The sequence below is a fragment of the Phycodurus eques genome, chromosome 1, assembly GCF_024500275.1.
Source record: "Phycodurus eques isolate BA_2022a chromosome 1, UOR_Pequ_1.1, whole genome shotgun sequence".
Lineage (NCBI taxonomy): Eukaryota > Metazoa > Chordata > Actinopteri > Syngnathiformes > Syngnathidae > Phycodurus > Phycodurus eques.
In genome coordinates, this window is record NC_084525.1 from 7,992,645 (window position 1) to 8,136,823 (window position 144,179).

At 41.3% G+C, this 144,179-nt stretch overlaps 1 protein-coding gene across 1 annotated transcript; it reads left to right on the plus strand.

Moving 5' to 3' along the window:
• The first annotated feature begins 8,338 nt into the window (after window positions 1–8,338).
• LOC133401707 (chemokine-like protein TAFA-2) lies at window positions 8,339–95,735 on the plus strand. Its single transcript, XM_061675038.1, has 5 exons — window positions 8,339–8,768; window positions 47,720–47,820; window positions 82,158–82,307; window positions 86,521–86,645; window positions 94,960–95,735. Exons 2-5 carry the CDS (start codon window positions 47,721–47,723, stop codon window positions 94,969–94,971), a joined length of 387 nt encoding a protein of 128 aa, XP_061531022.1. The 5' UTR covers window positions 8,339–8,768; window position 47,720; the 3' UTR covers window positions 94,972–95,735.
• The last annotated feature ends 48,444 nt before the right edge of the window (window positions 95,736–144,179 follow it).

The window sequence follows — 144,179 nt, forward strand, 5'->3', positions numbered from 1 at the left end:
AAACTCTTTTTTAGAAATATTAATAAAACAAAGACCAGTAAATATATATTTTCTTCTTCTAATATTGGAACAGTTTAATTTCTTAAGCAGAATTCACAGTGACTTAGTGGCCACTCACCAGAAACCATTTTGATATGTAGGGGGCAGTTCAATAGGGCAACACTTGACACAAACAGGCCATGGTAACTTTCCATCCATCCATTTTCTGAGCCGCTTCTCCTCACTAGGGTCGCGGGCATGCTGGAGCCTATCCCAGCTATCATTGGGCAGGCGGGCGGGGTACACCCTGAACTGGTTGCCAGCCAATCGCAGGGCACATACAAACAAACAACCAGTCGCACTCACATTCACACCTACGGGCAATTTAGATTCGTCAATTAACCTACCATGCATGTTTTTGGGATGTGGGAGGAAACCGGAATGCCCGGAGAAAACCCACGCAGGCACAGGGAGAACATGCAAACTCCACACAGGTGGGGCCAGGGATTGAACCCCGGTCCTCAGAACTGTGAAGCAGACGCTCTAACCAGTCGTACACCGTGCCGCTACATGATACTTTTAATAAGTAGAATTTCAGAAATTTGCTCAACTGAATTTTCATCCATCCATCCATCAATCTTCTGAGCCGCTTATCCTCACAAGGGTCGCGGGAGTGCTGGAGCCTATCCCAGCTATCATCGGGCAGGAGGCGGGGTTCATTCATTACCTTCTTTCAACACCAGCATTTACTCAATATAACCTTTGAAGAGGCTTTCCACTTGTCCAACAGCAGTGGTGTCCCACCTATGGCCTGGGGGCCATTTGGGGGCCATCGCCCATTTTTGTATGGCCCGCCTTTTGCCGCTCCACTTCCTGTCGATGCGCAGACTCGTCACCATCTTGGATGAGGCTGATGACTGTGGTGTCGTCTGCAAACTTCAGGAGTTTGACTGCCTGGTGCGTGGGAGTGCAGTCGTTCGTGTAAAGAGAGAAGAGCAGCAGAGAGAGGACACAACCTTGCGGCGCTGGTCGTGCGTGTAGATGAGGTGGTGTCCACCAAGCCTCACCTGCTGTGTCCTGCCCGTCAGGAAGCTGTAAATCCACTGGCAGATGGCAGGCGAGACGCAGAGCTGGAGCAGCTTGGAGGAAAGAAGTTCGGCGATGATGGTGTTGAACACAGAGCTGAAGTCCACGAACAGCATCCTCACGTAGGCCCCCATGCCATCGAGGTGATCTAGGATGACGTGAAGTCCCATGTTGACTGCATCATCCACAGACCTGTTTGCTCGGTAGGCAAACTGCAGGGGATCCAGCAGGGGACCTGTGAGGCTCTTGAGGTGGTCCAGCACAAGGTGTTCAAAGGACTTCATGACCACAGATGTCAGGGCGACAGGCCTGTAGTCATTCAGGCCCGAGATTGCAGGTTTCTTGGGGACTGGGATGATGGTGGAGAAAAAAAATATAAAAACAAAAATATCATCATTTTAATGATATTTTTGTAGTTACATCTTACAGCACAAGCCATGGTCCGCAGAGAGCTTCCATGTAACAATTTCCCATCTTCTTCATATCCACCGCTACCTCCACCATCATCCCAGTCCCTGGGATGATGAAGAAACCTGCAATCTCGGGCCTGAATGACTACAGGCCTGTTGCCCTGACATCTGTGGTCCTACTAGAACAGAAACAACTTAATTTGGGGTTTATCAGAGGCATTTTAAATAGCGGCAAGTGTGTGCTGAGTATTTTTACTTCTCTTCTTGAAATGATTTGTTTTGAATTGCATTGTACAGGTTACAGCTAACATTAATGGTGGACAAAGTTGAAATGATTTATGAAGGTCTAATTTTTCATATCAGACAAAGCTGTCATTTGAGCAGGGGGTTGTAGACTTTTTATATCCGCTGTATAAACTCAGCCATTTGCTTTATTGGCCCCAATAAAATTTCTTGGATGTCAGAGTGAACCACAAGAAATACTGCTTTTATTTTCTCTCACCAAGTCGGAATGCATGACAAACCTGTACCAACTTCCAGCTTCACTACTGAATGTTTTAAAAAGCCATGGCAATGGGTCTCATTGCAACATCTCTCCTTGCACTTGCTCCCAGCTTTACAGCTGGTGTGCGTATCACCATGCACGTATAAGATAACTGATCCCCTCTACATGTGGACATCTGATAAGTTAGAGCATCATCACTTTTTCCCCCCAAGTGAGACAGCAGGTGACTCTGTCAATAAATGGTCATATGACCATTTCCTGATATGTCACCTCCGTCGGTTTGTGTTTTGTTAGATTGAAGGACCTGGTAGAGCTATACAATTTCCATCATGACTACAAAAAACAACTTTTCTGTATTACAAAACCCAAACGCACAAATTCAGACATTAATTTACTTTAAAAAAAAATTTAATGAAAAGAGAGCAGTACAGCCATTAATAGAATATTGCCAATGTAAATGACTTTCAAAGTTTGAATTTGACAGAGCAGCGTACGGTGTGTCTAAAATGTCTGTAATGTAAATTTAATGCAGCTACTGTAACTGTGGTGTTGCTTCCGCTAATGAGAGTTTCGAGCAAGGCGGACTCGGCTTTCATGCAGAGATGCGAGGGCATCAATTAGCAATGCGGGAGGAGACTGGCCTTTTATGCTCATTGCAAGGTTTGAAGGAATTAGTCCGTTTGAACATTTACATCTTTGAGTGAAAAAAGGGAAAGGGAGAAACAGACAAGAGGAGAGAGTTGAGCTGGTAGGTTGTACCCCGCTGTTATCTGAAATAAAGTCTTCGTTGCCGAGGGCAGCTTCACTTTTCAACTAAACTTACAGCCTGTGATAAATGATCCAATGTAACTTTTTTAAAACTCCAGAACTTTTCCGTTTTGAGAGTTCTGTTAACTATGTCTCAAAAAGAATATTCAGTTGATTTAATTTGATGAATTAATGCATAGCAGAACTAGTGGTTAGCATACCTTACTTACAGTTCTTAGGCTGGGGGTTTGAATCCGGGTGCCGGCCTTCCTGTGTGGATTTCACATCTTCTCTGCGTGCTTGCGGGGGTTTTCTATGGGTAATCTGGTTTCCTCCTACATTCCAAAAACATGCATGATAGGTTTATTGAGGACTCCAATTGTCCATATAAGTGAATGTGAATGATTGTTTGTCTATATGTGCCCTGTGATTGGCTGGCGACCAGTCCAGGGTGTACCCCGCCTCTCACTTGAAGTCAGCTGGGATAGACTCGGGCTCCTAGTGAGAATAAGTGGGATACAGAAGAAAATTGATTGATGGATGAATTAATGCATGTGCTGTCATTCGTGGTGTGCTGGAGGCAAGTGGTCCAAAGGCGCGTGTAACAGCAACTTCAGGCAGCTGGGAAACTGAAAATGCTGTAATTGAAATTTCTTCAAAGAAATGACCCAAAAGCAAGCAGATAATAACCGTCTGTAAAAAACAAAAAACAAAACATGCAGTACAGAAGCGACAAAGACTTGAAGAATGAAATGAAATGACTCACTCATTGGGGCAAGACTTAACTACGGAAAAAAATGTCAGACAAGGAGCTGAATGGCTGACTAATCAACCCAGCATGTTGGAGGGCCTACATAAAACGTATACACATGAAAGTAACATCAAAGATGCCCAAAACAGAGTAGAAACCAAACCGAGGACAGGATATATTTGTAGATTGGTGAAATATGACAGCATATTTTGGGATTTGAGGAGTTATATATCTCAGACAATTTCTCAGAGCTCTGTGTTGTGTCCATACATCTTCATACGTACATGTGCCTTACATTCCCCGTGGGGGATGATGAGCCACACACAGCATGGGGGGCAAAGCCGAAGCGTGATTGACGGGTGGCGGGAGACTCACAGAAAGACTGGAGGAAATGCAAGTGGGAGCGTTAGTTCAGCAAGAACAGAGGAGCTGCCATCTGAATGGATAGCACAACAAGGAACAACAACAACAACACTGACAGCTACACCTTCCAGCTGCTGTCTTTCATGTGCTAATGTTGTTGTGACTGCCTGGCTGGGCAAAACTGAAGTGTATTTGTAATTAGAGTGTGCGTGTGCGTGTGTGTGTGTGTGTGTGTGTGTGTGTGTGTGTGTGTGTGTGTGTGTGTGTGTGTGTGAATTTCCAATGAGGTGATGTACTCTGAGCCATATAGCATTCAAAGACATTCCAAGTGTTTCGTAGAAAGAGCCTGTCCTGAATCATACTAAATGCAGAGCTGCCAAATGTTACAGAACGTACTTTGTTCTGGAAATCACTGAACGTTGACTCGTTCCGACCATAGCACTAATTGGTTAATAATAATTTAAAAAAATAATAACACAAATAAAAAAAGATGAAGACTAACAGAAATTACTGGCACATGGTAACATCTCTGTTGACAAATCTACTACCCATAAAACATTAAACAAGAATGGGGTTCATGAGGGGTGATTCATGCCGGACTCCAAAGTGTGTCACGCATTTTAGCCATGCACCCCGAAAAATCAGGAAAAAAGAACTGGTGAAAAACTGTTTTAACGGTATATCGCCACAGTTGAGTCCCACATAATTCTCAGTCTTTGCAAGTTTTCAGCAATTATCTTCAAACATACTGTATATAATGTATGTAGAAACAAATCTCTGAATTCACTTTACAGAGTCATTAACACCTCAGATGAGCATAAGTGTGCACCATGTGGCAAATGTTTGGAGGGATTATCTCAGGGTCCAGCAGGATTTTTGCTGCATTTAGACCATATCTTTGAGTTGTTTTTCAGTTCACTTCCGCAACCAAAGGAAATATTTGTCAAACAAAAGTGATCAGACGACTCTGACCTACTCTATTAATATTTCCACTCGGCCTTGTTGGTGTTACGTTTATTTATGCGTGATTAATGCGGTCATGTGGTCTGCAAAGCTCCTCTCTGAGGGAATGGTCTATCTTTTCGGTTACAGAAATCCACTAAGGTCTGCAATTGGCACGTCTAAATCCCTCTGTGTGTCACAGGGAGGCCACCAACTGGAGTGTGTTCACAAATGAGTGGGTGAGGGTGTATGTGTGCAAATGCCACTGATCCCAAAGGAGTAGGGATGATTTTTGAGGGTTTCCAAGTAGCAGTGGGCTCTTCCAAGCACGTGTCTGTTATCTTGAGGTCCGCATGCCGACTGTAAGTGTTCTGCCAGTGAACAGAGCACAAGACAAATCCCACGGGTGGGTTATCCACCAGTACTACTTGAAAGAGAAAGCCACGATGATGGCTTGGATTTATTGAGAAGATAACAGTGATGGATCAGAGATGGACAAGTGAAAACAGAAGAGAGGAAAGTGGAGAAGAGGAGGACAGAAAGGAGATCAGTAATATGAACTCTCTGACAGAGTAACAGATTAGCTCACTGGCTGCGATGATATATGAGTGGCACTAGACCTCCTTACGTACACACACTCACAATCACACGCTCAATATGGATCAATTACTCTGCCATCCGTGTATGCAACCATTTATCATCACCTCAGTTAGGGCACCCCCTGCACACACACACGCACACACCCTCTCAATTACACTGTAGAAACTTGCTACTTTGATTCATTGAGTATATTGTGTATATGTGTGTGCTTTTGTGCGTGTGTTTTAGGACGTTCACCCCTTTTTTCATTGTCGAAACTGTAAATTAACATGACAAACTGCATTCGCATAAAGGAATACAGAAAAATTCAATGTCACAATTACACAAAATAGGGCCACAAAATTGCACTTGTATCTTGGCATGGATCGCTTCTATTTAGGAAAGTCCCTTAGCTCATATGTTCCATGTCGGAATATGTATCATGCTTGACTCATGCTTGTTAAAATATTGTTTTTCAAATAATATATTATTATATATTATTATATATAAATATTATTTTTCAAATAAAAGGCAAATAAAATATTTTACTGGAAATGGCATCCTAGAATGCCAATGGAGTTCCGCTCCTACAAATTTGTTCATGAACCAAAACGTGTCATAGTCTATCACTAACTTACACTACCACAATAATAAAGTCATATTTACAGAAAATCGAGCATTTGTATAAAAAACAAGAAAATAAAACAATTAACTGAAAAACAGTCAGTTGTGCTGTATATCAGTACTACCATAAACTAAGGACCGCCTGTAATTTGTTACGACCTATGTGCGACCCATGAATGCACAACGCACTTTTGGGTCCCGACCCACCAGTTGAGAATCAGTGCGCCATATACCGTACCTATAGCTGTCTCAAAGGCTATAGGGCAGCATTATTAAAAAAACTAGACTGAGTGGAGCTGGAGCAAGTAAGTTGGAAACTTCTTTGGTCAGTGACCAAAACCTACACACATCCCCACGCACACACACACATACATACACACACACGCACACACACACACACACACACACACACAGACGCGGCCTTGGTGATGGTCACCTCCATGCACCCCTTGCCTTATTTGACTGGTATATGTTTATAGCTTGGTCAAAGTGCATTCAATTTAATTTAAACTTCCCACAGCGAAGACAAGAGGAACATTTCTGCATTATGAAATGACATTTTGAGGGATAAGACATTGCATTCCAGCTATTATTAGAATGAGATTTAGGACTGGGTAAAGAGGTCATATCCAAAAGACTTAGTTAAGTCTTAAGACTTGGTTAAGACTTAGACTGTATGCAGTATATTGTATTTGTGATGTTGCCATAGTGTTGATTTTTAAAGGCAGATAATTATTCTTATTCACACCTACATGCTGTATAGAGTCTACAATTAACCTAATAAGTACTTTTCTTTATTGTGGGAGGGAAGCACATGTTGAGAATCCTTGCAATTTTCCTCAAAATTGTTTACCGTGTAAGTGAAGTGCTCCAAATACTGCATGTTGCCACTCATACGTAGGAGGGGCCAATATATTTGGAGCACTTCACTTACATGGTACACTATTAAAAAGACAAGGAGTGGGGCAAACATATCCCAAGTACTGTATCTATGATACTAGTACACAGAGCAGGTGTGGCCCAAGTATGTTCCGGGGGTCACAAACGCCCTGCTCAATTCTTTGATCTGGCCCACCAAGGATTTACATTATTAATTCACTGCCATTGACGGCTTGAGAAGTCAAATATCCATGTTAACTGGGAAGTCTGGGAGTGAATGAGTTAAGAGTCCTGTAATATGTGTTGCCTTTATTTATCTGCTTTCCTAAAAAAAATTCGAAAATTTATTTGTATTTAATTTTTAGTCATATAACTATATACATAAATATAAATTGGACCTCTGTGCTCATCACAGACTGTCCATAAAAAAAATATAAAACTGATATATACAGTATGTGATGATATATACAGTATGTGCTACCTACTTAAATACATAAATAATAAAATATATATATATGTATTTAACTTTTGTCTGAAGACACAATATATATATATATATTAAAAAATATATATATTTAGCGACGGCACGGTGGACGACTGGTTAAAGCGTCAGCCTCCCAGTTCTGAGGTGTGGGGTTCAATCCCCGTCCCCACCTGTGTGGAGTTTGCATTTTCTCCCCGTGCCTGCGTGGGTTTTCTCCGGGAACTCCGGTTTCCTCCCACATCCCAAAAACATGCATGAATTGAAGACTCTAAATTGCCCGTAGGCACGACTGTGAGTGCGAATGGTTGTTTGTTTCTATGTGCCCTGCGATTGGCTGGCAACCAGTTCAGGGTGTACCCCGCCTCCTGCCCAATGACAGCTGGGATAGGCTCCAGCACGCCCGCAACCCTTGTGAGGAGAAGCGGCTCAGAAAATGGATGGATGGATATTTCTTAGCAATTTCAGCTTCAAACAATCGTCATCAAAGCGTAGTCATGCTCATTAGGCTAGTACACACAGAAAGTCATCTTGTTTTTCCGGGTTTGGTCACGTGACATTCCGCATAGAGTGGTATGAATTAAAACCATGTTGCAAAAACTGTTTAATTCTTTACATTTAATCATGTCACTACTATATATATATATATATATATTTTTTTTTTTTTTAAATTTTTTTTTTTTTTTTTACTGTACAATAGTTCAGAGTACCATTTTGCTTCAAAAATGTGCGCGTGTTTTTGTTGTTGCTTTTTTTTGTGTTGCACGAACAAACAAATGAATGGAATTTTCATGAATTTCATTGGGGAGGTTGAAATTTCCTTTCACATTGACTCTGGTCAGCTGTTTCCTCATCAAACCGCTAAATGGCGCTGCTCCACTTCCGAGACTCGACGACAAGACAGTCACGCACAGCTGCTCGTCCTGCAGGAGGGCAGGCCGGGAGGGTGCGGAGCGACCAAGCGTCTGTCTCATTCTAATAGCAGCGCACATCTGGCCCGGCACGTCCTCTTCGTTTCCACCACGCAAAGAAAGGATTCTGGACACAGCAAAACCTGATGAGCGGCTTTAACTTGGATTTTTGGGCCATGTTTGCCGTCGGGCTCCACAACTAAGTTTTTTTTTTTTTTTTTTTTTTTTTTTCCCCCTCGCTGCCAGCCCTGTGCGCAAAACTTTCAGTGCACCTTTTCCTGCGGAGGGCAAACGGGAATTCCAGTGTGGTGCCGCGTTCGTGTCTCTGCAGCTCGGCTGCGGCGTCGGATGTTTATGGTGCAACTTTACCACGTCGGGCGAGCCCCAGAAACCGTGAAAATGATCGCGGAGAGGGGATGAGAGCCCTTCTCTCGTCGCGGACAGCGGAGCGGCTATGAGGATTTAAGTCTGCTCTTAGGGCTAACGGAACCAGACCACACCGGACCAACAGGTATTGATGACATTCCGCGCACTTGCATGCACGCAGCAAGAAGCGCTATTATTTGGGCAGTGGGCTTGATTACACATTCATAAGGGAAAAGTGACAAAAAAAAAAGTTCATAAACATCCTGCCTCTCGAGTTTAATTGGAAAATCAATTAATGCTCATATTGGATTTGGTTTCATTTGTTTGATTAGGAGCATCTTATCGGTTTAATTTTGCGAAGCTGCAAAACAAGGTGCAAAACAGCCTGCTATTCTTTCATTTGTTATCATCATTCATGCTTGTGACTGTATTGCAAATATTAATGATTGCAGTTTCGGGCACATCCTGCCCCAGCGCACGCACGCACGCACGCGCGCGCGCGCACACAAACACACGCACACACAATGGGTCACGTCGACTGCTTGTATGGCACCTTGTTTATTGCGTAGAAAGTTGGGGTCTGTGTTGTTTATATTTCAAAGTGCAATCTAAATTCTCACAATTGTCTGCCATTTAAAATACACGAGGTGGTGTTTGGACACCTGCATGAGACCAACGAAAAATTAGTTTCTAGAGTGGAATCGGTCTCTCTCTGAAACAGCTTTTATTCTTGTGGAAGACCTTCAAGATGATTGTGCCAATGAGAATATTTGTTCATTCATCCAAAAGAACATCTGTGAGGTCTCAGGTCACTGATGTGTCTTCGAGTTCACCCAAAAGGTGTTTGGAAGGAATGAGGTCAGGGCATTGTGCCACTTTATGCAGCGTGCTTCAACAGAGGTATTCTCTTATTCCGGCATTTATAAAGATAGAAGGGTAATTGTCCTTAATGTGTAGATGAGAGTAAAACAATGAGATTAATTTGTAATGAAGGGAAGCACGTCTGCTTCACAGTTCTAAGATTCTGGGTTTGTGCATTCCTTCCACTTTCCAAAAACATGCATGTAAGGTTAATTGAAGACTCTAATTGTCTGTAGGTATGAATTTGCATGGTTGTTTGTCTATAGGTGCCCTGCGACTAATGGCAACCAGTCCAGGGTGTACCCCACCTCTCTGCCAAAATCAGCTGGGATAGGCTGCAGCCCATATATAATGTATGGATTGATGGTAATGAAGGAAGGGGTCTAGTCCAACCTCTGAGATAAAAATACACCTGCCAGTAAATGTGGTAATGTAAAATAATCTGGACAAGACCCCAAGGTACTTGAACTCCTCCACTTGGGGCAGGAGCTCATCCCCGACCTGGAAAGGGCACGCCACGTCGGACCGGCATCTTCCCCCACCATCGGAGCCAACTCACCACCAGGTGGTGATCAGTTGACAGCTCTGCCCCTCTCTTCACCCGAGTGTCCAAGACATGCAGCCGCAAGTCCGATGACACATGATGACATGATGTGTCCTGGTGCCAAGTGCACGTGTGGACACCCTTATGCTTGAACATGGTGTTCATTATGGACAGTCTGTGATGAGCACAGAGGTCCAATAACAGAACACCGCTCGGGTTCTGATCGGGGGGGGGGGGGGGGGGGGGGGGGGGACGTTCCTCCCAATCACGCCCTTCCAGGTCTCACTGTCATTGCCCACGTGAGCATTGAAGTGCCCCAGCAGAACGATGGAGTCCCCAGCGGGAGCGCTCTCCAGCACCCCCTCCAAGGACTCCAAAAAGGGTGGGTACTCTGAACTGCTGTTTGGTGCATAGGCACACACAACAGTCAGGACCCATCCCCCCGCCTGAAGGTGGAGGGAGGCTACCCTCTCGTCCACCGGGGTGAACCCCAACGTACAGGTGCCAAACCGGGGGGCAATAAGTAAACCCACACCTGCTCAGCGCCTCTCACCGTGGACAACGCCAGAGTGGAAGAGAGTCCAATCCCTCTCGAGAAGACTGGTACCAGAGACCAAGCTGTGTGTGGAGGCGAGTCCGACTATATCTTGTCGGAAATTATAGTATAATTAAAATAATAAACTACAACAAATAAAATAAAATCAACTAAGCTCAAGAGAGCACAGAAGTATACAAAGTCATTTATGTGAAGTCTACTTCTATTTAAATGTACTGTTGACCAGGTAAGAGTCCAGCCAGACATGAAGTAATTTCTTTTCATGCCCTGTTATACAGTATACTCATGATCACATTCCTAACGCTATTCATTTGTTTTTAATCAATCTGTTATTTTACACATATGCTTTAACATAAGTATTTCTCAGAGCTGCCGAATGTTACGGAATGTCCGTATTTTGTTCCAGAAATCACTGAAAGGTGACTCGTTAAGGCCGTAAGACTGATTTTTCTGGATATTGGGGGGAAAAATGCAACTTCCGACATTACCGCCCAGTACGGCGCTGTGTCCAACCACTGGGACAAAAATGAATTCGGTGAAATAAAGACTATATTGTTTAGAAAAAAAGAGAGGAAAAAAAGCTGCTCGGTACACGCTATTTTATTATGCATTTGTTTGTTGCATTCTGAAGAGCAATATTGTACATTAAATGCAGGCGTGAAATTGCTATCCGTGTGCTTAATACCGTACAAGAAGATACATATGTAACACTCTGGACTGCTCCGTGTGTTGTTTTTAGGGTTACCGTAACACTCTAACCAAATCTTATTAGCGTGTCTATCTTTTCTTACCACTGTACGCTACCACTTAGCTAGCGGACTTTAATTTCTTTGTTTTACAAGACAGTTTTACAGTAAACTACAGCTGGGAGTGACAAATAAGCAAGAATATTTTACCTCTTATTTGGAAAATGTTTTGCTATCTGTGTCAAACTATTCACTGTATGATTGTGGTTGTTTGGGTGATGCGCACAGTGCATGCTGGGTGTGAGTTCTTTTGCCTCTGACATAGCAGGAGCTTGCGATGTGACTATTGCGCATGCGCACATCGCGATGACGATGCTCAAACTATACATCGTGCGGGCCTAATAATAACTAACCGATCATCAAAAATTCTGTTGATTGTGTGGATTCATCGTGGCTTGAAGGAAATGGGGCAAAATGCAGTGCAATACTTGGCTGCAGCCAGCAGAGGCACTGTTGATTCACTCTGACCTAGTTTGCTGTCAAAGAAAAAAAAGAACAACATGACGGTCAGCAATTGGAAGTTGAACTATATTCACACACACATACTCAACATTATCCTGTTCAGAATGGCACACACCGCTTATCCTCCCTCACTAGGGTCGCAGGCGTGCTGGAACCCATCTCAGCTGACTCTGAGACCCATCCATCCATCCATTTTCTGAGCCGCTTCTCCTCACGAGGGTCGCGGGCGTGTTGGAGCCTATCCCAGCTGTCATCGGGCAGGAGGCGGGGTACACCCTGAACTGGTTGCCAGCCAATCGCAGGGCCCATAGAAACAAACAACCATCCATACTCACATTCACACCTACGAGCAATTTAGAGTCTTCAATTAATTTATGTTTTTGGGATGTGGGAGGAAACCACAGTGCCCGGAGAAAACCCACGCAGGCACGGGGAGAACATGCAAACTCCGCACAGGCGGGGCCGGGGATTGAACCCGGGTCCTCAGAACTGTGAGGCTGACGCTCTAACCAGTAGTCCACCGTGCCGCCACTCTGAGTCCCCTTTAAATATATTTTTAAAAAATTATTAATTGATTAATGCATCACTCATTTTCCCCATAGTTGATCCATGAAATGTGGTCAAATGTCCACCTGGATTCTAAGACATTTACATTCATGTATCAATATTGCACATTGCCAAAACCCAAAAAGACACGAGGCGGCAGCGTTCCCAACTTCTGTACGTCTCATTATAGACATTTAATAGACCCTTTTCTTCTTGCATGTAACTTCTTCCATTCTGCTCTTCTACCAATAAGACCTGTGGGCCGTGGGGATAATGTCAAAGCTCCTGTCCAGTGAACGATTGAGAAAGCAAGACAGAGAAATTGAGACAAATAAAGCAACCAGAAGAAATGTGTCATATTATAAAAGGCAACTTCTTTTTCATTTGCCACATGGTGTAGCTCTGACGGGAAGAGTAAAGAAGAGAATGAACAAAGGACAAGAATGAAAACAGGACTGAGTGACAAGGAGACCTTGACAGAGTGGATAGAAAACTGGCGCGGGGGAGAAGCGGGTAACAGCAGATAGATGATAATAAATAAAAAGCATGTGTCCTATAAAAGGGTGTTGTGGATTTGATTGGCTATCTCCAGTAGGCAGGAGCTCTGTGTTGTGTGCTGGATCCCAGAGGGAGCGTATAGCCACTCTTAATGTGTGTAACCACCATATTGTTTCTGGGAGATCGTGTCCTGTAAATTCATTCCTAGCCACCCGCCCTGTTCTTTCTCATCCCACTTCCCAAAGGTGAGCTATAACATCCAAACATCTATTTTCCAACATTCTTTACCAGTTTCCTGCTTAAACACCTCACTCTGTGTGCACACAGATATGCACAGTTTTTTTTTTCTCCAAGACTCACTTCTTACCGGAAACAGGCACACACAAAACATGCATTGCTCTACTCCCGAATGGCTCACGTGGGACAGCGCGGGCGACGGCTCCGACAACAGGAGCACCTGCTGTGGAACAGAGCGGCGTGTCAGAGAAGAACAGCAGCAGCTGCTGGGCTCGCAGCTCCTAGATTACGTGAGCCTGAACAAACTCCATTACTGCCTCCATTACCCTGGTATACACAGCCCAGGAAAAAAAATATGCAGAACCACTGTTTACCTATAGCCTCTCTGTGCCTCACACACTGTCTCCCTTTAACTACACAACGAGGACAAGTTGAGGATTCCAGTGAGCCGTCTGATGCAAGGAAGCAGTATGAACTATTGTCTCTGCCAAGGAGAGTATGAGGTGGTGACAGCTGGATCAATTAAATGCGATGTAATTAATGATTATTGTTGCAGTTATTAACTAATTAATCAAGCTGTTGGTAATAAATCTCACTGGTATTTAACATTTCCATCCATTTGCATCAGTTGTCAACAATCGAGAACCTTACTATCTTATGCTGCTTTCCCACTACATAGTCGTGCCTCACCTCGGCTCTGTTACATAATTCACACCTTACTGAACAAACACATCAGTCGAAATTAGAAATGCTCAGAAACTACAATGGAGGAGAACAGCTTAATTTCATTGATTTTTGGTCATGTGGCCATTAGAGATTAATGTCTCTGTAAAGTAAACAAAACTATGTCTTGTAAATTTGACACACATGTAACACTGTTGTTAACAATCCTGCTAAATAGGCAAATGAAAAACTGTACTTAAGTAACCTTAAAAAAAAGTTCAAAATCAAACAGGTCGGTGACAACGAGGCGCTTGCTCTAAAGCGGCCATGCCATCATGCCCCTGTCCAAGATCTGGCTCTCACGTCTAGGGGCGCAAACAGAATTTTGTTGTTGTTGTGGCCGAGGGGTGGCCGAAAGCAATCATCGACGGGGGAGAAGGGCTCTTCCACCTTCGCTTGACATGCGTGCACTCACGGCTGACAACGATGTGCACTAAAGCGGCCACGCCAGCCCGAAGTATTTTCCATGGTTATCGATGAGACTGCAGTGCCGCCACATGAAAGAGCAAGTGGAACTCACAGAAGGTTAATTAGGGCGAGAATATTAGAGAACGAGGAACAGTGCATGATTCAATGTGAATACTCACTGCATGAGTTGTGTGTGTGTGTGTGTGTGTTTCTCTTGGACATGAGTGATGAACTGCTGTTTATGTGAGCTGAAAGCCATCCATCTCTCTCACAGTGACTCTGGGGCACTGTCATTATCGGTTTTCCTTCATTTGCACAGATAATGGCCATATAGTGCATCTTTAGCCGACTGCCTGTCTTTCTCTTAAATATGAACTCGACTTATATTTCTGTTATTATTTCTATTAATATTTATAGTTGAGCTCATCAAAATCATCTTGTGTTATTATTTTACAAGCTGTGTCAATAAATTTTGTCTCGAATACTGTTGTTTGTGAGGAAGTGATTTTGAATGGACTATTGTGTAGTTTACAAAGCTGCCATTGGAAAAGGATGGTGAATTTTTTGCACTTCTGCCTCACAGTTCAAAGGTTGCTTGTTTGTGCTTGGCATGGTCCGGTTCACGGTCTTCCACATTTTAAAAAGTCACGGTTTCAAAGCCGTGAAATTTTTCCATCGTATTGTCCCTGTGGAATAAGCGTTTTTTTGTATTTTTTTAAAATGAGAACCCCGTCTTGAAATGATAGTTTGCAACCAACTACGAGTGTAACCGGGTGGAGCATTGGTGAAATAAATACTGTAGGCTTGTTACCGAGGCAAATAACATGGCTAACTAGCATGGCTAAGATCAGCTCAGCAACAGATTCATAGTGACCCCGACCGACCCACTTTCAACACATAAGGCGACAAACATCTCTGGTAAAACAGGAGAGTTATGTTTCATTAATTTACATTGGAGTGTGCATTGAGGTGCTTGGCGTTTGAGTGTGATGACTGATGGGAGGTTAAAGTCGTACGCGAATGTCAGAATTGATTTAGGGCAGGAGTCGACAACCTTAAAGGTCCGATGCCGTCCAAATTTTTGGATGTTTTATGTTTCACGCTTACTAATTTAACAAATATTCTAATAAATAAATTAAATTAATTTAAATAAAATACATTGCCTTCAATATATAAAAAACTTGTTAATTGCTCAAACTTAAAATAATAAAAAAATCAAATCAAATCAAAATAATAAATTTTGTTGCTGTAAGTGCAATATCATGAAACTGTGATAATATTTGCTGAAGGTTATCGTATTGTCAGAAGCGATTCGCTGGCGACCAGCCCAGGGTGTACCCCGCCTCTCACCCAAAGTCAGCTGAGATCGGTTGCAGCTCACCCGCGACGGATTGATGGATGGAAGAACGGCAAAGGGTTGTGAGTCTCCTATACTGTAGGTGTTACTCTTAGTTTGTAACAATAAGTAGCACAGTAAAATCACACATTGCTATTTTACATTAAACACAGCCTCATTTATACGCTTAGGGAGAATTTGTGTGCATTCAGTCTTGGTTCTGTTAAAGCCTTTCCTATCTTCAGCTCATTACAGTCATTAGTCAAGTTTGTAGTCAATTGTCTTGGTAAAGTAATAGTTTATCATGTGGAGTCAAGTAATACTGTTTGAGATGTGTTCAAGTGCATACATAGATGTCTTGTAGTGAATATTTCAATCCACTTAAAAACTTAATTGCGCCACATTTCTGACTTGGTGTTCAAGGTCTTTATTCAAAACAGCAATTCAAATTTGACAATATTCTTTCGCCTTGCCACAGTTTCTGCTAACGAATCTGTGGTGACTGGACTGCCCGACATGTGGGTGCCGGGAGGGGGTCTTACGAGCACCGACAGTTATGATAAAGGACCAATTGAGACAGTGGAGCTTCGGCCGTGATGCGGCTGACTCATTACGTCTGACAGCTCAATGGAGCCGATTGCCAGAAGTCGACAACACACAGCACAGTTTTCTTCATCAGGAACAACTACACAGTAATGACTGTAGCCATTGGCCCAGCATAATTAAGTCCTGTTTTGTGTGCGTGTGTGCGTGTGTGTAGGTTCTCCGCTCTTTGGGAGACCTGTTTATGTGGCCAGGAGTGAATAGTAAGGAAAGGTGAAGATCAAGACAAAGAGCGGTGACATAACAGGATAAGCCACTGTTGACAAAGTATAATGAGAACACAGACACGCCTGGATGCACTCACGCGCACACGTTCATATTTTGAACTCCTCCTGCTTGTTTAGCTCGAGGCCTGTCCTACTGTTTGCTGTGTTTGTGTATGCACTTTTATCTTTTCGTCTTTGATTATGTTCTTTTAAGTGGAACCAGTAGTTCTTTTATGTCTGGCACATCTGTTTGTCAGGCAAGCCCACAGCACTGCAATTACTACATCTACTTATGTAAATATTCGTTCAGTATTAGGCTTCATGTGATTCAGTACTTAACAAACAACAGCAGCCTTATTGTAGGGTTGCATTCATTGATCAGTCATCCAATTGTTTTACCATTTTCTACCGCTTATCCCCTTTAGGCTTTAGGGTGAGTTGGAGTCTATTCCAGCTTTGGGCAAAAGCTGGGGTACATCCTGGATTGTCAGTCGCAGGGCACATACGATAGACAAATAAGAATTTACACTCACATTAACACCTATGACCTATCATATATATATATATATATATATAGTGAATTGTCAAGGATGGTACGTCTTTGTTGTTCTGCTTGACCATTGGTCAGTCGTGCACGGTCACAAACTGTGTGCGATAAGTTGTCAAATCATACAAAATCTTTTTTTGCATGGTTTTACAGTGCAGAAGAAGTTATCTAATCAAACAAGTCATTTTGATCATGAATTTCATCATCATCTTGAACATTTTGCATGTTTTCCTGAAATTGCTGTCCCCTCAGATATTTAAAGTCACATTTCACCAGCATTTTGTCTTTCTTTGATGGAGATTAAAAGAATGGATAGTTGCAAAATAATTGCTTTATCATTTTCATCATGTAACCTTAACATGTCCACTCTTTTATTGTGAATTATCAATTGATATTAAAAGCTTTCGAAAATCTGAAATACATTTGTTAAACAGCACAGCCCGCTTTGAACTGAACTGAATCATATTTCTCCGTGAGGGTCCACCATGGGCTCAATAAACGCTCTCCAGCCAAAAATGTCCACTCTCTCAGGAAGCTCACATATTTTGCTGTATGCATGTACATTGTTTGCTTGCAGTTAATTTATAAAACAAAGTTTGGGAGCTTGACCAATATGCATTTCTAGCGGCATCACATCTACTTAAAACAATTAATATTAAGTTGACTGGAACATCTCAACTTTTTTTGTGAAATAGGTCTCAGAATCACCTCATGGTGACATTGACTTCCACACAAGCACTTTAAGGGAGGAGATAACGGAGCTCCAGCAGGGGGTGCACCTCTGTGTGTCAAGTTACTTTACAGATCCCGTTGAAAGATGCCGGCAAACCAACTCCCAGTCTGCTCGAGAGGCCGAGCTGACAGTAATACGAGCAGTATCTGGCACCCCCTCCCAGGGATCACATACTTAAGATGGTTTCTCTTACTAATCCCCTCCTAATATGGCTAATGATATAACATTGCCGCTTGCCACAGTGCAAAGTGGGAAAATCTCACGTACGCCCACATAGTGTGAGCACAGTACACGCGAACAGCCCAACAATCACATGGGTAATGCAATACAATTTTCTGTAATACCTTAAGATATATATCCAACATCAGGTAAAACTGAACAGTCTTGTTAGAGCCAGTACAAAACATAAATATCATATTATATATATATTTATTTACAAAGATACTGTATTTTTTCTCAGTTTAGATTGTTATTAATTTCACACAATAGACAGATTTTTTTTCTTTGTGGTGGTGTAAATCACACTGTGTTTTTTTTTGTAATATTTTTCTCCCTTCTGATTTAGAAATAAATCATTCACTGCTGTGGAGGTTTATGTCTGTCAGTTGGAATCCAAACTTTACTTTACTACTGCCGACAAATATATTTTTCAAGTATGTTTTTCAACGGGCAGGCATGGAAGATGGTGTCGCCCAGTTTGTCCATGAAATTCAAGTCTGTAAACCACTGTAATGAATAACTGATCGCTGTAGATGGCGGCGTTGCATAGCTTTGGCTTCGAGATCATCACAGCTTTTGAGTAGAGGATAAAGATTAGGGGGTGAATCTTGGCATGTCACGTCGATTACGAGGGCGAGGAGTGCCAACACATTGGAAGTTGCTCAAGTTTATGCACCTCACGCTCAAAGAGAGTATGTATATTTCCTGTATGGTATGAACGTACAATGCATCGCAGGAGGTCGTAGAAAGTGTGTTATGATTGTGAGAAAATATGACGCAGTTCATGGAGTGAATGGCAAACGCCATGTAAAATCGCCACTGACATTCAACTCGAGCCATGCGCTGAGTCAACATCGCTCATGGTGCGATTCATAGTTGTTTATCTATATATAAATCATTATGTTGCCATCCAAAGCCATTTATCTTTCTTGTTTTGGTTGTTTTATAGTTTGAGGTGTTACAAAGCAAACAAAATAAATATTAGCATCCATCTCACTGTTCTGCTTGACGTTCCTTTTCACAAAAAGTTTATTTTCTCTGTTTCTTTGGTCAGAAACGCGTGTTTTTGGAAAAAGCTAGAATTTTATTTTTTTACTAGTGAAAGAAGAGAGTCTACCTTTTTTTGGTAGGTTTGGTGCTTATATTATCACAAAACACTATAGTCTGTGGGTCTCCAAAGATCAGTCAAAATGCTCTAACACAGATATGGGGAACTGCTTTGAAAATGGCTGGCAGTGAATCATGTCATGTCCATGTAGTAATCCACATCAATGCCAATTACAACAACAGTAAAGCCACATTTTGGACAGATTTACCAATACATTTCTGTACGTTTTCATTCAATAAAACCTAAAGGAATTGCTGACAGATTACGACAGTTCTTCACAGTTCTGCATGCATCGCTGGACAGGTGATGTCCCAATTACCATTTAATGATGGTCTTTTTAAAAATGATGAAAGATACATTTAAAATACAACCCCAATTCAAAAGTTGGGACGTTGTGTTAAACATATATAAAAACAGAATACAATGATTTGCAAATCATTTTCAACCTATATTTAATTGAATACACTTCAAAGACAAGATATTTAATGTTCAAACTGATAAACTTTATTGTTTTGAGCAAATAATCATTAACTTAGAATTTTATGGCTGCAACACGTTCCAAAAAAGATGGGACAGGTTCATGTTTACCACTGTGTTACATCACCTTTTCTTTTAACAACATTCAATAAACGTTTGCGAACTGAGGACACTAATTGTTGAAGCTTTGTAGGTGGAATTCTTTCCCATTCTTGCTTGATGTACAGCTTCAGCTGTTCAACAGTGCGGGGTCTCCGTTGTCGTATTTTACGCTTCATAATGCACTACACATTTTCAATGGGAGACAGGTCTGCACTGCAGGCAGTCCAATCTAGTACCTGCACTCTTTTCCTATGAAGCCACACTGTTGTAACACGTGGAGAATATGGTTTGGCATTGTCTTGCTGAAATAAGCAGGGGTGTCCATGAAAAAGACATTCCTTGGATGGCAGCATATGTTTCTCCAAAACCTGTATGTACCTTTCAGCCTTAATGGTGCCTTCACAGATGTGTAAGTTACCCATGCCATTGGCACTAACATAGCCCCATACCATCACAGTTCCTGGCTTTTGAAGTTTGCGTCCATAACAGTCCGGATGGTTCTTTTCCTCTTTGGCCCGGATGACACGACGTCCACAATTTGAAATATGGACTCGTCGGACCACAAAACACTTTTCCACTTTGCATCAATCTATCTTAGATGAGCTCGGGCCCAGAGAAGCCGGCGGCGTTTCTGGGTGTTGTTGATAAATGGCTTTTGCTTTGCATAGTAGAGTTTCAAGTTGCACTTACGGATGTAGCACCGAACTGTATTTACTGACATTGGTTTTCTGAAGTGTTCCTGAGCCCATGTGGTGATATCCTTTACACATTGATGTCGGTTTTTGATTCAGTGCCGCCTGAGGGTTCAAAGGTCACGGGCATTCAATGTTGGTTTTCGGCCTCCCCGCTTACATGCAGTGATTTCTCCAGATTCTCTGAACCTTTTGAAGATATTATGGACCGTAGATGATGAAATCCCTAAATTCCTTGCAATTGTACATTGAGGAACATTGTCCTTAAACTGTTCGACTATTTTCTCACGTACTTGTTCACAAAGAGGTGAACCTCACCCCATCTTTGCTTGTGAATGACTAAGCAATTCAGAGAAGCTCTTTTTATAGCCAATCATGGCACCCACCTGTTCCAAATTAGCCTGTTCACCTGTGGGATGTTCCAAACAGGTGTTTGATTAGCATTTCTCCACTTTCTCAGTCTTTTTTGTCACCTGTCCCAGCTTTTTTTGGAACATGTTTGAGCATTAAATATCTTGTCTTTGTAGTGTATTCAATGAAATATAGGTTGAACATGATTTGCAAATCATTGTATTCTGTTTTTATTTATGTTTAACACAACGTCGCTACTTCATTGGAATTAGGGTTGTAAATTGTGTCATTGTAAAGGGATTAAGAACATGTTGTTCCGTTAGAGGATAACACAAGAGTGTCTCAGTTCTAGCCAGAATAAGGCTCAGGCTGTGTGAGAGACTTGGTGTGAGCCCCTGAATGCACAACAAGAATTCTAATTTTAAAGCCATGAATTGCCAAAAGACTACTTTCAATCTGATAAAATCCAACTTTATTCGTATTCCGGCTGCGGTTCTGTGACGACGCCGAGTCTGGCCTCGTGTCCTCCTGGGGACTGCACCTGTAGCAAAGGTGTGCACAAAGGTGATTAAATCAGGATACATACGGCTTTTGGGCCGTATCATTTAATTTTGTTGGTGTTAAATTTTTTAAATACATCCTTTCCTATCAGCAGTCAATATTTGGATCAAGATCCTAAGATCACTGTTTTGACAGTGATATTTGTACCACATAGAGTAAGAGATTATTACAGGTGGGATTTAATGGTGAATCTGAGTTGAGGGTAAAACAATGAAATCCCATCACTGTTGAAGGTGCCATGTGACAACATAGCATTTACTGTGTGCTTGTTTCTTGTCTTAATCTACTTTGATAGACTAATTAATCTTCCCCAAATCCCCACAAGTGGAATGTTGGTAAAAGGATGGTGTCTTCAAAAGGTGAAATGTCAGGTGAGATTTATGATGCGTGTTGTGTGCTGGAAGCTCAAAGTGTCAAACTGAGCTGTGAGTATTTTTTATGCACAATCTGCATGTCCATGACAATATTAATGGGGCCCCTGAAGGTTTCTGACTGTCTCTTTGAAACTGCTGTGTGGTGCATCTCATTCAGGGAGGAGCTGTCTGTATGTGCTGACCAGTGCAGCACAGCCAGTACAATCCTCCTTTGAGGAAACCCGCTGAAGAAATAAAAACCTTTACTGCGGCCACTGTTAGTCACTTGGCATGCATGGCAGTCGTAGATCAGAACAAAAACATTTCTCACTGGGGATACATCAGTCAAGAGTCCTGGTGACCCACATGGCAATGGCATCGCTGCTGGAGTGGTGGGGTGAAGATTCTGAGAATTGTCAGCACAGCATGGACATCTTAAGAATCTCCTTGACATAGCCTGGTCTTTCTGACCCTCAAAATGTATTTGGAAAAAGGAAATGATGCAGAAGGTAGAGAAAATGCATCTGAAGCAGAGTGTATTTGAACATGGGTTGGGCGAGGAGAAGGAAGGTCACTTCTGGGTCACTGCTCTAGAAAATAAACTGCTTGAAAAGGAGGAAAATCAGAATAAACTAAATAGAACTCTTTTTCTGTGAAAGAAAGTATGGTGTGCGTTTATTTAATGCCACTCCCGATATTTGAACACAAATGGTGGCGCAACACATGTAGACAGATAATGTTATATGACAGTACTCAAAGCATAAATTATTTATCCTATCAGAGGAATGATTATTATTACTTCAGTTTACTGAGTAGGTTGTGAAACTTCTCCCTGTGTGTCTCTATAACTGTATTATACTGCACCCTGGTGGCAAGGCTCACACACCAGAAGGAGCAGCACAATGTCTAATTGAAGCAAAAAAGGTGATGAGAACAATTTAAATTCTTTGCATTCTATTTAATTATGCCATTATTGTATGTTTTCATAAAGTACCATATCACAGAGTGCTATTTTTGCTATTTTGTTGTTGGAATTGATTCATGGCATTTCCATTCATTTCAGTGAGAAACGATGATTTGAGATACAAATGATCTGAGTTACGGGCGTGGTCATGGAATGATTTAATCTCGTATCTCAAGGCACCACTCCACCACATTACGTATACATGCACAATCCGATGAAATCCAATCCAATGAAATCTGACATAAGAGCTGTATCCACCTTTATAATATTGCTCCATTTTGATTCACACTATCAGAAACGTATTTGTTGAACAAAATGTGAATTGTTGTGTTTAGTTTGCATACCATGAGCACTTTACACTACAGTTATTGAACAGTAATAATCGCAAATCTGAACACTCTTATCACGTTCTTATATTGTGGGCGGGCAGGCCAGCTGTGGCTACACAAGTAGCTTAGCACCACCAGGGTGTAACTGAGGAGTGAATGAATAATGTGTGAAATTGTAAAGCGTCTTTATTATTATATTGTACAGTTAGACCTAATGTTGTGTCAGGTGAGTGGATAAGTAACTTAATAAACCTATGTCCATTACATCACATTAAGCTCATGTTTCTTTGATTTGTTTTGTTTCTTTGATCGGCGCTGAAATGAGAGTTGGGCCCAGGGTTGAAGTGAGAATCCCAGTTAGTGTGCGTGTGTTTGTCCGTCATCTTTGTGGATATGCACATGTGCATAGCAAGACCTGTAAATAAAATAAAAATGTGGATTTAATTTTCTCGAAAAACGAAAATGGTACGGTCTCATTCACACTCCACCACACTATACCCAACACATCGATTTTGACTTCACGTAACTTTGTGGCTTTGTTTGTAGCAAAGAAAAAAAAACATTATGATTATGCTGTGCTGTGCAGGGTAAGCCTGAAGGTAAGCTTTGAGAGATCTGAAAAGAAGCGTGTGAGTGTGAACGAGAGGACAGATTTGAGGGGTTATCTTTCCCTGCAGACCCCCCGTCCTGTCGGCCCACATATCCACATACGCAACAGATTCACACAAACATCATTCCCATCATGTAATCATGTTTAGCGTGGCTCTCTTTCACATACACAAACACACACACGCACATACACACGCACACACACACACACTCACACGCACACACACATACACGCACACACACCATGCAGTGTTGTCAATGTATAACAGGAAAATCTCCCCCAAAACACCAGAAGTAGTGAGCAAACGGAACATTGCCTGAGATTGTGCAAGCGGTTGATGCTATTTTTTACAGCGATGTGCTGACGGAAGATCTCGCTTCTACTCTTTGATACTTTAATTAGAATGTGTGCTGTCTCGCCGAGGTTTCATCACTAATGAATGAACAAATGCTTGGAATATATGTATTTATAATGTAAAAGGTACGGTGCCTTGAGATACAAGTTTAATTTGTTCCATGACCACGCTCATAACTAAAAAATATCTAATTAGCTTTCTGCATGGAAATTCATGGAAATGCCATTATTCTGTTCCAGCCTCTGAAAGAAAAACAAAAAAATGCAATGTTTTTTTAAATAAGAGAAATAGCACTCCATGTTATTTCCCTTAAAAAATACTGATTACTGGATGTATATTTTATAGAACGTAAAGAAATTAAACAGTTGTTGCATCTTATTTCATTTTGAATCAAAGGACATTGTCCTTTGTCCGCAGTATTTAGTCATTCTTCTTTTTCTTCGCAGAGGATAAAGAATATATGTATGTGAGTATTGTTATATCCATCTACAAATATCTGTTATTTAAAGGGTTATTACCCTGTGACACAGATGCTATTCGTTAGGGCAACTATGGCGTTTTGCATTGTGTGTAAGTTTTAAGCTCGAGGAACGCAAATTTGTGCAGTTGTTTTCAATACAAATAGTGCAATTCTCTTTATTTTATGTTTAGATTGACAGTAAACTTCAACTGGGAGTGTCATTCAACAACTTGAAGCCTCTTTTTCAAAGAATTGCCTACTGCCAAACTACTGCTTGTTGTGAAGTGAGTTGAGTTCACTGCCACCATACAGCGCCCGTATCTCAAGTTTTTACTCGCAAGTCAAAGCAAAAATATGATCCAAACAGCAGCTTGTGTCTCGAAAAACTTGTAAGTTGGGTAGCCTATATCTCAAAGCACCACTGTATATGCACTGGCTGAGAGCAAATCATTTACGACTTATGCTGAAGGAAGCTTTACAAGCAAGTGGCGTTTCTCAGTGGTGGTCCAGTGTTGATTCATGTATTATGGTGTGTGAATGTGTGTGTACCGGAGTGTGTGTGTGTGGGGGGGGGTAGCGGAGTGGGGGGGGGGGGGGGGAATCAATGCAGAGAATATAGCGGCAATTACTAAAGCGGTCTGGAAGTCAACCTAGTGGAATAAACTAACCAATACATGAATAAATAAGCACAGAGAAAAGGAGATGGGATGTGTGTGTGTGTGTGTTTGTGTGTGGTTGGCCGGTCTGTAGATCTTGGACAGTTCTTATCTGTGGCCACCAATTAACTGAGTGTGTAAATTTAGCTCACTAAAGAAACACATGGTCACACACAGGAAATGTTGCATTTGGTTAGTCTCGTCGAGCTTTTTTGTGTTTGCTATCAAGTGCTCCGGGTCTGAGTGAGTGTGTATAGACACACTGTGAAAAGTTGATTTCGACTATGTTGCTTTGAACCACTCGCCAAGAGGTGCCTGGTGAGCCACCTGTGTTTCCAGAACCAAAAGCTTGTCTCGCTTCCACCCACAAACTGTTACTCTTTTGCAAAGCGTCTCTATCACCTGTCTGCTGCTTCTTGGCTCGGCTTCTCTGACACCTGCTTCCAGTCTGGCTTCGCTATTTCTGCAAATCCTGCCCCATGGTCTCGAGTGGTTGATGAGACGAGCAGCACAAATAAAACATTTTCCTTGTTTCGCGGTGTAATAATGTTGAGGCCTGAGGGCTTCTTAGGTTGTGTGTGTGCGAATGTGTGTGGGCATGTGTACGTGTATGTGTCTGAAATAGTTTTTCCCCAAAAAGACCAGGGAAAAAAAACATTAAAATTATTACAAATCAGTTAATAAGCATGTCTGACATTTGAATTGTATTTTGTTATGTATTCTATGCATTAACTGCCACCCTGACTGCATGTGCGTGTACTATCTCAAGTCAAATCAGTTTGCTTCACTTAGATTAAATTACTCCGCTTCTACAGTATGTCATGCACACTCATTTAAATATTAATAACCATATAAAAAGGCAAAGGTTGATTGATTTGTGTGTTAAGTAGCAGGACTATGCAAAATCTACACCACATATTCCATGAGACTTTATGGATATGCACATGTGCATAGCAAGGCCTGTAAATAAAATAAAAATGTTGTTTTAATTTTCTCTCGGAGACCGAAAATGGTACGGTCTCATTCACACTCCACCACACTATAACCAACACATCAATTTTGACTTCGTGTAACTTTGTGGCATTGTTTGTAGCAAAGAAAAAAAACACTATGATTCAATTTTATAGTATAAAAGTAAGGATATATATATGTCCATCCATCCATTTTCTGTATCACTGTTCCTCACTAGGGTCTGTCTATATATATATATATATATATATATATATTTATATATACTGTTTATTGTGTTATTGTGCGACACACACACACACACACACACACACACACACGGCAGACGACTGGTTAGAGCGTCAGCCTCACAGTTCTGAGGACCCGGGTTCAATCCCCGGCCCCGCCTGTGTGGAGTTTGCATGTTCTCCCCGTGCCTGTGTGGGTTTTCTCCGGGCACTCCGGTTTCCTCCCACATCCCAAAAACATGCATTAATTGGAGACTCTAAAATTGCCCATAGGTGTGACTGTGAGTGCGAATGGTTGTTTGTTTGTATGTGCCCTGTGATTGGCTGGCAACCGGTTCAGGGTGTACCCCGCGTCTTGCCCGATGACAGCTGGGATAGGCTCCAGCGCGCCCCTAGTGAGGAGAAGTGGCTCAGAAAATGGATGGATATATATATATATATATATATATATAGGTATATTTATATATATTTTTTTTTACATATTTCCGACCATATTTCCTCTACCCAAAGTTAGTGTGGTCCCATCCGTAGACTTTACAATCAGTAGAAAGTAAAATCTGCCAAGAATCCTTAGCAAAAGTCAGAACTAGATGTTGAATATTAAACGTCGGTATCTTCGTAAACTAGTCAAAGGTCGACTGGATTGAGAGAGGACAGAGAAACCCACCCATGCAGCCTATTTCAGGAATTCTTATCTTTCGATTTCAATGTGAAACATTGTAAACAAGAAAAGCATGTGAAAATGTAATCACACAAATGATAACTCTCGCACACAGATAATATCAAGTTCAACCTTTTGTGTGTACTGTTTATTGTGTTATTGTGAAAGTGTGTGTGTGTGTGTGTGTGTGAGTGAGTGAGTGTGTACATAGATAATAAGCTGAGTGAGGGATTTGGAAGATGAGAGTGAAGTTGTGTGTAAATTCTGTCACTAGTTATACAATTCAGTAAAAAACTTGACACCTTTTAAAATGAGTGGTAATACACTTCCGTTAGTCAGGGAAAGCTGTATGATGAAATCAGGGGCAAGATCAGCAAAAGCTTGTTCATATCCACGGTTCTCCTCACCCATGCGAAGAAAAGGACAGGTACTTGAGCCTCCCTGGATGCGTCTGCCACCTGCCACACGGGTCATTCAGCCAGAGGTGGCATGACCGTTGGGGCAAGGGTGAGCTGGTTAGCCAGTCACCAAGCACTTTAATCTCCAACAAATTCCCACCACCTGGCCTTGCTGGCATCATACCAACCCCCACAGCACTCAATCTGGGATCGCCTACCATCGTGTTGCAAGGGGTTGTGCAGGCACTCAGCTGGAAATGGCAGCATGGACTGCGCACACAAGTGTATCAGACCTGCATTTCTTAAAGAAGATTGAGCATACTCAATTGCTGGCTCTGTGAGGGTTGCTGTAAAGGTTAGGAAACACTCATCTAAAAGGCAGAGCTAGACACCACAGCAACTCTGTGAAAAAGAAAGGATTCAAAGTTCTTTATGTTTGCTGTTTTGGATGATCAGCACGCAGTGTGTCATGTAGGAAGATGTCACACTATTTACGTAGCTGATGCAAATAGTATGAGCATTCTACTGAATTGCCTTCCGCATGGTGGAAACACAAGCCAAGCAAGAGTTAAACAGTTAAATAATCAATCTTATGGATGGGGCTCAATTACGCTCTCATTAGTTTTTCATGTCCGAGAGGGGTCAAGGGTGGGCATGAATCTCTCAGGACTTGAAGTGGGCGACCAACATCCACTCCGTCCTCAAAAAGGCCCAGCAGAGGATGTACTTCCTGCGGCTTCTGAGAAAGCACGGCCTGCCACCGCAGCTGCTGAGACAGTTCTACACAGCGGTCATCGAATCGGTCCTGTGTTCTTCCATCACAGTCTGGTTTGGTGCTGCTACAAAAAAGGACAAACTCCGACTGCAATGGACAATCAAAACTGCTGAAAGGATTGTCGGTACCCCCCTACCCACCATTGAGGACTTGCACGCTGCCAGAACTAAGACAAGGGTGTGCAAAGTCCTCTCGTACCCTCCGCACCCCGGTCACCGGCTCTTCCAGCTACTTCCCTCAGGTAGGCGCTACCGATCAACGCAAACTAGAACTAGTAGACATTCCAACAGCTTCATCCCTCTTGCGATCAACTTCTTAAACACCTAACCTATAATTCCATTACAACAAGCTGGAAATTTTTTGCCTTGAGTTCATTGTCACATTTCTGTGGGGCCAATTATGTATTACTCGTGCACTCACTGTAGTTGTCTCGCCATGCTGCACTATTTGCATATACTGGCCACTCATGCCAGAGTAGCATCTGCTCCATTTGCACACTGATTGAGGAGTATCTGCAACATTTGCACAACCAACATTGTCCCAGATGATCGCACTACTCGTCACTTTAAACCGCATACACTCCTTGAAGTCTCAGCGCCCTTTGCACAATGGTCATTGCACCGGACTATCGCAATATTAGTCATTCGAACTGCTCGAAGTGCTAGAGGACTCTGCATCTTTTTGCACAATTGTCAAAAAAAATAAATTTAAAAAAGTCATTACCAGATAACTAGCAACCCTTTACTGCTCAGTGATTGTTTTTTTTTTTGTCAATGTCTTTGTGTCTCCAAAGTGTTCTGTAAATTGACTGTCTGTTGTCGTACTAGAGCGGCTCCAACTACCGGAGACAAATTCCTTGTGTGTTTTTGGACATACTTGGCAAATAAAGATGATTCTGATTCTGATCTGATTCTGATTGAGGTCTTTTTTTTTGTTTTTTTAATAAACATTAATTTTGTAACAAACAGATAAATACAATCAATGGACAAATGAAAAATATTAAGAGATTCATCTAGGAGATTTCCATTGGGAGTTTCTCCTGCATGGCTTTGCTGCCATCTACATTTTCGCATCCGGGCTTTACTCTTTACAGTTTGTTCCGTCCAGCTGTGTTAAAGGTCAAATATGAGAGGAAAATGCATGTGGGTCAGATGTCAACACCGCCCGACCAAAACACAGCAGAGATTAAAGATGGCTGCGTGGAAATCACTTGACCTCTAACCCGTTCGAGGTATATTCATTTGTGTGTGTAAGATCAGTATCCTGATGATCCTCTTCTCCCTGCTGTGTGTGCGCATTTTAGCACATCTGTCTGCTAGATGTGTTTGTACTGTGTGTAGACAGATTTTTATTTGAGTGTGTGTATGCGGGAGACAAGCAGTTGTATGTTCGAGTCACCATTGCAGAGAGAGATCTGTGTCAACAGGGCTGATGCTGTTTATTTTGGCAATGTGCGGTCAGAGGCAATGGGACCCTGGTTCTCGCTTTCTGTGTATGTGTGTGTGTGCGAGTGCATGTGTGTGTGTGTGTGTGTGAGAGAGAGCTTGTGAACATCATGCCAGACCTTGTAGAGAGCATCCCGTAATGAGACATAATGAGGTGGAATACGCGGCTGCACATGCATGTGTGTTCTTCTCCGGACAGGCTCAGCAGGAATCAGGTGTGATGGTGGCGCCATCACATGTTCTCTGTAGCTGTGTAAGAAATGCACAAGAACATTTCCCTTGTGGAAAAAAAACAAAACAAAAACTAAAAAACAGACTGCTCTTGTAATTCTTTTCGTATCTTTGTCCACTGAATTGTTTGTCCTCTGTTGTGTATTTGTGTGACAGCACCCCACAGCTAACTGCAGCTGCTTGATAGTAAAACCAGCAAGGGGCAAAAGCAACACTATCATTTACTGACACCACTGCCTTTAGCTGATTGGTGCTTAATTCGGACCCACAGGCGCTGCGTCACAAAGTTAACAGATGTTAAAAAGTTGTACTTTTATTTCTAGAAAATGGATAGTTTAGTGACCCATAAATACAGCCTTCATCACAACTGACTTGAAATGTGTTCTCAAGAGTACAGTGGAACCTCAGTTGACGTGATTGATTTGTTCCAGAAAGTCTAAATACAAACTCTAAAGCAATATAGCAAATAATGTAATTCTTCCATTCCAAAAATATATATACAGTGTAAAAAAATTAATTTGATAGAAAATAACTACAGTTTTACACACAGAAAACAGTGGGAAATAAATAGAAATGAGAAATAAAGGGGATTATTAAAATTCAACAGCATCAGGGGAAATGCTTCAGTTCTTATTAAAAAAGATTTAGGAGAGGGAAGAAGTCCCAGAAGACTGGAAGTGTGGCCACATGCAGTGGCGGCTTTTGATGTGGGAGACAAGGGCAGCCACATTCTCTTAGTCTTAGTCTCTCAGTAACTCACAATTGCGAAGGATAGCCACAGAGGGCGCTCAGTATTTATGCAGCGGGGGAGGGCCGACTCATGCTGTTCCCGGTTTGTGCCAGCGCACCGCCATTTAAACCTCGCCCCAAAAATCTGGACAACTGAAATGGTGAAAAACTGTTTGACGCTATAGCTCAACAGTTCAGTACTAAATTGTTCTGTCTTTGCACGTTTTCAGCACTTACCTTCAAACATATTAGTATTTAAAAAAACAACAACAATGAAAATGATATTATAGGCACGTTGAGGTCTGACTTTTGACAGGGTAGGTCACACAGATGTTTCCTGAGTATTGCAGAGCAGACCAGGAAGGTTATTGCCTTGAGTTGTTCATAAAAGCTTGCATTGTGGGAAATGTTTTGCACAACTTACAAAAGGCTTTGTATGACAATTGCTACTAAACTGTCAGTTTAGATTGCAGATGGATAATGACCGTAATCAAGACTTTGTGAAAAGAAAGGAATAGAAAATTATATTATTTTACAAATAGCTGGAGGTTACCATTTATTCTGCCATGCTCTGAAAATGACTCAACTTGCTTCTAGGAGCTGCAAGATGAACAACAGGTCGACAAATATAATGTATGGTTGCATGGATCGGAAATTACCTTTGTCTTACAAACCTTTCCAGAAGTATCCAAAGTCTCAAGAGTCAAGCGTGAAACATTCTGGAAGTTAATGCATGCAAATTTGATTAAAAGAATATGGAAAACAGCCTTTGAGTAAGCGGGCCAGGGCCAGGCGTGAAAATGAATAACATTAATGCATTACGGATCAGCAGGATTCATGCATTTCACATAGCTGAGAATTACAGATCTATTTGTTCACCCAATTTGCAGATGCAGAAATGTGTCAGGACACCTTGCGCCAATACATTCAGCGAGTAGAAATGTCCTCAAATCACAGGACAGCACATATGTGTGAAAGTCTGACAGAGCGATGTTATATTATGCATACATTTTGTGTTGGCATCAGTGGCATGTTTTAAGGAAGGTACTTTGACATTTGGTGTGCGTACAGCAAATGGAGTTTTGCAGTGTTAACAGATACAAATATTAGTCAGCGATAATAAAAAATGTCGGTGCTCGCTCAATCAAGCCAAAGGAGAATATTAAAGTTGTACATGCAAGAGAGAAAGCTGCTAAAGAATTACGGCTTTGTGTGTGTATAGCAGCAGGGCGCTAACTAGGACACATTTTCCAGAGTGAGGCAATATCGTACCTTCTAATCTAAGAATATTCTTCACATTTTATTATTTGTCTTACATTTTAATGAGCCATTTTATTGTATTACATTTTTTGCTGCGCACCTCAGCATAGCAGCTGTTCTGCCTCAGTGCTTCGCAAGTGCTGAGAGTGCGCAGCGTAAGGAGTCACAATGCAGCCTCACCGGCTTGACACTTTCATATGTCACAAAGCAACTGTAGGAAAATATGTAAATTTAGGTTCAACCGATTTGTACTTTTCATCAGACTCAGAATCATCTTTATTTGCCAAGTATGTCCAAAACACACAAGGAATTTGTCTCCGGTAGTTGGAGCCGCTCTAGTACAACAGACAGTCAATTTACAGAACACTTTGGGGACATAAAGACATTGACAAAAAACAATTGTGCAAAAAGATGCAGAGTCCTCTAGCACTTCGAGCAGTTCGAATGACTAATATTGCGATAGTCCGGTGCAATGACCATTGTGCAAAGGGCGCTGAGACTTCAAGGAGTGTATGCGGTTTAAAGTGACGAGTAGTGCGATCATCTGGGACAATGTTAGTTGTGCAAATGTTACAGATACTCCTCAATCAGTGTGCAAATGGAGCAGATGCTACTCTGGCATGAGTGGCCAGTATATGCAAATAGTGCAGCATGGCGAGACAACTACAGTGAGTGCACGAGTAATACATAATTGGCCCCACAGAAATGTGACAACGAACTCAAGTCAAAAAAATTCCAGCTTGTTGTAATGGAATTATAGGTTAGGTGTTTAAGAAGTTTAGGACACATTTTCTCTTCGGTCATTTTTTATTGACTTCAGGTTTCAGTAAGCTTCAGTTTTTAGTAGACCAACAATTCGTCCCCTGCTCAAAACCTCACATCCAGGGATGCACTCTTATACTTTATCCATCGAAAGACACCCCTGATTTCATTGTGATTTTCACTGCTTGAGACTCTAAGGGGAGGCCAGCTATGACTGGGTTTTTGTCAAAATTCAAAATTACTCAAAATGATACCACTTCCGGTAGTGGATTGAGACTTACTTGATGACCGCGACACAGCAATATCTTTACTACTAAACGTCACATAAACACAAACCACTTTGGTAAAACAGGCAAATGATAACCATACCAATCTGTTTGCATGCATGTGTATTTGGATGACATCTTGCCATTTTGGTTGGCATACTTTCTCATCATGCACACGTTATCTTCTAGACTTTTGACTGTAACAATTCTCCTCCGCCATCCACGTGCCACTGCAAATGCGCAAATCACGTAAGACTCCTCAAACAACAACGTTATAAAAATGCATACAAAATTAATAAATGTTTAAGGCACTTATAAAGGTTCAGATCAACGCGATAGAAAATGGATGGATGGCGCTGTCATCAGACTTGAGTCAGCCATGTTTTGTAAACGGATCCACAATGTCAGCATGTCTTGTGGGAGTCCGGCTGCACGAGGCCAGGTATTATAAACTCAAATTACAGAGAGTGTGGCTAACATCTGCCCAGATTTAACGGATATACAAAACCAAACCAGCCACTAAAGGTCACAGTAACACTCCAGATGTCAATATTGTACTGGCAAAATTGAATGGATGATTCTTGATAAAATAATAATAACAAAAAAAGTTGCCCTAGTTTCAATCCTTTTGAGTTAAAATATGGAATAGAAACTAAATTTATTGAACTGGAAATAGTAATAAGCATAAGAAGATAAGAAACATAAGAACATTTGTTCAGAGTAGAATTTATTCAAGTCAACACAGTCAATAAAAGTAAAAATAAGGAGCAGTTGTAAGATACTGTACAGCTGCTGTGGTGAATTGACTGAGCATTGACTGCTGTGGTGAAGCAGACTGAGGTGTGGTTAGATAGATATTAAATAATAAATATTAAAGAGGCTACTACTAAGCAGCTCAAGGTAAAAGATGCCTAGCGACCTTTTGGTTCAAATGTAAGCACGCATGCAAGACAAGAGTCGTTTGTGCTAGTCCACTTAATTATAACTTGAGACCACTAAAGTGTGCAATGCGGGGTCACCATGGCAAAGACAGAGTCACCATTCCTATTCATATCGTCCAAGCCAAATTTAAAATTTCAAAGCATTGTTGATTTAAATGGCAATTAATTTGTACAGCACAACTAACCACAGCCTTCCAAAAGGTATTGTGAATCAAACTCATACCTTGTCTTTTTGTATTTTAGCTCTTTGTCTCTCCCCCTCGCATTCATTTTAACAGCATTTTGACCCCAAATGTTGAAAGAGCTGTCTTTCTTTAGTCCTAGACCTAAGCTTCATTAGCGTACATTCTTCATTCTTGAAGGAAAAAAAAAAAATAAAATAAGTCTTCAATCTGTCTGATCCTAATTCTCGACAGCCCAGTCAGCCTGCTCTGTTGAATTCAGTTCATCATGACATTCCTGGTGGGAGAGCAGGTGTCAAACTCTTTTTTTTGTCTCGGGCCGCATTGTAGTTATGATATCCCTCAGAGGGCTGTTACAACAGTGAAACCACATAAATGTTTAATCATCACCAAAACATTACCATTACACAACAAATTGAGGGATAACTTGTTTTGAAATCAGAAGACAAGGATAATAGTTTGTTCAAGTATTGTTTAAGTTACTGTAGAAGAAGGGTTTGGTAACAGAAAAAAATGCAACATTATTATTATGACAATTTGGAATTCGGGTACAGATTTGAGCAAAAATCACAGAAGTTGACGAGCATGATTTGCTTTCACGGGCCACATAAAATGATGTGGCGGGCCGCATCTGGCCCCCGGGCCTTGAGTTTGACACCCGTGTGGTAAAGGATGTGCATTGTGTAAAACTCAGTGGCATACTCGGATTTGTTAGCTGCAGTATTGGTTGGTGTATCCTTGTGCCAAAGAGTTACCAGATATTCTGGCTCTGTAAACTGTATCCTGATATGAGAAATCATATTGTGGCTGCTAACCTGCCTTGCCATGAGGCTAGACAGCAATAGTTTGCTGTGATGACAGTACTCCCTCCCACACCCCTGTTCCAGAACACAGGAATGCAAATAGTTTGAATAACTTCAGAACACGCTCCTTTTATTTTGTAGTATGATAATTGATGTTGCTTGCCTGCGTGTGAATTTGCATGCATATGTGTGTCACTGGAGCCCATCTGTTGTTGTGTGTTCTGAAATTGCAAGTGCATATGCGGGAAGCTACGAAGGACGTTAGAAATATACACACGCACGCACACACAACCTGTGCATATACTGGATGGATAGCAATTCATTTGACACTGTAATTACAGCTAGTGATCACGTATCCATTTATCAGCCCGTTTCCTCCGGCTGTTGGCTGACCTCCAAAAAGTATCACTGTGTCACAGAGATGTGAATGAGAAAAAAAAAAGTGGAGGAAAGAAGAAAATTGCTTCATTTGTCATAGCCTATTTTGTGGTATATTTCCAGTTTTGTTTATTTATTTATTTTGCACCATACCAGCAAAACACTAAAGCTGCCATCAGTTTCTTAACCACCTCTAAATTCAGCCTTCTGTGACATTACGTGCACACCCTTTGTATGAGCAAACTAACAAGTTGAAGACCTTGAGTTGATGGAGTGCTACTTTAAGAGCAGGCCCCAAGGAAGATGGGTTATATAAAGTGCATATGTGGGAACTGTTGATCACTAGGAGACCTACTTCCACAACGACTAAGAAGCAGCTGGTGACTCAATGCTGAAGCATGAATAAAAAGTAAGCCAGCATCACGAGTGAAGATGAGCGGAATGAATAGAATGACCATGGAATTCTGCACCCTGCAGGGCTGCCCACTATACAGTACTGTATGGACTACATGTTATTCATAGCAAGGGCTGCTTTTAATGACTGTGGCAATGAAACTGGGAACATATTTAAAAAGACCAAAAATGATAATAGGCAGCACTGGATGGAGTGGATAGGAGATCTGCCTCGCACTTCCAACCTCAGCTCCCCACAGGTACTCTGGTTTCCTACTGTATTCCAAAAAGAGGCATGTTAAGTTTATCAAACACTCAATGGTTGTGTCCACACAGGAACTTAGTAGAATTGGTCAATATGTGGCCAGACGTTGCTTTGTCCCTTTTCGTGAATGAAACCGAATGCAACAACGAAATGTTACTCCTCATTTAATGGCTTATATGGCAGCGTGCTAACTTCTGGTCACCAGGCAAACGCATACTGACAACAAGGGAAACGTGTTGAAACTCAAAACCCAGTTGTCGCAGAACAGTGTTGACTTGAGGAGCTATCGCTTGGTATTTATTAAATTAAAAAAAAAAAAAAACCTTGAACTTTCTACCTTGATAAAAGTACCATCACCAAACTATTGACATTACCCAACCCCATATTATTACACAATTATTTTTCCCAGTAGCATGAAACAATTTGACCCAGGAAATGTTTACACCGCCTAATCCTTCCACAGGAAATGCTTAATGCATTGCATACAGTATGGTCCACTGACAATGAATCGTGACGACAAATTTACCCTCCAATATGTAGTCGCTGATGGCCGCCATCATAAAATCATGTGACCGATTGATGCATTTTGATTGGCCACCTCAATTCCTGACCTCAGCAAGTAGGGAAGGAAAAATATCAACACATTAAAATATTTCTCTCAATGCCTCATGAAGCAGAAAATTCACAGAAATATAGAAATGACATTTTGCACAGCAGATAGCTCCATAGGTGTGAATGATTGTATGTGACCTGTAATTGGCTGGCATCAAGACCAGGGTGTACCCCATCTCCTGCCCAAAGTCGGCTCTAGCGCACACACATCCCTCACAAGGATTAGCATTATAGAAAATTGAATAGTTGGTAATACCAATAATAATACATTGTCAACAAGGATTTATGCACTTAAGATGACACTGTAGTGGGAATTCAGATTCTGTATTTTTCAATGAAAGTTGTTAGTTCCCTTCAAACTGTAAGGAAGGCAGCCAAACTATTTTTGAATGATGGCGTGCGTGTTTGCATGTGTGTGAGCCTGAGCCAGAAACACACAGGGGCCTACTGAGACCACCCAAGCAGATGCTTCATTTACAAAATTATGCATTTAGGGCAGGGAAATAAGTCTTAACCGGGGGAGTTAGGGAAAGTTACTGAACAAGAGCAGAAAGTGCCACAGTCATTAGCGCAATGGCCTGTTATGATATCCATGTTGGTCCTCAGATAATCTTGGCAGAGAGGAAATAAGGGAATAAAAGAAGGGAAGCAAAGATGATGAGCCAGTGCCATTTCACCTAGGCTGTGTTCCATTTTCAGCACTAATTAAAATAAAGAAAGCCCTGTAGAATGTTCCAAGTCATCTTAACCTCTCCTTTTGTTATAGCGGTGTCAAACAATATATTTGGACCCCAAAACAACAGAAGATGCAGGTTTACAGACTTTATTCAACAAAAGGGAACACGCTGACATGAAAAGAGGACTATAAACAGAAAGCGACGTGACAGAAGGGCAACGTGAAAAACCATCTAGTGGACCGGTACTTCAATAAGGACGGTGGGCAGAGAGCCACAGGAGGAAAACACTAAAAGGAAGCTAGGAGAACAAACTCTAACCTACACAAGGAAGAGAAACAAGAACAGAAAAACAAACACAGTAGTACTTACGAGAAAAACAGCAGACAAAAAGAGCTACTGGCAGGACGGAACGAACGTGGGAATGCGTGAGAATATAACAAAGCCGGCAAGGTAATAGCCACAAGCTAAGTACAATTTCTCAGCATTTTTCTCCTGTGTCTCCCATGCTTAAATACACTGCTGATGACAAATCCCAAGCAGCTGCATCGTGAGAGACTCCGCCCACCGACCTGCACACAGGGACTGCAACACAACAGAAAATTCCACACAGGAAACAAGCAAACAAAACAGGATATGACACCTTTCTTCTCATAGTTTTCTGCTTTTCCATCACTTTCATCCAAATTTTTGTCTACATGAAACGTAAGCAATGACACTGACAGTCCTCCTCCACTCGCACACATGGAAGGTTGGAGATGTTTTTCTTTTCTTTTTTTCTTTTTTTAAAAAATTCAGATTGCATGCCACTTTGTGTGGGAGTGCTCATGATTAAGTGTGCGTGTGTGTCACTCAGAGGCAGGTGTTGCTTCCAGTGTTGTTCTGCTGAGATGTCTGTCTTTAGTGCTTAGGATTTACTTGCAACATTGCTAGTGACTGTGACTCTCCAGGGTTAGCGCTAGGGGTTGCATGACTTCATATTTTCTTAAGTAGACCTTTATATGATGAAAGCCATGTCGACATCACTAGTTGTTGATGACGTCATTGACATTTATTCAATCTTCACCTGTCCTACGGAGAACAAATCAGGTTACATTTCCATTAAAAAACATATAATACATGGAATTTTAATTGGATGGTTGTCCCTGGAAAAGATGCTGTCCTGAGGTCAGCATACACTTGTTTCTTGAAAAAGTCATACTTCTCACCCCGCACATCATCACCGTGCTTTCTTACTTCCACGTTCTCCATCTCCAGCTCAAATTTGCATTTTGACTCACATGTTGAAACAAAACCTGCCCTGAACTATCTCAAACATGTATGTCTGAATACAGGTTTTGTGCTCCAGCTTGTCAGTTCTTTACTTGGCATTTGGCAGGTGATATACAGATATATATTTTTTTGTGATTCAACGGTTTTGTTATTACCTCAGAATCAGGTTGAAAATGCAATAAAAACATGCATATTATTGTCATGTGTATAGCAGGAGCTTGCATGTGAGGGCTGGGTATATTTTTTTTGTATCGCTTAATGATGTTGGGCTCAGTCAACATAACTGCATTTTTACCACCTGGATCTGCATTGTCAGCAGGCGCACTACAGCGAAGCGTCGTTTGTACACGTGTGCACGTCTGTTTGACCTCAGGGTGTTTTAGGGGCCTCGTAGACGACGGATTTATAGTGACATCGGGATTGTACCTTGAGGTGAAACAAGTTCTCCAGGTTGGCAAAGCGAGCGACGGAGACGGAGCGATGCAAAACGAGAGAAGAGAGAGACGGAGCGAGGGGAGGGGGAGATGGATGGAGTGTGACACCCTTGGGTTGAATCAAGCTTTCGGGATGTGTTGAGGACATGCATGTATACCAGGAAGAGGCAAAAGCTGATTTGAAAGATGGAAATGTCAAGTCTGTGATGTGCATTCTGTTGGGGTTGCAGAAAACTCTCTTTTAATGAGAGTGTGATGGTGCACGCGCAAACACACACATGGCTGAATTTCCGCAATTCATGTTCAATTCCAGGCTTAATTTAGAGCCACTGGCTTTGTCTACAAGCCACATGGAGTGTAATGCAAAGGCCAAATTGTGTATTTCATTAGGTAAAACACACTTGAACCACACAAAAATGCATGCAAACACAAACAGACACGCCCACACACGCTCCTGGCTGTACTCGGGGACCATCACACAGCTGAAACCTCTTGAGGTTGCAATTAGTTTGGATAGATTCTGGCGGCCAAAGAGATGCTTCAATTAAGTCAGAGGAATACACAGAGTTGTTCTGACAATTGAATTTTCCCTTGAGGATTTCAGCTTTTCTTTTGTTTCACTGGTAAAACAATGTACAAGTTCAAATAGGAACCTGCACCCACTACACTCAAGCTAGCAATAGGCGTAAATAGTATCAGCCTCAATCGTCCACTGAAAAACTCACCCATTCACATTTTTGTGCTCCGTCTATAATGCCCTAAGATGACACACGATGGCACCATAGCTCTGCCCAGTAGGAAAGTAGTAACTGGTGTTAAGGAAGCATTGAAGTGATACATCTTGACAGAGATCTTTGGATGTGAGGGAGGACAAAGTTTTGGACAAAGCCTGGGTTGTTATTGGAAGTTAAAGAGTTGTCACTGTGCTCTCGTTGAAGACCGAGTTTAGTTCGTAGTATCTTTCGGCTTGCCCTGACTGTCGGCCGTGTAAGTAAAATGTTTTTACGTCAACCTTCATGCCTCCTTTTTCTTAAAAACGCAGCTTTTGAAAACTGATCACAAACTTTTGGAACAAAGCAGAACAGAACACAGAAGCTGCAGAGCAGACGCACAGACTGCTGATCAGCCCCGATTTCCAATCACGTGATCGGACTAGGACAACTCTTGTTTAAACTGTAAATATACCAAACTATGATCCCAAAACACTTTGACATTTAAAAATGGTAAAAAAAATGCACTGGCAGTGCTCACGTACATGTACAAACAGGAAAAACTCAACTTCCATTATTAACCCAGGCTAAATTTAGCTCCTCCCTGACATACAAAGACCTTCTCTCAGTTTCGATGTATCACTTCAACAATAATTCCTTGTAACCAATTATTTTGCTATGAGCCAGGGCTTTACCACCATCTTGTGGATTTGTAGGGTATTACAGAAGAAAACATGAAAACACCTGAATGAGAGAGTTTTTCAGCGAACGGCAAGATTGATTCCTCAGAAAAATATGCCTATAGGTGGGGATTTACTAAATTCTGCTTGTCTGTCCCTCTTCATTTGATCATCTACCTGTAGGCCTACTCTTTCTTTCAGTGAATAGCTTTTATCGGATTCTGTCACAAGGGGGGTTTTGAAGGTGAGGAAGGCAAGGCAAAAACATAGAAGACCCAAGTGCAGGGAAGCAGTGAGGCAAGGCAGAGTATAATTCTCAAAAAATTATATTTAATTTACCCAAAAAAAGGCAAACAAGGAACATGGATAAAGCAAACTAAACAAAGTCCCGCAACAGATAACCAAAGTAACAAAGAAACACTTGAATATACCTAAAACTGGAAACAAAACATGACTGGTAACTAAGACGTGGCACAGACGGAGACAATGACCCCTAACAATGACAATGAACCACCAAGACCTGAAAGAAACCAGGGAACTAAATACAAACAGATTGACGAGACAACGAGGAACACCTGGACAAGACACGAGCAGCTGGGGGGAGCTGATTGGTCGACACAAGGTAGAAGGTTGAGGAGAACAGGTGGACACAATAACTAAATGAGCGCACAACATGACAACATGGAACAAAGGAAAACATGAAACAAAACTACCCACAACCCAAACAAAAACACAGATCCATGACAGATTCGGTGACTTTTAACAGCATAGCTAGTTACTGTGAGTATCTTGTTGACCTTAGCCAACTCTGTTACCCAGGAGACTCAGTTATTTTGCTATTCCATAATAAGGATCATAGAATTTATACCTGGGGTTTTCTATTCAGAGGTGCACTTTTTCCCAGCTTATTTTTCTCATGGAAGCTGCCCTTGATATACAGAAAGGGAGCACTAATAGTTAGGAACATTTATATTAACGTATGGGCAAATGTTCTCCTACACCTTCTGATAACGTTGCCATGATAAAGATTATCCTTAAAGGGTTATTCTGATTCCTGATCTATTTCATCGATATCAAAAGCAAATTCAGTGTTGTCTTGAAATACAAGTGACTAAACAAAACATTTGAGACACACGTGCTGGTGGTGGCAGTCAACTCCACTCAAGCTGCAGTTCGGCAATTCTTTAAAATAAGGCTTCAAACCTTTTATTGCCATCAATTCCCAGTTGAAGTTTACTGTCAAACTAAATATAAAACAAAAATAATTACATGTGTATTTAAAACAGCCATGTACAGTAGCTTTGCTTTAGATGAGTCTGTTTAGCAGCTTAATACTAACAAACAATGCAAAACGCCATATATGGGCTAACAAATGGCATTGGCTCGGGCATCTGTTTGTGATGCCTCCCTGGTGAGCACGTCCCACCGGGATGAGACCCCGGGGACGACTCAGGACTCGCTGGAGAGACTACGTTTCTCGGCTTGCCTGGGAACGCCCCGGGATCCCCTCGGAAGAGCTGGAGGAAGTGGCTGGGAAGAGGGAAATCTGGGCTTCCCTGCTAAAGCTACTGCCCCCGCGACCTGACCTCGGAAGAGTGGAAGAAAATGGATGGATGGATGTATCTCCGTATGTCCATATTATACTGCAACAGGCTAATGGCATTTCCATTCCTTTCAATGGGGAAAGGTGATTTGAGAGATGAGTGTTTTTACCAGTGTGATGATGGAACAAATTAAACTCATATCTCAAGGCACTGTCATGAACGGAACAGAGGATAGGACCCAAAAATGCACGACTCCAAAACAAATGGACAGTTTCCAAAAAGAGAGGTTTAATAGACGGGCATAGGTCGGTACACGGGCAGGCAATCCAAGACAGGCAACAGTATCCAAGAACATGAGGCAAAGAGGCAAGGTTGATAATCGGAACAGGGTCAAAGTCTTACTGTGAGTCTGTGACAAGGAATGCTGGAACGTGACGACAAGGTACAACGAACTGGCGACGAGAGGGAATGAGACCCGAGGTTAAATACAACCGGTAATTAGGTATGAACGAGGCACAGGTGGTGAAGATGCTCACAGGAGCAGGTGTGTGAGAAACGAGGAAGAGGAAGACAAAACCTGGAACACACACACACAGACACACACATGACAGTACCCCCCCCCCCCTTAACGGCCGGCCCCAGACGGCCCTGGGACCCCTGGATGGGCAACGTGGAAGTCCCGAATGAGCGAATCATCCATGATAAACGCAGACGGTACCCATGAACGTTACCTCAGGCCCATAGCCCTCCCAGTCCACCAGATATTGAAACCCCCTCCCCCTACGACGAGACGACAACAGCCGCTTCCTCGGCAGCTGCGCCAGGCTCCCGTTCCTGTTCCTCGGCAGCTGCGCCAGGCTCCCGTTCTTACTCCCCGGCAGCTGCGCCAGGTTCCCGTTCCTGCTCCTCGGCAGCTGCGCCAGGTTCCCGTTCCTGCTCCTCGGCAGCTGCGCCAGGTTCCCCCTCCTGCTCCTCGGCAGCTCCGCCAGGTTCCCGCTCCGGCGGCGCTCATCCAGCGGCCGCCACCCGTCCTTGCTCTGGCGGCGCTCGTCCAGCGGCCGCCACCCGTCCTTGCTCCGGCGGCGCTCGTCCAGCGGCCGCCACCCGACTCCGCTTCGGCGGCGCTCGTCCAGCGGCCGCCACCCGTCCTTGCTCCGGCGGCGCTCGTCCAGCGGCCGCCACCCGTCCTTGCTCCGGCGGCGCTAGTCCAGCGGCCGCCACCCGTCCTTGCTCCGGCGGCGCTCGTCCAGCGGCCGCCACCTGTCCTTGCTCCGGCGGCGCTCGTCCAGCGGCCGCCACCCGTCCTTGCTTCGGCGGTGCTAGTCCAGCGGCCGCCACCCGTCCTTGCTCCGGCGGCGCTCGTCCAGCGGCCGTCACCCGTCCTTGCTCCGGCGGCGCTCGTCCAGCGGCCGCCACCCGTCCTTGCTGCGGCGGCGCTCGTCCAGCGGCCGCCACCCGTCCTTGCTCCGGCGGCGCTCGTCCAGCGGCCGCCACCCGTCCTCGCTCCGGCGGCGCTCGTCCAGTGGCCGCCACCTGACCCCGCTCCGGCGGCGCTCGCCCAGCGGCCGTCACCCGTCCTTGCTCCAGCGGCGTTCGTCCAGCGGCCGCCACCCAACCCTATTGCCTGGCCCCTGCATTACCATTGGCTTCGGCACCGTGGCTGAATGGCCCTGTAAAGACCCTGGTGCTTGGCGTCCTGGACGACCTCCTGAACCGCTCAGCCAAGCACCTCACCCTGGGTGGCCTGGATGGCCACCAGACTGACCTGAGGGGTGGACTCTGTACCCTCCTCCAGGCCCCCTTCCACCCACCCTGGGTTGGTGACTTTTTGGTTCTTGTTTGGGGAACGTCTGGGATCCGTTCCTTTAGAGGGGGGGTACTGTCATGGTCTGTGTTTTGGTTTGGGTTGTGTTTAGTTTTGTTCCATGTTTTCCTGTGTTCCATGTTTGTGTGTGCTCATTAAGTTATTGTGTCCACCTGTTCTCGTCTGCTTTGTGTCGACCAATCAGCTCTCTCCAGCCACTCATGTCTTGTCCAGGTGTTCCTCGTTGTCTCGTCTATCTGTTTGTATTTAGTTCCCTGGTTTCTTTCAGTTCTTGTCGGTTCATTGTCGTTGTCACATGTCTTTGCCATGTCATAGTCGCCAGTTGTCTTTATCATTTTGGTATGTCATTGTCAGGTGTCATTTTCCCTTTCCATTCCACGTCTTACTCACAGGTCATAGTTTGTTTCCAGTTTTAGATATTCGAGTGTTTCTTTGTTACTTTGATTTGATTGGTATCTGTTGTGGGACTTTGTTCAGTTTTCCCTTTTCTAAGATTAAATATTATTTTGAGACTCCGCACTCCTGCCTTGCCTCCCTGCTTCCCTGCAATTGGGTCCACCATCTTCTTACCTTGTGTTACTCGCCCTCGCCCTAACCACCTACGTGACAGGCACCACTACAGAGTAGTTGATCTGGTGATGTCACAGTAATTGACACTACTGTTCTTAACAGGTTGTTATTTTGTGGTGAAATTTCTATGTATCATTTATTTTTTTCACAAAATGTTTTTTGTTTTTGTTGCAAAGATCACTTGCTTTTAATTACTGCTGTGACTGATGTTGTGGGATGTTCTCCAAATATCTCCAGGAATGGATACACCTTGAATGTTAATATATTTCCACTGCATTTTCTCGTAGACCTATGAGAACTCAAAGACGCTGACGGGATGTCAGTCCGGCTTAAGCGAGAATGCATACAAACGTGCACGCCCACGACGCGCACACGCTCAAATACTGAGTGGAGATATAAAGGGGAGGCTGACGAGGCGCGTGGAGTGTGGAGCGCATTCCAACGGGACTAATTAAAGGAATGGAACAGACTGCACAACTCATCAGAGACCACCACTTTTTCACCAACTATCTCTCGCTCTTCCTTTCTCTTTTGCTCTTCTGAGTTCGATTAATGAAAGCAACATCATGCAGGCTTGTAAAATCCACTGCTGCTTTATTGCCACTATTTTGCCTGGCAGATAATCTCATCAAGTGTTGTAGACTTCTCGACGTGACATCTATCAGAAATACCTGAGGAAGCCGAACAAAACATCTTCAACACATGCTGCTGTAAACAATAAATTCAAACACTAACATTGTTTGCATGCAATCAGTTTAATATTCTGTGGTATCCCTAAATCCAAGTGGCTGTATGCGTGTTTGTGTGTGATTCAGATCTGTGCATACACTTGACACTAATGAAGGATCAGTCAATGGTCTTCCACATGCTTTCCCTTCTCTCATCCGCTCCCTTTTCTGTGGCCGTTACGCGTCACCCACCCACCGGCTCTGCGGCAGACAGACCAAACAAGCAGTCATGATGAAATGGTCCTGCGTTATCACACACTCTAATCCGAGTGTGTAAATGACCTGGAGAGGGAGCAGGTACGATTGTCGACCAGAAGAGTTTACGTGAGGAGAAGAGGAAAGTGTGGGTGTTGATGAATAAAGGAAACAAAATGTGGCAATAAAACAAACGTGCATGATTCCGTGTGTATGATGCCCTTCAGCCTGAAAAAGCCTTGGCTCAGCCTGTCTGGCTTTGCAGCTTCCCTCGGCTCTAGAAATGCCTTGCATAGCCAGATGACTCACACACGCTGCTTAAAAGTCAAGCCAAGGCTTAACACACATTCACAATCCCTCATAACAGTACTCACATACGTAACCCCTGAAAACCTGAAGATTGGTTGACAATTGGACTAGTTGAAGAATATTGATGAAAATAAACATGGATGTAGCTTGCCTGAATATGTGAAAAAGATTCATAGAATGCTGAAAAATTATTGGTGTGTGCTAGGGTCAAATCCTAAACGGTTTTTGAATTTTTATTCCTATTTCTTTTTTTCTTTTTTTTTTACAGGGACTCCAATTACATCTCCAGCATGGCATCTCCACTAAATGGCTCTCACACGAAGATATAAAACTTTTTTTGTGGTTGTAGTTTATCTCGAGTGTGCAGTCTCAATTACTTGGATGTTGAATGGAGTGTTCTGGGTAATCTTAATGCAGGTAGTCTGGTAACATTATAAACAAGCTCAATCAAGGCATAGCCAGATACAGTGCCTATTTACGGTATGGGCCATTCAACCGAATTGGTGAGATTTGCTTGTTATAACTCTCAAAACTTAAATTTCTGTCTTTTTTTCAACTTCAACTCCAATAATACTCAAAATAAAACTCAAAATGTGTGTTGGCTAATCTCAGGCAACTTGATTTTCGAAGCCTTCACACCTACGGGCAATTTATAATCTGCAATTAACCTATCATGCATGTTTTTGGGATGTGGGAAGAAACCGGAGTGCCCGGAGAAAATCACAGGCGGGGTCGGGGATTGAACCCCAGACCTCAGAACTGTGAGGCCAAATGGATAACTTTAAGAAAAACTGGTAAACTTTCATTAAAACAGTGAATCTTGATTCTTGTCTGCCTGGGAAAGAATGTCACACAGAAATATAATGCCAGGGAGGTGCTCGCCGGCCACGCTCCGTGGGTGGCTGGGGGTCGTGCTGCTGCACCCCGGACCTGTGTCTGCCTCTTCCCTCTCCCCGGGGAGCTCCGCCCGTGGTCGTTGCGCCTCTCTCGCTCGGGCTGTGTAGGGTCCCCAGCTGACTTCAGGGCCTACTGCATGGTAGGGTTTCAACACCCCCCGCCTTGTGTGGGCCTGTCTTCTGTGTCCTGTTCTGGTCGCTGGGTGGTGGTTGGTGCTGGTGGCGGCGGGGCTACCCCCCTTTTCTCTGTGGTCTTCCAGCCGGCCCGGGAACGCAGGAGTCTAGCCTCTTACAGCACACACTCAGCACATTTTATACTGTAGTAGAGCAACACAGATATATACAGTATATAAAAAAAGCTAGTATTTCCAAAGGATTTAAATTATTATATCTCAGGGTAAAGTTTAATTTTAGCAAGTGGGGAGAGGCAACAAATGCTATTTTTTCAGGGTTTTTATGTAGTTTAAATCAATCAATCCCCAAATCCCACACAGGTACGGGGAACACATGCAAATTCCACACAGGCGGGGTCGGGGATTGTACCCCGGTCCTCAGAACTGCGAGGCTGACGCTCTAACCAGTCGTCCACCATGCCGCCTCTGTCCTAAATGAATAGACTCAATTGTATTTATTTAGAATGCAATCAGATCAATGTCCAGGACACTTTGCTGAAAACAAAATATATTTTACAATTAATTTTATTGTGCATTTATACATTATATTTCCTGGAGACCCATATGGCACTCACATGCATTTTCTTTGTCAGACTGCAGTAATGATGTACAGTAAATATAGCAGAGTTCACAAAATAAACAAGCTTACGACAAAATAAAAGTATTTTCCCGAGGTTGATAAATGGAGTTTGTTTCTCTGTTGTGTGCATTTTTTCCCCACTGTCAAAGCGTAACAAAATGCTTTAGTCCTATGCGTCACTCTTCAACACCTTTATGTAGGGATGTGCTGCTGTAATTCCGCTGTTTCTGCATGCTATTTAGAGTACAGCGCGTAATGGGAGAGATGTCTTCTCTCAGAATGTAATAACAAGGCAAGGTGTTTCATTATTAATCAAACCTTTGTCATAAATAAAATATTACTGGTTTATTTAGTTTTTAATGTTTTTTTTTTTGACTGCATGTGTTTTTTCAGCAGACCTGCGAAGGCTGTGAAATCGGCTTGGTTTGGGATGACAGTGCTGTTCATTTAGCAGATGCCAGCGAATTTCAGCCATTCAAATTTACACGCAAAAAGACATGGCAACTGTATTAACATGGCACAACCTGGCTCATCTTCCTTTTTGATGTTGACATGATGTTCCAGTTGGCTCCCAGACGGGAAATTAAAGAATGAGTTTCCCAACATCCCTTCTCCCTCACCCTTTATCTCTTTGTTTCTGTCTCCTCACTTCCATGTTCTTTCTCAACCGCCCCACCGTGTGAACATTTAGGCATGAAGCAATATTGTTACATGTCTAAATGTTTTTTTTTCTTCTTTTTGGCTGAGATGGTGAGGTAGTGCAGAGTGTATGTGCGACTGCCTGTTGGGCTGGTATGTTTTGCCGTTTTCTTAAAGCTCTTCATGTTTTATGCATGTGTGCTTTACAGAGGTACAAAACCGGAAGGAAGTTAACCTGCATTCATCACAATTTGACGCCACAGGATTTGTGTATGTGTTCTCTAATAAAGTATGCATGTATTTGTCCCCCCCTCTCTTTTCTGGCAGAATGCGGGAGCGGGGCCCTTGTATGTGTAGAGTCGGTGTGTGGAGTCTACTACTGTCACTTTGTCTGGCCTCCCTCACTCACGCACACAGGAGCCACACGGGTAGGTTGGCTTGCTTGTTTGACGCAATACTGAAAAATCATTTCATGACGAGACACTGTCTTGTAATAAGGAGGATTGTCAACAGTTTAAAATATTCCTTCATGACGTTTCAAGTCAGATGATTTTTTTTAACTTATCTTTGCTGTCGGGGAAAATCACTACTTCGGGAATTCAAACTAACGGCATTTTGCTTCAGTTACCAAACACGGCATTGTTTAAGATGGTATTATACCTTATTTTGCTATGATATACCGTTATGCACCAATGTCAACACAACACCACCCCAAAATAATGTTCTTCTTCTTCGTCTTTTCCTTTCGGCTTGTCCTGTTAGGGGCCACCACAGCGTGTCATCCTTTTCCATGTTAGCCTACCTCCTGCATCCTCCTCTCTAACACCAACTTCCCTCATGTTTTCCCTCGCTACGTCTATCAATCTTCTCTTTGGTCTTTCTCTTGCTCTCTTGCCTGGCAGCTTCATTCTCATCATCCTTCTACCAATATACTCACTCTCTCACTCCTGTGGACGTGTCCAAACTATCAAAGTCTGCTCTCTCTAACTTTGTCTCCAAAACATCTAACCTTGGCCATCCCTCTGATGAGCTCATTTCTAACCCTATCCAACCTGTTCACTCCTAGAGAGAACCTCAACATCTTAATTTCCGCCACCTCCAGCTCTGCTTCCTGTTGTCTCTTCAGTGCCACTGTCTCTAATCTGTACATCATGGCTGGCCTCACCACTGTCTTATAAACTTTACCCTTCATCCTAGCAGAGACTCTTGTGTCACATAACAGATCTGACACCTTCCTCCACCCGTTCCAACCTGCTTGGACCCGTTTCTTCACTTCCTTACCACAATCACCATTGCTCTGGACGCTTGACCCCAAGTATTTAAAGTCATCCACCGTCGCTATCTCTTCTCCCTCTAGCCTCACTCTTCCACCTCCACTCCTCTCATTTTTTATTCTGTTTTACTTCGGCTAATCGTCATTCCTCTCCTTTCCAATGCATGCCTCCACCTTTCTAACAGTTCCTGCACCTGGTCTTTGCTTTCAATGCAGATCACAATGTCATCTGCGAACATCATGGTCCACGGGGATTCTAGTCTAACCTCATCTGTCAGCCTATCCATCACCACTGCAAACAGGAAGGGGCTCAGGGTTGATCCCTGATGCAGTCCACCTCCAACTTAAACTCCTCTGTCACACCTACAGCACACCTCACCACTGTTCTGCTGCCCTCATACATGTCCTGTACTATTCTAACATACTTCTCTGCCACTCCAGAGTTCTGCATGCAGTACTACAGTTCCTCTCTGGGTACTCTGTCATAGATTTCCTCTAGATCTACAAAGACACAATGTAGCTCCTTATGTCATTCTCTTTACTTCCCCATCAAGACTCTCAAGGCAAATAATGCATATGTGGTCCTCTTCCAAGGCAGGAAACCATACTGTTGCTCGCAAATACTCACTTTTGTCCTGTGTCGAGCCTCCACTACTCTTTCCCATAACTTCATTGTGTGACTCATCAACTTTATTCCTCTATAGTTCACACAGCTCTGCACATCACCTTTGTTCTTAAAAATGGGTACCAGCACACTTTTTCTTCTCAACTGCTAAAATTCTGCTGAACAACATGGTCAAAAACTCCACAGCCACTTCTCCTAGATGTTTCGGTCCCTCCACGGGTATGTCATAAGGGCCAACTGCCTTTCCATTTTTCATCCTCTTTAGTGCCTTTCGAGCTTCCCCCTGAATAATAATTGCTACTCCTTGGTCCAACACACTTGCCTTTTCTACGCTTCCTTCTCTCCCAAAGTATTCTTTGCAACTATCCAGCACATTACTGGCACCAGTCAACACATTTCCATCTCCATCCTTAATCACCCTAACCTGCTGCGTATCCTTCCCATCTGTATCCCTCTGTCTAGACAACCTGTATAGAACCTTTTCTCTTTCTTTAGTGTCCAGCATACATGTCATCATATGCCTCTTGTTTGGCCTTTGCCACCTCTACCTTCGGCCTACGTCACATCTCCATGTATTCCTTTCTCCTCTCCTCAGTCCCCTCAGTGTGCCAGTTCTTCTTAGCTAACACCTTTCCTTGTATGATTTCCTGTACTTTGAGGACCCACCACCAAGTCTCCTTCTCCCCTTTCCTACCAGAAGATATATCAAGCACTCTCCTGCCTGTCTCTCTGATCACCTCGGCTGTAGTGGGCCACTCTTCTGGAAGCTCCTCCTGTCCACCGAGAGCCTGTCTCACCTCTTTGCGAAAAGCCGTACAACACTCTTCCTTTCTCAACTTCCATCACATAGTTTTCTGCTCTGCCTTTGTCTTCTTAATCTTACTCCCCACCACTAGTCATCTCACACACTCTCCCCTACCACTACCTTACAGTCAGTAACCTCTGTCAGATTACATCGTCTGCACAAAATGTAATCCACCTTTGTGCTTCTACCCTGCCCTTGCAGGTCACCCTATGTTCATGCCTCTTCTGGAATTCTTCACTACAAGCATTTACATCCTTTTTGCAAAGTCTACCACCATCTGTCCCTGCAAGTTCCTTTCCTGGATACCGAACTTACCCATCACTTCTTCATCACCACTGTTTCCTACACCAACATGTCCATTATAATCTGCAACCAATCACAACTCTCTCTCTGTCTTGGATGAGAAATCTCTAATTTGTTATGCTGTAATTTATTAAATTTATACGGGTACGTCGCCGCCGCCAGCCGTGCATATTAAAGTCTGCGCTCACGTCGAATCTCGAGCAACACAAAAAGGCTTACATAATCTTCCCAAACTCTTTCTCAAAGGAGTCATGAGCGATGCAACAAATAAATGATGAGCTGACTAAGCAGTTCAATAGGTCTAAATAGGAATCTGCATGGAGTTACCTTTGCGGCTGACCAGTTCCTTCTGCACTGACGCATTACAGTGATCAATATTTAATGAAACAGTCTTACTCAAATGTATCTAACCTATTTTAACTTGTTATTGTCACAAAACAGCCAACTTTCAATCTTGAGGCGACATAATGCTGCACAGCTCCAGCAGTTTTGCAACACTTTTCAGACAGTTGAGTGTTCAAGATTAAATAGATTTGTTATCAGATTATTTTGAATTGGTTCATCATGTGTAAAAATAGGGACAGACCAATAGTATTGACTTGTAAAAATATCTGAAATTGACAGTATTTGGACATACAAGGGTGGCGCGGTGTAGGACTGGTTCGCACATCTGACTCACAGGTCTGAGAACCTGGGTTCAAATCCGGCCTAGCCTGTGCGGAGTTTGCATGTTTGCCCGGTGCCTGCGTGGGTTTTCTCCGGTTTCTTATTCTTTTTCTTTCTGAAAATCATGCTTGGTAGGTTAATTGAAGACTCTGAATTGCCCGTAGGTGTGAATGTGAGTGCGAATGGTTGTTTGTTTATATGTGCCCTGCAATTGGCTGGTGACCAGTTCAGGGTGTACCCCACCTCTCGCCCAAAGATAGCTGAGATAGGCTCCAGCACACCCGTGACCCAAGTGAGAATAAGTGGAATGGAAAATGGATGGATATGCAAGGTTTCTGCATAAGAGCAACGATATCTTAATCCTTTCAATATCAGCATGCCCCAGAGTCTACTCTTCTGAGGATCGATCCATTTGCCTTCAACATAAATGAAGTTAGCATATCGGGTTTATGAAAGAAATTCCCCTGAAGATCACCTGCATACTAAAGAGGACCGGCCTGGACACCTCTCATGTTGTCAGTGGTAATGTTACTTATAAGGGTAAGCAGCGCACAAAAATTATCCTAATACACAACTGGTCACCTCCAAGCAATTGAAAAAAAAACCCTCATGAGTCATCTCATCTATACAGCAGATTACATTGATACTACACTGTCGCTATATAACCTCTTTTACAGTATATATTTTAAAATTGGGCCAATAAACCACGTTATACCAAATGGCATTCAGAATGATGTATGAGACCTCTGAGGCATCTTTCCAGAAAGCACCTTCTTAAAATTGTCCAATATACTGGAGGGAGGGATATGAGTAGCCCCACAAAACAGGTCTTCAAGGGGCTTTACTCATTGTTACAGTCCCACAAGGGAAGGATGGCTCTCGAAAATGCCTGTAGGTTGCGACTCAGACAGCGCAATGAGCCTTACACTTTTTAAATCCTCTGTTGCATGATATCGTTCCCGTGTGAGCCAAGTGGGTGAGTCACAAGTATAATTGAGCCCAGAGGCCTATTACTCCTCTCCATTTTATTTCTCATGTGAGGGCTGCATATCTTTCCTCCTCAGGTCCACTGTGATCACCCGTGTGGTGCTAAAAATGACCTCCTTTTATTGTTGCTGATTCTCATGTCTGGATTAAGTGAATTTTCTGTATCATTGGTGTGCTGATTTATTGTTGTCAGAGTGTTATGTAAAAGCCTTTGAAAGCTAATGTAATTTGTTTCAATACATAACACCACGAGTGATAGTTTCACCTATTATCAGCCATATGTAATGTGTATTGATGTTTAATGGTGATTGGTGAGATACTTCAGTTGGAATGAAATGGTTTGTCCAGCCTCAAGTCAAGTCATAAAACCAATATTATATTTTGTTCATCTACATCATGTTAATTAGGATGAATGACACACACACAAAAAAACTTTTTATAAAACCTGAATTTCGAGAACAAGAAGCCCAAATGGCACCTGCAGACAAACGCATTCTGCACTGCGGTGCTGTCACACACTGTCCACGCAACATGTCAGGCAGCAGGTTTAAATTTCTGATGCTTTTATTGCAAACACAAGCCAGAAAATGGCATTTTAAGATTGCGCTTCCTGTACAACAAACCCAAGAACCAAAACAGGCCCAAAACAACATCTGGCCATACTGACTAATATGCAATGACATTGTCACCTGAGGAGGAAACCAAAAAGTTATTAAAGTGGGCTTTACTGTATGTTTAGTTTGACCTTATATGATAGAGAGTGATGGCTTGAAAATGTTAAGCTCTGCCTTTGGCTTCCGTGTGGTGATAAGAATTTGCACAGGCTGCCCTTCATCTGAACTAGTTGCCTTTGTTGTGTTTAATTGTCACAACCGCTAAATACATTTGTATCTCTGCTGGAGTTAGCATTTCACCTCGACAGAGCGGGTGACTGAAAGGGGGGAGCGATTGTTATTGTTATTGTTACTATGAGACAATTTTCTGTGAGTTTGCATGAGCAAGTGTGCAAATGGCTATAAACGTGACTTTATGAGTTTCTATGGCACAAAAGATTAGCTCCAATATTCTCCAGCTGCCAGGTGTCATTATCTACTGTACTTGGGTGGAGAACGGAAATGTTCTCTTTAAAAATGATGTAGTAGTTCTGTCTTTGTCTGATGTAGCCCACACTTCCTTGATGAGAGCAATAAATAGCAGCAATAATGCTGATGTTAGTGTTGTAGTTTAACACCAGCCGATTGTGTCAAGGTGTGTCGTGTCTCCGTGATCCTTTTAATTAATGATTGATTGTAGAGCAAGTTGTCATCAGGGATTCACAACATCCATTTACAGCTTGTCGCATGGGCGGGAACAAACATGTAATCAGATAATTACTGGAGACTGGCCTTGAGGTCACTCCAAGGTTGTTGCTCCAACATGTAGGATGTGCATACATTGTCTCTTGCACGGCTCATTAACATGATAAATGATATCTTGCATTTTTCATGGACAGTGAGCAACGCACTCACAATACAGATGTGTCAATGTGTGATTAAAAGAAGGATACTTTTTGATCAAACCTAAAAGATTTTTTAGTATAATGTGGTACAACCACTACACTAAACATACAATTGAGCATTTAAAAAAATAATAATTATTCAATCTTTGTAAGGCAACATTTTGGAACAGCTTTTATATTGCAGTTCATTACAAATGTGGAAGTGTACCAAATGATGAGTAGATTGCACACAAAGCTTCAGATTTTTTTTTCTCTCTTTTTTTATTACTAGGAGCACAGTGGCCCTTAGCTTAAGATTTTTAGGTGTGGAAGCAGAACATTTATGGGTGCACACTGTAAGTCGACTTGAAAAATAAGTATTCATAATTCCTCTCATTTTTACTGTTTTGACACAACATAAATGTAATTTTTACTATACACCATGGGATGGAATTTGGACACCCATGCTTTGGAATCAGAATCATCTTTATTGGCCAAGTATGTTAAAACACACAAGGAATTTGTCTCCGGTAGTTGGAGCCACTCCAGTACGCACACGCAAGAATGAATAATTGAAAGTAGCGATCATTGTAACGGAGTAAAAGTATCAATCCTTCTTCACATAAATACTCAAGTAAAAGTAAAAGGTACGGTGCATTTAAAGTACTCTGACAACTACAGTTTATGGAAAATGTTACTTGAGTAAATGTAACAGAGTAAATGTAACGCGTTACTACCCACCTCTGCAAACATCCACTGACAAAATATACATTTAGAGACTCACATGCATGATTTTGGAATGTGTGGATAAGCCGGAGTACCTGCAGACGAGAACATGCATAAACGCCACACAGGAACGCCGTTATTTGAACCTCAAACCTCTCAACAGTGAGGCAAACATCATAACCACCTGTACACCATATAGCCCAGGCTTAAAGCAGACAAAGAGGCTTTGTTTCAGGGCTGTAGATCTCAGATATGCTGCAGATGACTTCCAATGCAGTCAGATATTGGCCTTGGCTTGGTAGCAGTTACATCAGTCTCATAGAAACAGCTTTGCTTGGACTTTAAGGCAAATGCAGAATAGTGTTTATGCTGATCACTTTACCACACACAGTCGGCTCATTGATTCAAAAGTTACTGACAGCAATCTCCACATACCGCCACTTATTAGAGGCCACGAAGAAGTTACTTTCCTATGAAATGGCACTTACAGTGAACTACAAACGCAGAGGCAAAGTTACATTGCAGTATCTGCTAAGCCGGACACAGAAACCACTCTCACATGAGCTCAGTTAGTCAGGCACGTAAACAGGTTTTTCTTCGGTGACTGCACATGGAAGAACTCACGTTTACGGACCCACATGCATTCGGATGTCAAAGACGCTCTCTCATGTCACGTGTGGAGACAGGCACTGTGCCCTCTTTAGAAGCTGCTCCACACTTAAGCTACACTCTGTGCTTCTTCTACAACATGACTCAATATGGCTAGATAAAAAATTCAAACTGAAAATTAGAAATGTGAAAGTGTCATGCTGACAAACGTACAAGCACTTACTAAGATTCGCACTGGATTTGCTGCTCAAAACAAGAAGAGACATTTTCTGTGAGTGCGAATGGTTGTCTGTTTGTATGTGCCCTGCGATTGGCTGGCAACCAGTTCAGGGTGTACCCCGCCTCCTGCCCGATGACAGCTGGGATAGGCTCCAGCACGCCCGCGACCCGAGTGAGGATAAGCGGCTCAGAAAATGGATGGATGGATGGATGATTTGGTTTATGAACACTGTAAAGTTGGAGTGAACTCAACTCAATTCACAACAAGAAGTAATTTGGCACATAGCGAACAATTCTTAAAAAAATAGGCTTCAAGCTTTTGAACGCACTCCCAGTTGAAGTTTACTGTCAGGATAAACATGAAACAAAGACAAAAGTTGCGCATTTAAAACAACCACATAGCTTTGCCTTCAGTAAGCGTTTAGCGTAATGCTAACAAACAATGCAAAACACCTTCAACGTGCAAACAAATAGCATTTGTATTGCAGCTATTTGAACAGAAACTGTGTAAAAAAAAAATGTGTAGGCAGACAATTTAACAATACTCACAGGCATATATTCTTAATTTCTCCGAAAACGACTCATATTACAGCATCTTAATGAGTTGTGACCATCTCCCCCCTCTCTATGTACATCTGTTTGTCTCGACGCAACACAACTTCGTCTCTATAGCGCTTTCACAACAACCTGTATTATACTTAACCCACGTGGGCAGGCCGCGGACACTTGAATGAGCAGCTCAAGTCCATTGAATTGAACAAAAAAAAAAAAAGTGACAAAAACTGTTTAATTCTTTACATTTAAGTATGTCATTACTGTATGTTTTTATAAAGTATAATATTGTAGAGTACCATACCATTTTATTAAAAAAACATTTCAAACACTTTTTTCTGGAAGGCTGGAACGGATTTCGATTCATTTCAATGGGGAGAAACTATTTGAAATGCGGGTGTTTTGAGTTACGAGCGTGGTCAACGAACACATTAAATTCATATCTCAAGGCACCACTGTACAGTGAACCCCCACCACAATTCACAAATTCCCCTATTTGTCTTATTTTGTGGAACCTATCCTCTGCTATTTGCTGAAAAACTCACCTATTTATGTATTTATGTGCTCTTTCTGTAAAACCCTGAGATGCCACAAGATAGCGCCAAAGCCCTGGCTAATAGTTAAGTAGTAATTGGCCTGAAAGAAGTATTGTTGAAACGATACATCTCAACTGAGACTAAGATCATAGTATGTCGGGGAGGGGTTAAGTTTAGCCTGGGTTGTTAGTGGAAGTCACAAAGAGTCTTCGCTGCATGTGCATGTAAATTGTCTTCTAAATCTAATCACCCATCCATCCACTTTCAACACCGCTTATCCTAGTTAGGGTCACGAGGCGCTGGAGCCTATCCCTGCCGACTTCTGGCGAAAGGCGGACTACACCCTGAACTGGTCGCCAGTCAGTCGCGGGGGACATATAGACACGGACAACCATTCACACTCACATTCACACCGTCAACTGAACCCACGCAGACGAGTGTACCACTACACAATCAGTGACTTAAATCAAATCGTCTGTAGGTATTTATTGTTAAGGGTTTTAAGGGATGTTGTTAGATGAGTTTTCAAATGGTGAAAAAGCATTTTGGGATCATAGTTTCTGGTACATTTATGGTTTAAACTGTTATCGGCAATTATAAACTGTCAATTATTCGTAGTTTTTCGCTGTTTGTTGCAGGGCTCAATGCCTACATTGCACAAATTTTTGTTTACTTTACAACCATTTATACAATTTAGAAATGCTAATGGTCTTAGTGATAAAATTCAATGCATTCCAGAAGGGATAAATATGAGGCTTTGCGCAGCCTACTCATTTATATTCATATTGGTACTATTTCAACTGTATCTGGGTTTGTCAACTGCTGACAACAGCTTGCTCTCTGCTGCAGCAAGTGAAGTTCAGTTGAAGTTCATTGCTTTTTTTGTGATTCAACATCATCTCTTTAAATTATTTATTGACTATCGCCACCAGCTTTTGTAGCCCAAAAATAAGCCATCAGGCTCACTAGGAATCTTCCACGTTTAGAGCTGCAGTGAATGAAGGAAGAGCAGCTTCATTCATTACTGTGGTTACAGGTGTAATGGATCCCATCAGAACAAACAAAGCAGATGATGCAGGTAGGACTGGCTCTGCTTCAAGTGAGGCAGGCAGCTGGCGAAGCACTGCGAGTTATCACATGAAAACTTTGACAAGAACAAAAGCAAAACAGCTAAAAGCACTCTCTGCGTTACACCAGTGGAACAATGATGCGGCAAAGGCCAAATGAAGTGGATACAATGCAGGATGAAGGTGGATGGCATCTGATGGCTGTCAGGAAGACCATCAGACACGCTCCTTTTTAATGTCCCCTTCAGGAAAAAGTTGGCTTTTTGTTGTCTCCTCCTGACAATGAAATGAAGTATTGATTATGCTGGGGACGACAATCAAGAGGCCGGTTTAGTGGCACTGCATGCAATGGTTGTACACTGTTCCAAACACAGAATATGGTCCTACTCAAAGCCATCTATCCATTTTTATCTTGATTGATTGATTTATTTTTTTTACCTCAGGATGGTTTTTAATGCAGGTGTTTGTAACTCAAAACATTCTTATCTCAAATCATCTTTGCCGATTGAAATGAACGGAAATGTCATAACAGTGATCCCTCGTTTTTCGTGGTAAATGGGGACCAGACCCCCCCGCGAAGGTGAAAAATGTAGGATTTGCCCCCTCCCCCCCCCCCCCTCAGGAATTTTCTTGTATGTTGGTACCAGAATGTTTAAAATATGTAAACAGAATTTATACTTTAGATATTTGAGACAAAGATTATAACAGTACACGTATTTTCTTAAATCTTTAATTATAAAACCTTATATATTAATTAACATTCATCAACATTGCCTTCTGAGAGAGGCGAAGAGGCTTGCGTTGATGGCGCAGGAGAGGCTCTCATTTGAGTCGTAGAGGTTTTAGGTTCACACGGAGACTCTTCTGCTGGAGGCCCTGATGGTGTAGCCATCCAAAGGTTTTACTTTGGAGAAAAAATGGTGATGGGATTGTTTTTTCTTTTGCTTCAAAATCCCCCTGTACAAGGACATAACCCCATCTCTTATTACGCGGAGTTACCACACTTTTCGCTTCCTTATTGAAGCAGTTTTGCGGCTGTTTGCTTCCTCTTTCTTGATGTGCCGCACTGCGGATTCATTCACGCCATAATGGCGTGCCACAGATGCATAACCTCTGCCCTTTTTGATCATATCTAAAAGTTTCACTTTTTCGCTGATGGTCATCAACTTCTTCTTCCTCTTGGGTGCCCCGGAGAAAGATTTTGCAGGGGCACAGCGCTTAGGCGGCATTGTAAGGGCTTAACTCATCAAAAAAAGTTATCGCTTAAACAAAAAAAGTTATCCCCCCCAAAAAATAACAAAGCATTGTAGCGTAATTTGTTGAGGAAAAATAGCGCTCCATTAAATTGTACTTAATAAACACATAAATTAACACATATTTGAATATTTTTGAAACATTTCATTAAATGTATGGCCATTGGGCTGCTTTCTGGTGTGTCCAACTTGGCTACCTGGGGGCAGTATAAGACAGATGTTGACAGGTATACTGTTCATTGAGATGAGTATTGAGCATTCCGGGCGATGCCCGCTGGTGTTTAAGAGTCACTGCAAGCTGAAAATTACGATCTACAGTTTAGCGTGTTAAATGTCTGTTTTGATATTTCACGAACCCTGCACAAATGCTCCAAGTATATATTGTGATACCAATGTCACTAATGTCTGTTTTCTTAATTGTCAAATCGGTTTGTCAACCGAATAAGATGATAAAATGTTTTACCTCCGACAACACAATGTCAAAAATCACGGCCACCAAAGCAGGTTGAAACACTTATTGCATATGTTAACCATGGGGTGTGAGAAAATGCAAAAGCTGGGAATTAATTTTCTTATTTTAGATCCACTGGAGGCGGTACGGTGGACGACTGGTTAGCACATCTGCCTCATCGTTCTGAGGACCGGGGTTCAAATCCCGGCCCCGCCTGTGTGGAGTTTGCATGTTCTCCCCGTGCCTGTGTGGGTTTTCGCCGTGTACTCCGGTTTCCTCCCACATCCCAAAAACATGCATGGTAGGTTAATTGAAGATTATAAATTGCCGGTAGGTGTGAATGCGAGTGGTTGTTTCTTTATATGTGCCGTGCGATTGGCTGGCGACCGGTTCAGGGTGTACCCCACCTCCCGCCCGAAGATGGCAGGGATAGGCTCCAGCACGCCTGTGACCCTCGTGAGGATAACGGTACAGAAAATGGGGTATGGGGGATCCATTGGATTTAGACCACAGATAATCAATATCAGAGGTGTGGTCTGTTCTTCCCGTTCTGGTCTTTTGGGCAACTACCCTTTTTTGAGTACGAAAGACCAAATCCTCTTGTTCTCTTGCTCTTGTTTTCCTGCTCCGCCGAAGACGGTGACTTCAAGCCAAAGCCCCACTCCTCACCACGGGGGGGGGGGCTAGGCCGCCCAAATCTTCTTTGCCGCTCCGACAATGACTGCAGAGACATTCTGCCAACTACCCAACTACACATTTGTGTGAGGGTGAGTCACCAGCGGGAGTAATCAGGCAGGAAGAATTACGTGCGCAATTTCTCTCTGAGCGTGTGGCAAACAACGCCAGGTGCTTCGCCCTCTCTGCTATTGTTTTTCTTTTCCTATTTTTTCCTTTTTTGTCTTCTTTTTCAACTCAACCTGTCGACCTCCTGTCGAGTCACCGCCATAACAGACCCGCCTGCCTCACGGGATTTTCTTTACGTGAGTACAATTTGCTGATTACCAAATACAAATTAGTGCATAGTAATTTGGGATTAGACTAACGATCACAGGTATTTCCAGTTTTAGCATGACTCAACAGGCATCCACTCATTTTACACTCACGTCACGAGTTCAGCCTTTTTCACAAATGTTTAGCTGTACTTTTTCGTAGTTACGTCCTTTTTCATTTCCCCCCGAATTCCCCTGTAGTTTTCATCAAATGTACTCTAAAATTCCACTTCCTGTTGTGTACTGCGTGTGTTTGAGTTTCAACAGTTGACCGCTGAAATTGAGAACTAATTATTCTATGAATGTAGCGAGCCTTCTAGATGACAGAGATTGATAGTTTTTTTTTATCACTTTTCTTAAAATTTGCAAATATAAAAAGAGACGTGGTGCCCTGTACAACACAAATATAGTTTGATTGTAACCTTCTTACATACAAATGCAGGCGTTTACTTTCAGACTTATTTCTTTTTCAAATTAATTACGCTTTTATCCAAACCAATATACGCTACATTGATAAAATGCCAGTCAAATTTGCATCGCCTCACCTTTGTCAGACAGCATGTCCATGATAACACCTGTGTTTTAACCATTTTGTGTTCAATTACAGTATTCTCTCTATTGTACATTCAAGGGACGCACAGCACAGATGTGGAATATATTTTCTCACATCTGCGAGGCAGACTGCCTGCTTGCTAAAATATTAAACTGGGACATCAGAAAGCAGCCAAAACGGCTTTTTCTGCTGGAGGAAAATGTGTTTATCTGTTTGTTTGTTTTTTAAACTGCATGCTGAAAATAATAATCTATGACCGTGGAAAGGTGGTGAACTTTGCTCCGAGGCTGTGTGATTCACGGCCCGTACTTGAACAACTAAGCTGACTCACTAAGGCTGGCTAGTTGCTATCCATATGAGTGTACTACATGGGCAAAAGTGCGACAACGCACCTCCCTAGATACTACGCAGGGTCCCTAAAGGCATTCTCATTACTTCTTGCTGCATAGAGAACAAAAATACATCATAGTATCATCATGTTGCATTTCAGAGTGTTAATTGTAATATGTAATACTTTCTGTTCAATAAGTTTAAAGATCTATAATCGTTCTGACATTCCAAAGCCTCCTTTTCCCACTCTTCATCTTTTCAGTCCGACTCGATTTCTTCACTTTTGCCCCTTAATTCCCTGTACTTCTTCCCTCCTCTTTCCAACTTTTTCTTTATTTCACAGCTATTAAACCAGGAAATTTCAATCAGCTTGCACAGCGTGAATTTCTGCTGGAGAAGGGAGACAGAGTGAACTTTTTTTTTTTTTTTTAAATGCAGCAACCTTTCCTTTTCTTCTCTCCTCCTCCATATCATCTGTCTTTTCTTCCCACCCAAACTCAACCTTGCCGCTTTGTTGTTTATGAGTCCATTCCTATTTCATCCTCCAGAGGTATTTGCCTGGTGGGTGGTGCAGCACTGTTTATTCTTATGTCTTTTTTCACTGCTCACCTCTTGGTCTGCTCTGAAACCACACTATATGCATTTGAATTTGCAGTTTGTCTTCACTTTTTAAGTGTTTTGTGAAAACCCACATAGGAGTCAACATATAATATTGTACTTTCTTTAGAGATATTAATTACCTTTTTTTTTCTATGTTTGTGGTTGAGCTCACACCCCCAAACAGTCACACATTTACCCAGGAATACAACTAGTCAAATAAACACTAAATTTATACATGCCCAAGTTAATAGCAAACTGTACATAATCTATATCGCAGCAAGAATAGTCAACAGTGTTGTTTTAACCCAAATTGGATATTTGACCTCAGATACAATTGAAATCTCAGTTTCCATATCCTTTAAAAATCTGAACGGTTCCTGCTATTTACTAAAAGCCACAAACACCTGAAGAAAATCAAACCAAATGTATCGGGTGTAACAGATGGTGTTTGACTCTGCGTTGTGTAATGAAGTGAAGACGCGCACCAGAATTGCCTCAGGGTTTTACTTTATTCGTGCCACAGTATCTAAGGAATTCAGCACAAAAACAAAACTCATCCCATAAAAAATGTGGTCATATAACATCCCCCTCCGATATGGACCTCAGTGGAAAAATAGAAAAATTAAAGGCAAGGACCCAAGAGGACAGTGTCACATTTTTTTCCTGAAGTTGGAGAACAAATTAATATTAATGTTCCACTAACTGACACGAGAGGCTGCATTAAAAGAACACATCAGGTTATGATTTGAACTTTGAACAGATTTATTTGCAATTATAAAAATAGCTAGAATACCTAATAGTAATAGTTATTGCTGAAGTCGCCCTGTTACCCACACATTAATATGACTATATAATCCGACATCACTTTTAAAATGTGTTCAGAAGCATCTGAGAGATTTTCCAATTCCTTTAAAATACAATTTGAAAATTTGCGATTCGTTGACAGTTAATTGTGCTCATGGTCGATCAAGGAAATTACCCATCAAATGGCCATTGCTAACCTGAACTGTCACGGATATCAATTAACACCAAAACAGTTCTAAAAAGTTACGATATGACTTGTTGAATGAACCTATTTGTTTAGAGCACTGAAAAACATCATCTTTAATGTTATTGTCTTTGCAGCCAAGCTGGAAGTATAATGTATCACAGCATGAGCCTCTCCCGCTCTGGGTGCTTTTCTCCCATGATCCTCTCCTGCTCTTATTCTCCGTTTGCAATGTTTTTGTTATGCCATCTCATGAGATGCTGCAAATGACCAGGGGCCTCATGTACAAAGACTTGCGTGAATTTCCTCCTAAAACATGGCGTACGCTCAAATCCATAAAATGTCGTACGCACAAAAATAATCACATGTATGAAACTCTGCGTACTCATGAATCCAAGCACATTTCCTTCATACATTCCAATTAACGTGGAAATGAGCGCACATGTTGGGGTAGCCGACTCCTCCCTGTCCACGCCCACATTTGAATATGCAAATCATATTTAAATGAACCCTGCACCTGAGATGCCGATCTCCACATGATCAGAAAAAAAAAGGGAAATGAGAAAGGTAATGAAGAAAAATATTTTTTCCTAATGTGAAGTTGCTCAATGAAGTGGAGGCATGCAAGAAAATCCTCTTTGGCATGCTGTCCTACGGCGTTAACAACACGCGAAAGAGGAGCGAATGGGAATGTCAATGCTGTCGAGACAGAGTAGCGCGCACACGCTGAACTAAAAAAGAAGTGGTCAGACATTAAGGTGGATGTGAAGCGGAGGACAGCTGCCCACCGCCAAAGTGTGGCCAAAAAAGGCGGAAGAACCGACGCGGAGGGCCTCACGAATCGCTGCGATCGTGGGTGACGCTGCTGTCTCAGGGGTGACGCTGCTGTCTCAGGGGTGATGAGAGGACATGTGGCTGACTATGATCACCCCACAAGGTTAATACCATGTATGTTTAGAACTCATAACAAATGTGTTCATACAGTAACCTACACTCAGCCCTGTGAGATAAAGGTTCAATGCGTAAATGTTGTACGTGTGGTATTTGCAATAAATCTTTTGAATTCAAATAGAAGCACATCAGCATATCAAAGAGGATATAAAAAATTTTGGACTCTGCATTGTGGACTCTTTTTTTCAGTGTATGTGCTGGAGACACGAAGCGATTATGAGGACAATAGGCGGCATAAATGATCGCCTCGATCAATTAATAAGTGTCCTCCCAAATATCAGTGATTCATTAAATACACTGGGTAACAAATGAATTCTCAGTCCTCGTCTCAATTGCATTGTTGAAATCAAATGTTGCCGGGCATGAATTGTTCATCAGTGCTAATTATTCATGTGTCTCTGGTGTGCAGATTTACGAGAACAGTTTCCCAGCCTCACCTCTAAGTGTCGCCAAAGCACCGAAAGCTGCAGAAACGTGCGTACGCCAGCCATGCAGTTGGCGTGAGGCACCGCACATTTCCACGGTCATGTCACTCTTGATACATCTGAACTTTGCCGTGAAAAAGAACGGACGCCACATTTTTGTGCGTATGCACCTTTGATACGTGAGGCCCCAGATGTTTGGAAAATAAGCACCGATCACCTTAGAACCCATCCAAATATTTTTGTAGTCATGTATCGTTCAGCAGCGCAGGAATGACCTCTGGTACATACGTACATTTTATGCTTTTTAATATCACAACAATATGATCTCCATTTATTACCTGTACCCGCTTTAATTACATTTATGAATCCCTCGAGTTGCCTTGACTAGATTGTGAATTGCTTTTCTCCGTAGTTCTCGCAGAAGAGCTTGAAGCTGTGAATAATGAATAGGGTGCGTACTTATCCTATATAAAAGCTCAATATGTGTCAGTTCAAAACATGTGGCCACACAGAGCTATCCATTAGAAGGGAACCTTTCCAAGTGTCTTTCCATTGTGCTCATGCAGTTTTAACGAAGCACCCCTGTTCCAAAATAGTCATCACTTCTGCATATATTCAGAATATGGATTGGTCCATCCCGGAGGCACGATGTAACACAATGAAGCATGTCATGAGCACAGGAGTTTAATGAATGAAGACATATGCTTGATGTTCTTTCTAAGATCACGACAATACAGTGGTGCCTTGAGATACGCGTTTCATTCGTTCCGTGACCACGCTTGTAACTCAAAACACTTCTATCTCCAATGGAACTGCCTATAATCTGTTCCAGTCTCCCCCCCAAAAATCACAACAAATATTTTTGTAATATTACCGGAAAATGGAAAATGCCACTATATAATATTATATCATACAAAAACTTACAATAATGACATGATTAAACACAAGGTAATGAATTAAACATTTTATTACACATCTTGTTTGCTTCAATTCAGTGCACATTGTGCTGCTCCTTCTGATTTGCACACCCTGGCCACCGGGACAATATAATACAGACATAGAAACAAATGCAAAGAGGTGTTTTACTACTTACTCAGTAAGATGCTGTAATATTAGACATTTTCCGCAGAGGATAAAAAATATATTGCCTATGAGTATTGTTAAATTGTCTATATGTGTTGCTCTATCGTTTCTGTTCAAATAGCAATCGCTTTAAGGCAGCGACCCCATGCTATTTGTTAGCCTGTTTATGGCATTTTGCGCCGTTCGATAGCATTAAGCTAAGTGATCTTAAATCTTTGTGGTTTTTTTTAAATGTACAATGTGTGATTCTCTTAGTTTTATGATTAGTTTGACAGTAAACTTTTTGTATCAGTATAACCATACTACGGGACACTATATTGGTTCCTGACTCTCTGCACTTTTGTGTTCGTCCTAAATGTAAATTTTTGTTATAATGGCTCGTTTGCTGTAGTACTAGAGTGGCTCCAATTACAGGAGACAAATTCCCTGTTTTTTACTGCACCTGGCCAAAAAAGATGATTCTGTTTGTGATTCTGAACTTCAACTTGGAGTGGCAGTAAACAGCATGAAGCCTCTCTCTCTCTTTTTTTTTTTTTTTTTTTTTTATTGTTCGCTATCTGCCAGACTGGTGTATATTATGAATTGTGTTGGGTAAAGAGAGAGAGAGAGGCTTATGCCACCATACAGCACTCATCTCAAATTTTAGCTCGCAATTCCAAGCAAAAAAAAAATCTGTCGAACAACAGCTCATACCATGAATAACACTGATGTGGTAAACAAAACAACGGTGCGTTTCTGTGTTTCTGTGCACAACGGTGAGGAGCCTCAGTATTCCTAAGAGCAGCTCAGGGAGTCACACGCTGATGGATGCTGTGCTCTTAACTTTACTGATGTACTGTGATCAATGCTGATGCGAGGAAGAAGATGGACAGCGAAGAAGAGGGGAGGGAAGGAGAGGTAATGTGCTGCCTCTGCAGACCGCTCTCATTTTCTCCCGAACTCGCTCTCCGCCTGGTCTTTTTTATTTAATCTTCACCCGCTCTACATGAGCTTCCCAGTCTGCTGAAGCGACTCCCTATCTGCCTGCATATGCTGCACTCTTACTCTCGCCTTAACTAATATGACACAGTCTTTCCATGCCGAGCATATGCTTCGCAGGGCAACTTTCATCAGATTACTAGATTAGAGATTAAACACAGAAAGTTTAGCGTGCGAGAACATCTGTGTGTGGATGCATGTGTATTTGTGCGCATCCTTTTCCAGCTCATGTCTTTAAAAAGGACACAAACATCATGTTTGTCTAGCTGTCAGGCTTGGCCTCTCATGTTGCCTAAATGTGGTTAAGAGGCTTTTATTTTTAGTCTTTTGGTGTTGTGAGTTAAATAAAACAGCAGTAATGCAGCTTCACTAATCCTCTCTCACACAACTAATCCTTGCAGAACACCACTGTAAATACTCTGTGGGCTGCATTAAAGCACAAATCGCTCAATCCCTCACTGAGTGTTTTATGCTTATTTTGGTTCAGATTAATTGATATTTCTCTTTTATTTTTAATAGGAGAACTGCTCAAACAAAATAAAATTATCTTCACCACACTCTGCTGTAAAATGCAAATTTTTAACCTAAGACACCGAGGTCTGATCTTTTTAATGTTTGTCACTTCTTCAAAAGGTTGTAGAATCATTTTCATTCATTTTCTATAGCGCTTGTCCTCATTAGGGTCATGGGTGAGCTGGAGTTTACCCCAGTTGACCTTGGGTGAGAGGTGGGGTACAACCTTGACAAGTGGCCAGTCAGTCACAGGGTACATGCAGAAAACCATTCATACTCACATTGAGACCTACAGACAAATTTAAAGCTTTCAATTAACCCAACGTATGTTTTTGGGAATGTGGGAGGGAGCCAGAGCATATGCAAGCACAGGGAGAACATGCAAACTGCACACAGCAATCCACCATGCTGTTATACTACTATTAGAAAATCTAATATTAATTACTGTACACTTAGTGTACAATTTTGTTAAAATTGTTCATGATACATGTACACCATTATTTCTGTTTTTACAGTTTTCTGCAAAAGACACAGTTGCACTGTATCCAGAAGTGAGGCTTAAGGTGTTCATATTCAACACCTACTTAGGTTACACTGATTGTCCCTTGCCTTATAAGGGTCTAATCAGTCTAGTCCACAACAGTGGCCCTCTTGGACTCTTGGCAAAGGGAACAACAAGCAATAATATAATATATTGGCCACAGCCTACACCATTTCCAGAAGCTTCTGAACGTTTCGTAGGCTGCCCTTCACATACAATCACTGTTGCTTGTAAAATAAAAGCAACATTAAAGTGTTTATACAATGAAAAATAAAAACATTTTAAACTGAACCTTGTACAAGGAGTCCCCTTGCCTGGCTTCAGCTGCCTGAAGGGACAGAGCAAATGTTTTCCTTGCAAATTCCTAATGTAAATAATTGAAGCAACACACATGAAACACAAGTATATGGCAACTAATCAGTCTGCGGTTAGCTTACTCAGAATGAAAAAAGATAATGTTGAAGTCTACATCTTCGCTAATTGCTGCTTTCTTGCCAAACGCCACAAACAGATGGACTCAAAAGCACGACACCAGTCCCCAAATCAAAGCAATTTGTCCTCAAAATGCTGCTCAGTCCCGGCTGAGAGTCTAACGCCAACAGCAATGGAACAAAAGAGGAAGTAGAGGCTTACCAAAAACAAAACCAATTTAGTCTAACAAAACCATTTAATTTATTCTCGAACATCATGCACTGAATGACACAATAATTTGTCACAAAAGTACTTTGGCACCGACTGTCATATGATCAGTTTACCATATTTTCGCGACCATGAGGCGCAATCTCAGTTACGGGGTCTATTTCTGTATTTAACACATACATAAGGCGCACCGTATTATTGGGCGCAGGCATGGTAAAACATAGCTTCAAACATATGGTAGCATGCATGCACGCTAAAACAATGTTTTTAAAAAGGCAAAACTGAGTTCGGTTGTACTTTATTGAAGTATTTAACAATGTTCTCACGTTATTTTTTTTTATCAATCCTCATCCACAAATCCATCAAAGTCCTCATCTTCTGTATCCGAAATGAAATGATATCTTATGGACTGCACTCATTTAGCACTTTATCTACATCATCACAGTGCTCAAAGCGCTTTACAAAGCCTCACATTCACACACACATTCATGAACCAATGGGCGACTGTTGCCATGCGAGGTGCTGCCAGGCCCACTGGGAGCAAATTAGGGTAAATGTGAGGCTTTGTAAAGCGCTTTGGGCACCGTGATGGTGTAGATAATGCGCTATATAAGTGCAGTCCAGTTACCATTTCTTTTTCATAAGATATCACATAAACTCAATTTTTTAATGCATCTCAAGATTCAAATTAACCTTGCTGGTTGCATTCCTTAACCGAAGAGCATTGACGTCCGTATTATTGGGAAAGCTTTTATTTTGAAGGTGGCTTTCGCTGCGAGTTGGCGACTTTTTACCGTAATGCCGAGTATGAACAAAATTAGGGGCGGCTGGCTTGATTGCTACTTTATGAGTGGAGGCCGGCTTGACCGCAGTCATTTTTGCGGTCCTTAACCAAACCGATGTTGTTTTGGACAATGCACACACCGGCGCTATATACCTACTGGGGGTGTGCCTTTAGCGTCCTCCTTCACGCGCACCCTTCCCCCTTTAACGGCCGCATGCTGTGCTCAGCCACGTCCGCTTTTCCTCTGTATAAGCAGCGTGTCGGCAGGAAATGTCAGTCAAGCGGAGCGCTCATCACACAACAACATTTATAGATTTTGGAACTCGGTGCACACACAAGGCGCGACGCATTATAAGGCGCCCCGTCCATTTTGGAGAAAATTTAAGACTTGTAAGTGCTCCTTATGATCGTGAAAATATGGTACTTGGACTTGTGTATAAAAGTGGTCCCCCCAAAAATTTCACCACAAAATTGGTCAAGCTGCAAACTGTACTACTGTACAGTAATTGCATCATTATCCTATGTGTCTGTGTGGTGGGGCAGAGGAGTTTGGTACTACAGTGAAATCCCGTTTATCTTCGGTATATGTTCCAGACCGCAATAGGTGAAACTCCACCACAATGAGAGAACATATAAAAATGTTTTTTATTATGGTTTCATCTCTTAGCTTTAAACACATTTATTAAAACACAGTAAAACACAGTTTTGAAAGACTTGGTAAACATATATGAACAGAAAAAAGATGGCAAGCATAAAATGTATTAAAAATACAGTACTATTGTAACGTATGTGTTCATGCATGCTTCATTGATTTCCGTTTTTAGCTGATGTATTGTTTATGCTGAATTAATTGACCTGCTAATTTGCTGTTCACAGTTGATTTACTTTTACTCCTTTTGTTAAATAATTGTACTATAAGCTACCACCAAAGCACTTATTCTGGTCTTTCACCTTCTCCTTTTCTAGCTTCTTGCTCAGTATGTCACATGCTTAACTCCTCCTATAGTGATAACGATACTCGGCAGAAGTGTCACTTAAAAACCGCAATGGAGGCAAGCATTAGACGATTTTGCGGAGTGAGTGGCTCCGCACATTGTTTAGCCGCGCTAGGTAGTCATCTGCGGCTCGTAGCTGGCGAGGTGCAAATTAGCTTCACGCCTAGCATCTGCCATGATTTCTGAGCAGCCAGGAAAGCAGGGCAGTTGGGTAGGTTGGAGGCAGAAGCACGAACGGCAGGCATCTCCATGGTCGGATGTGCTTGAAGCAATTTTCACGCTGTAAAAATGCATTAAAAAATGATCACTCCAAAAAAAAAAAAAAAAAAAAAAAAAACGCGAACTAGCTGGGGTGCGAATGATGAACCAAAATACAGCAGGGGAACATTGTATTATGACAAGATGAATTATCTTCCCACTCTTTATATGTGTTTGGTTAAATTCCACATCCCCAGTGTACATACTAGTGCCTATATTGATTCCACAACTACCCATACATACTATATGTCAGTAAGGGTGGTAATTTGGGGTCAGTAGAGCTTCCGAATCCCCTTTGCCTACAACGTGAATAACATGGCCTTTAGCCATGCTGCAGGAAAAATAAGTAGATGGTCTGGTCTTTTTGGGGTGCAGATACATAAAGAAAGTAGCAGGAGAATGCTTAGAATGGAAATTATTGGTGTGAGTGTGAAACATGCTGCGGCACGACCGTGGTGGTTCTTCAGTTTCCTTCCCACAGAGTTGCAACGCCAATTAATCAACCGTTGTCGCCTTCATCTCTCCTCCTCCTCTTCCCTTCTCATCGTTTCCCACCTCTGGCTCAGCCGCTGGCCGGCTGCTGTCGCGCCGGGGTTTCTCCTTCATTTGAGCGATGGCGCGAGAGAACGGCAGAAGCGCAGGAGGAGAGGAGCGGAAGGACGTAATGATCTGTCCTGGTGAATGCAGTGTGAGAGAAAGTGCTGATGCGAGGGAAGCGTGCCTTTACGAATTGACAGACTTAATGCACCAATCACAGAGCTCAGCATATCATTAGTCAATGTTCAGTGGCCACTGAGGGTGCTTGAAATGACTTAACATGAGAGAAGCCTTTGTAACAAATTGAAGAAATTAATCATTAAACATGCTATAACATTGAAAGACTTACACCGCTGTCAATCTCACCAGATCAGGTTGGCATTTGTTGTGCTTAAGGGGGATTATTTAGATGGAAGGAGAGTTTTCTCAATTTTTATGTAATGTTCTACAGTGATATCAAGAAAACATACAGAATGGTACATTTTATTGTATAGTCATCACTTTGTGTAAACGCCACCGAGATCCAAGGTATTAATTAGACTGTTATACTGGCTGCGGTAACAGCAATGTGTGCATGTGAACCAGAAGCACCTTTGTCAAGGGAGGCCATAACGTTATCCAAATTGCGAACAGTGCTGAGGCAGCATCATGCCACCACAGTATCTTAATAGTCCTAAAGGGTTGAATTCATTTAAACTGGAGGTGTTGCAATTAACTAATTTATTTATTTTCACCAACTAAATACAATCTAATGGCTACATTGACAACAATAACCTTACTACTGATGTTATTTAACATTAAGACCACAGTTTTAGGGTAGTGCTTATATGGTATAAAATGTTCAATTCATTTTCCACTTCAGCAATGAAGTGTTTTTTGGTAGTAGATTTTCTCTTACACATGCCTGACTTCTTTGCAGGCAGCGTCGGTTCAGTTCCCAGTCAGTGTCGGCGTGAATGTGCGTGTGAATAGTTGTCTGTCTCACTATGAGCCTTGTGGTTGATGGGCGACCCATCCAGGGTGTAGTCTAGAAAATGGATGGATGTTCTCTTGAAACAGCCAATGAACAGCAAAACAGAAGAAGAACATGGACAGGAGGACAGATATCTTCGCCGTATAGCCGCTTCTCCTCACAAGGGTCGCAGGCTATGCCAGCTATCATCGGGCAGGAGGCGGGGTACACCCTGAACTGGTTGCCAGCCAATCGCAGGGCACAGACAAACAAACAACCATTCGCTCTCACAGTCACACCTACGGGCTATTTAGAGTTGTCAATTAACCTAGCATGCATGTTTTGGGGATGTGGGAGGAAACCGGAGTGCCCGGAGAAAACCCACGCAAGCACAGGGAGAACATGCAAACTCCACACAGGCGGGGCCTGGGATTGAACCCCGGTCCTCGGTACTGTGAGGCAGATGCTCTAACCAGTCGTCCACTGTGCCACCCTTTGCCATACAGTGCCGTGAAAAAAGTATTTGCCCCCCTGTGTTGTCAAGTCAAAGTTCGGACCTATATCCAACTGCGATGCCGTTCATCCTCGAAAAGCCTCCAGTATGACTGAATTAAAACAATTCTGCAAAATAGTTATTGCAAATTTTTTCACCTAGGGTTGGATATTGTAGGTGTGCATTTTTCTTTCCTTAATAAGTAAAATCATCATGTAGAAACCGCATTTACTGTACTGGGTTAGGCTTTGTGAGAATTTGAAAAAAAAAAAATTGTGTGATGATCTAAAACATTTAACGGCGATAAACCCTGAAAAGAAATGAAATCAGGATGGGGAAAATACTTTTACACAACACTTTATACACATGCTGCAGTTCTGGTGCAAAAGTCTATCAGATTGTGAAATTATATTAAATAATTATGGCCATCAGAATATCGTTAAAATCGTTAATCGGATTCCACTAGCTGGACAGAAATCTTGGGACATCTCTTTCGGTGGGTAGGGCAGGTTCTTCATCTTACTAAAACATTTTGTACAATTATATTATTTACCGAATAACATAATTGCCAAATCATTTTAACTTAAAGGGACAATATCAATAAAAAAATACCAATGTTCTTGATTTAAAAAAAAAAAAAAAAAAAAAAATGTTTTTTTTGTTATGTCTGTGTAAATTGTCAGTCATCCAGGTTGTGGTAATCTGCAAAGGTTGAGTGGAGGCAACTGAACTCACAATTGGAATTTGTTGGGTTTTACTTGTTATGAAAAGGTTCAGAAATTACTTAGGCAATTATGCTAATAGGCTAATTATGCTTCCAACATTGTGGGATCAATTTTAGGAAGAACCTTTTGTTTTCACACATGGCCTGGTATTTATAACTTAACAAATGTCACTTTTCCTCACCCCGAGTAAGCCTTAAAAAGCTCCAGGAATCCTTGCCATTAGCCACTTTAGCTGTTTGCAGATGCCAGTGACAGTTTGCGCACTGTGTTGAGTGGCAGTGTGGAGTGCAGCATATGGGATTGTCCAATCTTTCACGCAGCATAAGCAGGATGATAGCAAGCCATTTATCTTGATCTGCAAAATGACACCTCCACGACAGGGTGACATAAACAACAACAATAACTCATGCATACGCATACACACACTGTCACATAGTGTCTTTATTTATATATACACTTGCACACTAACACACCTACTAAAGTAAAATACATGCTGCTTGACATTTACAAGTGTCCGTCCTTATTCCTTTGACAGGAAGACAATCCAGACAGAATGTAATCCTCCTCAACATGCCTGGTGTGCTATAGATCTTGCCTCTCCATTCTTACCCTGGCAAAGAGAACCAGGAGGAGGTAGAAGAGGCTGCTTGGAATGAAGACCAACATTTCATTTCTCTTTTCTCCAGAATGACACAGAAAAACAAAAAGGGAGCCTGACGGTAGAATAGAGACACACCAGTTTCAAATGTCCCCCCTAAAAAGAAATGGCTGCCTGGAAAGCGCTGTAGAAGGATGAAGCAGATGCAAGCACTGGGATAGTTTCAATAACTTCTAACTATGCGGGAAGGAAAGGAGAGGAGGGGGGCTGAAAAATTAGGAGAGCTGGAAATGCCTGGAGCGCATGTAGAAAGTTACCTGCAGTCAGGAATTAGCAATTAACACCAGGTTTTAAACATGAAGCGCATATAATAACCACACACATACGGGAAGATTAATGCCTCACTGGTAATGCTGTGTTAATACATCTGAGCATATCAACCTTTTAAATGCAATTGGCTGCCCTAGCATTTCGCCCGCAGTTCAAATTAGCGCACAGTGGTTTGCTGTGTGCTGGTAGCGACGGTGGCCGTGGGCTTTCTAGTATGGCAGGACACACCATGTGTCACCCATCCTGTCGCCAGTGTTCCTACCTCTTATGAAGAAGGGAAAGGTCACTGATGGCAACATTGGTTTATTGGCTGTCAATATTAGTCGTTCTTTCTCAGAGGATAAATATGTGCCTGTGAATATTGTTATAGGGTCTGTCTATATGCTTTGCAGCACCGTTTGTGTTCAGATAGCCGTTGTTAAGTGGGTATCAACACAGCCAGATCAATGCTAATTGTTAGCCTGTGTGCCTATGGAGTTTACCATTGTATGCTCGTATTCAAGAAGGGGAGGTTGCAGTTGCTTTAAATGCACAACGTGTAGCTCTCTTTGTTTTATGTTTAGTTTGACAGTAACCCTCAGCTGAGTGTGGCAATAAACAACTTGAAGCCTCTTTTGGAAGAACATTACCAAATTACACCTGCCAAGTTCCCCCTTGTTGTGAAATGAGTTGAGTCACTTCCCACCATAGACCGCTCGTATCTCAAGTTTGGCTCACAAATCAAAGCAAAAAATCGGCTCGTATCTTGAAAAACTCATAAGTCGAGGGATTCATATTTCAAGGGACCAACTGAAGTGATTGTATATGTATGTATTACTACTTCCAAATAAAATAAACTAGGAATATATAATGCATTACGTTTTTGCCCAACACTGGCACCAATTACATAATCCCTCCGCACATGCATAATGCGAATTTCCTATCACCGTGTTTTATAAAGTAAAGCATTTATCGCCATCCTAGAGTCAGTGGTAACTGGTCTTGAATATGTGGATGTGTTCAGTGGCCTATTCAGCTCTTCTGTCTTCAGCTTTTCCACATGATGGTCTCGAGGGTTATATTACCAGAAGGACATTAGTGTGTCAGTCTCCTTTAGGGGTTGCAAATGGTAAATGTATTCATGCGCACGAGTCATATGCATCAGGAATTTATTGTGGAGTGAATTTTTGTCATTCTATTAGCCTGTGCCCTCAAATAAAAAAAAGTATGTATAAAATATAAAAAACAACTGGAATGTTTAACCCCAACTGCATACATAGAAGGATGGAGGGAACATGTTGAAGAGAATTAGACATGGCAAAGAGCCAAAAAGCAGTGGTGAGGAAAATAACAGAGCTGTTGAATGTGTGTTCCTCCTGTTTTCTCTGTGCTCATTTTCTTGGTCGGTTCTATAACAGAATTTTAATTTGCCCGGTATTTACGATTCATAACTGATGGTCCCATCTCAGTGGAATGTAATCTAATTATTAGCATAAATGCATGGATGTACATGCACTGATGGGAGCACACATGGGCACAGCGATATGTAAAATTATAATCTAATTAACTGAGCAAGTGTTTTAAACGTGTGCTCCATTTCAAAACACCCTCTGTGAACACACTACATTCAATATCTACGCCTTCTATACTGTTCAATAAGTGCCTTTGATGAATCATACATCATCATGCCTTGAGATAATATCAATATAATATTACTCTTTTCCTTTCGGCTTGTCCCGTTAGTGGTTGCCATAGCGTGCCATCCTTTTCCATGTGAGCCTATTTCCTGCATCCTCCTCTCTAACACCAACTGCCATCATGTCTTCCCTCACGACATCCAACAACCTTCTCTTTGGTCTTCCTCGAGCTCTCTTGCCTGGCAGCTCCATCCTCATCATCCTTCAACCAATATGCTCACTATCTTTCCTCTGGATGTGTCCAAACCATCAAAGTCTGCTCTCTTTAACTTTGTCTCCAAAACATCGAACCTTGGCTGTCCCTCTGATGAGCTAATTTCTAATTTTATCCAACCTGGTCACCCCGAGAGTGAACCTCAACATCTTCATTTCCGCCACATTCAGCTCTGCTTCGTGTTGTCTCTTCAGTGCCACTGTCTCTAATCCGTACATCATGGCTGGCCTCACCACTGTCTTGTAAACTTTGCCCTTCATCCTAGCACAGACTCTTCTGTCACATAACACACCTGACACCTTCCTCCACCCGTTCCAACCTGCTTGGACCTGTTTCTTCACTTCCTGACCACACTCACCATTGCTGTGGACGGTTGACCCCAAGTATTTTAAGTCCTCCACCCTCGCTATCTCTTCTCCCTGTAGCCTCACTCTTCACCCTGCACCCCTCTCATTTATGCCCGTATATTCTGTTTTACTAATCTTCATTCCTCTCCTTTCCAGTACATGCCTCCACCGTTCTGTTCCTCCACCTGCTCCCTGCTTTCACTGCAGATTACAATGTCATCTACGAACATCATCGTCCACGGGGATTCTAGTCTAACCTCATCTGTCAATCTATCCATCACCACTTCAAACAGGAAGAGGCTGATCCCTGATGCAGTCCACCGCCACGTTAAACTCCTCTGTCACACATAGAGCACACCTCACCTGTTTCCTCCCCTCATACATGTCCTGTACATGTCCTGTACTATTCGAACATACTTCTCTGCCACTCCAGACTTCCGCATGAAGTACCACAGTTCCTCTCTGCGTACTCTGTCATAGACTTTCTCTAGATCTACAAAGACTCAATGTAGCTCCTTCTGGCCATCTCTTTACTTCCCCATCAACACCCTCAAGGCAAATAATGCATCTGTGGTCCTCTTTCTTGGCATGAAACGATACTTTTGCTCGCCAATATTCACTTTTGTCGTGAATCTAGCCTCCACTACTCTTTCCCATAACTTCATTGTGTGGCTCATCAACTTTATTCCTCTGTAGTTCCCACAGCTCTGCACATCAACCTTGTTCTTAAAAATGGGAACCAGCACACCTTTCCTCCATTCCTCAGGCATCTTCTCAACTACTAGAGTTCTCTTAAACAACCTGGTCAAAAACTTGGAAGCCACCTCTCCTAGATGCTTCCATAGCTCCACAGGTATGTCATCAGGACCAACTGCCTTTCCATTTTTCCTCTTTCTAACTTCCCCCTTATTAATCATTGCTACTTCCTGGTCCATCACACTTGCCTCTTCTCCTCTTCCTTCTCTCTCATTTTCCTCATTCATCAACTCCTCAAAGTATTCTTTCCATCTATCCAGCACACTACTCGCACCAGTCAATACATTTTCATCTCTATCCTTAACCTGCTGCACATCCTTCCCATCTCTATCCCTCTGTCTGGCCAACCTGTATAGATCCTTTTCTCCTTCTTTAGTGTCCAACCTGGCATACATGTCATCATATGCCTCTTGTTTGGCCTTTTTCACCACTACCTTCGCCCTACGTCGCACTTCCATGTATTTATTTCTCCTCTCCTCAGTCCTTTCAGTGTCCCATTTCTTCGTAGCTAACATCTTTCCCTGTATGATTTCCTGTACTGTGAGGTTCAACCACCAAGTCTTCTTCTCCCCGTTCCTACCAGAAGATACACCAAGTACTCCACTGCCTGTCTCTCTGATCACCTTGGCTGTAGTGGCCCAGTCTTCTGGAAGCTCCTTCTGTCCACAGAGAGCCTGTCTCACCTTTTCTCAAAAAGCCACACAACACTCTTCCTTCCTCAGCTTCAACCACATGGTTCTCTGCTCTGCCTTTGTCTTCTTAATCTTCCTCCCCACCACCAGACTCATTTTACACACTACCATCCTATGCTGTCGAGCCACACTCTCCCCTACCACTGCCTTACAGTCAGTAACCTCCTTGAGATTACGTCGTCTGCACAAAATTTAATCCACCTGCGTGCTTCTACCTCCGCTCTTGTAGGTCACCCTATGTTCCTGCCTCTTCTGGAAGAAAGGTTTCACTTCAGCCATTTCCATCTTTTTGGATATCAGAGTGAACAAATCTTTAAAAAAAATAAGCTTCAAGCTGTATAATGCCACTCCCAGTTCAAGTTTATTATCAAACTAAAGCAAATAAAAAAACATAAAACAAAAGAATTACATGTGGGGAAAAAAAACAATTACATAGCTTTGCTTTCAAATCCACTATCTTAATGCTAACACATAATGGGAAACACCACAGATGGGCTAACGAATCGCATCTATATGGCGATGTTAATAACGCTTCAAGGAATGGATATTTGAACACAAACAATCTTCAGAGGCATATATTCTTTATCCTCTGTGAAAACAACTAATATTACTGCAGATTACCGAGTCATCGTAGTTCTATTCTTCATTATACAGCGGCCCCTTGGCCAAGTCGCAAACACCAGAAGAAGCCGCTGGGCCTCGATGAATTAATATGATGCAAAAACTGTTTAATTCTTTACATTCTAATTTTGAGGTTTTTTTTTTCTCGGAAGGCTGGAAAGGATTCATGGCATTTCTATTCATTTCAATGGTCAAAGTATTTTGAGTTACAAGCGTGGTCGTGGAACATGTTCAACTTGTATCTCAAGGCACCACTGTACGCATTCTTACTGCCCAGTAGGTCAAACAGTTGTGTGCCTCTATTTTCAAGGCAAGGTATAGACACAAAACATACAGCAAACAAACAGCATAAACCCAAGGTCACCAAAGTATGGCGACGGAAAAAGAAATGATGTATGAATTCTTCTGTGACTGCGTCAGACAGAACAATTGGTGGGACGAGGCCACCAGTCATGGAGGATCATTCGGTGGTTGCAGCCAATCCCAGATGAGCACCAGCACGCAGAAATTGGCATACTATGGAACGAAACAAAATGTGATGTATTATTGAATTTTTTTTTTAAACACAAAGGGTCAAAAGACGAAAAGTACCCCTATAGCGCCAATGCTAGCAAAAAGCAAACTGTCCGTTTGTACATATGTCATCTCAAGTTTATCTATATAACCCTTAATCACAAGAGCTTCACAAGCCCACGATTCAGAGCTTGACGACATTCGGCGACATACCCTGGTTTACACCCCCACCATACGCATGATAACAAGTTGTCTCCCTGGGGGCGATGGAACACATCAAAGAAAAAGTGAGGTAAAAGTAGATAAAAACACGACATTTAAAGTGTGAAAGACCTTTGATTTGATTTAAGGCCTGAGATGACCGATAATGTTCACCACACCGCTGGGTGAGTGCAGGACACAGTCGGGACAAAATGAGGCCGTGGACTGAGAAATCATTTTAAAATAGAAGGCTCATTTATGAAATAGCAGCACATCAACATGAAAATGATGAGGACGAGTTTGGGGAAAGGAATGGGACTTGAATGTGATGTGCAACAAGACATATTTTAAATGACGTTTTGAAGTTTTACAGTCTGTAACTTTATGCCTTTAAACAGTGATCTTAGAAGGTCTGCTAATCCCCTTTTCCACTAAGCAGTACAGTTCAGTTCAACTTATCTTGTCAAAAGTTGTCAAAGACAGACCTGATGACTAAAGAACTGATGCCTCCTGCACCATGATAGCATAGCAAATGGCATCGTTTTGTTGTTAAAAATACATCTTGAAAATAATGCTGAGGTCGTATAAAGCTACCTGACATGTTTTTGTTTAGAGTGTTTATGTTTATTTTTTAGTCTTTGCACGCATGAAAATATGTTTCCACAGCAGTTCTAAGACAGTGAATGAGGTGGTAGGGTTGTTTTAAAGATACGTTTTTACAGTGTCATCATTGCAAGGTCCAGTCGGTATCAGGTCGTCTAGTCGTTCCCCAAAACTGCAATGCTTATTCATCCAACCATCCATTTCCTTTACTGCTTATCCTCACTAGGAGGCTGGAGCCTATACAGCCTATAACAGCTATCTTCGGGCAATTTAAAGTCTCCAACCAACCTTTTTTTGGGGATGTGGGTGGAAACCGGAGTGCCAAGAGAAAACCCACCCAGGCACGGGAAGAACATGCAAACTCCACACAGGCAAGGCCAGGATTTGAACCCCGGTCCCCAGAACTGTGAGGCGGATGTGCTAACCAGTCGTGCACCGTGCCGGCGCAACGCTTATTGTATTAATAAAAAGACTAATTTCCATTGGTTTTGCAAAGTGCCATGGATTTCAATTGTGACAAAAGTGACTAAAGTGCTGAAAATATCATAAAATAAATCATTCAGGATAATATACTAATATTCAAGTGTGAAACAAATTTCACCATCTGGCTATAGAGCATATGACCGCATTTCTTTTACAATGCGGGCTACATTGAAGACATTAACTGCCATCTATTAACATTAACAAATGGAATCACAGTTCAATTTATTTTAACATTCCCCCAGTAAATTTGTATCCCCCCCCCTGCGTCCCTCCAGTGAATTATACAGAGTTAATGATCGCTCCATTTATTTAGACCAAAAATGTACGCTTGCTGAAGCCAAAGTATTTACTCTGTTAGTTTTGGCTTTTTAGTTTAGCCACATGTGCACCAACAGGCTTGTCATGCCTGCAAGAAAAATACAATGCAAATGAGATGCCAATTAGAATAATGTAAAAAGAAAGGCAGCAGGGATTAACAAGTATCGAACAAGACTAACTTGGTTCAATGAAGGGAATGAAGATTCAGAATATAATGAATTACACACAGCCTACTGTTTTGTATAGCTTGATTAATAGCCTATGTAATAACCTCACACTCCTTAAAAAAATCTAACTATATAAATAGAGACTACAGAACAGTTTTTCAAAATACGAGCCATCGTTCGGCTTTTTGCTTTAACTTGTGAGCAAACATTTGAGACACAGGCACTGTATGGTGGCAGTGAACTCAACTCACTTTACAACGAGCTGCAATTTGCAGATAGCGAAAAATTCGTCAAAGAAGAGGCTTCAATCTGTTTAATACCATTGCCAGTTGAGGTTTACTGTCAGACTAAACATAAAACAGAGAATTACATGTTGTGTATTTAAAACAACCACATTGCTTTGCCTTACAAAAGTCTATTTAGCTTCTAGCTAACAAACAATGCAAAACGCCATTGACAGGCTAATGAATAGTGTTGGTGGTGTGGGTAGCAATGGATATTTGAACACAAACTGTGGAGCAACACGTAGAGAGACAATATCACAATGCTCACAGGGATATATTCTTTATTTTTAAGATTACTAGTTTACTGAGTCAGTTGTGAAACATTTCTTCTTGTGTGTCTTTATGTCAGTATTATACTGCCCCCAGGTGGCCAAATAGCATGCACCAGAAAGAACAGCACATAGTCCATTGAACTGAAGCAAAAAAAAAGTGGCAACAATTTTTTTTTTCAACATCCTATTTAATTATGTCATTTCTGTATGTTTAAAAAAATATATATATTATACAGCTCTATTTTTTGGTATTAAAATATACATTACAACATTGTTTTTGTTGGATTATCAGGGGAAGATGGAAGTGATGAGTGCCATTTTCATTCATTTACACTGGGTTTTGAGTTAAGAGCATGGTCACAGAACAAATTAAACCTTTATCTCTGTTTCTTTGAAAACATACTATATGAGTTTTAGTATTTTAACAGACTTTTCCAACAATTGATATTGATCACATATAGCCAGTCATATGTAGTAACTCCAAAATAATTTGCCATTATTTTGTTATGGTCTGCCTTATTTTTAAAGTGGAAATGTCATCTTATAAATCATTGGGACACAACATTGCATTGTAAAAATACTAATGACTTTTGTTGGTATTTCTCATTTCTATTACTTGACTTGGCCTTTAAACAAAACTGTCTACTGTAGCAGCATGGTTCAAAAATACAATGCGTGGACTTTATAGTTAATCTCCCTCACGAGATAAAATAATCTATCGAGCTGTTGATCTATAGGACCCATAAAAGATGTTTGTCAACCATTGTTGTCATGGTAACAGTCATAAAACCATACTTAACGATCAGATTTAATCATTTGTTCTTTTACGACCATCATTAGCGAGGATACTACTAATTTGTTTGGGGACATCATTTTTAGGAGACACAGGGCAGCACTGGGGACCGTAAAAAATGAAGATTTAATGACATGCATAATTAATTGATTATAATTGGCTTTAAATAAAATATATAAAAGGTCACATTGTAAACAAAAGTGATCCCGTGGGGGTCATTAGTGTGTGGCTCCAGAGAGAAGGTCATTGCGGTCACTAAGGTTCTTCCTCAATGGATATTTGAAATTTAACGTCTAATTTCAACAACATTCCAGACAGTTATTATTATTGAGTTGTTTGTAGCTTGTAGGGTGAAATTTTTTTTTTTACATATGCTGCAGATAATGTATTTGCTTCAGCACACCGATCAACCAAGAGCAGTCGCCCACTGCTGGTAAAAGTCAAATGGGAAATAAATGAGAAGAAAAAGTACTTTTCACACACATTTCTCACTATGCAACTTTCCAAATCTCAGTTCACTTATGTGACATAATAATATTGAGTTTTCCATTGCATCTAGCCTCGCTTTTAATTATACTAATTGTGCTTCTTTCTCGCTTTCATATTGTGTCATTGTGATCATAATACATGTACAAACAAATATGACAAATGCATACATGAAAACATTACATATGCGCACGGGATTGCAGTGTCTCTTATAAGGCTTTATTGTGCGTCCTTGAACATTTACGTTATGAAAGGTCGCTATGAAAAGGTCGATGTACTGAAATGTACAGTACTGAATGCTTTGTTTCCGACTGAAGTCTCAGTGCATACATTGAGCATGATTGCGAACAGGTTTCTTCTATTTACAGCACATACTGCACTGGAACTATTCTCCACCCCGTTCCTTTCAATACATGTGAATGTATGTGTGTGCTATTGTCTCCTTACAGGATTTACATATTTATATAGCACTGACTATAAAGCTAGATATGATGAGAGCGACTGAGTGCGTCTGTCTGTGTTCCGCAGTGCACGTGAAGGCAGGCACGTGCGAGGTGATCGCCGCCCATCGCTGCTGTAACAAGAACAAGATTGAGGAGCGATCTCAAACAGTCAAATGTTCCTGCTTCCCTGGACAAGTTGCTGGTACTACTCGGGCCATGCCCTCTTGTGTTGATGGTATGTACCACGGAACCTCAATTTGTTCTATTATCTTCTGTTTGGTGCTTGTTGGAGTTTAGCCATTCGTAATCCAAGACAGCAATAGTAAACAAACAAAGCACCAATGTCCTAAAGATTGGTTGATGCTCACTCTTTGACTCTAACTGACCGAAGAAGGTCTTGGTCTCCTAGTGAGAACATTTGCCACATTGATTGTCAGATTGGCAATTATAATATACACCATACTACATGAAAGAGACTCCCAGAAAGCTATCAAATGTAATCAAACTTCCACTGTCACAAAGTTTTCCTTTTTTGCCACCAACACATGACGGTTATTTATTAGATAACTTTGTATGACAATCGGATGGCCATGCAAATATGGGGATGGCAGCACAACACACCTTAGGACTGTCAATCGATATTCCTAGGGATGTTCACAATTTTACACCAATTAAAGTGTAAAATCACCACATAATGTATGTTTTATTGAATATACAGTACAGTAATTATTTGCGACGTCCTCCCCTTGCTGCATTCAGGTGAGCATGAGCTGATGCGCTCCACCGGTTGAGTGCATCAGCTCCTTCCGCTCATGTATTGAAGCACTAATATTTTGATTTTTGACATTATAATGTCAAAAATAAAAATGTGCAATTTCCCTGTGACGGCGACTGTGACTGATACGTTCAGTCATGAGCACAGCATTGCTTATGAGTGAAGCGGTGGACACGTCATCAACAATGGAGCGTTGATTTCACATTTGGAGTGTGGCAGGTTTTCCTCGTGGATTACAATGTCATCCGCATATCTCAGGAAAACTCCCCATTCAGGAAATTATATCATCCCTTGCACTTCAAAGAATCACGCATCTCAAGATGTTACCGGCAGATGAGCCGGGTACGCACGGGGGCGTGGCAGGGGTCACTGCGGAAAAATCCCCTCACCTTCAGGGCGTGCAAGCACAGCGCGTACAAAAAGAAAAAAAAGACTTAGGCATGAACAGGAGAATATGACCCTATGTGAAATACGGATATCTGGAACTGAATTGAAGATATCTGTAACTCTAGTTTGAGATATAGTATATCCAATGTGATTCTGACAAGTCATAATTCCAGTAAAGATATCTTTAATTAACCTAAATTCAAGATAGACACATTTCCCTTTTCAGATATCTTAAATGTTGTTTTAACAAGGCAAAAGGGCCTTATAGATAGAGTATCTGCAAGTGGAATTATGACTAGTCAAAATGACAATGTCAATTGCACAAATCTGCAACTGAATGATAGATATCTGTAATGAGAAACCTATGGCAAGACTTCTTAACATTTGAAACTTAGAGCAGACACTGTATGTGTTGCAGATATCCGTAATTCAGTTTTGCCTCGTTAAAAAGAACATTTTAGACATCTGCAACTACATTCTTCCAATCCACAATTGGCATTTCAGACATCGGCTACGTCATTTCGCCTAGGACAAATGACTTCTCTTTTGCCATTCATGTGTATGGGGTTTGTCTTTACGGATATAAACATGCAGTTGGCGATATCCGCGATGTGAGTTACAGATATCTTTCAACAAGTCAAAATTACATTACAGATATTTTGAATGAAAGTTCCAAATATTCAAAATGTATGACGACTCAGAAAGACTATATATAAGAATATCTACAATGTTAATTCCGGATAGTCCAACTCAGCTTTTAAACACTGAATTTGCTTGCCTTACATACAGACCTGTCACTAATATTTTTGTAGATCTTCGAAAGTGCCAAAAATGACGACATTAAATAAATGTGTGACATTCACTATGAAAAATAGGGTGTGAATGCCCGCTGGTCGCTGTTTGCAGCTTTTTATTATGCATTACATTTGGTGTTCGCGACCAAATGTCTTGAATAAACATTACAAAAGACTGAACTTGATTTAAGGGTGAATGGATGGATGGATGCATCTGTACTTGGCAGTACAGTACTTACTACTTGAACAAATGCCTCAAATAATTCATGAACAAACATTTTGCGATGAAGAAATTTTGTATGAAGAAAAGGCAGTTAATGTAAACTACATCAATCTGTACTGTGGAAACCAGTGAACATTGTTTTCATTGTCTCATAAAAGATGTTTATTCCTTTCATTCGCCTGGTTGGGTAGGGTCAGAAGTGAAACCAGTACCAGTCATAATTCAGTTTTACAGGCAGTCAAAGAAAGCTGTGCACTTTAATTGTTTTTGTTTTATTCTGCGTTTCAGAGCAGTGCTAATAATTCTAATCTCAAGAGATGCATTGAAAATCCGCCTTTCTCCTTTTCCTGTGTCTGCAAAATCAATAATTCGCACTGTGCACAGCTATGGATGGCGCTTGATGAAATCCCAGACCACAGTCTCTGAGCTTGCGTGTTTGTTTCTGTTTTCAGTGTGCAGCAGATAAAGGTAATGTGTGAATCAGCTAAACATATTTAAACAATTCAGTAACTCTCAACGTTCCAACTTTTGGTTTAATCTCCGTTGTAGACCTTTGCATTTTAAAAACGATGCATTAAAAATAAGGTAAGAGAACTTTGACTATAATTATAGAACTTCTAAATGAAGTAGACATGGAGTAATACAGGTTTCTAATGGCCTTTTTGTAAATATCTGTGCAATATAATGACAAAATTGCTAACAACAACCATGTAATGTTTTCTAACAAAACAATTGTGAATGCAAACCTATAAATGCCGCTTATCATTTTCAATAGGCAGATTAATCGAAGTCTTCTATTCACAATTGTATCGTTACAAAACATTACATTGTTTTATTTAACAATTCTGGCATTACAGCTCTTGCGGGGGACGATGATCATTTCTCCAAATTTCCCCACCGCATCTCTTCATGCAAAAAAAAAAAAAGTCAGCCCATTTAATCAAATAATTGTCAATTAGTCACATTTTTAGCATATCAGTTGCTTTCATTTTCACTGCTTATGGGGATAATGCACTTAAAGAGCCAATATACTGTATAAGTATAGCTACATACAGTAAGTACAGTATGTCTTACTTTGTCCTGATGATGTCATGTGAGGCCTTCAGAGTGAGTATGAATTAGTACATTCGAATTATAACATACATAAAAGGATAGAGTAGACAGAACAATGTTAAATCAATTCCAATCAGGGAGAAAAACTGAAAGACGGAAACGAACTGTCACGACTGGGATATAAAAGTAATGGCTCTATCAATTTTATTTACCGCAGAACTCTTAAACTGCTTGCATGCGTAACATCCTTTATGAGCCGAAATTATGAAGACCCGATGAAAGTCTGTCAGTCTCACTTTTTTATGATGCTTCGGTCTCTTCCCAGGCGATAGCAGGCAGGGATGGCTGTAGCATGAATGAAACGTGATTACCAAGAAATCTCAAATGTAAAGCTGCTCTGTAAGAAACAATAACTCTTTCAAAGAGTCACTACGCTCCTGGGAATTGTGCCAGTGGATGCAATGTGTTGTGTAAACAGACTGAGCGACAGCTGTGTTACAATTTAAATGTTAATCCTGCAATTATATGGGATTTACAGTAATGTACTCATTCAAATTTGATCCAATATTCACTTATTGAAGAAGTTTTTCCCCCCTCACTGTGATAACATATCAGATTGCTCTTGATGTGTCTTTTTGAGAGCTTTTCTGTGATATGTGCTAAAGGCTTACATAAATTTGGTTTAGCTGATGTGATGTGTGGTGCATATATCTGCATGCAACCTCGAAAGATCATAACACAGCTCAGCTGTCTAATGCATATCTTGCCTCCAGTTTTGTCCTTTTGGATTTGTTTCTACTTGAATTGAATATGCAAATGATCCCCCGTGTCCTGATTGAATTCACATGACACTATGGTGCCCATGAAAGCCACGCAGACAGGGATCATAAATGATAAAAACACACAGAGCATTGCCAAACTGTATGTGTCTACAGTTGGAATATACCGTAAATTATAAGGCACCAATGCTTTTACAACATTGGAAAATGGTATTTAAAAAAAATATAAAAATCACTCGTTTAGTTTCCATGAGTAATCAGACGTGAAAGCACTACAGTATGTATGGAGACTGAATTACAGTAGTTCTACAAGTATAAATGTTTTATTTCTTGCAAAATTGTTGCACATTAAGGTGTGGAATAATCAGTGAATCAATTTGAATTTGCATTAAGTAAGGAGGGGGAAAAAAAACTATCCTTGTAACTTTTTCCACCAGCCTCCATTGTTGCCCAGAAGTGGTGGTGTCAAATGGAGCCATGTATGGAAGGTGAGGAGTGTAAGGTTCTTCCGGACCTCACAGGATGGAGCTGCAGCACTGGCAACAAAGTCAAGACTACAAAGGTGAACAAACACAGTTTTGTTTTTCAATCTCTCGCTCTTTTTTTTTCCTCCAGCCTCACACTGTAACGATTGGTCCATCTCTCTCTCTCTCTCTCTCTCTCAAAGAGACAAACGCTCTCTTTCTGCTTCTCGTGCGCTGACTGGCATGCATCGCCATAGCTTGCTATTTGTAATATATGTTTCTATGCAAATCGACAGATTGTTTTTAATATCAAATGTGGACTAATGTGACGCAGTCGCGCTGGTCCACAGAACAAAAGGTGGCGTTTTGGTGGAATTTCCCAACCGGAGAAAATAATTGCTGATTGTTTGTTTCTTTTTTTATCCAACCTTTATTTATCCGGGTAAGGCAATTGAGGACAAATTCTCGCTTGCAATGCCGACCAGCTGGCTCCCGACAGAGGAGTAAAACAAAGCAAAATAAAATTAAATATAAATAAATACATATACAACAAACTGTGCAATGTTATATATTTACAGTGGGTACGGAAAGTATTCACACCCCCTTACATTTTTCACATTGTTATATTGCAGCCATTTGCTAAAATCATTTAAGTTCATTTTGTTTTCTCATTAATGTACACACAGCACTCCATATAAAGAGAAAATTGAATTGTTGAAATGTTTGCAGATTTATTAAAAAAGAAAAACTAAAATATCACACAGCCATAAGTATTCAGACCCTTTGCTCAGTATTTAGTAGAAGCTAATACAGCCATGAGTCTTTTTGGGAATGATGCGACAAGTTTTCCACACCTGGATTTGGGGATCATCTGCCATTCCTTGCAGATCCTCTCAAGTTCTGTCAGGTTGGATGGTGAACGTTGGTGGACAGCCATTTTCAGGTCTCTCTAGAGACGCTCAATTGGGTTTAAGTCAGGGCTCTCACTGGGCCATTCAAGAACAGTCATGGAGTTGTTTGGAAGGCATTCGTTCATTATTTTAGCTGTGTGGTTAGGGTCATTGTCTTGTTGGAAGGTGAACCTTCGGCCCAGTCTGAGGTCCTGAGCACTCTGGAGAAGGTTTTCGTACAGGATATCCCTGTACTTGGCCGCATTCATCTTCCCTTCGATTGCAACCGGTCGGCTTGTCCCAGCAGCTGAAAAACACACCCACAGCATGATGCTGCCACCACCATGCTTCACTGTTGGGACTGTATTGGACACTTAGAATTAAGGCCAAAAAGTTCTAGCTTGGTCTCATCAGACCAGAGAATCTTATTTCTCACCATCTTGGAGTCGGTCAGGTGTTTTTTTAGCAAACTTCATGCGGGCTTTCATGTGTCTTGCACTGAGGAGAGGCTTCCGTCGGGCCACTCTGCCATAAAGCCCCGACTGGTGGAGGGCTGCAGTGATGGGTGACTTTCTAGAACTTTCTATGGGTTCTTCTTTCCCTCTGTCACCAAGGCTCTTCTGCTCCGATTGCTCAGTTTGGACAGACTGCCAGTTCTAGGAAGGGTTCTGGTGTTCCCAAACATCTTCCATTTAAGGATTATGGAGGCCACTGTGCTCTTAGGAACCTTGAGAGCAGCAGAAATGTTTGAATACTTATGGCTGTGTGATATTTCGGTTTTTCTTTTTTAATAATCTGCAAAAATGTCAACAATTCCGTTTATTACTGTCAATATGGGGTGCTGTGTGTACATTAATGAGGAAAAAATGAACTTAAATGATATTAGCAAATGGCTGCAATATAACAAAGAGTGAACAAATTAAGGGGGTGTGAATACTTTCGATACCCACTGTACATATTTACATAATACATGAAATTACATCATAGCATATGACGAATAAAATGTTCATATCAGGGTAAAAACAGGTGCAGCAATCATGTACGGTCACTAACTTTTTAAACGATGATATTGGGATGAATGAGTGAGTTTTATTATTTGTTGCAGAACGTTCCAGTCGTTTGGGGCAGAAAATTGAATAAAGATAGACCAAACCTATTGCAGACCTTTGGAACAAAGAGGTCAATAAAACTGTTGCAACGGAGCGTGCGGGTGGTTGTATGCATGGTGAGCAGTGAGCAAAGATACACTGTAGGATGGGGTCTCGCCAATGATTGTTTTATTGATGAACACAGGTCAGTAAATTTGTCTGTGCGTTTGAAGAGAAGGTCATTTACAGTCCACAGTGGTGAGTGTTCAAGGGAGAACCGTTGGCGGTTTGTCTTTCACTGTCTTTATTTTAGGAGAAAAGCAAAAATAAATAAATAAAATATACTGTTACAATGAATGCCACACAGTAACCCCTCACCAGTACTAGTACACAGGTGACAATTTATGCAGTTTTACATCCCGATTGTCTATGCATGCTGTTTTCGTATTAAAGCTGCATGTACTATATTAAGGCCATATGTAGCATATTAAGTTGATTTTAGTCAAAACAACCCCTCTTCAAGCTACTGTATGTGTTGGCATATCAACCAGGCCCCAGGCTATGTGGCCTTAATACTAATTTAAAAAAAAACATTTTCAAATGAAAATAAATAGAATAAGAGCTTTTTCAGTAAATAATACAATTCCCATTACACTGACAACATCAGATAGTGCGCAATGTGGCTGTACCTTGAACTTAGTAACATATGGTTTATTTCTGAAGTGAACATGAAAACCTCTCAATGTATCCCTTTGGACTTCAGTTAATATTTTGCTCAGGCAAAAGCCAAACTGGTACAAGCAAGACTGCAGCCCACTTCCACCCTGGCTGTGCTCTAGCTTCCTGTCTTATTTCTCTCTATCCTCCTTTTGTTTTCTTCCCGGCCCAACAAGTTCTCTTTTCTTCACTCTTTTCTCTCTCGTTATGTTACGTCCTCCTTCCACCCCTATTGGATCTAACATCAAACAGTGAGGAAAAACAAGTACACCAGGAACAAGGCACACACACAATTCATTCTCACTTGCCCTGCTTCCTTGCATCTGACTGGCATGTATTCCACTTAGATGCCTAAACTCTTCACCTTGTCTGATACACCACAGCGGAAATGCTCCTTACATGTGCCTGCGGAGTTTACCATATTTGCAATGTGTGCATGTGTGTCTTCTTCCCTGTGTGGTCTTTTTGTGAGTGTGAACAGCACTTGTGCGTGTACATAATGCATCGAGCCCACCGGCTGCTCTTGAGTGATTCGACCCGAGCGAGCTCCGAACTGTCTGTCACACAGAGGCGTTTGAGTGAAACTCACCACTCATCATTGCACACCTCTGTTCCTAACCGCCGTACTACTCTCTGCCTAGTCTTATTATTCATGGCTAGATGCAGACCTTTGTTTCCAACCTCAATAATTTATTGAAGGCGTGGCCGAAGGAGGGAGAGTGCTCCTTTTTGGGTAAAAAAATAATAAATAAAGTGACTACACAATCCATCGCTTCCAGCCATCTCACGCTTTCTAAAACACTCAGAGGCTGCCTCTTGGACACCAGGCTGATTAAGAATTCCTTCCCTATGTTTTCACTTTAGTCACCCATAGCAAAGTGGATGACACAATTTGTCTCTTTAACCACCCATGGTCCTACTTAAGTACAGATATATTTACAACTAGTATACAGTAGTACTGCAGATTTCTTTTCTTAGCAATTTTTGTTGTTGACGATGTTGTTGAAACCATTAATGTTAATACAGTGATGCCTTCAGATACAAGTGACCCGTCTTACGAGTTTCCCAAATTAATAGCCACCATTTCGCCATTTTTTTGCTTTGACTTTGACAAGTAAATTTGAGAACGCGGTATCTTGGGAGCGAACTCAACTCAACTCACTTGACAGCAAGCAGCAGTTTGGCATAGTGATCAAATCTTCAAAAAGGAGGCTTCAAGCTGTTTTTTGCCACTCCGAAGTGAGGTTTACTGTCAAACTAAACATCAAATTAAGAGAATTACATGTTGTGTTTTTCAAACAACCACATACTGTAGCGGTGGCACGGTGACCGACTGATTAGCACATCTGCCTCACAGTTCTGAGAACCCGGGTTCAAATCTGGCCTCGCCTGTGTGGAGTTTGCATGTTCTCCCCGTGCCTACGTGTGTTTTCCCAGGGTACTCCGGCTTCCTCCCACAGCCCAAAAACATGCATGGTAGGTTAATTGAAGACTCTAAATTGCCCGTAGGTGTGCATGTGGGTGCGAATTGTTGTTTGTTTCTATGTGCCCTGCGATTGGCTGGCGACCAGTTCAGGGTGTACCCGACCTCTCATCCAAAGATAGCTGGGATAGGCTCCAGCACCCCTGTGACCCTACTGAGGATAAGCGGTACGGAAAATTGAATTGAAGCAAAAATTTAATAAAATAACTAATAATCATATTCATGTATATTTTTATGAAGTACAATATTACAGAGTGCTATTTTTTTAAAAGCACATTACAACAAATTTTGTTGGGTTTTTGGGGAAGCTGGAACAAATGAATGGCATTCATTTGTTTTCAATGGGGAAAGAGGATTTGAGATCACAGAACAAATTAAAGTCTTATCTCAAGGCACCACTGCATACAAATAAAACAATCTAAACATTTTTTTTATATACATCAGTCGAGTACCATGTGCACTAACTGCTTCTCCTCCTGGTCTTATGCAAAAGCACATTTTTAATCAGAAGTTAAGGGATGAATGTGTTGCCACTGGTCAGAGTAAGTGTGCACTTGCTGGAGAAGCAGACTCATTATCTTGAGTAGCACACCCTGCGCTCTGCAATTGATGTTTTGAATGTCACGTACAATACTCATGCATGTCCTCCATTTTCGAAAAACATCTTTTTCACTTCAGATGGGAGGTATTCTGTAATTGTTCTCAAATACATTGTTTTCCATCTCCAAAAGCAAAAAAATGTCGGGTGAGTTTCAAGGAACTTAAAAAGACAAATAGTAAAGTGCATACATTAGATGGAGTGTGCGAACAGTTAGGAAGTTGTTTCCCCTATCGCAGTGACTTTGTTTGATCAACCAGACATTTGTAAAGTTCCTTTCAAGATGAAAGAAAACTAGAGTTTCAGACATTTCTTTATCACTTACTATCATAAACTTGGAAAGACCACATACTGTATATTTGCCGTTTGTTGCATCCAGGTCTTTGATCAGTGATTTGTCTGTACATGCACTGGGTGTCTGCGTGCACATTGTGTGTTAAATGATGCATTTGCCAGATGATGAAAAGCCTTGTTTTTTTTTCTTCTCCTTGTTGTGTGCTAGGCTGAGGTCAAGATGCACCGGCACCCAGATCAATATCACGGAACGCATTCTTATAGTCCCATTAAGACCTGCTCGTAAATTGAGATTGACGACGGACTGAGGGAGAGCGTGAGATGAGAGCGAGGCACGAGAAAGAGAGAGGCAAATAGAAAAAAAAATCAGTGGCGACACAAAAGGAATACTGAAGACAGAGGGTGGGAGGAAGATAAAGGAGTAAAGAAAACAGCGAAAAAAGAGAGCATTGCACCTGGTCAACTGACAGGGAGCTTGAGCCTGTGCCCTGCATCGCAGTGCATGCAGCAATACAGAAGAGGTTTTGGCACTCTGGGTCCTTTGCTTCATCCCTGGATGGGAGCAGAGAAGAGGTGGGGAGGAGGCGGGCAAAGGGAGGAGACAGAAGACAGCTCGATCAATGCCAAATAATATCATGTGGATGAGCAGCCAGACATTGCTGGGCTGCCAAGTCACTGAGCTGTCATTGACCACTGCATGTGTGAGCATGTGTGGAAGTCCACATTGAGACCAGCAGTAGACCTTTTAGTTTTATTCCTAGCTCTTATATCAGATTACATTGTAGTCTCCGTTCTGTGTTGCCTTTATATTTATATTGCTTGTTTTTGTGGTTTCCCAAGATGCTGCTAAACCCCACATTGCCAGCTGTTTTAGACAGATCTTCCAAGACCCAGTGTTTTTGTGACAATATAGTTTTGTTTCTAGCTTTGTTCAATTCTTTAGTAATCAGCAGTAGAACATGGGTTGGTTTCATCGAAAACACGAGTTTCTGACCAAATAGTGGAGAAAACAAGCTTTTCTTGAAAAGAAACATGTCAAGCAGAACAGTGACTTTGACACTAATATTTCTAACTACGTGACGTCAGCCGTGCAGCGCATTAAACTAGCTCACAGTGCGGACACCACACGAAGTTCAAAGTTCTCACTTTTCATTGTAAATATTATTTAAGCTAAGTATTGGAAGTCCTTCAGCAACTCAGTCCTTACCCTGCATGGCCGATTTATAACCGTACACTTTGGTATGAATAATTAACCGACAATGTATTGCTAGTTTAACACGCCAGTAAAACTGTATTCTTAAAGTGTAAATAGAAACATAGCAATCAAAAACACTTTTTACTAAGGAAAATAACAAAAATAGTGTGGCGACAGTGAAATCGTGCATTTCTTTGCACTTTTATGGTACTGCACCGTCACTGTTCATTGTGTAATAAACAAACGCTTTCTTCTGTTCGTTTTAAAAAAGAGCGGTCTTGGTTAAATGCCTCTGCACAGCTAGACTGCTCTTTGTTCGAATCAACAGCTACAAATTAGTACTCGCTGAGAGACGTTGATGATGCAAAAGTAACTATTGTTGGTTTGAAGAAGTAACTGTAATTACTTTCCCGGGAAAAGGAACGTGTTACTTTGCTCATTACTCAGAATTATAATCCCATAAACACTACTACTTTATATGAACATTAATATAGTGCTATAGTAATATAATATCCTTATTCCTATATATGTTAATGCAATAATACACTTTATTATTTCAGTATCAGTATTATTGAAAATAAAAAACAAAAGATATGACACACTAAAGAAAAACAGCCATAAAAACTCAACACCTATACCAATGTCATTTACATATATAGTATAAATATATATTTATTTATTGTCCCATGTAGTAATAATATATATTTGTTTTGAAACTATTTCATTCTCATATTTTGAAAAAAGTGAATGAGTTAAAGAGCAGCTTGGTGTCTTCATGTTAGTATTAGATATTTACCAATGAACATTTTGTTTTGATTTCCAATTTTTGTCTCTAGCAACATGCAAAACATGTCTGATTTGATAAGCATACATACATACAGCTGTGATTACCTGGCGACCAGTTCAGGGTGTACCCCGCCTCTCGCCCGAAGATAGCTGGCATAGGCTCCAGCACGCTTGCGACCCTCGTGAGAATAAGCGGGAAAGAAAATGGATGGATGGATGGACATACATACAGTACATAATACACGTACAGTATCTATCTATCAGGTTATCTTAGTTAGATTGAAAAGGGGCTTGTTTTTACCGCTACGAAGTAACATACAACGAACGGTCCACTTGTGCACCTTGAACACTTGTAGTGTGCTCAGTATAATCAGGCCACCTACAAACATATTGACATACAAGTAGATTACCGCCTAAAGGTACATGGCACCTAAAACGATAGCAGGCTGAGAGATACAGCGGCATGTGTGTCTGTGAAGAGTGCACTGGTGTGACAACAGACGCTTGTAGGCTCTCTGATCAGGCACAGGATGAGATGCCTGAAGTCAATGGGAAGGGGCCCCAGCAGTGAGGGAGCCCTGGAGCCACAGAGCCAGCCCTGGTACACTATAACCGTCCCAGCTGCCAGCTGGAGAAAAACGCTTTTTCTGTGCTCTCTCGGCGATGGCTGGCCTTCAACACTTGGCACCTGGCGTGGACAAAAGATCGACTCCCACAAGAGGACGTACAGGAGGACCAGCGTGTGTTGGTGCAAAGCAGGAAAACCAGTGGGACTCATGGCACAAAGTGGCGCGCAGTGCATGGAAACGGGAAAAAGATGACATGAAAAGCCTGATCTGTTACATCCCCCTATACAACAATTTGTGACATTACCTGGTAGGCAGTGTCTCCTAATGGCTTGAAATGGCTTAAAAGAGGGTGTACGGACAAACAAAAACGGAAGATGGAATAGGGTAAAGGTGGTAAAGAGACCTTGTGATTAGAGCGGCGGTCTCAGACTAAATGACATGGCGGCACGCCAGGTGCTGAGAGCGAGGCTGACTGCCATTACGCCAGCTGCATCTTGTTTAGTCGTGTGCCAGAAGAGAGCATGCTGGCCGTGCGCTTGTTGCTCCTACAACAAGCATCACTTTCCATTACTTTCAAAGAGACGACTGCCGCACCACTCTGTTATTCACAGCTGTGAAGTGATACTGTATGTACCAGCAATAATTCAATTCTCTCTCTCTCTCTCTCTCTCTCTCTCTCTCTCTCTCTCTCTCTCTCCTCTTTGAACTTTTTGTGTTTCATGCAACTTACAAAGCTTTTTTTATTTTATTATTTATAGAGTTTGACCCACTTCTTTTGTCTTTGTTTTTTAGGTGACACGATAGTTCAAAAAGACAAGTACCGTGGTGGCTGCAGTGTTTATGCAGCACAAAGGACCTGGAAGCACAGTGCAAGTGTACTCTGATGAACTTCAGTGAAGATTTCGTTTCATCCGGAAGACGTCCAAGGAATGGCGGCCGAAAAGCCAAGACTTCCATGTTGCCCAACTGACCCAAACTGTGTCACTGGTGCTTGGCTGCAAAGGACTGCGGAAAACAACATATTTTACTGAGACAGCAACTTCGAAAAGTGAACTATGACCTGAAAACTACTAGGTAAAAGACGTTTTTCCCTCCAGCAAGCTGTATTATTCAAACCTCTTCTATGACTTAGTAGTGTTCCGTATACACACTGAGAATGACTGGGCTCCGAATTTTAGTAAGAAAACATGAATATAAAGATGGCTCATGTACCTGTCGTGTACACTATAAAATTCAACACACCATGAAATATTCAAATCTCTTAAAACGTTTCCTAATAACGAAACCTCTCCATCAAAGCTCTAAAAATGTCACCTTCTTAGGAATATTTTACTTTGAATAGTTTGTGGTTTACCAAATTATTTTTTTTAATGGGCTGTCTTTTTTTCTGTTCAGGGTTGAGTTTAGACTGATATCAAGTAAATGTTATGTTAAATGGTATACATGTAAAAATGGTTCATGGATTCAGTGGGACTAAAAGTAAATTGATGCTCAAATGGTTTTAATATCTGTGTTTTTAAACACTTGTTAACTGCTATTGAGTATGTGTCAGTATTATATGAAATGAATAAAGCCTTTCAAAAGGAAATGGAAATCTCTGTATTTTTCTACTTGACAACTCACAATACAGCAGAATTATTAAATTTGAGTAACTATATGAGGTCTAATGAACCCTCCAAGAAGTTAACAAAAAAAAAAAAAAACACTGAAATAATTCATTGCTTGATTCAATTTCAAAGAACTGGATTCAAAGATCAAACTAATTATATTGCGATGATAATCATGAAATTCTTTCCTTTCTCTGTCTACCATAAAAAAACAACTCATTCTTTTTGTAGTCAATTGGCAGTCAGACTTATGTGTTTCGAAATGGTGTCCCTCAAGGGTCAATTCTAGGTCCTCCTCACACTTGATTTTAGGGAACTTGAATGTTCCACCTTTTACGATGCTGACCTTAACTTTGTATATCTGCCTACAACCTGATACTACTTAATAGCCTCAACCACTACAGTGGTAATATTTATTTATTTTATTTTTGTACAGCAAAGTTAACCAAAGTACACTTACTTACCGACATGAAAAGTGTCATTCCTTGGGTTCACCATTTAATGGAAATAGTATGTTAAATGTTCATGTTTGGTATTACTGACATTCAAAGTTTCAAAAACGGCATTGCTATCTTCATCCACACTGCTTGTTAGCAGCTTCCAGTAAAACACCAAATCGTTACATGGTACCTCTTTAACAACATAAATGGAGTTCTCAAACTCAGGTCCGGGGGCCAAATTTGGCCCACGATTTAATTATATTTGGCCTGCAAGACCATATCAAATGTGTATGGCAGCTGGACCGCCAGTATATAGCACATGCGCCACTAATATTACAAATCCCAGAATGCTTTGCTAGTGTGTCGGCCCATCAGTCTAGACCGGCGAGCGCCCCTTCTCTTTCTGTTGCTGTCGTTAGCATCTATGCTACCAGTTTCCTCTGGCAAATTTACACTTCCCCTTCCCAAAAATGGCCAAATGAAAGATGGAAAACAGTTAACTTCCAAGACAGGTGGGAGGCAGATTATCTGTTCATGAAAGTAAAAGACAGACCTGTTTGTCATGTGTGGAGCAACGTGGCTGTAACAAAGAATATAACATAATTGAATTGTTTTTTAATGTCCTTTATCAACTCCTAGGCAGGGACTGTTAAAAGTTTGAAGTTTGGGTTTTTATTGAAGAACATTCTTATTTTTTTGGGTTGCTTTGTTGTTGGCCTTTGAAAAAAGATTGACATAAAAAAGAAAGGTCATTGGAGATAGATAAATAGAAGATAGAGAGACAAAAGAATTCATTTTATCTATTTAAATACAAAACAAAAAACAAATACCACTTTATTCCAGATTCAGTGATTAAGCAAAATGTAAGTTTGTTGTCATATGATAAACTTTAGGCGGCATGGTGGTCGACCGGTTAGAGCGGCAGCCTCACAGTTTTGAGGACCCGGGTTCAATCCCCGGTCCTGCTTGTGTGGAGTTTGCATGTTCTCCCCGTGCCTGTGTGGCTTTTCTCTGGGCGCTCTGGTTTCCTCCCATGTCCCAAAAACATGCATTAATTGGAGAAATGGATGGATGGATGATAAACTATAACGCTACATTTCTCCAGAGAAGGGAAACATGCACATCGCAGTGATTTTTCATGAAATATTGAGTTTGGCCCGCGACGTTGTCCCAATTTTTTATTTTGGCCCACCGTGAATTTGAGTTTGACACTCCTGTTCTAAATCATCAAGTTTGACAAATGGATAAAGAAGAAATTCTACCCAGGGAATACAAGTAGTCATATGAATTGCTGCAGTAAGACAAGGTTAATACAAGTTGAAATATAAAATCATTGAAAGACACTACACTTGTAGGATATGACATCGCTGTGGATGGTGACTTTATTTACATTATGTTCTCAGCAGCCGTGACAATCAAAATGTTTTTTATATCTTGCTGACAGATGAGGAAGGTGATTTCTTTATATTTGACTTACTATTGATGGGACTGCTGGTTGTCCACCTTGCTCAGCTCTGGTCAATTTCCCGGGGATTTCAGCAGGGTCGGACCATAGACTATTGGAATCCTATAGAAATGACTTGCAGTCAAGTCATCAATGGAGACAGCAACACTGCCGCCTAGCGGATGGAGGGAGGACCTTCCTACACGTGAATCTAATCATAATCTGCGTTACATTTGTCTCAAAAATCAATGCACGTGCCCGCTGAGCCACAAACACACCTTCAACAATTCACAAGCAAGATTTAACATTTACAAATGAAAAGTGATGATAAATGCACGCACATAAAAAAAAAAATTGTTAATCGCGGATATATTTGTGGATTTGAAAAACATGTGTGAATCGACTGGACGACTGGTTAGCACATCTCCCTCACAGTTCTGAGGACCGGGTTCAAATCCCGGCCCCGCCTGTGTGTTCTCCCCATACCTGCGTGGGTTTTCCCCGGGCACTCCGGTTTCCTCCCACATCCCAAAAACATGCGTGGTAAGTTGATTGAAGACTCTAAATTGCCCGTAGGTGTGAATGTGTGCGTGAATGGTTGTTTGCTTGTATGTGCCCTGTGATTGGCTGGTGACCGGTTCAGGGTGTACCCCGCCTCTCACCCGAATATAGCTGGGATAGGCTCCAGCACGCCCACAGCCCTTGTGTGGAGAAACACGTGCAAATTATTTGTGGATTTGAAAAACGTGTGAATCGCGGATATATTTGTGGATTGGCAAAACACGTGTGAATTGTGGGTGTGGATTTTTATTTATTTTTTTTTTACATGTGGATTTGAAGAATTTAATAAACACAACTTAACCTGTCTGTACATAATTCGCTGTAACAAAACTTGGAGGCGGTCCGTAGTGTGATGGGAAGCCTGTTTATCACACCAGCATCTCATCTCTTAAGATATGTCAACCTCTACTTCGTTTGTTGTGCTTTTTAAACCCATTTTGCCAGATCTCACAGCAAGCCATGGTGTAAGGTAGTTGTTACATCGTGTTTAATCATGGCATATTCTGGCCTGCCGCAATATGTCGCATTGCATACGACGATGGTCTGACACGTTGCGCGTTGTCTGAGTATAAAGCAAAGTATGCAGAGGCCGCAAACATGCTCTAAAGATGCCCGGCATCCTCGTTTCTTCTGTTATTGCATGTCAAGATTACATAAGTATTATTTGTCATACAAGAAGTGAAACAAACAAAATAATAGGCTGTTATAATTACAGAAGACTGCTGTGTTAAAGGCTTTTGACACTGCAGTGTGACAGCTTTAATTTCAGACCATTCTTGTTCACAGTTTGCGAGGTGTTTCTCAGTCGCACCTGAATCTAAGAATGAATCAACCACGTGAGGTTTGTGAAAATTGTCGTTTCATTGCTGCGCAGTTCCGCAAAACGTTTCATTTGGTTGCTGAGGTGAGGCATCAGGTGGAGCTCGATGTCTCCTCATATCTGCCTGGCATCCCTGATCTTCAACAAGAAGGCAAGTATCTATCTTGTCATATGTGAATATGCTCCAAATACTGCTCAGATGAGTCAATGTGCTCTGCGGTTAGCAGGGGGAATAAAAAGTGGTCGCATCTGAAAACAGATGGCGGGCTGACAGATGATACTGTCGGTGGATAGCAAAGATGTTTAATTCACAGGGAAACTGGTCAGGAGAGTAGACTCAGAAAGGGAAAATAGGCAACCGTGAAAATAATATTTGTCTAGCTCCACATACCTTTCTGAAACTGTCAAAATACTTTGTTGTATAGGTGCAGTGGAACCTCCAAAGTCGAACACTTTGTGAAGCGGTCTAATTTGTGTGACTCTGAAAACAAAATGTACCTTTGAGATTGATTATATGTGGAATCATTTTATGACAAAACAACAAAACATTCTAATTATTTATACATGAGTAGGGGTAATATGCACCTCACACCCTAACTCATCTCATTTTTTATTTTTATTTTTTTTTTAATCTAACTTTCAGTCTTGAGGTGTGGTCGAGTCAGAGGCAGGTGGTCCTGAAGAATGCGACGAAGTAAACAAGGCAGGAGTGCAGGCAAATCCAGAAAAAACTTTATTAATTGAAAAAATAATGCAAACAAAGGCACTGGAGGCCAAAATTCAAAAATCCTAAAATGTCCAGAGGAACACTCACCAAGGAAAGACTCAACAATTACCAATTACGATTGCAAATTCTTGTGTGTGGTGTTGGATATATTGTAGAAGTTATCATTTATTTGCTTAGCTTGCATGAGTATTATGGACAATTTTTAGAAAGAAAGATGTGTCGCCTTCAAGAAGATGACTCAGCAGGAATCATCAGAGAGATGGACGTGGCCGGGACGTGGCAGGTGTTGGTGCCATGTTTTCACCTTGAAACCCTCCCCTTAGTGTGTTGTGTCTTGTAAACTTAGAAACCTCCCTATTTTCAAATAAATGCAGGAGCGACGGGAGAGATTGTTTAGAGCGTGTTGAGAGGCTGTAATCTGAACAATCTCCCATGCGCCCTCCTCATGAGAAAAAGAGACCAGCGTCTTCATTCCTTTTGTGTCTATTTATTATAATGTTGGGTAAGATAAATCCAACAGTGGTCAACACCGAGGTCGGCCGAGCCATGGACGCCGTAATTGTGATTTGAAAAAGAACAATAGCAAATTAGGAAATGACCTGAAGCTCGCCCTGATGCTCGATACCAATAGAGAAGCAACTGGTTGTGTTAAGTGTGCGCTAAAAAAGGTAAAGTAAAAAAGTAAAATGTTTATTTTGACACTTTCTTTAACGTAATTGCATGGGTATTTTTTCCATTCCTTGGTGTAGAAGATTGATAATTTGTCTTTATCTCATTTTAAATCTACAAAGACACCTGAGCATTCACCTGATCAAATAAGTCAGATCTTTGATTCATTCATTCATCTTCCGTTCCGCTTATCCTCACTAGGGTCGCGGGCGTGCTGGAGCCTATCCCAGCTATCTTCGGGCAAGAGACGAGGTACACCCCGAACTGGTCGCCAGCCGATCGCAGTCGGACCTTTCATATTTTATATTATATATATATATTTTATACTTCGATCAATGCTTTTCTGGCTTTGTTCCAGCATCCTTCTCGAGATATTTTTCATATTCATTACGATTCAATGCACCATCCGGTTTTGTGCTGCGTGAGCGCTGCACCAGAACCCTTCTCTTGTCTGATTCTTCTGCTCTTGGCACACACATGAAGACATGCGAGGGCAGCGAGGCAAGTCAAAGGAAAGGAGAGACACAGAAATAATGGAGGAGGGAGGCCTCTGACGCTAGTGGGAAGTGATGGCCTAAAAATAATATGGCTTCTGTCATGAGACTTGGAGAACACAGCGGATCTGAGCAGGTTACAAATGAACTCAAATGATCAAAGTGACATATAATTCAGCAGAGATACAGTGTCTGTGAGTGTATGTGTGTGTGCGTGTGTGTACGGGTGTGTGTGTGTGGGGGGGGGGGGGTTGGGGGGCGGTTGGGGATGAGCACTGATAAGTAGCATTGGGCCAAGGCGTTCTGCACTTGGTGGTCTCAACCTGTCACATTACTCCAACATACTTCCTGCTATCCAGTCCACTCACACAAAGGCACACAACCCCCAGCTTGGCTTTGACATTTGTGTCATTGAAAGCGTACTGTAAAGGAGGTGGAGGTGCCTTGTTCTTTTTGATACAGTCGCTCCTCCACTGTGATTGAGGCTCTTTGGGGAACTTGATGTACAAAGTAACGTATCAATGGAAGACTAAATCGGTATGCGCTTTTCTGTCGTGGCCGCTCAGAACAATATTAGTATGGCTGCAATCACAGTAAGTCAACATCATTACTAAAAGAAGAATTTAATATTGCAGTCACCTCTGCTTAGAGTCCATGTGACGAGATTCAACTCCCTGGGCACATGCTATAAATCCCACTGCACCAATTTACCACTATGTCCAGCGCACACAATCACAGTTAAGCTTGAGTTTTACTGTACAACTTTTTATTTTAATGAGGTAACAGTATATTAAAGTTCCTGCAAAGTGAAAAAGAATACGGTATGTTTTGTAAATTTTACACATGACAAAGAAGAGTGCTGTTCACAACCCTGCCATATCCATCCATCCATCCATTTTCTGAGCCGCTTCTCCTCACTAGGGTCGCGGGTGTGCTGGACCCTATAACAGCTGTCATTGGCAGGAGGCGGGGTACACCCTGAACCGGTTGCCAGCCAATCGCAGGGCACATAGAACCAAACAACCAGTCGCACTCACGGTCACACCTACGGGCAATTTTAGAGTCTCCAATTAATGCATGTTTTTGGGATGTGGGAGGAAACCGGAGTGCCGCCACCCTGCCATATTTGAATGATTTTTAAAAAATAATAATAATAATAATATTTTCTATCCCTTTTCTCACAAACAGAACATTATTTCAAATTTATAGTGCAGAAAATGTACAAACATAAATGAATTATGATTCAGTTACTGCTTTGGTCAGTAACACCCATCAGAAAATCGACAAAAATGAGGATCATTGTTTTCCGAAGTGAAAACAGATGTTTGCAAATGTCCATCATAAAAAAAATATTTTGATTCAACACAAAGAAAATCGGTCTGCTTTCATGGAAAACTACAGAAATTGTAGGATATTTACTGTTGAGAGGCTGAAAGGATTTGGAAAATGTTCAGCTAAACAAGTCTGAGTCTAAATGATTAATCGATTATCAGAATAGGTGTCAATTACTTTGATAATTGATTAGCTGTTGATTAATAGATCAATTGTTGCACCTCTTGTTCATTTACATTTAAACTTGACACACACATGGCAGTTTAAAATGTTAACATCAGAATCAGAATCAGAATCATCTTTATTTGCCAAGTATGTCCAAAACACACAAGGAATTTGTCTCCGGTAGTTGGAGCCGCTCTAGTACAACAAACAGTCAATTTACAGAACACTTTGGGGACATAAAGACATTGACAAAAAACAATTGTGCAAAAAGATGCAGAGTCCTCTAGCACTTAGAGCAGTTCGAACAACTAATATTGCAATAGTCCGGTGCAATGACCATTGTGCAAAGGGCGCTGAGACTTCAAGGAGCGTATGCGGTTTAAAGTGACGAGTAGTGCGATCATCTGGGACAATGTTGGTTGTGCAAATGTTACAGATACTCCTCAATCAGTGTGCAAATGGAGCAGATGCTACTCTGGCATGAGTGGCCAGTATATGCAAATAGTGCAGCATGGCGAGACAACTACAGTCAGTGCACGAGTAATACATAATTGGCCCCACAGAAATGTGACAACGAACTCAAGTCAAAAAATTGCCAGCTTGTTGTAATGGAATTATAGGTTAGGTGTTTAAGAAGTTGATCGCAAGAGGGAAGAAGCTGTTGGAATGTCTACTAGTTCTAGTTTGCGTTGATCGGTAGCGCCTACCTGAGGGAAGGAGCTGGAAGAGCTGGTGACCGGGGTGCAGACGGTCCGAGAGGATTTTGCACGCCCTTGTCTTAGTTCTGGCAGCGTGCAAGTCCTCAATGGTGGGTAGGGGGGTACCGACAATCCTTTCAGCAGTTTTGATTGTCCGTTGCAGTCGGAGTGTGTCCTTTTTTGTAGCAGCACCAAACCAGACTGTGATGGAAGAACACAGGACCGATTCGATGACCGCTGTGTAGAACTGTCTCAGCAGCTCCGGTGGCAGGCCGTGCTTTCTCAGAAGCCGCAGGAAGTACATCCTCTGCTGGGCCTTTTTGAGGACGGAGTTGATGTTGTTCGCCCACTTCAGGTCCTGAGAGATTGTAATTCCCAGGAACTTGAAGGTCTCGACGGTTGACACAACGCAGCTGGACAACGTGAGGGGCAGCTGTGGCGAAGGATGCCTCCTGAAGTCCACGATCATCTCTACAGTCTTGAGCGTGTTCAGCTCCAGGTTGTGTCGCCCGCACCACAGCTCCAGCCGCTCCGCTTCCTGTCGATATGCAGACTCGTCACCGTCCTTGATGAGGCCGATGACAGTGGTGTCATCTGCAAACTTCAGGAGCTTGACAGTCGGGTTCGTTCGTGTAGAGAGAGAAGAGCAGCGGAGAGAGGACACAACCTTGGGGCGCCCCAGTGCTGATGCTGCGTGTGGATGAGGTGGCCTCCCCCAGCCTGACCTGCTGTGTCCTGCCCGTCAGAAAGCTGTAAATCCACTGGCAGATGGCAGGTGAGACGCTGAGCTGGAGAAGCTTGGTTGAAAGGAGTTCAGGGATGATGGTGTTGAACGCTGATCTGAAGTCCACGAACAGGATCCTCGCGTAGGTCCCTGCACTGTCGAGGTGTTCTAGGATGAAGTGCAGTCCCATGTTGACTGCATCATCCGCAGACCTGTTCGCTTGGTAGGCAAACTGCAGGGGGTCCAGCAGGGGACCTGTGACACTCTTGAGGTGGTCCAGCACGAGACGTTCAAAGGACTTCATGACCACAGATGTCAAAGCGACAGGCCTGTAGTCATTCAGACCAGAGATTGCAGGTTTCTTGGGGACTGGAATGATGGTGGAGCGTTTGAAGCAGGATGGAACTTCGCACATTTCCAAAGATCTGTTAAAGATCTGAGTGAAGACTGGAGCGAGCTGGTCCGCGCAGACTGTGTCCCCAGGCAGGATGGGGACACATGGTCCGGTCCTGTTGCTTTGTTAATCTTCTGTTGTTTGAAGATGCGTCTCACATCCTGTTCATGGATGGTTAACGCAGAAGTCAGAGGTGTGGTTGTGGTCGCGGGTGCGGCCGGGTGGGTGTGTGGTGTGAAACTGTCCTTTTCAAATCTGCAGTAGAAGGTATTCAAGTCGTTGGCTAGTGGGCTATTGTTCTCAGCTTGGGGGGATCGTCGCTTGTAATTAGTCAGCGATTGGAATGCACGCCAGACTGATTTCGAGTCGTTCGCGCTAAACTGTTTTTCCAACTTTGCTGCATAGATCCTCTTTGCAATGTTAATTTCTTTAGTAAGCTGGTTTCTAGCTCGATTATACAGGGCCCTGTCCCCGCTCTGATATGCATCTTCCTTAGCTTGGCAAAGCTGCTTAAGTTTAGCAGTGAACCACGGCTTGTTGTTGTTGAATGTCCGAAATTATTTTGTTGGTACACAAACCTCTTCACAGAAACTGATATAGGATGTGATAGTGTCCGTATATTCATCCAGGCTGCCAGCTGAATTTTCAAAGACACTCCAGTCTGTGCAGTCTAAACAGCTTTGAAGTTCCATCTTTGCTTCATTGGTCCACTTTTTGACTGTTTTCACTGTAGGCTTCGCACATTTAAGTTCTTGCTTGTACGTCGGTATTAAGTGAATTAAGCAGTGATCAGACGAGCCCAGGGCTGCACGAGGTATAGCACGGTATGCGTTTTTTACCGTAGTGTAGCAGTGGTCTAAAGTATTATTTTCCCTGGTAGGACAGTCGATGTGCTGCTTGTATTTAGGGAGTTCGTGGTTGAGTTTAGCTTTGTTAAAGTCCCCGAGAATAATGAGGGGTGAGTCAGGGTGTTTTTTTTTCAATTTCGTTGACTTGTTCGGCGAGCGTTAGCAATGCGGCGTTCGTGTTAGCTTGCGGTGTAATATAGACTCCAGCCAGTATAAACGATGCAAACTCACGTGGCGAGTAAAATGGTTTACAGTTCAAAAACAGCGACTCCAAATGCGGGCTGCAGTGTGTGCTGAGCACCGTGACGTCCGTACACCATTTTTCGTTTATATGGAGGCATGTCCCGCCGCCCTTCGTTTTTCCCGATGATTCCATGTCGCGGTCCGCTCGATGAATGTTGAAGCCGGGAAGCGTGACGGCGCCATCGGGTACAGCGTCGCAAAGCCAGGTCTCCGTGAAGCACATGGCCGCGGAACGTCCGAAGTCTTTACTGGTCTTTAACAGAAGATGAAGCTCGTCCATTTTGTTGGGTAGGGAGCGTACATTCGCGAGGTGGATCGACGGGAACGCCAATCTGTGTCCTCTCTTGCGGAGTTTCACCTGAATGCCGGCTCGTTTTCCTCTGTGGCGCCGCTTCCGCATCCATGCGCCGAAAACCGCGGACGCCGCTCCGGTGAGTAACTCGGGGAAAAAACTGAGCGGATTTTCGAAAGTTGGTGACAGAAAGTCCGGAGTAGCCTCCTTGATGGTTAGCAGGTCTCCCCTTGTGTAAGTGAGTCGTGTAAGGTCTCCAAAGACGGACGAAAAACACAAAAAGAAAGACAATACTAGAGAGCGCGTGACCGAGGCGACCACACTGGTAGGCGCCATCTTGGATTATTTGTGACTTAAAACATTCCCTGTGCATTAATAAACATCTGATGATGACAGTTTGAAACGGGAAGAAATTGGAGGACCTGGAAATGCTTGTGGTCAACATTTTTCCAGCACTAATACTAACATTTATATTAGGGGTGTCATTTTTGTTGTGGGCCACATCACAGTTATGGTTTACTTCAGAGTGGCATTATGAAAATGTGCAGTTAAATTGCATCATATTACAAAAAAAAAAAAGATGGACAGCTAATTTTTAAATCAGAAGCTAATGAAAACTGTTGAATTATTATTTATCTTATTTTAAAAAGGAAACTGGTAACAAAACAGGGCTTGTGATTCTCAACGTTACCAAATGTTAAGATAATTTGCAATTTGGTATTTCAGCAAAAAACATGAAGTCGACGCACATAATTTGCATTCACGGGCCACATTATTGTCAATGATGTGGCGGGCCGGATGTGGCCCACGGGCCTTGAGTTTGACAAGTTGATTTCAATTAAAACAAAATAAAACAACTGAGCCTTTTGGTGATGCTCCTTTTATACCCAATCATGACACTCACCTGTTTCCCATTATCCTGTTCACCTGTGGAATGTTCCAAACAGATGTTTTTTGAGCATTCCTCAACTTTTCCATTCTTTTGTTGCACCCGTCGCAGCTTTTTTGGAATGTGTTGCAGGCATCAATTTCAAAATGAGAGAATATTTGCAACAAAAATAATAATAATAATACTCATCAGGTTGAACATTAAATATCTTGTCTTTTTACTTATTTGAATATAAGTTGAAAAGCATTTGCAAATCATTTTATTCTGTTTTTATTTATTCCATTTTTCACAACGTCCCAACTTCATTAGAATTGGGATTTGTTCTATAAATGCTTTTGAGTGCTTTTTCTTTGCCTGCATGAGTTCTGTGGACACACGCGTGCGCCATCATCTTGTATGGTAAATTATGATGTTTCCATTATGCGGTGCTAAACAGAAGTGATTTATCACCTCATGCTGTGTGCCATATGTGAGAAAAGTACTTTCCTGTTCTTTTTAAGTCTATTACAACAAACATTACCACTCCATTACTCTCTTTATGACACTTTGTAACACTTTCCACTTTGTTTTCTACTTTGTATGTAAGCATTTCTCGAGAGAACTTAAAAGCTACAACATATTTCAATTGAACAACTACTAAGGCAGCAGAATCACAAGCTACTGTGAGAGAAAAAGTGTTAATAGTGCGGGAAAACGTCATTTTTTAATGTGTTGGGAATCATTTTGTGGAGGCAGTGAGACAAGTACAAAACATATCTGTCTGCCCTGAGATTTATAAAGTCACAGCACAGGGGTGTCAATGCTGTCATGAATATTCAGTTGTTGACATTTCAGCGTGGAGCACTGAGGATGGATGATGCCAAGTTGGAGTGAGAGCATTACACAACATGGCGGAGATTCGGAAAACATGCTCTCTTAACTCTTCTTCTTATCTTAATACTAGGCTACAGTTGTATTCATTTACACCCCCCAAAGTCCCATCTGGGTAATTAATTCTGGGAAATCAGGACTACACAAACACACACTAGGGAGTTAGTTGAATTGAGTTGATGTTGTAAAAGGACACCGTGTATATAGTAAGAGGAAACACTGTCATGTATAAGACTTGTTGTTGATGGTTGCTATTGTCACTTTGCTGTGCAGCTCAGTGACAGTCGGCAAGCTTCGTTCATGTAGGTCACACCACCAAAATCTACTCATTAAACCCACCGAGCTGCATCGCCGCGCCATCCGCTGCTGTTTATCGAGCTACTGAAACCGCGTGAATGTTTTCTTCTTTCAACTTCAGAAGCCTCTCTAATATGGAGACTCACTTGAGCTGCACTGAAAGAAGCCAGTGTTAAATTTGGAGAGCGTTAAAGCCAGAGAGGCAGTAGAAAGAGTTTGAGGAAGAAAAGAAAGAAAAGGAGGACACAGGGAATCTGTGCCTTTGTGGAGTTGTTTACAGACATCTTTATTAGTTTAATGACCTGTTTTGCATAATTGCTGTCACATACAGTTTGTGGTGTATCCAACACTCGGGAGAGTTTTGGCGCTATACATAGTTGCAACTAAAGACGGTGAATGTTTATTGTCACAAAGCCAAAGTGGTGTGCAGTTGACTAATCAAGGACACAGACTGATGCACAGTTATGCTCAAATCTTCTATGTGCATGGCAATTTACGCCAAGGCTCTTTTCTGTCTTACTGTTTGACTAATCAGAAAGACATCACATTCACACAAATATCGCCTTTGAGGGAAACATTTTTTCATAAATGATGACGCAAATTTGTAGCTGTACAACTGTAGAAATGCAAGAAAAGCAAATGCTTTTGGCGTATTGAAGACATCTCTGAGACAAAATTGGCAGAGCTGAGATTGTAATTCTTATCACAGTGACTAATTTGTGATAGTGTGCTGGAATTTTCTTTTAACTCGGTTTGTTATCTTCATTTTGTACGTCCAACATTGTGCTGAAAATGCTGAATTTTTGTTGTGGTTTTATAAGACTATAGATGCCGTGGCTGTTATAGTGTTTATTCCTACTGTGGTCCTTTGCTGGCAAGTTTCGAATTTGCTACAAAATATATACAGCAGCAAGCTGTGTGGAAGTGTTGCACCAACCCAGTTGCGTACATTAAACGCACTCTTAAAGAAGGCCACTCAAGCTCTCCAAAAAAATCATTAGAAAGAGGTAAGTACACACACAAACATCAACACACTTGCAAACACCTTGTTCGACATACGTTCATTCTCACCGATAAAAAGGGAACATGAGAAATTGTACATACTTGAGTAACCCTAAATTAACAGTCTCACTGTTCTTCAGAATAACTAGTTAATTATAGTACGCAACAATGGGCGTCACTGCAGAAAACGAAGTCTATTTGCCTAACTGGGAGGGAGGTGGGCTGAATCAGAAAGTTATTGACAGCTCCTAGTTTTAGAATGGAGGTTAGGTGGTAGCTGTGAGAAAGTAGAGGTTTTAAAAAGAATGAATTCAAATTTAAATGAAAATGAACCTTTGTACCTTAGCACATCAAACACACCATTTAGTACATTGGTGCTCAGTCATACTTACTCATATGCAAATCAAGGGCACTATTATTTAAGTTCCAATCTTTTTCTCTGTCAGATTTTTCCCTCTAGTCATCCATTTTGCTATCCCTCTCTAAAGCTTCCATTCAGCAGGAAATTCCTGAGATAATGTACTCCAAAGGAGCAGCAGGTGTGCGTAGGTGTGCGTAGCTTCAGAAGCGTTCAGGTGCACAATATGTAACTTTTCTTGATATTTTTGGCGCACAATACAATAGTGATGATGTCCATCGTCTATATCGGGGGTCGGGAACCTTTTTGGCTAAGAGAGCTGTATCAAAGCCACATATGCATTCCGTAAGATTTTTTTAACACTGAATACAACTAAAAGTGTGAATTTTTAATCAAGACCAACAATTTCAGAATAAGTCTGAATCTATTCTTTTTAATAATGTTGTACTGAAGCTAACCAATAATGAATAAAATATTTCTTACCGTGAATGTAACTTCTGGTGCTGCATGGTTTTGTTGATGGCTTTAGTCTGGTTTATACTTGGTGTCGTTAAGCATTATGCAGGCGTTGACGCTTTCATTTGTTAAACATGATTGTAGGTTGGTCTTGATGTATTTTAGATGTGATAATGACTGCATATGTAGAACTTAACATGGTCAATCACGCTCAACTGCGATAAATGGCTTACGTCTATTGACTCATCCAAAGCGCATCTACAGTATTATCCTTCACTTGCCTTTCCTTCACTTGATTTGCCATCATGATGGTACTATCTTATCTTTTTTCAAAACAATCGTCAAAAAGTTCATCGGCCCCATCAAGCATGAATGCATTGGCATACTCGCCACCTGTGAATGGTTTTCTGTTCCTCACTATTGCTAATATACCAGCAAAGCTCGCCGAATTCCAGTCACCTTATTAGGTCCATACAAGGCGTTGCTGTTGGCTAGCTTGCACAGTAACACTTGGCATGCTTTCTTCCTGTGAATTTGCCAGTTTTTCCTTTTGTCATTATTTATCGTGTTAAGAATTCTCAGCTAAGATTTATCTATGAGCCAGATGCAGTCCTCAAAAGAGCTCACGAGGCACAGGTTCCCGACCCCTGATCTATATCAAAATTTGGAACATTGCAAGTAACTTCATTGTTGCTAAAATGTGTGTGATGTATTAATTTGATTATAAGTATACAGACAGTTATGTAATTCTTGCACTTAAATACAACATGCTTGATTGTTAAAGTAAAAATAAATACCTTCCAAATTTGACACACCACAGGGAGAAGTGTTGTTTACAATGCTACTACGTTTAATTGACTAAAAAAATAAATCACCAAGTATGTAAAATGAGGCTTAAAAGTCGTGAAAAATCAAGTGTCAAAATCATGTCTTTGCTTGCAAATGCTGTGGGCATGTTCGCTGAATGCATGAACCCACACCCTGCTGAATAATGGATGCTACTTTGTCTAGCATCTTTCTTATGTCTACACATCCCTACATGCTTGAGCCACAAAAATATCCGCTTGAAGTCTCCAGTGGCTGGAATATATATGTATCCACGCCACGACAAAATGCACTGCATTGAGGGGACTCTACATTTTCTACACTGAAAAAAATAAATAAATACTGATGAGACAGATTTTTGTCCCCCACAGTAATTAACCGCCAGCCCTCCCAGTTACCATGGACATTTGACTTCTATAGCTGTCAATGGCAGTGAATGAGTTGTTTTTCACTCAGAAGTTTTCTACGGATGGACATTGAAATCAGCATGCATCGTTTTCTTATCCTTTAAAGCACACTGTTTTTCAAGAGGCTGCTGTGAACATGTTAGGTGCTCCTTACCAGACACATACTTCACAAAATGAATTACAGTAAGCCATATAGAATTAATTAATGTGACTGTACTTGTGGGCAGCTGCAGACTAACATGAATAAAAAATTTATGCAGACGAAGACAATAAAATGGGAGTGCAGCAATGGAAAGGCATTTATCTTATGAGGGGAAAAAAGTTTCATCTCCAACAGAGTTCCCTTCATTTCAATTAGATTGTTCCTGCATTTCCACAGTAAATAATTTAAAGGAAAAAGCATCAGCAGACAGGCATGGGCATATGAATGTTTTAGAGTGTGCACAGGGAGTGCAGGCAGTGATGTTTGAGATGGCTGTGTGGGGTTGAAGAATGGAAATAATCTTTAGCTGCGTTTCCTGTGCGTACAAATATTTCTTGCCAGGCCTGTGTGTGCCTCACCCACTGACGGACTACACGTGGATGAGGGTTCTTGTTGCCTCTTTTTTCTCAATCTTAATGCAGGAAGTCAGCTCCAATGCACGTCAATATGGAAGACCAGAAAATAAGCGGTCGAAAATAGCTGTAAACATGGGTTGGGCATCTACAATGATACACTACAGAGTCATTAGAAAGAGGTAAACAATGGGTGGCTTGGTCAGAAAAAAAAGGTTGCTGGTTAAAAGGCAATGTTTCTGAAGATTACACTAAATGTTTGAGATTGTGTTCAGGAGACTACAGGTGCTGGAAACATGAGTCTGCAAAGTGAAGGGCACTGGCTCCAGTCCTTCTGGCTGGGCGTTGATCGACCATCTGGGTTGGCATCAGCCAAACCTAGAGGCCAGATGGGTTGGCTCTAAAGGCAGACAATGAGCAATGTGGGGTGCACCGTTGGGTTGGTACTGCTGAGCCAGGGGCTGAGGCTGAAGGATAACAGGCTGCTGGCTAGTTAGCCCAGAGGCTACCCAGCCTTGAGCAGGCCAGCAGATGGCTAGCCAGATAGTAGCCTTGCCTCTGGAGAAACAGGTTGAGACCTTGGCCAACGACCGGAGCCGTTCCAGAATCAATGGGGTCAAATAAACGGTTTATATGACAACAAGCTAATGAGACTGAGTTTTTCCTTTTTGTCTTTTTGAAAGGTTTCTCATACAAATGACACTGTTCATAGACCTTCAAAAAGATCACAGAAAATTCTGGAATGCATCCCAGGCCAGTTGTTGATAATGCCACATTTCCTGCATATGCATCCACTGCTTGTCTTACCCAAAAGCTGATATCCCTCTTAGGCATATACATGCTGTATAGTATATGGATGAAGACAGGGGTTCTCAACAAACATGTAACAGGGAATAAAAAAAAAAATAATAATAATAATAAAAAAAATACTTTCTCAGCTGACGTCATGTATCATCAGTGTTGGGAAGATTACTATGGAAATGTAGTTGGTTACAATTACAAGTTACCGTTGAAAATGTAATAGTAGTATAACTATTTCAATGACCGTGCTTTCTCAAAGTAATGTAACTAATTACATTTCATGACATTTTGTTGACTTTTCTTAATTTTGAATGAATGCAGCAACAGGATTCTTGGATGCTTTCTCTAAAAAAAGTGAATGAAAACAGATCATTATTTTGGAATTAACCACATATTTTGTTCTTCACACAAATAATAAATTGATAGCAAAACATGTAAACGCAAAATGTAAATACATAATAAAAATGAGTTTCTTGCATTACACATATATCATACGCATATGTATATACTGTATATGTAAAGCATATGGATATCATGATACCATGTCAACCTAATGGCAAATGTGCACAATTTAGACAATATTAATTAATGTGACAAACCGGATAAGTGATAAAGGCTTTGACTGGGACACAAATTTGATACGAACATTTACAGGAACAACATGGACTGGCACCACTCTTGCCTACTCTGCTGAAACCCAAAAACTCCACTTGTGATAGTTTTGTTGAGTTTACAAAGAGACCATAATCTTAACAAGCAGTGAGATACTAGTTTGCAAGGATGTACTAATATGCGTTAGTTAGTTAGTTAGTTAGTTACTAAATGTCTTTTATTATGCTTTGTCTTAGCTCTGCTGTCTGCAGCCAGGTTGGCATTGCAAATGAGAATCTGTTCTAAATTGCCTTAACTGAAAAAATAAACTTACTTTATTTTGTATATTATGTTGCATTGTCTAGTGCTTGTTTGAGTCCATTTGAAATTAGTGCAGCAAGACAACTGGATAGATGAGGCAAGTGTATAATCAATGTACAACGTAGACAGAACACGTGGGTGTATATAGTCTACTGGTATAAAAAAAAAGTAAAAACAGTGTTATTTTAGCCTGTATTGACTTTAGACCCAAACATGATCAATATCTATACTGTGCAGCGTGACTGACAGATGCCTAATGCTGCACTGCTTGGAAAAGGTGTATTTGTTTCCGCTGACAGGAGCCCAGGGCTGCACAGAGTGAACCAAAGAAAATAGAAAAAAGAAAACAAGAGATGACAAAGTAGTAAGAAATACAGAGGGAGATTGCCTCAAACAAAATGCACATAACAGTACCTATGATTCACGCGCAGCTACAGGTTATAAGAGCCGAGAAGCTGAGTGACCGAATTTAGTTTGTCAATTACACACAGTAGTATATTTACCGAGCCTGTGGATAATTGTAACAGACAGTTGACAGGCTTTCAGTTTAATTAGTGGGATGCTATTGCTTCTCCCATCATTGTAACACCATAATTTCCACCATCGAGAGCGTAACACTTAAGGAAGCTATAAAAGATCGCCACCCTTTCTAAGTGAATTGTCAAAAGTGTTAAGTACAAGTACCCTCAATAGCCTTCCCCGAATGAAAGCAGTAGCTACAATTGCTGTTCCAACAACTTATGAAAGCAAGTAGCGTTGTAGAACAAGAGATCTGTAATGGTCTCAAGTCTAGTCTCAAAAACACAGGAGCTTTGTCTTTTCTCGGAATCACATAGCTCAACCTTGCCTTGGACTCGGTCATTGGGGCCTCAAGATTTATTGTCAAGACTTTTCAAAACTAAAGCTGGGCCATAATATGCAGCTCATCACATACGTTCCAAACAGTTCCAAAAAAAACAATTATAAAATTGGTATGATGGAATTATACCTCCTGATAATGCTATTGTCCTCATATTTTGTTGTTTTTTAAAGACAATATAATTAAAGGTGGTGCATGTAGTTAACAGCATTCTCACCATGTTACCATGGGTTTTGTCCGTTTTTTTTCTCTCTAAAATTAATATTAATTAAGGACTCAAAATTGCCCTATGATGGACTCAAGACCCGTCCATGGTGTAGTACAACTTTTGCCCAAACTAAGCTGTGATGGCCATGAAAATGAATGATTAATCATAGACGCCTTAGCTTGATATGGACTTGGTCTGTACTCCTCAAAGACTTTTGACTAGAGTTAACAAAGACCAGCATTCAGGAGGAATCAAAGACATTAAATATAATCTAAGAATGTTGGTAGATGGAACGTAATATGTGGTGTGCTCTGATGTGTTTAAAGTACCTGTAAAGAGAAAATGTTTTAAATTTGACACGGCAGTGTTTTTTTTAAAAACAACTCTTCTTATTTTGAAAGAAAAAAATGAAAACAAACAAACAAACAAAAAAATACCAAGTATACTGTATACATCAGTGTATACATCCTGTTTGAGCCCCAAAAATATATCCACTTAAAGGTATCGTATTTTCCCAAACGAACTTTTTCTAGTATTTGGGATGTGATATTGTCTCTATGGTGCCTCAGTAAACGTGAACTATGAATTAAAATCATCCACGCATTCCTGAGTCCCAGGTGTTTTTCTGCCGAGAGGCCTGAAATCAGAGCATTCGAATTTCTCAAGCTTATCTACGTCACGAGCGAAGATCTTCACCTACCTCTCTGCTCCAGAGCCAGCGCTGTCAACACAACAAACACTTGTGCTCTTGCAAGTGGGTCTTCTACACGGAGGCGACCAATCAGAGGAAAGGGGCCGGTCTCAGCCAAATATAGACAAAGCGGATACAAACCTGGATCAAACAGAAGTCGTTGTCACGTATGACGGAGGTCTAAAAATATGGGGCCTTTAAAGCCTCTGGTAGTTGGAATATATTCCATTGGGTCGTCGCAGGGCTTTTCCACGCTGTGACACCAAGGCGCTCTAAAGCGGTTACTCCAGCGTGAAGCCCCGGTCCGCACACTGGCTGTCATGTCAGACTACGTTTTCCCCTCTTCTTTCCCTCTCCTTGCACCTTTCTCATCATGACATGACACTCTAAAGTGGCCACGCCAGTGAACTAAATGATTCGAAGCTGCATTTTCGGGGTGTCAGCATAGCTAGCTGGCTATGCTAGCTATTGCAATTGCGCCTGAACGCATGAACAAAGTTCTTACATAGCGGGGGTGTAACTCTCCAAAGTGCATCACGTGGCGACATTTCAGCCACGACCCCCCAAAAATCATGAAAACTTATATGGTGAAGAACTGTTTAAAACTATATCGCTACAATTAAATACTACATCGTTTTCATTCTTTGCACATTTTCAGCAATTATCTTCAAACAGGTATTTAAAAACAAACTTCTGAGTTCACTTTACAGGGTCTTTAATCACAAGAGACATGCTCAGGGCATACAGGCTATGGAGGAATGTAGCACAGGCAAATATTTCTTCATTACCTGTACTATGAGCACTCAATCATCAAAGTGTCTCTCATATGAAAGATATAATTATTCATAGACAACATTGCTGTTCAGTGTTTCCTGCCGATGTCATAGCAGCAAGGGTTTATTTGGGGTAGTGTCTTATATGTTCTGTCAATTTCCCTCAAGATCTTGACATCTTATTTCCTCATCATTTTTTAAGTCTGACCAAATTGAAACAGCTGTCAGAAACTTCACCTTGACATGTTGCTGTTTCCGCCCCAGCCAACCAAATTAAGTTTCACCCCATATTACACACGTGAATACCGAAAACAGTTTAAAACACACACACACACACACACACACACACACAAACAAGCTTCTGTCTGCATTTCCCTCTCAACATGTGATCTGTGAGTTGAGGTGTCAGCAGTGATTTGTTAGTGCTGAGGTTGTCCAATTTGGAGGATTTTTCTGATTCCTGATCCTCTTATTGCATCTACCTTGGAAAAAGGACTACATTTTGTCCTTGCTACTTCGCTCGAGCTTACAGTCCCAAGGCCAAGTGGTTTAAATGCATTGTGAAAGGCGATTCAGTATATTTGTCTAGCTGGCATAGCTTTGATTTTCAAGCAGTAGCGATCAGACTAATGGAAAATTAATTCTAAAAACTTTAATCCTAATCATCACGCATAGTTGGAAATCATTTGTCTGCCACACCTAAAGAATAATGTGGAGTTTGGGAGATAGAGATAGACTTTGACTTTGCATGCTGTAATGAAGAGTAATCATGTGGAAAGTGCATATGAGCAGCCAATGATTAATAACTGCATGTTTTACAAGGAGGTCAGAGATTAGAGATTATGCAGTGGATCTCTCAGGTTAGGTGATGTGATTGGTGTGGTAAAAACTCACAGGGTCGAGTGTGCAATGACTGGAGATGGATAAATAAACTCCTAACTTCCATTAAAGTTCCTTTGTTCCCTTCCACCCCAACCTCTTCATTTGTATGCGAAGTCCAATCCCTTAGGCTCGCTTACCCTGTCTTTAATTTTCACCCATCTTTTTTTAATCAATTTTCTTTTATCTCTGGGAAGTTATTTTAATACTCCTATATCTTATTTCATTCTCAGCAAGACTGTGTGGGTATATCAATTATTCAATGGGGAGGGAGCTGAAGAATATGTTAATATTGATTAAGCTTTTGCCACACCTCAGACGATTGCTCTCTCTTATCACTATGGTAGAGTGCTATATTAGACCAGCAAATTAAAGGACACATGGATCCACTGCGTTAGATGTAAGCGATGTAAAGAGAATATCATTTGTGTTTCTTCTGTGTTTGGAACAGGAATTAAAAGCAGATGTATGCAACCTCAAAGAAGTGAATAGGAGGCAAAATCCACATTCATCATGAAATGCTTTGTAGCTTAACCTTTTTATTACAGTAAAGCAGAGCAATTAACCCAAGGGCAGAGAAAATTAAATACATCTTACACTGAGACTGGATATAAAATAAAGAAGGAGGTATGCAGTCTCTGTAATAAACGCAACAAAAAACATCATCCCTGAAGAAAAAACAAAAAAGAAAAATAGCTCATAAGTTTAAAGGTTTATTAAAAAAAAGTCCTTATTTTTCACTTGACTAATTGCCACACTTGTTCACATGCTTCTAAGCTATAATACTGTACATTCGGTACAAGCTTGCTCATATTTGGAAGTGGGTGAAGTAGCATGAATGCTTTCCCCTCTTGTTGGTTCATTGCTATCATAAATATGAACAAAAGGCATCGAGAATCAAGAACCGTCAGGAACCGGCGGGAGTAACGTTCCGATTCTCCCCGAATCGTTCAAATTTAAAAATTTCGGTTCCCAGTTTCAATGTCGTCCTCCGGCCCCGAAGGAGTGGTGAAAACCAATGAAGAAGCGGCATAAACCAATGAAGAAGAACACGCACCGAGACGTGCTTGTGCTCAACGGCGGCGACGGTGGCGAACAAAAGTGTGTCTTAACTTTGTTAAAATGAATGACCAATCGCCTCAGTGCAGCACTTGGAATAAGATTATTTTGTGCAAAGGAGGCTTTCATGATGTGTAGCATCTGACGCGCTCAGAGTATCAGTTTACAGCGCGGGAGCTTCAGTGAAGCCAACTCTCAGTCAGTTGGGTTAGTGAAACAATAAAATACGTCTATGCCAACATTGAGACATCTAACAAGGTAAACGATTGGTTGCACTTTTGCACTGATGGTTTTTAGCATTTATTTGAGTCTTCAAACCAACATAAGAGCTGATGACAGAAAAAAAAAATCACAAATCATAACATTGAGCTAAAACTTCACCGTAGCAACTTTACATCACAATAGATTGGGAGAAAATTCACATCAACGTTTTTCTCACAGTATCACAAACACTAACCTTGTGCCTCATCGTTAGGTAAGGAAAGGAATCAACGTTTTATAGCATTTTCTTCCATCTATTTAATAAAACAAAAATAAATCACCAGTGCCGTATGAAGTTACATTTCATGCCAAAATGCTGAGTTCCGGTGCGTACCCTTCAAAATAAAAGGCGAGAAGCTTAAAATAGGAAGTCAAGTTAAAACTTGCACATATTAACCATTTGACGTGATAAAACAGTCGCAAAAAAGGATTTTAACAATGCTATATTTAACTTTTACCTGAAACATTAATTGATAAATATTAAGTCTATTGGGTTGGTTCCACACACATTGCCTTTTAGTTCAGAGGTTTTATTTTGATACTGGTTATAAAGAACCCCGAGTCAAATGTTCATTTTAGTCTATGCTGCGGGCTGCTAAGAAAAAGGATGTTCATAATTTGGACACCCTTTATTTAAACCACGCAAACCTTTTTGACCCAGCCCCCTGAAAGTATTGGAGTCGAGAATCGTTTGGAACCGAAATCGCTATTAGGAACCGGAATCGGTTCAGAACCGCTCAAATTGAAACAATGGCCAACCCTAACCCTGCCTCTAGCCCAAAGATAGCTGGGCTTGGGCATGCATACACACACACACACACACACACACACGCACACACACACACATAAGCTCAAGTAACACTTTTACAATCTGTTTGTGTTAAACCTAACCGAGTGTGGTGTCAGGGTGCTGCATGGTTTTCGGCAGTGATCCCTTAGATAGTGTGGCATTTGTATCTCATTTCCCCAGAGTCATGTGTGTAAGGCAGCCAAGAAGTGTATATCTGTCAGGGCACAAAGCCGCCAGTCAGAGGGTTGAGGGAAAAGGGAAAGGAACAGAGGTGGGCGTTTATGGGACAGAATGGTATTGTGTGTTCCAACAGGGCTCAGAGATTTGCACGTGTTCAAGGAGCTAAAAGAGGCTTTGAAGTCAAAGAGCTGCTTCATGCATTCGTCCATGCATTTCCACCCACAAAGACACGCAATATTTTAACTTGTTAAGTGAACAGTACCCCTCTTGCAGATGACACACTGAAAGTAAATGAGATTCCCTTTTCTAGCACCTTGTAACCCCCCGTGTCCAAATCAAATCATATCCAACATATTTTTCATGACCGTTTGTGTGAGCCTAATAATAATACATATAATACATAATTCAGGGTAGTGGCCTGTGAAATCCTGGTGGGAGATGTGTGCTTTTAAATTTAAAAAATGCAAGGACTGTTACTATGTTTTTTACAGACTACCTGCACACTGTTTTGCAGATTTATAATTTTTTTTGTTTGTTTTTTCTTTTGACAAAATAAAGTAATGAGGAGGAAAAGATAGAGCGAAGGTGAGAAAGGAGGAAGGGAAGGACATAAGAGAGACAGATAAGTAAAGATTGAGACCAGAGGAGAGCCCCCCGCTCTGCATTAATGCTATGTTTGCCAGTCAGAGCATGCTTTTTCCTATGAGATCAGGCTGATAAAATGCATGTGTGTATGAGTGTGTCCACACACTTACATCCCAGTGTGCGCGAGTATATACACCATCCCTGGTGAAATTCGGCTTATTTGTTGGTGATGCAGAGGTTCATCCATGATTAATAGCCCGGCCAGCTGAAAACAGTGTTATTCTGTGTTAGCTACCTGTGGGACACATTGCACTATGAATATGTCTTTCAATCTGTAGCATGGATATCAATCACAGCATTGTGTTTCAAGCACGTTGACAAGGGTTGTACACGTCAACCGTGTGTGTGTGTGTGTGTACGTGTACGTGCACGTGTGTTTGTGTAAGGTTTGCTGTGTTATTTACGAGTACACTGATCGAATCTCCCAGCTGCAGAGTCACCAGGAAAGGTTTGGACAAGTGTGTCTATCAGGACATTGGGTGGGCGTTTAGTGTTGATGTTAACTCATATTCAGAGGTAATAGCATCAGTAGATGCCATTAAGTCAGATAAATATGGGAGATTCCATATTACATACATTACACTTCATACATTATACATGAGAGATAAAGTAGATGAATCATTTTGGCCTTGGGTAAGGTCCATCTTCGCTGGGATGCTCTAAGAACAGTCCATGGACTTACCATCATCTATGAGTGAATCCTCAACACTATTTACTTGAACAAAAAACGGAGTGGTACAAATCTGTATTGGATCTGTCGAGTGACATAAAATCTTTTCACATGTGCTAGCCTTTGGCTAACAGAGTGGCTGAGGTGATGGAAACTCCATATTTACTTTGTTTTTCTTTTCTGACGGTATAGCCAAGCGACCCATTACTTTGTCCAAACAGTGCCATTTAGAAAATAATTACATAATAACATTTCACACAATCATCAATGCAGACACACATTACTGCACCGTTGTTATCAACACATCTGTGAGTGAATGAATGCTGGGATTAGGTTTGTCTGCACCAATGCATCTGATTTTAGGTCGCTAAATTGGAATGTGACTTTAATCAGTTAGGTAAAGGACTGAGTTAGCTTGCGCATGAAATGTGCAATATTTGCTTTGCTTTGCTTTTTTATAAAGACAAATACTATGCCTGCGTGTTTGAAAGAGGATGCAAGAAAGACACCAGCTGTGGATGAGATGAACGAATCTATAAAGTGAAGGAAATGATCATTACAAGATGCACTTGCTGGAGAGTGGGGAAAGTATATGTCGTCAATTAGAGTGCAACTTCAAAGAGGGAAAAAAGATTGTGTGGCATTTCATTAAGTGGAATCTTGATTGAACACAGATCACCTTGCAATTATTATGTATTATATTATAATATATTCAGTTCTATCATTTGTGTCTTTCTTTAATTTATTGATTGTCTCTTAAAAAGGTCTGCATATTAGCATGTGGACTCACATGAAATGTATACACACACAGCAATCACATCATGCACATTTCCTGCAACAAGGGCTTGGCTGGCATTTTCAGAGAGAGCATCTATGGGAAAAACTACCGTAACTCCTCTCTCTTCAACTTGTGCTCCTTTCAGCAGATGCATCTATTTTTCAGTTAAGAGCATGAATATTTCAAGGCTGAGTGACACATCCAGTGAAGAATGAAAAGGCAGGAGTACGGGATGCTGAGGCTGGATGTCCAGTGAGGTAAGGGTAATCAAATTTACTTTAGCAGATCTCAAAATGATGGAAGCACTGCGGATTTCAATCACTAGTCTTCATCATCTTCATACCTTTTATATGAAGTTGCTCATTTTCATTTTTTGTCTGTACTAAACCTTGTGAATATTCCCATGTATCCAGGTCATTGTATTCTCAGGGCTTTGAGTCGATCACAACAGGACTATTCGGGTTGTTTCGCCCTTCATCTGAGCAGGCTTCATCAGTTCATGTTCTTACGGTAGAGGTACGCCCCAACCAATAATGGCTTAATTGAAACATAACATTTTCACATTGCAGTTGCTCATCTGGAGGAAAAAACAGTGAACTTAACAAAAGAAGAATTACAAAATATATGATGTTTTTCAAAGAACTTCGTGTCACATTGAGAACGTTCACATCTATGTCCTTCTGTGTTTTTTCCTCACCAGTTCTTATGTTCCATCCCGAAACCTATCCTCGCAACACACTGGTCTTTTGGTGGCTCCGAGAGCCAGAAAGAAATCCACAGGCTCTAGAGCATTTTCTATTTGGGCTCCAGTACTCTGGAATGCCCTACTCGCGGATATTGGGGCTGTTACCTCAGTAGAAATGTTTAAATCTCGATTTAAGACTAACTTTACACACAGTTAAAGTATGCGTAGGCCTGGTTTACTGACACTTGTCCTATCTCCTTTGTCCCTTTATTTTGTTCATCAATGTATTTTACCCACAACTCTGATATTATCGCCAAACTGGTTCTACTATTTGACACATTTTAATGATTTAAAGGCATCAAATGTACCTTCATTCATGGCCTCGCCAACTCAATCTTCCAAATTCCCTGCAGCAATGTATTAATCCAAGCGCAAATGATCTGTGAACCCAAATAACCTATCTTTAGGAAGGCAGGAAACATGTCATATTTCTCTAGACTTTCTTTACCACTTTAATTGATTTATTCCATTAGATAAATAGCTGCTGTAGCAGGAAACATAAATTCCCAAGGCAGGCAGGTAGAAAATCTGAGAACTTGTAACCTATATCGCTGTGCTTTTACAAATACAGTCAAGGAGATAAGAGTAATACCCCCTGCTTGGTTGGAAATGGAGGTCTGATTTACAAACACACACAAGCGATATAAAATCAATTTCCCTGGAAATAGAGGGAATAATCTCTTCTCCTTTAAAGCTGCAACCAGGGAGTCTGTGTCTGAGGAAGGCAAATAGAACTATTGGCTGCTTTATAATGGTTGTCTGTAACTATGTATGTGTGCGCGGGTGTGGTGGTGTTAATCCATTGAGTATGGCACAGCAAACATTTGTTTCCACACATGATGTTGTTTTCAATCCAATCGTTTTTTTTTTTTTTTTTTTCTTTCATTTGGACTAGATCAAATGTTTCAAAACACCTATTCAGCCTCATTCAGTTCTACAGTGTAAATATTGTATAAATCCCGGATGTACAGCAATTATACACAAACTATTGCATTACTGTCTCTAGATAATAATTTGATTTTCCAAATCAGTTGCCACCATTAACTCTGCCAATAATGTTTTTGACACTTTACTTTCTTATTATCATAAAAAAGGCAACATTGCAATAGATACACTATTGTCGAACAAACAGCAGGCTCAACTAAATGTGGCACAATTTTGTCCATGTATGTATAAAGGAGCTGCAGATATATTGAATACTGTACTGAATAGGTAACATGGAAGCTCCTGAGTGGGGACTGGACCATTTTACTGGGGAAGTTGCCATTGAGATTTCCTAATTAGATCTCCAAACCACCACAGCAGACATCCAAGACAAAATAGGAAAATGGAACAACAGCAACCCTTCGCTGACAAGCGAGTTGAGCTGGAGGTTTGCCACGGTGCGTTAACTACGACTGCCTCACTACCACAGGGAAAGTTTTTCAATCTGTTTTATCTCAGCTAAATGCCAAATTCTTCATGGCTTCGTGATTCAGGATACAAATTAGAATTGTGCATAATTTTGTATACAGAGTGAATCATCCAAATATTCATATTTTTTATGAACAGTTTTTATGCAACGCTAGACCTTGATTAACAGATCAGAGCATTGATGATCAATTAAGAAAAAAAATAAACCCAGCGAAGCAACATTCTGTTAAGGCAATTCAGCCAACAACAAAGAGATCTTTTAGGAAATCTCCGTGTCCCCACAAAGCATCTTAATTACGGTGACAATTCAGTTCTTTTCCCTATCACATATATGAAAAAGCATGGTAAAAATATCAAATGTAAAAGACTATAGGATGTGAGTTCATGTATTTAATGTTGAAATAAGCTTGGCAATAGTTTTGTAGTTTACTTACCTTTTAGTTTAATTTAATGCAACTATTGAGGGAATGTTATGTATGTTTGTGGTCTGTGTCACCACAACTCACGCAGGCACACAGCAATGGTTTGAAAATGGTACACTTTTGTTGAGGTTTTAATCACTTCAGTTGCTGAGATTTTAAAATTTGATGCCAAGGGGAAGTAAAAAGCCTGTGGTATTACGTCGTGAAACCAATATGATGAGTGACAGTGTCTTTAAATGTAAATGAGAATATTATTATTGTATTAAATTACACACAAATTGAAAAAAAAAAAAACCCAAAAAAAACTAATCAATACACTGTCGGTGCAGTCAATAAGACAGGCAGATGGGTTAAGGGGCTGAGAATTAGAAGTGCCGTCTCCATGGTAACTGCTGCGCGTAGCCAACAGTGTTTTTACAGAAAGAAATCATGCCTTTGATATCGTGCCCTGTGTAGTTAACCCTTGATCTTAAGAAAACACGCCGAAGAACATCCAGAAAGTGAGTCCATGCACACTCACACTACAGAGGATGAGTTGAGCTGTAGTTGACTGTGAGACTTCATTAAGCTTCAGACATGTAGCATACAGCACTCACATATCCCCCAAGGCCCTGGCTGAGGTTAACTGGGCTTTTTACGTTCACCCCTCCACTCGTGCGAGGGGTGAAAGAAAACTCGAGCGGTGAAAGAGCAAATGCTTTGATAAGTATGACTAAACCCAAAAGTCTTTTTGTGTGGGAGGACTTCAGAGTGGCAGGGATTGTCTTATTTGGTAAAGGGTCCTTGAAACATGTACAGATATGAAACAGGGTGACACTCTTTGCAGCTCTCATGTCGAACTGAGGATGTGTTCACGTTCATCCATTTTGAGGACAAATCATGCGCACACTGTGCAAGCTGTTTTAAGCATTGCATGTCTCTGTACATATCTCTGGGAAAGGGCATTATCCAAAGCTTAAGTGGCTGAGTGACGAGAAAAGGGTTACTTACCTCCTGCCTTTGGTTCAAGCTGAACTCATTGGCCAAAAGTGACAAATGGAAATGGATTAGCATACCTTAGTAGGTGTCATGTTGTAATAGTAGGGGCGCGAGTATACAGAAGACGATATACGTTTGGCCTATCGATTTGGACTATCCTGACCAATCGTGACAATGTTTGCTGATGATGTCATTGTATCTACCTCAGTGTGAAAAATCTTCAAGCACATCTGACCTTGGAGCTGCCAGCACAACCTTTTTTTAAACAACTCAGAGCTGGTTAAAAATCGGCACGTCCACATTAAACAGTTACCCACCCGTTCCTGCTTTCCCCACGGCTCGGGAACTACTGGGGGAATTCTAGGCGCTAAGATAACTTGCTCTTCCCAGGACGTTTATCAGCATATTGCACAAGAATATTGTGTGGCAACATTTGACAATTAATAACTTCAAGTTACTTCAAGTCCAGGCTGTATACAGGAGAACGTGCCAAATCAGGTTTAGTTAGTTAGAGCTCTCAATGCCATGAGGCACATTAGTCCACAAATTGCAGATTCTGTAATCTGTAGTTTTTTTAACAGAAGCAGGTGATTGGTTTACTGGCCAACCCCAGCACCTGCTATTCCTAGGTGGTCTCCAATTCAAGTACTAACCAGGACTTAGCCTACTTAGTTTCTGAGATTGGACAAGCTCTGGCAGCATGTGGGGATTGGGCTGTCACTAAATCATGTTTACACAATAGTACTTTAGTTAAGCTTTTATTTAAAAAAATAATAATAATAATTAAAATGACATCAAAATGTAACTAATGAAATATTTTAAACCAAATAGACAAGTTTGTGGTGGCACGGTGGCCGACTGGTTAGAGCGTCAGCCAGACAGTTCTGAGGACCTGGGTTCAAACCCCGGCTCTGCCTGTGTGGAGTTTGCGTGTTCTCCCCGTGCCTGCGTGGGTTTTCTCCGGGCACTCTGGTTTCCTCCCCTATCCCAAAAAAAGGCATTAATTGGAGACTCTAAATTGTGTGAATGTGAGTGCGGATGGTTATTTGTTTCTATGTGCCCTGTGATTGGCTGGCAACCAGTTCAAGGTGTACCCCGCCTCCTGCCCGATGATAGGTGGGATAGGCTCCAGCACGCCCGCGACCCTAGTGAGGAGAAGCGGCTTATAAAATGGATGGCTGGATGGACTTACAAAATGTTAGGCAGGAGTAGGGCTATGCTAGCTAGCTCATTGATTAGTCTCGCCAGCAGTCGGGATGACAATAAGAATGTAGTTTTCTTTATAAATGTTATGCAAAATGTATAGTGATGTATATATGTATATGTATAAATCCTCCAGCGAATACATGATCTCTTTGTTTCGCTCTTAAACTGGCCACGTTTGGGAAGCCAGCGTGTACATCAATGGCCTGTATCATTTTCCTGTTGGCCAACAAAAAACTATACATGCGTTCCATTGAGGTCCATTGTTTCAATTCACCCACTTGCTGCTAAACTCCTGAAAAGGTTGCTCAGTCCGCTAGTTTGAGAGCGAGAGTTTATTTTGCTTGCCACTGAGTCACGTGACTGAATCATGTCCGCTGATTTGGCAAATGTGGACTTTCATGCACTGCTTCCTTTCTCTCCTCCTCATATGCCGTCCATGCACCCGTTCGGTTGTTTTCTTTTAGAGAAACTATGGATACTCGATAATGTAAAATTGCACCTCATTAAAGGAACGGTCACGATTATATCGAAGGTGACTTATATCGGCCACCCCTACGCACAAGCTCTCTGTATATCGCAGCTAAACACTGTTCTTCCACTGAATCGCGTAATTGGGGAAAGTAACCAACTATGAACAGCAAATTAGCAGGTAAATTAGGTGTCCAGAGAGAAAGTAATACAACAGCTACACAAGAGGCACACACGACACGTCTGAAAACCAGAAAGGGATCAGCATGTTACCACGTACATCAGCCAGGGGAAGCTCATGAGGTCAGAAGTATTTTAAAGTTTCCATCCATCCATTCTCTGTACCGCTTATGCTCACTAGGGTCGCGGGTGCGTTGGAGCCTATCCCAGCTGACTTTGGGCGAGAGGCGGGGTACACCCTGAACTGGTCGCCAGCCAATCGCAGTTATTAGTACATCCATCCATCCATCCATTTTCTGAGCCGCTTCTCCTCACTAGGGTCGCGGGCATGCTGGATTTATGTACAAATCCGGGTTACATCACCGCGACAGGATGGGAACTCCGTTGTCAACCAAGAATCCCCTGTAGTAGTAGAAATCATAATTACAGAAAGATCTCAGAGTGGCGGGCACTCTGAGATTAAACAACTTTTGCTGCCCAATCATCAAAAAGCATTCTTATTGAACAGATGTGAAGTGTTGTCCTGGTGATCAAATTTCACTGTTGTCAGCCAGCTGGTGCTGTGTTCCTGTATTGTCGTAACTAATAAGATTAGAGCCATATTATATTGTCATGCGTACATGCAAACTTCATTTCAAGAGTACACGTGGTACAAAAGTAGATGTACTGTGCTGTGCAGGCCTTCCTCACAACACTAAGATCATACTAAAATGTATCTTCTCCAGCATCTTGCAAATACTGTATCTTGCACTGAGTAGAAACTGAGCAAAAAAAAACAAAACAGGACGATCATCCACTTTTTCTACTACGGAAAGGTCTATTAAACGGTGTAATATTAGTGCCCTCTCCACTCTCCCATTTCTCACATATGAAGTCACACTGTCAGGGAGAGTTTGAGTCAAAATCCATCATCCCGTCAACACTATTAGGTGTTAGAAGGCCGCTGGCCCATTAATAATGTCTCACCACTGCAGTGAGAATTGTTGTGAGTGGATATGAGTGGAACATTTCTGTGTTAGGTTTTGGTCTAACTGTGAATTATTTTTGGATTAACAATTGCCAAAAGATGGCATCAAATAGATATCAATTAGTCCTCAATGGTTGTACTCACAAAGTGAAGGTTGTCAGTGAGTATCATTGATAAATAAATCTTTGTATAACCCTGAGATGATGGGTCTCATCGGTGTAGAGGTTGCTGGACACAGTGGCTGGAACATGAGATTGATTTTCCTCCAATGGACTACTTGCACCAGATCCATGACATACTTCCGAATTTGCCAGTGATTGGCAAATTACAACAGCGGGAAAAATTAATGGACAGGAAAACCTGAGCGCTTTAACTGTCAGAAAAAATATTAAGTATAATGTAAGGGATACTTTTACTTTGCATAAAATGGTGGGTGGATCAAATGAGACTGCTGTGTGCCACTTTGCACTGGATTGAGTCAAGTCATTTTGCCAAGGACCCCATCCTACACGCGCATCTGAAACAAAATTAGAAAGGTGGGATTTGTTGTTAGTTTGTTGTTTTTGGTCACAAACGTCCCACCATCATTGTTTGAATAGAGCAACTCCGTTGATCTTTGCCGAATGTTTCCAAGGGGACCAGAGGCAGGACCATTGTCGTCAAAAAAAGACTTGCTTGGGGAACCCACTTTTATACAAAAAACAACATCGGGTAAGACGTTTGTGTTTTTGTTTTTAGTTTATGTTTAGTTTATTGCAGGGTGCTTCTTTAATTGGCTACATTCCATTCCACATCACAATTCACGGCGTCATGTCTCGCGGAGACGTCGGTTTCCCCCACACACATGAAGAGTTTTGGTCGTACTGTAAATATTGAACACGTTCATTATTTAAGATTGTCGGCCACGACCTGTTTCGGACCCTAAAATCGGGACAAATCAACTCTGAACACACCTCAGACCCAAGGATATTCTTATAGGATACATATTCAGATGCAAATTTTGCTATTTCCTATTTGAAGAAGCTTGAAGGTCGAGATTAGGGGACTTGGGCTGCAGTGAAACCATGATAAAATATGAATGTTTTTAACATGACATTTATTTGCAAAGTTAAGTTTTCAGCATTGCAATATTCTTGCTTAGAAAAGACTTAGCTTGTCCACATTTGGAAAATATTCAAATGAAATTGACTTCCAGCAGATGAGTTGCCCGTTAGGCCAAATGTTGTCTTGGGAACATCCACAGGGAACTGTGCTGGAACTCAATTCAGCTAACAGACTACACTCAAGCACCTCCATCTCCTAACATTTCTGTAGGCTTTCCATGGAGAATAGCATATCAGCTTCGGGGCACATGGGGTTATATACTTATCTCTGCTACTTTCTTCTGGTCTCTCGCCTTCTATCCCATTAATAATCTGCATGCAGAGAAGGGTCAACATGACACACTGAACGTTCAGACAGTGGTGCAAAAAGTCTGTCACATTCAACACAGATCACTGTTAATGTCCAATGACATGCTAACTTATATTTATACTTCAGTCTGGTCTCAAAAGAGTAGAATGGGATAATGGACCTCATTCATGAACAATGGCACACTTTTTAAGAAGAATGTGGTATTGACCAATGAATGTTTTCTTACAAACATGACACAGAATCCATGCCTCAGTAAGATCAATGTATTGCATTGTCGATGATTTTACATTGTACAACATAATCAATTAATACATTTTCTTTTTCTATTTGACCACCTAAGTAGCAGAAGTAAACTCATTCCATGCTTTTAGTGGGGCATATTACTGTCATCATCCGTTCTTATGTATGAAACAGGAACACAATATGCAAATCCTCCTTGGCACAAATAATGTCTTGAGATTTTTTTATTTTTATTTATTTATTTTTAAATCATCACCTTAAGAATGTAGAAAAGAAATGCCACAGAGAGAAGTGGAATGATTACAAAACTAGAATGGCACTGAGAACAGCTCAAACCTCCACCACTGCCAAACAATTGACATGACAACAATTGACATAAAGTGTTGTACTCCAGTTCTTTAGGTGGCAGTCATGTACGTTACAAATTGGGGGCCACCTGCCACTCTACAAGCTTTTTTTGGTGACATTACATTATTTTGTAAAGTGCAGGTTCTAGTTTGCCCCATTATGTTTTCTCTCAATGTAGACCTTGTGAGAATTGAGTCTTATTTAGAACAAACATTTTTTATGATTAAAAATCTTGTAGGTTGCTGGGTTGCTTAAAACAATCTTTAATGAAAATGTAGGAATACAAATATACAGTATGTAGGAAAAAAGTACTGTGTGTGTTTTTAGAGTAGCATGTCAAGCACGTTTATGATGTGCTGAGGCGTGATCCTTCATTTTTCTGTGGCATGTTGCTCTAGGGGGTTGTTTATGCTGTATGTGAGAAGCTTGCACAGTGATACTAAGGAAGAAACATATTATGGGATACTAAGTTTCCTTACAAACCAGCATTGCAGAAGCACCAGTACCAAACACATTCTGGCATGAGAAATTTATTAGAAGAGCAAATTCTTAGGGAAATAAGTTTCATGGGTGCAATTAATGTCTGTCACTCACCCGAGAGGCTGTGTGGTAATAAACCCAACATCGTGTCACGACCAAGCCGCAAAGCTGAGTCAACATACGCTCATAAAAGCGAGTAACTTCTCTCTAGCTGGGTAATATTCAGCTGAAAACTTAATCACTGCACAACTTCAGTGGATGAGTTGATTATTCTTGTGAGGAACCACAACACCAAATATTCCCACAGTGACTTCTTATTAAATGGCAAAACTCAAAAGCCTCATAAAGGCAGTGGATATCACCATGGCGCTGGACAAATAGACATAAAGTCAGGAACAATTTAATTAAAGTAGGCCAGTTGAAATAAATTACCACTACATAAAATTACCAAATTGAAAATGAAGAGTGTTCATGTAATTTGATAACATGTTTGCAGATTAAAAGCATAATACCTCATATGATTCCATTAGACTGTGTGTACTGTGTGAGAGAATATGTGTAAATGTTGACACGTGCATGCATCTAGCAAAGCATCTGTTGGCCTATAGATAGCTATTTTTTTTAATATATATTTTCAGCCTTTCAGTACCCAATTATTGGCCACAATTCTGCAGTGTTTTTAAAAGGTCCGTCCAACCACTGAAAGAGATTTATACGAGCATATCAATCAAATCTTTTTCTCATCATGCAGAAAACATGCCTTTAAACTCAACTTTGAGCAGCTATCTCCTGTGGAAACAACAAAGTGCTGACAATATAAACAAGGAACCAAGCCAATACAGTGGTGCCTTGAGATACAAGTGCCTTGACCTTTTCGCTAAGTTTTTGAGATACGAGCTGTCGCTTGGCCGATTTATTTTCTTGAGATACGAGTGCCCTGAGTGCAGTGGCTGGTAAGCTGAAAAGTTAATGTCAAACCCTGACTACAACACTGTTTTTTTCCAATTTGCCTTTTGAAAAAAACACATTAAAAACCTAATTTGGGGTTTTTTTGGGGGGGGGGGTTGCAAATTAATTGCATTTTTGTTCATTTCAATAGGGACACGACTGTTTTGAGGTAAAATAGTGGTCACAAAACAAATTAAACTCGCGTCTCAAGCCACCACTGTATACTGGACAGACAGCACACTAATTAAAATAAAAAAAGTATTGTAATATCAAAACGACCGTAAGCAGACACTGAGAAAGATGCTTTTGCCGTTCTTATTATGGGCAATAACTAACAAACTTACTCTGAGGGTTATTGCTGACTCGCAGCCTTCCTACAATTGTAGCATATGTACAGCAGAAGGTAAACAATTCAGTGTGCACTCTGTAGATGGGCCCAACTCTCACAATCCAGCATTCGAGATGCAGTAGGCCCTGAGGCTGACTATGCAGAGAAGTGACAAAGTTGTACTCGTCAGCTGGCCTGAATATCATTTATCTATGACAGAAGCAACTTGACACAAATTCAAACTGAACACATTGCATACAGACACTACCTAGGGTCAAATGTTATTCGTTCGATTAATATTGCAACCTGAAAAGGTTATTCTATAAGGCCACAGCAGCAGAATGGTAAAATGACAGTCACTTCGCATATTCTCGATCACAATGACTCAGATACCCCAAAAAACGATTATATTAAATGTTTTAAGATTTAAGTGGGTAGTTTGCAGTTTTTTTTAAAACCACCAGCAAGATTTGAATGTAGCCTCACTTCATTAATCCCTCCTCCGCCTCGAGTCTCTGAAGTGCACAAGCACTATTCTCAAACATGGCCATTCATAATGGCATGCAATTATGGAAGTGTGATAAATAGTCAACGAGAACACTGTTCTTCTACAACCCCAATTCCAATGAAGTTGGGACGTTGTGTTAAACAAATAAAAACAGAATACAATGATTTGCAAATCATGTTCGACCTATATTTAATTGAAAACATTACAAAGACACGATATTTAATGTTCAAACTGATCAACTTTATTGTTTTTAGCAAATAATCAATAACTTATAATTTTATGGCTGCAACAGGTTCCAAAAAAGCTGGGACAGGATCATGTTAACCATTGTTTTACATAATCTTTTCTTTTAACACCTTTCAATAAATGTTTGGGAACTGAGGACAATAACTGTTGAAGCTTTGTAGGTGGAATTCTTTCCCATTCTTGCTTGATGTACAGCTTCAGCTGTTCAACAGTCCGGGGCCTCCGTTGCCCTAGTTTACGCTTCATAATGCGGCACATATTTTCAATGGGAGACAGGTCTGGACTTCAGGCAGGCCAGTCCAGTCCCCGCACTCTTTTACTACGAAGCCACGGTGTTGTAACACGTGCAGAATATGGTTTGGCATTGTCTTGCTGAAATAAGCAGGGGCGTCCATGAAAAAGACATTGCTTGGATGGCAACATATGTTTCTCCAAAACCTGTATGTAGCTTTCAGCATTAATGGTGCCTTCACAGATGTGTAAGTTACCCATGCAATTGGCACTAACACAGCCCGATAGCGTCACAGATGCTGGCTTTTGAACTTTGCGTCCATAACAGTCCGGATCGTTCTTTTCCTCTTTGGCCCGGAGGACCTGACTTCCACAATTCCCAAAAAACAATTTGAAATGTGGACTCGTTGGACCACAGAACACTTTTCCACTTTACATCAGTCCATCTTAGATGAGCTCGGGCCCAGAGAAGCCGGCGGCGTTTCTGGGTGTTGTTGATAAATGGCTTTTGCTTTGCAAAGTAGTGTTTCAAGTTGCACTTACGGGTGTAGCACTGAACTATATTTACTGACATTGGTTTCCTGGAGTGTTCCTGAGCGCATGTGATGATATCCCTTACACATTGATGTCGGTTTTTGATGCAGTGCCGCCTGAGGGATCGAAGGTCACGGGCATTCAATGTTGGCTTTTGGCCTTTCCACTTACATGCAGTGATTTCTCCAGATTCTCTGAACCTTTTGATGATATTATGGACCGTAGGTGATGAAATTCCTAAATTCCTTGCAATTATACATCGAGGAACATTGTCCTTAAACTGTTCGACTATTTTCTCACGCACTTGTTCACAAAGAGGTGAACCTCGCTCCATCTTTGCTTGTGAATGACTAAGCAATTCAGGGAAGCTCCTTTTATACCCAATCATGGCACCCACCTGTTTCCAATTAGCATGTTCACCCGTGGGATGTTCCAAACAGGTGTTTGATGAGTATTCCTCAACTTTCTCAGCCTTTTTTGCCACCTGTCCCAGATTTTTTGGAACCTGTTGCAGCCATAAAATTCCAAGTTAAGGATTATTTGCTAAAAACAGTAAAGTTTATCAGTTTGAACATTAAATATATTTTCTTTGTACTGTATTCAATTAAATATAGGTTGAACATGATTTGCAAATCATTGTATTCTGTTTTTATTTATGTTTAACATGTCCCAACTTCATTGGAATTGGGGTTGTACAACAAAACAGCAGTGCTAGCAATACTAAGTTGGGGTGTCCTGATCCGATCTTTGACATCGGATATCGGTCCGATGGCAGCAAAATAACGGGTATCGTATCGGATCAGATTTGATCTAAAATCTCTGATTTTACCCCTCTTATACAAGCAGTCCATTGCTTGTCCGTTGCTTGCTTAAAGTCGTTTATTGACACTCCAGTTGAAGTTAAGTACAGTAAAACCAAACACACATAAGAATTACAACTATTGAATGTTCAAATACATCACAGACTTCGTTTCTTCGTTTTTGTTCACAAAAATCGCTAGCTCAAAGCTAACACACAATGAATGAAAAACACCATTGACGCGCTTATGTAAATGAGCATCAAACTCGCGACACTTATATCTCTCAAAATGACGAATATTGGTACACAAACGCTGTATAAACACACACAAAAAAGCAATATCACAATAGTCTTCTGGCATATATGCTTCAAATGCTGTGAAAAACGAGTATTGTTACCAATATTTGATTGTGACTTCTACTTTCTTTGTTACTGCAAGCGCGTATCTCCTTGCATGCACCACACTGCCCCTCAGAGGTCAAAACGTGCACAGCTGGAACAGAGATTACCAACCCCCCAAAAAAAGCACAGAAACAGGGACAGTCCCAGCACCAAAAACGTCATTACATTATTTATATGCGCCTCGACATTGTTGAATACTAAACCCCAGATGCATTGCCACAAGTGTGGAGAAACCAAATGCTGTTCCCACCATATACTGAAAGTAAAAAAATAACTGAATTGAACTTGAATTGTTATTTTGCACTTCACAAGTATAATTCGTATTTATTGAGGTTATTTTTTTTATTGTTTTGTAATTTATTTTTTAATCAATCTATTCAATTATAGATAGCATAGAATATGCTTTCAGTTTTAAGTTGTGCAATGGTTATATCAGAATCAGAATCATCTTTATTTGCCAACTATGTCCAAAACACACAAGGAATTTGTCTCCGGTAGTTGGAGCCGCTCTAGTACAACAGACAGTCAATTTACAGAACACTTTGGAGACATAAAGACATTGACAAAAAAAAATGCTCCAAAAAATTGCACCAGTAAAAGGCTGGCTAAAACCTAACACAATTTATCATTTGACAGTCATTCCTGAATATTTGAAGAACAATTTATTTAGGATTATGAAGTGTATATTAACAACCGAAGTGATCTCAAAGTGCTAATCTTATCAAGCAAGTTTAGAACCGTTGAGTCAAGACTTGGAAAGTTGTTCAATTGTATCCAAAAGGAAAGTTTTACATATACTCTAGAGAGTTTCTGCCTCAAGCTATAATTTGATGATCAAGTAGCTCTGAACTCCGGGAATGCAATTGTTAGAGGTTAGGAGAAGAGAACAAAGGAAAAGTCGCGGCCTGGGTATAACCTGCCGGCCGTACAAACCTCTATTGCCCAGTTCTTTTATTATGGTTGAGTTAAAACTTCAATGATTAGGCCGGGTGTTTTTCGAAAATACAAAGTCAAAAAATAAGGTTGGAAAAGGTTCAGCGCTCGGCTCTCCCCACTTGGTTCAGAACAACGCCCATGGAAAAGAGAGCGCAAAAGTTCTTGTCCGCTTGTTTTGTGGCCAAAACTGCTTCTCGTCGTGACATCATGCAGTCTCGGACCAATCCTAGCTTCCCCTGTGTATGAGGTCTGTTCGGAAATTCAGTCCGATACTCTCATCGCGCCCGAGACCGCGGCACCCAGAGACTTAGTGTGCTCAACTTTCTATAACTTTACTAATGAAAGTGTTGGCTATTGCTAGGGATGCGGTATAGCCGCCATATTGAATGTGTCCGTTTTATTTGTATCGAGTGTCACACACACTACCAACGCTCTGAGTTACCGAAGGTTCCGGTGTGCGGAGAGCGCGCTCGGAGTGAACTTCTCAACGCACCCTATGTTGAACGTTTGTTGCAACGGTGCAACTAAGTGTAATGCAATTATACGTTTAGAAGGATATCTGGATGTGTATCTGTATGTATCAAACAAAAGTGTATCCAGTGTTGTGTAAGCATGCAGCCATTAATTTCTATCGCAATGGTTTAGTGAGTCGATGAAGCACTTTGAGCTCTGCTTGACTTTTTAAAGTTGAGTAAGTGAGGAGAAAAAAATCCAGTCCATGCAGTGAAGAGAAATAGAATTTTGTTAAAAAAAAAATTTCTTATCAGCACTCGAGCGGCAGCATTCTGGACAAGCTAGAGCAGTCTTTGGAGACTTTTGAAGTGAGAGTTACAACAATCGACACTTTGGATTTTTTATGTGCTTGTGGGCACAGACTTGTGGGCAGCAGACTTATTTGAAATAGAGTGTTACTTACTAACACTAAATTTATCCACTTGAAGATTTATTTTGGGAATAGTACAATCAATTAAAAATCAAAAAGAGGCGATAAGCATACGTCGAGCAGAAATGTTGCTAATTCCGCATTGCTTCTGCCTGAGGTCTAGTCGCTTTCCTTCTGCTAATTTGTTTTAATTTTGATTTGTCTGAATTTACTGATCAATACATTTTTCATTTCATTCCGGATAACTGATCAATCTGAATCCGTTGATTGAATTTAGTTTTCGTCTCCTTATCAAAGTTCATGCTTAGAGTTGTACAGAGTGAATACTATTGGTATAATTAGTAAGACTTAAATGCAGAGCTCTTTAATTGTTAACATGTACAATTTGTAAGCTGTCTAATAAGGATTACAAAAGCCACCTTAAGCTTTTATTCTTTTTAAATGTGATTTTTTTCGATTCCAATTTAATGCCCACCTCTTTTAAAAAGGATTCTGTGAGTTCACGTTCCTACGTTGACAAATAAAAAAAAAAAAGCATGCTAGGTTAATTGAAAACTCTAAATCGCCCATATCTGTGAATGTGAGTGTAGAGGTGGTTTGTTTATATGTGCTCTACCTAGTAGAAAATAGATGAATGGGTTTTGAGATTTTGCAATTTATTCATAGGAGGAAAATGTAATGCACCACACTAGATTGTGTTTCTGTGAGTGTGTGAGTGTGTGTGTGTGTGTGTGTGTGTGTGTGATTGACAACCCCATAACCCTGTGCATGTAAATTTGTCTTCTCTCTATGTCACATTGTTTATATTCTCCTTATCAATCACATGGGGCTGCAGGCCTGCAAGCAGACAGAGGGTGTTGGAAAGCAAAGAGTGATGCGATGGTGATTGGTGAGTGTAAGATAATCAGCCCTCTATTTTTAATACAACTGACTAATTTAGCCCCAGATATGCATGGATGAATATGTAGCCTTTCCTGAAATGAAAATCTGGTGAAGTTAAATTATTGTGAGATATGATGGAGCAGGATATAAAGCACTGATATGAGATCAGCATGTCAGCCTTGCAAGATTTGCAAGGAGAGGAAGGAAACGTTGTCAACACACAGTGTCCATAATAATGATATAGCAACACTCACATAACGTAATAGCTCTCTGATACATATTGGGGTTAGAGTTTGCAAATTTGACCACCCACTGAAGCGGGGAGGGGGAGACAAGGGTGACCTTTTTTAGAGGAGGAGAAATGAAGACTTTGCAGACAGAGTGGGTTTGTGTGTGTGCACTGCTATTTGTTTTGCGAGGCCTCTTACCATCACTGCCTGGTGCTGACAGTGCTCTATAGATGAGCCACAGCAGAGCAACATGGGATCTGCTTTGGCATTTTCAATGTGATTCATTAAGTCTTGGCAGGGCTGGTGACATCCAGTACACAATTAACTGGATGACACACCCGCCACATGTTTTAACAACGTATTTAAAAATAGCAAAGCTGTATGACGCAAAGCTCTACTCACAATCACAATCTCCTCTTTTAAAAAAAAATAAAATAAATCTTCCTCCCTGGAGATGCTCTGACAATCTTTTGTAATCTTGAATTAAAATTGAAATCCTTCTGCATATAAATGTGATTGAAACAACACTTGAGGGCGGCACCATAAGGGCTTTATCCAGACTTGTCCAGAGGGAGTCTGCTTTTTAAGCCCTGGGAGTGTGACCAGTGGGCTGAAGCTTCTGCAGGATGTCTTGTGATACCACTGAGTTCACAGTGGTATTATAGGAGTCTGTGTTCAAGCTTGAATCAGCTTCTGTGATTAACAATGGGGAGAGAAGCTCATTTCCAAGCTGATGACCTGCTTAAAAATATCATTCACAGTCCAGTCCCACCGTGACTGGAAAGAATTAAGTCGCACTTAATGGACATAAACAGTGTGTGAACAATAACACACAACACAAGTCTATTCTAGTATATGCACTTGTGTGTACCAGATAATTTGCCTAATATCCTCTGGTGATTTGTAACTAAAATCAAATGACTTACTTTACATGATGGTGCTTAAGCTTTGGGAAGTACACAAGGGGCTAGTATAGAAAGTGACAAACAAGACTGACGGGGCTCTATATTCGTAGAATACGCCACGTGTAACGCTGTGCAAAGGTGGCGTATCTTGATTATCGTGCAAGCGCAAGGCTCTCTGGCGTGTTTGCCAATTTGGCAGACCAGTCTGCGCCAAGCTGGGCGTATACCGACGCACAGATCTCTCATACGAGTCCGTCATTGCACCTCAAATAAAGGGAATGAATAAGCCGCTTTGATTGGCGCTGTTCCCACGAGGCACAGACAGACCCTTTTTTTTAATACACTGGCTATGCTTGTCCACTAAATTACAAACACTCTATCTAATCCGCCTCTTCGCAGAGTTATGCCCAAGCGCCAGTTACAAAAATAGAGCCCAATGACATAACAACAAACATGCCGGAACACAGACAATTTAATACAACAACTAAAGACAGCTTTGGAAAATACAAGTGTAGTGTACTGACTAAAATGTGTTGAACTGTATTTGTTTGAATTGCTGTTGTGAAAACTAGTTAAAAGTTTGTTTGGTTCTTTGTGTGGATGGATACTGGGGTGTCCTACGTTCCGAGGGGTCTGTGAACATTTCAGGGTTTTGTTTTTTTTAATGATTGATTTAAGGGGCGGTGCGTCCAATGGGATTCGAAGAAGGAGGTGGGTCGTGGAGAAAGAGCGGGAGATGCGGGGGGAAGAGAGTTGTTGTTGTTTTTGGAGGGTCGGGGGACCTGGGTTTTGAACGCGAACGGATTGACTGTTTCCAAGCGAACGGATTGACTGTTTTGAACGCGAACGGATTGACTGTTTCCACGCGAACGGATTGACTGTTTCAACACGAACGGATGGACTGTTTCGACGCTACGGGTACTGCCTGCTCAACGCCACCGGGCTGCCGCTTCGACGCTACGGGATCCAGTCGCTGTGCCTACTGAAGCTTTTTGAGGGCGCGTTCCTACGGAAATGGGTTTGGGTTTCTTTTCCCCAGTGAACTGAGGGTTCAACGGTTTTGTGAGTACTACCAGTGAGGGCTACACAAGTAAATAAAGTAATTAACAGATAGTAATCCAATAATCTCACAGACTTAAGATGATAGTCTTCAAACATTACCTCGCTTTGCTTTCATGAGTGAATGTACAAGATCTTGAGTGTTCATGCATGTAACCATACGACACACTAATTTCCTCACTTTTATGGCCTCCAGCTAGGCAGTTCAATAAATGAAAACGTGGAGACGCATCGCGCGCTGCCGCTCTGACTGGTTCATATCTACAATCTGAAGTCTAAATTAAAATGTCACATTTCATTTAGATGTTGGGCTGCAAGTGAAGTTGATAAAAAAAAACATGACAGTCATCAGTCATTTTATCGTGATCAGATTCTTTGCAAAGACTTCTCTTGGATGATCACAAACGTTCGTGCTATTCCTTGAGTTCAGACTGTCTTAAAAAGGGGACAAATTGCCTGTTTTGCCTTTTAGTGTAAAGCTTTTTGGACTCACTGAGGTATTTTTCCCAAGTTAATCCTCTAAGAAGATTTAAATTCAATGTATTTTCGGCTATACCCACTAAAGCGAATTACGGCAATCCAACTATTAGGATTATCTCATTTTGCACCAAAGAATAAAGATTGTATAGAGTGGTGCCTTGAGATACAAGTTTAATTCATTCCATGACCACGCTTGTAACTTTTAAACACTTATATCGACAATCATCTTTCCTCATTGAAATGAATTGAAATGCAGCCCCCGTCCTCCCCAAAAAACAAAACTGTTTCCTGTTTTTTTTTTAATAAGAATAGTAGCACTTAATAATATTGCGATTCATAAAAACATACAGTAATGGCATAATTAAATAGAATATAAAGACTGCCTCATTTCGTGCTTCAATTCAATGGCCATTGTGCTGCTCCTTCTGGTGTGTGCGCTTTGGCCACCTGGGAGAAGTCTAATACACAAATACATTGTTTCTCTGCTTATGTTTAAATATCTGTTGCTCAAAGGGTTGTGACATTGGTTTCTTTTATCTGTTAGCATTAAGCTAACAGACTTTAAGGTAAAGTTATATGTGTCATGAACGGAACAGAGGATCGGACCCAAAAATGCACGTCTCCAAAACAAATGGACAGTTTCAAAAAGAGAAAGGTTGAATCAACGAGCAAAAAGGCGAGAACAGGGTCTTGTCTTACTGTGAGTCTGTGAGGTGGAAACAAGGAATGCTGGAACGTGACGACAAGGTACAACGAACTGGCGACTAGAAAGAATGAGACACGAGGTTAAATGAAAGGGGTAATTAGGGTGAACGAGGCACAGGTGGTGAAGATGCTCTCAGTAGCAGGTGTGTCCGAGATAGGGGGAAGACAACAACCGGAACACACACCCATGACAATATGGTTGTTTTAAATACGTTATTCTCTTTGTTTGTTTAGTTTGACAAACTTTAACTAGGTTTGGAATTACACACCATGATGTCTATTTTTACAGAATTGTTCGTTAACTGTTGCGTGTTGTGAAGTGAGCCGAGTTTACTGCCACCATACAGGACTCATCTCAAATTGTTGCTCGGAAGTCAGTGCAAAAACGTGGCCGAACAACGCTTCTTATCTCGAAAAACGCTTAAGTCGGGTCACTCGTATCTCATAGCACCACTGTATATGCGAAGTTCAGTTATTCCTCTGTAGCCATACTTACTATAATTCCCTATGGCTACGCCAGCGTGTGTGCATTATGTGCAGCTAAATGTGTTACGTGCGTTTCATATCATTCTGCTACTATGTCATGATGACACATGCGGCTTCTCACCAGGCTGTGATCTGCATATTTAATATTTTTTTGTGCAGTGCTGAGCAGTTGAGATTTGAATCCTTAAGTGATTGTGGGGACAGACGTCATAAATCTGTGCCCCCCGTTTTAACATCAATGATCGATATATAACCACAGGACTTACATTTTGTGTTTTACTTTGAGAATACGTAATTCCTGTTCCAGTGCTATAGTTAAAATATACAACTTAATGTATGATTTTATGGTATGACAGTAAGCTGTCTCATCTCGACAGAGGAATAGTCACAATAACAGTAACTTCAATATGTACTGTATTCTTGCTGCTGAATGCCGCTCAATGTGACTGCTAGACTGCTGGCATGACATACTGCATGTGGATGAAAAAGGAAGAAAACAGGGGCAAATTTGGTGGTGCATGAATTAAACTCATAAATTAAAATGTTTACCATTGCGTCCATGAACAAATGCGTGCAATGTATCGCTACTTCTTCCCTGTCATTTGAGTGGCAAATGGATGAAAGGAAATGACATGATGCAGCCAAATGTCACCTTGGTGCTGCTTTTAATTCCATCAAAGGGAGGACGTAATTAAGCAAGTCTATCCCTGCGCCGTTAGCCAATTATCATCTTGGTCAATCAGTCACTGGGACGTTAGCATCCAGCAGTTTGCGATCCATACGACAGTGTGCCATCCAGCACACATAGACTGCTAGAATGCAAACTAGTTATCATGCTAACACTTGTCCACTTTACATAAGAAATGTCATCCTTAACAAGAAGGCATCTGGATATATACGGTAATTTATCATGTATAATACGCTCTCGAGTATAATATGCACCCCCAAAACCAACCGCAAAAATCAGGAAAACACTTATACCGATATATATTACGCACCATTGATTTGCTGCTATCCATATGCTCAAAACATTAAGTATTATTCATATTATATTATGTTCATAAAATAAATATTCTGCTCTGTATGGATGCGCTGATGTAATTCAGATTTTTTTTATTATTGATGTTTGTGTAGGCTCCATACCATTTCTACTACACTCTCCTTTCTACTCTCATATTAGCAAAGATGGCGATCGACTTAAATCATTGCTCAAAGATACGGTGAGTATAACATTTTAATAGTACTGTTGAAAATAATATAGTCTTACTAGGTATGCTGTGAATGGGTGCCATGTCCGTCCTTTCCTGCGATGAAGTACAAAGTGGTCAGCATGCAGCGATGGCTGACAAGAGGAAGAGCGGCGTTGTTGCTGTGGGGCTTGTCTCACGCACAAGTACTCCCTTATACTCCACAACCTTGGATGAATCAAGTTGTTGGACAATAATTGGTGTAAAGTCCAGCAGGGATTGTTTTTTTCGCCGGTCGTTTTTGTGCTTTAAGTCTGGAGATGTTAGTGACCCGCGACCCAGAAGTCGATCTGGACATATATGATATCAATATTGTGGCGCCTGCGAGGAAGTCACGATTCTAAAGTGATCAGCAAAAAGTTACCGTTTTAAATATACATTTGTAACATTAGACAGTACATATCATATTGGAATGAAAGTACCGTGGTGGTGGGTTGACATTATTCCCCTACGAAACTAAGAACCGATTAATGTGTTCCACCTGTTAGTTTTGGGGTGCTGGACTTCCAGTTGACTCGTTTTTTCTTCTGAAATATGTGTTCTTTTACTCAACATTTTTGTACTTTGGCGATGTGGTCTATAAAGTGGCGGTACAAGAAATAAATCTGCCATCTATTAAACAAAGACGCTAATTCGATGCTGTCAAATCGACGTGGGAGCAACAGATATGATATAATATGGCAGGACCCGCTAGGACGTCAAGATTCTCGAGAGTACACGTTTACACAATGTGAAATATTTGTTTTCCATTTTCCTTATACTGTACCCGTGTATCATACGCTCGATCCACTTTTGGTCGATTCTGGGAGGAAAAATTACTATATACTATCCTTGAGAAATTACGGTACTTTTGTATTCTGTTGATAAACAAAAAAAGAAGCTACTGAACCTCATAGTTTGTACACGTTTGCAATGCCACAGGCAGACCTTCAGTTAGATGCTTATATCGTTCATGTAAAATGGGTCATTATTGCTTGTGGGATCCAATTCCTGTTTTGCTTTTAAATATAAAAAGTTATTATTATTACACTACAGGGTTCAAATCAGACCATCAAATCAAAAATACTTAAATGCCTGAATTTGGTTTTCTCTGTTATAAAGCTTCATTAACATCCATTCAGTTCATAAATTGTGATTAGACCACAAATGTCTGCTGTCTACCCCTAAAAATAAGAAAAGTAGAATTTTATAAATTAGAATCTGACATTGGAAATTACTAGTCTGGGAAAGTCTATTACCCTGTTTTATTTCCTTATTTTACAACGATAACATGAGATTTGTCAACTGTCATCAAGTGTGTTACAGCATAATTTAGATGGGTTTTCAATGATCATTGCAAATTTTCATGCATTCGTTGTCTTGTTCTCCATCAATAACCAAACCTCCTCGCCTCTCGGTGAGCCATATATTCCCTGAACATTTTTTTCTTTCCACCATGCAAGCGGCAATGAGCAGGACCTTCTGTTCTTTTGTCTCAAATAATCAAGAGAGTAGGAAAGAAAAAAATCACCCGCTGGCTAACACCCAAACAACATGCTCACGCTCCGTGCACAGTAAAGGGCACATGCTTAATAAAATAACGTGTGTCATGTGATCACACGCATGCACACGTGCACACACACACACACACACACACACACACACACACACACACACTGATATATCCTGACAAAATAATGAAGCCATATACAGTATAGGCACATTAGGCCTTAATCGTAATCCTAATCATATCTTTCAATAATACAATAATGTAATAATGTCACAACAGAGATATGCAAAATTGGCAAAGATTGGCAACATGCCACAATGGAATTGGAAGTCAACTGTTTAAGAAGTTAATGGAAAGAGGGAAGAAACTCTGGAATGTCTCCTGGTTTTATTGTACATTGTTCGGTAGTGCCAGCATGAGGTAAGGACCTGGAAAAAGTGGTGAACAAGATGTGGAGGATCCAAGAGAATTTTCACTGGCCTTGTCTTAGTTCTTGCAGCCTGCAAGTCCTCAAGAGTTGGTAAGGGGGTACCAATGATCCTCTCAGCAGTCCTGACTGTCCGTTGCAGTTGGATATTGTTCTTTTTTGTAGCAGCACCCACCCAGACTGTAATAGATGAATGCAGGACTGATTCAATGACTGCTGTATAAAACTGCTTCAACAGCTCCTGTGTCAGGCCTTGGTTCCTCAACAGTCGCAGGACATAAATCCTCTGCTGGGCCTTTTTGAGGATGGAGTTGATGCTGGTCTCCAACTTCAGGTCCTGAGACATTGTATTTCCCAGGAACTTGAAGGTTTCGACGGTTGACACAGGGCAGTTAGACAGCGTGAGGGGGCAGCTGTGGCGAAGGATATTTGGTGAAGTCCACCATGATCTCTACAGTCTTGAGCGTGTTCAGCTCCAGGTTGTGTTGGCCCCCCCAGAACACTAGCCGCTGCAAAGGACTTCATAACCGTAGATGTCAGGGCAACAGGCCTGTAGTCATTCAGTACCAAAATTGCAGGTTTCTTGAGCACTGGGATAATGGTGGAGCGTTTGTTGCAGGATGGAATTTTCAGTTCCAAAGACATTGAAAATCGGATTAAAACCTGAAAATAAATAAATAATAATAACTGGAAAAATACTACCAGGATAGTTGCTACTAAGAAGAGTCTGTCTATTTCTCCTTTCTCCTTACGTGAGGTCATAAATACAGAAATGAAAAGATAGTTATCACCTGTCTCATGCAA

Excerpts from the sequence above, each read along its gene's own strand:
- LOC133401707 (XM_061675038.1), top strand. The coding sequence starts at position 47,721 with ATGCGGGAGCGGGGCCCTTGTATGTGTAGAGTCGGTGTGTGGAGTCTA. Across the intron at positions 47,821-82,157 it reads CGCACACAGGAGCCACACGG|TGCACGTGAAGGCAGGCACG; the intron begins GTAGGTTGGCTT and ends TGTGTTCCGCAG. Across the intron at positions 82,308-86,520 it reads CATGCCCTCTTGTGTTGATG|CCTCCATTGTTGCCCAGAAG; the intron begins GTATGTACCACG and ends TTTTTCCACCAG.